At 42.5% G+C, this 143,207-nt stretch overlaps 4 protein-coding genes and 4 long non-coding RNA genes across 8 annotated transcripts; 6 read left to right on the top strand and 2 right to left on the bottom strand.

Moving 5' to 3' along the window:
* Positions 1-6,926: 6,926 nt before the first annotated feature.
* LOC117661608 (uncharacterized) lies at positions 6,927-10,579 on the top strand. Its single transcript, XR_004590070.2, has 2 exons — positions 6,927-7,484; positions 10,353-10,579. It is a non-coding gene; the product is annotated as an uncharacterized LOC117661608 (long non-coding RNA).
* A 3,484-nt stretch (positions 10,580-14,063) lies between these two features.
* LOC117661609 (uncharacterized) lies at positions 14,064-17,229 on the bottom strand. The gene is made up of 2 exons (XR_004590071.2): positions 17,099-17,229; positions 14,064-14,213 (listed from the first exon to the last, which is right to left on the bottom strand). It is a non-coding gene; the product is annotated as an uncharacterized LOC117661609 (long non-coding RNA).
* A 26,921-nt stretch (positions 17,230-44,150) lies between these two features.
* Positions 44,151-50,569, top strand: LOC148115193 (uncharacterized). The gene is made up of 12 exons (XM_087885132.1): positions 44,151-44,174; positions 44,269-44,373; positions 44,487-44,642; positions 44,793-44,866; positions 44,998-45,061; positions 45,162-45,217; positions 45,430-45,493; positions 45,594-45,656; positions 45,816-45,950; positions 46,128-46,223; positions 46,529-46,597; positions 46,923-50,569. The coding sequence occupies exons 1-10, from the start codon at positions 44,151-44,153 to the stop codon at positions 46,215-46,217; spliced, it is 831 nt and encodes a 276-aa protein (XP_087741258.1). The 3' UTR covers positions 46,218-46,223; positions 46,529-46,597; positions 46,923-50,569.
* Positions 50,570-66,234: 15,665 nt separating this feature from the next.
* LOC117662010 (uncharacterized) lies at positions 66,235-72,349 on the top strand. The gene is made up of 10 exons (XM_087886376.1): positions 66,235-66,385; positions 66,536-66,609; positions 66,741-66,804; positions 66,905-66,960; positions 67,173-67,236; positions 67,337-67,399; positions 67,559-67,693; positions 67,871-67,966; positions 68,272-68,340; positions 68,666-72,349. Exons 2-8 carry the CDS (start codon positions 66,542-66,544, stop codon positions 67,958-67,960), a joined length of 540 nt encoding a protein of 179 aa, XP_087742502.1. The 5' UTR covers positions 66,235-66,385; positions 66,536-66,541; the 3' UTR covers positions 67,961-67,966; positions 68,272-68,340; positions 68,666-72,349.
* A 21,600-nt stretch (positions 72,350-93,949) lies between these two features.
* On the top strand, positions 93,950-94,709 carry LOC148115192 (uncharacterized). The gene is made up of 3 exons (XR_015732309.1): positions 93,950-94,184; positions 94,394-94,481; positions 94,632-94,709. It is a non-coding gene; the product is annotated as an uncharacterized LOC148115192 (long non-coding RNA).
* Positions 94,710-94,814: 105 nt separating this feature from the next.
* LOC148115191 (uncharacterized) lies at positions 94,815-101,975 on the top strand. Its single transcript, XM_087886375.1, has 8 exons — positions 94,815-94,900; positions 95,001-95,056; positions 95,269-95,332; positions 95,433-95,495; positions 95,649-95,783; positions 95,961-96,056; positions 96,362-96,430; positions 96,793-101,975. The coding sequence occupies exons 1-6, from the start codon at positions 94,847-94,849 to the stop codon at positions 96,048-96,050; spliced, it is 462 nt and encodes a 153-aa protein (XP_087742501.1). The 5' UTR covers positions 94,815-94,846; the 3' UTR covers positions 96,051-96,056; positions 96,362-96,430; positions 96,793-101,975.
* A 12,406-nt stretch (positions 101,976-114,381) lies between these two features.
* Positions 114,382-142,145, bottom strand: LOC148115189 (uncharacterized). The gene is made up of 3 exons (XR_015732308.1): positions 142,069-142,145; positions 130,822-130,890; positions 114,382-115,913 (listed from the first exon to the last, which is right to left on the bottom strand). It is a non-coding gene; the product is annotated as an uncharacterized LOC148115189 (long non-coding RNA).
* On the top strand, positions 117,928-123,282 carry LOC148115190 (uncharacterized). Its single transcript, XM_087886372.1, has 11 exons — positions 117,928-118,164; positions 118,374-118,461; positions 118,612-118,685; positions 118,817-118,880; positions 118,981-119,036; positions 119,249-119,312; positions 119,413-119,475; positions 119,629-119,763; positions 119,941-120,036; positions 120,342-120,410; positions 120,773-123,282. Exons 3-9 carry the CDS (start codon positions 118,618-118,620, stop codon positions 120,028-120,030), a joined length of 540 nt encoding a protein of 179 aa, XP_087742498.1. The 5' UTR covers positions 117,928-118,164; positions 118,374-118,461; positions 118,612-118,617; the 3' UTR covers positions 120,031-120,036; positions 120,342-120,410; positions 120,773-123,282.
* Positions 142,146-143,207: the final 1,062 nt, after the last annotated feature.

Genomic DNA, 143,207 nt, shown 5'->3' with positions numbered 1-143,207 from the left:
CAGGAGATGCTGGCATCCACAGCCACTCAGTCTTGGAGGGGTTGAGTCTGAGCCTGTTTCTACCCATTCAGACCCGTACCACCTCCAGGCACTGGGACACCACGGAAAGGGCATCCTCGGGTTGGTCTGGGGTAGAGATGTAGAGCTGAGTATCATCAGCATACTGATGATACTCCACCCCAAAACTACGAATAATCTCACCCAGAGGCTTCATGTAGATGTTAAAGAGCAGGGGGGAGAGAACCGACCCCTGCAGGATCCCATAGGTGAGGGGTCTCGGGGAGGATCTCTGCCCCCCTGTCCAAACAAACTGCATACGGCCCGAGAGATAGGAGGAGAACCACCATAAAACAGTGCCTCCCACCCCCAACCCCCAGAGCTGTCGCATCAGGATACCATGGTCAATGGTATCGAAAGCCGCTAAGAGGTCAAGTAGCACCAGAATGGAGGAAAAAACCCCATCCCGGGCCCGCCAGAGATCATTCACCAGGGCGACCAATGCCGTTTCCATGCTGTGCCCACGCCTGAAACCCGATTGGTATGAATCCAGATCATCAGTTTCCTCCAGAAATTGTGGAAGTTGATATGCCACCACAGACTCAACAACCTTTGCTATAAAGCGAAGGTTGGAGACAGGATGAAAGTTGTTCAAGGAGGCCGGATCCAGAGCAGGCTTCTTGAGGAGGGGTCGAACCACCGCCTCCTTAAGTACGGTGGGGAAGACCCCATCCCTTAAAGAAGCATTGATAATTGCCTGGATCCAGTCTCCGGTCACCTCCCTGGTTGCCGTAACAAGCCAGGAGGGATAAGGGTCCAACAAACATGTGGAGGCCCCCAGTCTACCCACAATCCTGTCCACTTCATCAATGGAAACAGGGTCAAAGTCAACCCAGATGTTACCTTCAAGACTAGCTCCCACTTCCTTGTCGGATCCTGCCCAGTCAGAGTCTAATCCCATCCGGATCTGAGTGACTTTGTCTTGCAGAAACTGTGCAAAATCCTCAGCACTGCCTTGTAAGGGGTCCTCCCTCGCTCCCTGATTGAGGAGGGAGCGGGTTACCCGGAACAAGGCTGCTGGGCAATTTTCTGCAGACACAATGAGAGCAGCGAAATAATCCTGTTTCGCAGCTTCCATTACCACAAGATAAGACCTAATATGGGTTCTTAACTGTGCTCAATTGGATTCGGAGTGGGACGATCTCCAACAGCCCTCCAGGCGTCTCTTCCTATGCTTCATCTCCTGTTGCTCCACGGAAAACCATGGAGCTGTCCGGGATCCCTGTTGGTGGAGAGGCCGCAAAGGGGCGATTCGATCCAGTGCCCCAGTGGCGGCCCATTCCCAGGCATCCACCAGGGCCTCTGGCGAATCGCCGGTTAGGTCAGTGGGAAATGTCCCAAGCTCCGTCAGGAACCTATCAGGGTCTATCAGGTGCCTGGAGCGGAACCAACGAGTCGGTTCCGCCTCCCAGCAGTGCGGGTTGATGGACGGAAAGTCTAGCTTAAGGAGGGAATGGTCGGTCCATGAGAGGGGTTGGATGGAAAGTTCACCCCTACCCCGAGCATTTATCCACTGCCCAGAGACAAAATTCAGGTTGAGTGTGTGCCCACCACTGTGAGTAGGGCCTTGTACAACTTGAGTCAGGTCCATGGCCGTCATGGAGGCCATGAACTCCTGAACCAGCTCAGATGTCTCATCAGTTGACGGGAGATTAAAATCTCCCACAACCATCAGGTTGGGGAGCTCAACCGTCAGTTTGGCTAAGACTTCGCGCAGTGCGGGCAGGACTGAGGATACACAGCTGGGAGACATATTAATGTGCAGCATTCACAGCTGAGTGTGGATAGTGGATGAAATGGATAGAGGAACAGTCCTCTGAACTTTGATGAATCCTGCTCAGGATGGCCAATGGTGAGAGATGTTGGAATTTGCAGTGCAGCAAAATCATGAGTACCTAGCCCCATATTACTCAGCCCTAAGCTAAGTTCAATTTCACATTATAGTAGAATTTTTGTCCAAGTATTTGGATTTCAGCTCACATGAGCCTTAGCAGGAGGTTGTGCTAATCTATAGTCTAAAACAATTACAAAGTCTCTTGCCTTAATAGCAACTCCAGAGTTGGTTAATTTTTGATTTCTCAAGAATGATATGGGTCCAATAATTAAACAAATGAGTCTATAGCCCGTTGGTCATTCCTACGATGCATTCTTTCAGAACATTGGGAGGTCAGGATTATACAAAACAGAGTGAAATGTGTCTAGCAAATATTCCTTTAAAAATTATTCACATGATAACCAGGAGTTTGCACATTGGAAATGTATGCTGCTTTCTAGTGTCACAAATCATCAAAATAGTACATACCTTAACAAACTGGGAGAACATTGAGTTTCCCAGCTGAAATGACAGAGGTTTTGTGATGGTTTGTCAAACTGGTTAGCTGGATTTGAGACTATATTGGAAGAATCAGAAAAGAGAACTGAGATTGCAATCTGATTGGGGTTAACGAATCTCATTGGATAAATCTTAAATTTAACTTTATTGTCATTGTACATATATACACAGTATAACCATGCAACAAACTTCACTTAACACACAAAGACCAGGCCCAACACACATAACAATCCCCAAACACACCCTACCCACCACAAATTCCCCGCCCCTGAATTTGGCTGCTTTCTCTGTACATTATAAAGTTGATCCATAAGAAGCAGAAGATGCATGCATTGTCTCTGGACAATGATTGGATCTGTAAACTCTACCATATACAACTCATATAAGGAAGCTCTACAAGTTCCTGAAAAGGCAGCAGTTAAGTAGAAGGATTAGAATATTTGACTTCTGGTGACATTGCAAACTTATCCCTCTATTTTCATAGAATTTGCATGTCCTATGCAAAACGGGATATTCTAGGACAGAACCTCAACAAAAATATTTTAATCAGGTAGATTTAAAAAATAGCAATGCATGCCAGTATGATTCAGTTTTCTTAATTTTGTCAGGCTGGTTTTTTGACAGCTATGCATTGGAAGCGTTATGGACTATAAGCAGCACAGTTGCCTACATGAAGCTGAATCTGCAGAAACAGCTTTTCATTTCTTTGCAGGAATACAGTGTGGTGCCCACTTGTGATATCAGGAACATCAGCAGATACACACAGCCCACATTTATCCCTAACATATATATCATCTAGTAGTTTTTAGGTCGCCATAACCCATGCTGCACATTTCAATGAATTGCTTCCACTCTCTTCCAGGACAGAAACATTACAATTTAAGGACATGATTTGGTCATTCAAGGGTCCTTGGGTTGTTGAGCCTTCTATTAGTTGTCAGGGCCTGTGAAAATTCTTCTTCTAAATTCTTTGTATGTTGGGTCTGAGTTAAGGATTTGGATACCTTAAGCCCAATATGTCTTTTGTTCACGATCCCCTGAACTGTGGTTGGCATGGAAAACTTCAGATAGCACCTGAAAAATGGAGCTGCTCTGTTTCGTTCACATATCTGTTAGGCCTGCCAATCATAAGGGCTTCATAGCAGCTGTTAATCCCTCAATACTTCATACTGCAGTGAAGGTTGGGTAACTTGGGTTACTCTAGGATCAATCCCAAAGCTTGGTCCCATCTTAAAAACTGGTGAGAGCAATCAACCAATGGAATAGCTTGCCCTCAGAAGTTGTGGGTGCTCCATCACTGGAGGCTATCAAAAAGAAACTGGACAACCATTTGTCTGAAATGGTATAGGGCAGGGATGGGCAACTGTGGTCCTTTTACAACTTGTGGACTTCAACTCCCAGAATTCCTGAGCCAGCTTGGCTGTCTCAGGAATTCTGGGAGTTGAAGTCCACAGGTTGTAAAAGGGCCACAGTTGCCCACCCCTGGTATAGGGTCTTCTACTCGAGCAGGGGATTGAACTAGAAGACCTCCAAGGTTCCTTCCAATTCTATGGCTGTTCACCGCCCTGAGTCCTTCGGGAGTAGGGCGGTATACAAATTCAATAAAATAAAATAAATAAATAAATTCTATTATTCTATGTTTTATGGTCTTTAGCCATGCAATTATTGCTCAAGAGGATGGATCTTAACATTGCTCCACTAGGTTCAGATCTTCATATTTATGTTCAAGCAAAGAACTAGACTGCCTTTGCTCTGTCTCCGCCTATGACCGTTGCCCCACCACCTCTGCTTCCATCCATCAATTGTCATTCTTTTGGAAACTGATCTAGGATGACTCTGCACAGCTCAGGTGTGATTTATGACAGGTGGAGGTTGGACGGTTGGAGCAGGTTAGACAACCAGCCTTAATCTTCTGAGCTTATGAAAATGAAGTCAACAAGCTGATGATTAGGGAAAATGTGAATTGACACACAAGCACCTTTGGGGTTTCACCTCTTTGATGAAACTCCATTGCATAATTCAGCCAATTATGAATTCAATTTACAACCCAGTTTCATGAACACGACCATATTTAATACTCATTTCATTTGACAAGCTAATTCTTTCTGAATATACCATTACCTTTTAAAAATTCCTCCCTCCCCATGACTTCACTTAAAAACCTGCTTGATGTATGCAATTTGTTAGACACCTGTTGATGCTATTAATCATCTGTGTGGAACCTGTCAGAAATGTTATGTTTAGCAACGACATCTGTAGAGCAGAAGCCATGTGGCCCAACTTATCTGCTTGTGCACACTCATCTTCCACTGTGGCTTTATCAGCTTGGTCCTTCAGCCCTCAGGGCTGTTAGCAATAAATTCTATCTGTGAGACTAATGGCAATTCTTCTGCCTTTTGAAAGCTTGCTGTTAGGTTCACTACTAATTGCTTTTCCTTCACTGGATTTCACTTTTTCTTTCTTTCTTATGATTTTACAGCATGCTGAAAAGCCAGCTGTGTTCAAGTGGCATGCAGCTCCCAGCATACTAAAGCTGTCCCATCAAAACCTGGCAGCACAATGGTTGATTTTTCACATTGCTATATTTATATTGATTTATTAATTTATTAAACAACTTGGCTCAAATGAAAACATACAATATCATCAAGAGAGTAAAAGAATGGAAATGGAAATGGGCTGCTCACGTAGCAAGAAGAACTGATGGCAGGTGGACCAAGGCAGTCATAGAACAGATCCCACTTGATAAATTTCCCACAAAAAAAGACCTAAAACAAGATGGATTGATGACATCAGCAAGAATTGCGGGCTCAGTTGGCAAAAGAAAGCCCAGGACCACATAGGATGGAAACGTGCAGAAGAGACCTTCATCCTGCAGTGAATAAACAAAAGCTAAAACGATAATATATGTGTTTGTGTGTATGTGTTTTAAGAGCTGAGGTGGCGCAATGGTTAGAGTGCAGTACTGCAGGCTACTTCAGCTGACTGCTAGCTGCAGTTCAGCAGATCGAATCTCACCGGCTCAAGGTTGACTCAACCTTCCATCCTTCCAAGGTGGGTAAAATGACCCAGATTGTTGGGGGCAACAGACTGACTCTAAACCACTTAGAGAAGGCTGTAAAAGCACTATGAAGTGGTATATAAGTTTAAGTGCTATTGCTATTGCTATTAAGGCAAAGATTTGAATGTTATCCCAGGAAGGCCTCTTGGAAGCATATAATTTCCATTGTACCCTTAAAACCTCTGGGGGGGGAAATGTCTGCTGAATGTGCTCCATCCAGTTTGCCACAGAAAACTGACAAAATTTGGAATTTTGTTTGTTGGGAGAGGGAGGGAGAGTTGGACGTTTTAAAGGTGGGATTGGAAAAAATTGCTTCTCCAAAGCCTCCAATTCTCATTCCCATCTTTAACTCTCCAAATCATTTAAAAAAAAATAGCAATGTCCCTTTCTGTGACATCGTCACTGTCTCCTGCAACCAGTAGTGGGTTGCCCCCGGTTCGGACTGGTTCTACAGAACTGGTAGTAAAACCGGCGGGAGGCTCCGCCCACTGACCCTGATGTCATCAGAAGTTATCTGCGCATGCTCAGAAGCAAGGCGCGCACGCGAGCAAAGCAAGCGTGCTCGAGCAATCCCATTGAGAACCGGTTGTAAAGGTAAGTAGAACCCACCCCTGCCTGCAACCCTCTAAAAGTTCAGGAAACCTAATGCTAGTCTCTGACTCTTTAAAGATTACCCACTCTATTTTAACAACAATTTTCCAAGTTTTTGGAAGAGACTTGGGGACTGAACAGCCACCATTGTGCATATTGTGTTTTTCACTCCTTGATTTGATTTGATGCCATTAAAAATATATATATATCTTCATGTCTTCAGACTTGCCTCCTCTTTTCATACATTTCCATCATTAAAGCGGCAGAGCCTAGAATTTCTTGGTTTGAGGAGCGTGTGAATGAGTTGGTACCTGAATGTCCTGGCTTTTTGTAAAAAATAAAATAAAAAATAGCATGGATGGAAATTTGCAGCGTGAATTAATGAGAGATCTCATGAAGGAAGGAGCTGAAGCTGAAATCTTCAAATGCCCAATATTGTATAGTGGGCTTCAGTAGGCAAGAAGCAGACCAGCATGGCTACAACAACATTTATTGACTCAAAACTGGAACTGAGGAACAGCAGGCAAATGCCTGTAATTTTTAACTTTAGGCCCACAGGATCTTAACCAATCACAGTACCTGAAAAAGCCCACCCAAATATGAATTTATCAAGTTTCCTTCCAAAACAGTTGGAGTCAACAGCCAGGGTCATCTAAAGATTAGTTCACTCTAGCAGGGCTCAACACAACCATTTATACTCAATACATAACACCTAATATGATTGGATATCATATTATCTCAGACAAGGAAACTTTAAAGGAACTGGGAAGAAAGGTGGGATATAAATGGACAGCATCATATGTGTCCTTATGCATTGTGAGATGCCAAGAAAGGCATTGTGATGTCATTGTATGTGGATTTTTCTGGCCCTTCCTCCAGTTTAGTAGCAGCATATTTATTGGAGAGATACAAACTGGCATATTCCGCATAGCCAACTTCTAAACACGCTCCTAATGCCTTATGAATATGAATAGTGCTTTATCCTAAGGATGTAACACAGCACTTTCAAGTGTATCTAATCAGTTCTAGGAAATGTAAAAATAGCATCTAATTAGGCCCACAGCTCATTTGTGGATTATAGGTTGTAGGTTGTGTTGCCTAAAAAAACGTGAGGACGATGATCTCACCAGGCCTCTGGTCCCTATCTAGCTAATTGGCTGCCTCTTTCGGTTGGGTTTTGTTTTTAAACAAAACAATTAGGAAGTTTACCCTCTCTTCTTAATTTGAACCAGAGCCCTGACTCAACAGACTCCGGTCCTCAGGGCTGGGTGGCAGGTCCGACTCGTATCTTGTCTGAGTTGAGCCTGTGTTTTCAGACATGCAACTGAAGGGGTGGGACTGGAGGCACAGGTAGGGCTGGAGGTTTATTTATTTAGGTACTTCTGTATGTTGAGGTTGAAGATTCAAGACAGGTTCTGTCTCGTCTCCGAGCAATTTAGTTTCAAGGTAAGCCGGGACTGTGTTGCATCTTCCCTTCTCCTCACTACCACCTCCACATCCTTTCCATATGAATCTGAACACACAGGCAGGTGGATTAGACATTGAAATGGAATTGCATGCTCCCCTCCACATCTCAAACCACCGGACTAAATAGTCTCCCCTGCATTAACCAGCTTTTTTACATTGTGAATCTAAGGGGAACAATAAGACCATGCTTAAAAATCCTGCATATATAGGTAGTTACTTGGTGCCAGCTGTGCTTGTTGCAAGTAAAATGAGACTGGTGAGTATTAGGATGCCAACCTCCAGCTGCTTTTTGGTTTTGTTTTGGTGTTAAACAGAGACATTTTGCATTATCAGAGATTCACAATCAGAGGGAGGCTTCTAAACTCATTCAAGAGCAGAGGCCTAAAATCCCTCATATTAATTTAGGTAGCCTAAAGTTTGGATGAAGCATGAAGAAGCATACAGGCTGGGTTAGAGTTGCTTATATGCCGTTTCCCTGTTTAAAATCCTCACATATTCACACCAAAGAAACGGGGTATGCAAGGTTTTTTTTTAGTTTGAGGATTGCACGTGGCCACTGAGTTTTTCCAAAATGGTGGCAGGGCCAGGATAATATTCTTCATTTGATCTGATCCCCTGAAATTCAGTTTAATTGGTTGTATGACATGACTAATATCACTGTCTTTGAATGAATTTGTTTTTCAGATTCATTAAAAATTAGAGTCCTGAAATTAGTTTTGAAGATGTCCCACAGACTTATCCAGGAGATGTGAGGGAATATAAATCTCTGGGACTGCCAGTTGCCTCCATATGAAATAACGCATAAATAATCCACCTCAGTGACTTGCTGGTATTCAAATAGGGAGGCCTGTGATGATCTAATTCTCAGTATTGAACTCCCTTTACCTTACCGATTGATCAATAGCTAGCTCCTGAATTATAACCACTAGTTTCAACTGTGTCAGTAATATTCAAATGATTTTTGAAACTTTACGATTTCAGAAAGCAAGACAGATTGGGAAACAGTGAACTGGGATTAATTTATTTGTTTGGAACTCTTTCTGTCTTTAGAACGATTTCTGTTGGAATTTATTTATTTTTTTCCCCTTCCACACAAGAAAGATGTTTGAGAGAATTGGGCAAACATGGTTTGAAAGGGAAGTAAAACATTGCCAACAAAGAGACTGGAGTGTCTTTGTGCTATTTCATAAGTGCTTATGCGGTCGATCAAGCCATTTAACTCTGACATCAATTTAAATTAGAAAACCCACATTTAATCAGGGAGAGATAACCAATTTGCAAGCTGAGACTGAGAGTTTCTGTAATCAGGGAATGATAAAGTCATTGGCATTTCTGCTAACATGCATTATTTTTAACATGGGAATATGTCAATGCTTAATTCCAAAGTGGAGAAATCTAATTACAAATACAAAGCACCATGTTGCTGACTTAAAGATAGCTTTTGTTACATAGCGCTAGCTAGTAGGGAGGGCTATGAAGCTTTCCCCTTTTTAGCTTTGCTTTGTTCTTCATTTTTTTCCCTACCATTTCGCTGGATTCAGCCCTGTTCAATACTTTCTCCTAAATAATTTTCATTAGTATTTCATGTCACACTCGGGTTTAGGAGGGATGAATCCAGGCAGAGACTGAAGAAGTTCAATTGCTCTGCATTTTATAGATATGAGGCTAGAGGGAGTGACACTTCTAAATCTATTTTAGCAGATGAGGTTCAGCAAAGACTACAATATTCATTGTACAGTTGTTAAGTACTTAACTTTCAAATTGCTAGCTTTATGAATTGGAAACTGGAATAAGCTCAATACTATAAGACTGTATTCAGGCCAAAAACCTTTTCATTAGGAATTTGCCTGATTTTTATAACTTTTATATACAGGTAGTCCTCAACTTACAACATTTCATTTAGTGACCGTTCGAAGATACAGCAGCACCAAAAAAGTGACTTATGACAGTTGCAGCATCCCCATGGTCATGTGATTTACATTTAGATGCTTGACAACTGGTTCATATTTATGACGGTTGCAGTGTCCCGGAGTCATGTGATCACCTTTTGTGATCTTCTAACAAGGAAAGTCAATGGGGAAGCCAGATTCACTTAACAACGGTGTTACTAATTTAGTAACTGCAGTGATTCACTTAACAAATGTAGCAAGAAAAATCATAAGATGGGAGAAAACTCACTTAATAAATTTCTTACTTAGCAACATAAATTTTGGTGCTCCGTTGTCGTAAGTCGAGGACTACCTGTGTACCAAATTTTTTTTGTAAATATTTTTTAATAAATACAATAAATGCAGTATGGGTATATTATAAGCAGAGCTCTTGCATGTTATTATAAAGCAGAGGTCTTCAAACTTGGCAGCTTTAAGACTTGTGGACTTCAACTCCCAGAATTCTCCAGCCAACATAGCTGGCTGAACTCCAATCTATCTGAAAAACAAGGAAAGGAAAGACAACAATTTCTCCCAATCAAAAGACAAGATGTTACTTTATAACAGAGGTCTTCAAACTTGGCAGCTTTAAGACTTGTGGACTTCAACTCCCAGAATTCTCCAGCCAACATAGCTGGCTGAACTCCAATCTATCTGAAAAACAAGGAAAGGAAAGACAACAATTTCTCCCAATCAAAAGACAAGATGTTACTTTATAACAGAGGTCTTCAAACTTGGCAGCTTTAAGACTTGTGGACTTCAACTCCCAGAATTCTCCAGCCAACATAGCTGGCTGGAGAATTCTGGGAGTTGAAGTCCACAAGTCTTAAAGCTGCCAAGTTTGAAGACCTCTGTTATAAAGTAACATCTTGTCTTTTGATTGGGAGAAATTGTTGTCTTTCCTTTCCTTGTTTTTCAGATAGATTGGAGTTCAGATCCAAGCATTCCTAGGAAATGCAGGAAGATCATTTTCATGGGGTTCATCAGAAAAATGCACCGTAAAGCAGCTTAATATTAACTTACTTTTAATTATTTGCACCAAACCCTAACCCTAAACCTCTGCATAAATGTTGACTATGAGTTCCATGTCTAGATCTCAGTCTCTCATGGACATTTTTTTTCATTAATAAAAGATAGTCCTATGGAGTCTTCAAAAGCGAGCTTCACTTATCCTTCCCCAAAGCTGTTTTACAAAGCCCACCGCCCCAATGCTTTTCTAGTCAAGCAAAATAGCAAACTTTGTAGACCTCTTCACTGCAGCTAAGCTAGCAGCACCTGCTCAACATTAGTAACTACTATAAGAAAGCATACTATTGGCCTGTGTGCTACTGACCAACCCCTTTAGCAGGCTGTCCTGGAGAACAGCCTTTCCAACTTCTCCAGCTTGCTTTCATGAATGCTTTACTAGGTTTTTGCACAGGTGCCATTCTGCTCAGGACCCTCTGAGTCTTGTGTTAGGCAAATAACAAAAATAACAAGCTTTGGGGCAATAGGAACTGCTTCACTGAAGCCAACTGCACTGCCACCTTCACAACAAGAGTCATATCCCCTGTGTCTAATACAAACAAACAAACAGGGCCTAAGGCCAAGAAAAGAGCTGCTGTAATAATAGCCAGAATACTGAAATGGCCTGGGATGCATACAGAGACCTGTTTGTTTGCTTGTTTGTTTATGCAATTTTCAGTCTTCATGGTTTCTAGGCGATTTACATTAAAATATTAAATAATAACTGCAGGATCCAATATGGGTTGGTCACCAGGACCAAAGGTTTTGTCTTCCAACTTTTCGGACTCATGCTGGAGCCCATCCTCAGGGAACTTCTCTCAGAATTCAGATTCCAGCATGAGTCCAAAAGTTCAAAAACCTCTGCTCCCAGTGACCAACCCAGATTGGATCCTGAAACATTATCCTGGGACACATGTATCTGCCTTCATTCGCAGAATAACTATTATATAATAAGACAGTTATAGTTATGTATGTGCACATGTTTGTTTATGCATTTATATATCCATGCACCCATAAAGAGAAGCTCATATACAAGAACCTTCACTGGCAATTATTGGGATTTTGTGACACTCCTATCAGTCTCCAAAGGCCAGGTTTCTACTCATCATTCTCAAGCTGTTTCATAGAAGAACGATCGCTGACAATCCCCAATGAAAGGTCAGGACAAGAAAGGATTGGGGAGAAGAGGAAACATTAATACAGTTGCAGTGATTGTGAAGTTGTGGGGAGCCTGGGTTAAGATGGGGGAGAGAATGGCTGGAGCAATTGATGTCATTGCAGATGAAGTTGATGCACAGGGAATATGACTCCAGTTTGGCAATTGGAAGCTGTAGGGGCAAGTAGTGTCACGTGTATTGTAACATCATGAAAGAAATGACACATTGCTCGTATATCAGGGGTGCTATTCAACAGGTTCTGACAGGTTCTGGAGAACCAGTAGCGGAAATTTTGAATAGTTTGGAGAACTGGCAAATACCACCTCTGGCTGGCCCCAGAGTGGGGTGGGAATTGAGATTTTGCAATATCCATCCCCCAGGAGAGGGGAGGGAATGGGGATTTTGCAGTATCCTTCCCCTGCCACACCCACCAAGCCATGCCCATCAAGCCACACCACGCCCACCAAGCCACGCCCACAAAACCAGTAGTAAAAAAAATTGAATTCCACCACTGTTATATATGATACATGTAACACCATTGCAGATTCTACTGGTGACCTGCCTACCCTCCTTCCCTCCATTCTCAGGACTTTTTTCGCCCTTCCCAGCCATGATCCTAACTACAGAGCTTAGAGAAGCTCCCTTGGAGGCTTCTATCATTTACTAGTTCCAGCTATGCGGTGAGTGGAGCATTGTGGGGACCACAATACTCCTCCCTATCTGAGTCAATACTAAAGCCTGGGACTGAGATTGCTTCCACACAACCCTTTTTTCACTCTTTGGTTTTCCCAAAGCAATTTGAATTCACCATGTGATACTTTAACCTCCGGGAGGCCAGTTTCAAATATTGGAAACAAGCTGGGTAAAAATCAGCACTTTTCTCAATTAGAGTGCAAAATCACCACTGGATCAGTGCTGCATCCGAGCATGATACAAATCCATTTATCTTGTCCTTGTCTGCAAAGGAAAATAATTGCTTCATTCCCCCCACCCATCTCCAAGTCTTCTGTATATGCTTTATGTATTTGCCTGGTTGTTTTTTTTTAAATCAGCAGTAACTGCCCTGAGCTCTTGTTACGAAGGAAGAGAGGATTGCCAATTAAGACATTATTATTCTTCCTGCATGTAAATCCCCACTGAAAATAATAATAATATGTCCAGGTTTCTTGATAACCCACAGTATATATATAAGCAGGAAATTCAAGCTAGGCAGGGAATATCCTTTTAAAACCCAGGAATTGTGTAAGGGATCATAAATGCATCAGAAAGATTAATATCCATTTAGATGATTTTTGTTGTTCATGAAACTTGGAGGCAACATGCAGGAAAAAGTTTCCATAGACATGAAAATAGCTCGTTTCCAAATTCCAAGCTTTGCAGACATTCAAAGTTGCAACTTCCAAAAAATAATATTTGCAATTCATGCTGAGCAGTGGCTGAGCTAGAATGTCAAGGTTCTTGCATAACTACAGGAGCTTAAGAATCAGACGTTGTGGGGTGGTGGCGATTGCTTAATAAACTGCAATATTCACCCCCCTCCTCAATTCTGACTTTCATAATGGCACTTGGCTGATAACTGTCTTGCATATTTAATTGATGTTCCTGGCACACATCTTTTTTTTTTTTACTGCCATAGTTTAATTAAATTTGATCCAAGCTTTACCAAACCCACAACACTTCTTGAAGGGATCCATGGCTTTATATATACTAAATTTTGTGTTCTTATTTTGTCTCCTTTTCATTATATGTCTGGTAAATGTAATAAAATGTTCGGAGAGAACCATGAATGAAACAGCAATAATCAAAGATATGTTTTGAAAAGTAATGCCATACAATAGTCAGATACTACATTTCTGAAAATCCATGCAAAATGAAGTCAAACAAGACAGAGGTCCTATTAAAAGACTAGCTAAGATGGGCTCTGGAATTTGCTTAATTCACAGATATCCAGTTTGAAAGGTGTTTGACTTGGACATTTTCCTTGGGACTCAGTACTCAGACTATCTAGTTTATGCAACGTGATAGAAATATCGCAAAATAGCTACAGGCATACTTGTCTTACTCACCTACATTACACTGTGAGAACACATTCACCTCTTGAAAAGTTTCCAAAAGTTTTAACTGATGTGCATTTTGTAGATCACTTTTAGTCACATTTGTTTCTGATATCAGCAACATGATTTGTTTCTGGGACTGATTCATAGGATTGAATTGTTTAAAAAAACTATACCAGGAGAACATTTCTGAAAAATTTTCCCATATGAACCAGACTAAGATACATTTTACAAGCTATGTTATATATTCTGCTACTAAAACTGTTTAATTGATGAGATGGCATTGACAAAATATTTTTTTAACAATATCTTCCTGATGATTTTTTTCCAAAAGGAGCTGAATTAGGACCTACCCTTGGGAATACTTAAATGTTATATTAACTATTTACATTATTTAAAAATATTATATTCTGCTTGGCTTTTTAGAACATGAGATTTGTTTAATCGCTTGTTAAACAGTTTAGTTCTCTTTTCCTCCCCGAAACTATTCTTTCATTTTTCTCTTTTGATAATAGAAGTAGTTGGTTTGCTTGAGTCCCTTGGCACACAGCTCCTTGAGGGTCCCTTAAGTGAAAAAAGTAAGATTCTACATTTAGGCAAGAAAAACAAAATGCACAGGTACAGTATATGTGGTACCTCGCTCAATAGTAAGAGGGATCTTGGGGTCCTAGTGGACAACCATTTAAGCAGTGTGCAGCAGTGTGCAGCAGCTGCCAAAAAAGCCAACACAGTTATAGGCTGCATAAACAGAGGGATAGAATCAAGATCATGTGAAGTGTTAATATCACTTTATAATGCCTTCATAATGCCACACTTGGAATACTGCATCCAATTTTGGTCGCCACAATGTAAAAAAGATGGTGAGACTCTAGAAAGAGTGCAGAGAAGAGCAACAGAGATAATTAGGGGACTGGAGGATAAAACATATAAAGAATGGTTGCTGGAACTATATATGTCTAGTCTTATGAAAAGAAGGACTGGAGTGACATGATAGCAGTGTTCCAATATCTCAGGGGTTGCCACAAAGAAGAGGGAATCAACCTATTCTCCAAAGCACCTGAAGGCAGGACAAGAAGCAATGGATGGAAACTAATCCAGGAGAGAAGCAATTTAGAACTAAGGAGAAATTTCCTGACAGTTGGAACAGTGGAACAACTTGTCTCCAGAAGTTGTGAATACTCCAACACTGGAAGTTTTTAAGAAGAGATTGGATAACCATTTGTCTGAAGTGGTGTAGGGTTTCCTGCCTAAGCAGGGGGTTGGACTAGACGACCTCCAAGGTCCCTTCCAACTCTGTTATTCTAAACTTCATATAGAAAAAAGTCCAAAAGATAGTATGAAATTGCATCTTTAAATTTTAAAAAAAAGCATCAAAGCCCTATTCAGCCATGAAATTCACTGGGTGGTTTTAAATTAATAGCTATCTCTCAGCTTAATCAAATTCACAGATTTTTTGTGGTGATAAAGTGATGAAGCAATGCCATGAGCTCCTTGATAGATGAGCCATATAAAAACATATTTTGAATGTAATTCTACCATCAGTTATACTAAAATCCCACCTGCTTTCTTCAGGCAAGTACCCGAGGACAATAGAATGACTAATTCCTTGGGAGCAGCAAATTGGGCTTAATCAGGAGAAATTCCCAGCAGAGCGTGGATTAAGGATTTATAGGGCAATCCGACCTATCATTTCCAAAAGCTTTGATTTTTCAAGTCTCAGGTGCACCTGGAGATCTAGCAGAGTGACTAAGTTTGGTTGTGGCAATTATTAATGCCCACTCTACGATTAGGGTAAGTTTAGTCATTGAAAAGTTTCCAAGGAGGAAAACTGGGAACCCTCTCGGTGATGTGACCCTTCTGTGCTTCCATGACTTTAGGTCATCAAAGAAGAAGAAAGGGTTGTGGAGTTTTTGTAGAGACTGGAGTACAGGCCAGAGCCCTCTTTCTGTCTTCACAGGGGAAGTAAGAATCACCCTCAAGTTATAAACTCCAAGAAAAATCAGAATCAAAGAGTTGGAAGGGACTTTGGAGATCTTCTAGTCCAACCCCTGCTCAAGCAGGAAACCCTGTACATTTCAAACAAGTGGCTGTCCAGTCTCTTATTAAAAAGCTCCAGTAATGAAGCACCCACAATTTCTGAAGGCAAGCTGTTCCACTGTTTAATTGTCCTCACTGTTAGGAAGCTTCTCCTTAAGTCCAGGTTGCTTCTCTCCTTGATTAGTTTCCATCCATTGTTTCTTGTTTTGCCTTCTGGTGCTTTGGAAAATAAGTTGCCCCCTCTTCTTTGTGGCAGCCCTTCATACACTGGAATACTGCTATTATATCACCTCCAGTCCTTCTTTTCTCTAGATTAGCCATATCCAGTTCCTGCAACTGTTCTTCATATATAGAGCCTTGGTGGCGCAGCAGACTAAAGTGCTATTAAGTAGCACCAGCTGCCTGCAATTACTGCAAGTTCAAATCTCACCAGGCTCAAGGTTGATTCAGCCTTCCATCCTTTCGAAGTAGGTAAAATGAGGACCCAGATTGTGGGGGCAATAAACTGACTTTGTATAAAAAAGAACACCGCTGGGGGGGAGGGGCGGGCGAAAGCCCTACTAAGCAGGTATATACAAAAGTATGAAGGCTATTGCTTAACGCATTGTAAGATGTCCTGAGTCTCCAGAGAAGGGTGGCATATAAATTGAACCAATAAATAAATAAATTTAGTCTCCAGGCATTTAGTTGCTTTTCTCTGCAGTTTTTCCAAAAAGTCTCAATATCTTTTTTTGTAACGTGGTGACCAAAACTGGATGCTATATCCCAGATGTGGTCTTACTAAAGTTTTATAAAGCAGTACTAATACTTCACGTGATTTTAATTCTATGCCTCTGTTTATACAACCAAGGATTGTATTAGTTTTTTTGGCTGCTGCAGCACACACCTGGCTCATGTTTAAGTGATTGCATTTAAGTGATTTTAATAAAACCCTCTCCCCCAACACCTGTAGCAGTCCTTGCATTGTTGAATTACAATTATCCCTGGCAAATTTTTAAGTGGGACCGATTGAGAATTCAAAGATATGTCTACCTAGAGAATTGCATAATATGGCATAACAGATCTCAGCCTTTCCTTTTAAGCATATGGGTGACTGCATTTTTGGGTATGTAAATGGTTCCAGCCCCTCCCCCCCCAAAGAATATATATATATGATTTTCTGACTCAGTGGAAAATCTGAGTTGTCCTTGTGAAATGTCACATTAACCCCATGCTGCAGCTTTTGATCACACGCACATCACATCCGCCCACATATAATACACACCCACTCTATATGCACTTAAAGCCCTTTAGAACAGGTAGTCTGTGGACCGTTCCTTTGATATTAAAAGTCCTTCCTTTCCATTTATGTCTCAGAAACTACAGGGAAGAAATATTTTTCAGGTGTGGAAATTTCCAGGCAAGGTCTTCACCTGTGTTTCCTCCTTTCCTCCCTTCCCAGGCTGAATGAAGAAAAAAGCTTGCGTGCAAGGCACCGATGAGTAAACAGATGTTGGCAACGTCAGTCCTGAGGGTTTCCCTTATTAGGCCCTTTGTTACCACGGTAACTGCCAACTACAACCTGCAAACAGTTACCTAAACCCCATGATGCATTGCCAGCAGAACTCCCACAGAGGGAATTCTTGTTTATATTTCGGTTGCTTAGGCAACCCCATTCAGGCCGCTGTAATTGGGATGCGGGTGTGCCTGAATTTCAGGAGTGCATCTGCGTCCTTTGCTCTCCAAAAGAGCAAAGGACTACTATGAGTCATTAATAGCTTTACAATCTTGGCTTTAAATCATTTTTGTTTCCTTTTAAGTGTTTTATTAACAGGAGAAAAGAATTCCCTAAACAACTTATTACAAGACCTTTTTTTTTTTTAAAAAAAGGAAGAAAGTATCTCTTTCTTTTTTGGTAGAGTTTAGACAGTAATCAGAATAACAGAATTGAAAGGGACCTTGGAGGTCTTCTACTCCAACCCCCTGTTCAAGCAGGAAACCATATAACATTTCAGACAAATTGTTGTCCAATATTTAACAAAAAAATCTCCAGTATTGGAGCACCTACAACTTCTAGAGGCAAATTGTTCCACTAATTAATTGTAAATTGCTTCTCTCCTGGATTAGTTTCCATCCATTGCTTCTTGTCCTGCCTTCGGGTGCTTTGGAGAATAGGTTGACCCCCTCTTCTTTGTGGCAGCCCCTTAGATATTGGAATACTGCTATCATATCACGCCTAGTCCTTCTTTTCATTAAACTAATTGTAGTAACTGGTTCAGTTCCAAGCAGGGAGAAAGACACTGGAAACATGGCGGCTGATTGGAAAGATGGTTTATTGATGGACAGGACCATATGGGTTTGAGGTCCTGGGCAGCTGAACACATGGAGTAGAGAGTGAGGATTATTTATACCCTCCCTTGGGCCTTGCCCTTGAGCTTCCTGTTCCTGTGGCAAGAAATGTGTTCTATTGGCTATAGTCAGACTCCCATGGAGCCATGTGGGGTCATGTTTGTCCGAATCAAGTTTGGTTGAAGCCTGGAGGATGATACAATGTCCCCAGGTGATTTTGCAATGCAGTGAGCCCTGCTGCTAGATAATCCCATTATGTCCTGGAGGGTCATGTCTTAATCCCATCACCCAGGTTATATTTCTTTCTGAGCATCCACGTTATGTTAGCTTTGCTTATTATTATTGATGCTCAGGGGAGGGATGATAGGAAGTTATAAGGAGGAATGGGAGAAACGCAGATGGAAAGTTTTCTTCCTCTGATTCTTCCTGAATAAATATCCTTTGTATCTCATTTTTTGTAATCAAGGGGAATCTCCCGAAAGACATGGCTCAGATTCATTTAATGGGCATGTCTAATTCTCTCTTATTTCCCCTTACTCCAGGAGTCATCTGATTTTGATAGTCACATCCCCACTTTGTACTCAGCCCATCACTTGTATGGCCCACTCACTGTTCCCTGATTGCAAGAATAGGTGATGTCCTCCCATTCCAGGTCCATTGCAAATATGCCCCATGCTTGTGTCTTCCAGCTTTAATTAAAAAATAAGGGTTTTTAAATTAAAGCTGGATATCTTAACCCCTTCAGAGCAGAGAGTCTCATTCTATTCTATACCAGCCTTAGCTTTGATTGGCTGCAGAGCCTGCCAAGCTCCTTCCCCTTCAGTGGCTGTTTGCTGCCCCGTGAAGTCATTTTGTCCTTGGTGGTGTTTTCTAATGGTTGACATTTGCTCTTTTTGCTTTGTTTCTTAGTAATCTTGTGGTGGACGCAGTGATGGCCCATTAAATCAATGAACTATCCTCAACCCTAGAAACATAATCCTTACGTCACCCTGTGGTAACCTTTCTGTTCCTAACCAATATGGGTGAAAGGTGGTCTCCTTGCTTTTTCACTCCCACCCTACAAAATTGTCTTTATTTTTAAAAAACATGTTTTTTTTTTCAAATAGATAAATAAATCTGAAATATCTGTTCTTATAAAGAAGAATATTTGTAGCTCAGGATTGAAACTTTGGTGCTCTCTGAGCTTGGTTGTTGGTTTTTTTTGCAGACATTTCATTAACAGACCAGATAACATCATCAGAGCTAGCAAATAAGGAGTCCTCATATCTTGTCTTCATATCTGGTCTTCCTTGCTACAAAGTAGAAAAATGACCAATCAGGTCTTACAATGGAGTTTCTTAAATTGGCTCAAGAAATGGCTGGAGGCAGCATGGGAAAGAAATTTAGACTGCAGTGTGAAATTGTCTGCAGTTCAAAACTTCAAATTAATGTTTGCCATGAGAGCCATCACAACACAACCTGAAAAGCCTCCAAGACACACCCAACAGTTTGTGATCTCTAAATCCTGTCCATGGCATTCACATTTTACTAATGTAAAAAAAAAAATGATTTGCCATTAACCAGTCTGTACTTACAATACATTGATGGGAAGGGAAAACTTGCATTTAATAACACTAGAGCCAAACGAATATATCTATTTCAGTTCCTGAGTAAAACATGTGATGTTTCAAGGCAATCTTTCCTTTACTTTCTTCCAAGTAAATCTGAAATTTGAATTGGAAGAATAAATGACTGAAAAAGCCACAGAAATCAATATGAAATACCAGCTAAGATTGATTTTATTGTCTCTCCAGAAAATAATACTATGTTCCCTTATATAATACAGCTGGTGTGGCTATGGAAGTAAGTTTTCAAAGATACATTGTATTTTCATTTTATGTTATTGGTCATTGTTTTCTCAATGGCCTCGACATATCAATTTAACAGAGGCAACTGGTTTCTGCTGTGATCTCTACTAACTAAAATTCATGAAATTATGCTTGTGCTGAACTGGCTCTTCACATGTTCTCTCTGTATTACCGGTATGTGGCATTTGCTGTTCTTATTTCTAGGTGACTAGCTTCAAACCACCCAGCTGGCTTTCATGCCTAAAGTGCACTAGAACCCACAGTCTTCTCATGAAGTATCTTGCTGTTGTGTTTTCTTTCCTGCTTCAAAACTTACATCACTAAGTACATTCTTTGTCACTGGCAAAAATGTCATTTAATATCATACTGTTTTTATAGCACCTTTGTTAAGATTGCCTGGATTGGCAACAGAGCGAGATGCCCTGTGGCACAAACCACTGAAAGGAATGGCCATTAATTTCCCCTTCATTTTCTAGAAAAGGAAATCTTTGAAGTGACTGGATGACTTCATACTTCCAGTTGACTTGGTGTGAATGCAGGTTATAGCCAATATTGCAGCATCTAATTGCCTTTTGTGGCTTCTTGCATTCCATTAGATATGGCTGAAAAGACTGTAAAGACATTCCACTATTAGTCATTGCTTATGTCAAATGAAGACATAATAGATGGCATCAGGAAGACCAAAAAAATAAATAAATCCTGAGGTGGATTGACGCTACTGTACACATCCGGATTTTTATTTCCATTGTAAACAAAAGCAGGATTTAGCTTGCATTTATAGATGCTGAACAGACCAAAGACATCTTTGAGTATAAATATATAAAATAATCTGGTGGAATGTCTTATCAGAATCATTATAATCTACATTATTCATTAGTAAATATTGTTCAGATAAGAGTATATGTAGAGTATATTATAGTACAAAGGACACATAAAGAGGCCATGCCTTCTATGCTCTACATAGAGAAATAATATGAATATGTTTCTTTTAAAGGCCATGATCATGTAGATAAAACCGATCTATTTCAAGGACAGATAAACAGATCCTGGTGAAATGTAACAACATGATTTTTCATCCGAGGTTTCAAGGATAGCTATTCACTTAAATAATTCATACTAAAAGTCCTCAAACTGTAGAGTGTAATAATCACACTTGAGATGTGAACTAATCTGTAGCTTGCCAAACCTTAGGTATGTTCTTTATAAAATATTTTTGTCAAAGATTCTGCTGGAAATAAAGTTGGACATCCTACTCCCTTATTACTTTGCAATACTATAAACATTAAAATTAAATCTGGATTGTGTTAATCAAAGATTCACCGTTCAAACTCTGAGAAAAGTATATTACTAAAAGTCTGCACAAGTAGCAGCAATGACATCTTTAAACAATCCCACATTGGAGTTATTTGAATTTTAAAGGCTGTAGCAGGGACATTTAGCTATCAAAGAAAAAAAAGCAGAATAAAAAGATTCCTGAATTTATTTAAATTTTTTTAAAAAGCATCCATTAACTACAAGGAGAATTATAAAGAATTGTGATTTTTCTTGATTTTTATTTTTTATTTTTTTTTGCCACCGTGGAATACTATCCTAGGGGACAGAAAAGGGGCAGGGTTTTTGTTGTTGTTATTTACCAATTTGCATCTTCCTATCCACAAGTTTGCTGTGCCTGAACAAAAATAAATGCCACCAGGAAATTTATTTATTAATTTGTCTATTTACAGAGCTTATAGCTCCTCCAGCCAGCTGATCATGGCCTGTGTATAACTCCCCAGTATGCAACTGGGGTTAAAACAATAATACATATTACATTAAAAAGGACAGTAATCATAAAACTGAGAGTCATAACCATAATATTGGGTTGAGGTGGCTAGAACAATAGGCTTCCATAGTGGCAATTTCTCACTAGGGAGGCATGTGGGGAGCCTGCCCTACTGAAACTTATCAAATGCTATTTGGTGAAGAGGTGGAAGTCTTTAAGATGATTACTAGCACCTTGAGTGGCATTTAGAAATTAATTGGCAGCCAATGAAGCACTCAAAGTAGAGCTGTTACAAAGGTGTCTTAGGTTGTACCCATATCACTACTGTTGCCTCCATATTCAAAACCAGCTGTAGTTTCACAGAGTTCTTTAAGAGTAGCCTCATGTATAGTCCAATCAAGAGGTGACTAAGGCATTAGTAAGTAATGTCCATTCTCCTTTCACTGGCACCTAAGATAGAGCTATGAAGATGCCCTATTGGTCATAGCTTTTACCTGCTCATCAAGCAAGACCTATGAGTTCAAAAGGGGTCCCACATGGGGAGCCAACTCCACCTTACTAGATAAGATAGAAGGTGCCTTAACTGTGCAGCTATTCCTTGCAGGAAAATTCTTACATAACCGAATATAGTTATAGATGATGAAGATAAAAATCCTGATGCGCTGAAGTAAAACAAATGTTTTTGGAGTCTTTTGTCTCTGTCTCATGCCTTTTTCCTGATAGAAGAATGTATCTAATTTAAATTCATATATATATAATTTCAAGACAAGTAATTTGGATTCAGGCCTATTGACTTACAGGTAGTCTTCACTTTCCAACCATACATTCAACAACCATTCAAAGTTGTGACAGTGCTGAAAAAATAATTTCATAGCCCATTTATATCCTTTGCAGTGTCCCTCAATCATGTGATCATCATTAAAGCATGCAAGAATTGTCCTGTGCCTGACCTGTGGTTTTTTTTTTTTGTCTCCCCTTGCAGAGTAGAGAGTTTGGAGAGAAAGGGATTACAAGAAATTATTATTTCACGGAGTAGGAACCCTTTGAATTCGCTTTGAATTTTACTTCAAGAAAATGTCATTATTCCTATTCTCAAGAACAAAAATCAGAACTCAAATCTCAGCTTGGGGTTTTCCATGTCTGGATAAACCTGATGTTAATTATAGGCATTTTAGGATACAAACAGTGCAACCACATTAAAAGCAGCTGTAGAGTCAATGCTGTGAACTGCATTTTACCATCATTAATAGCTTTGATGTAAGAGATGCAGAGGAGAAAAATTATTTCAGGAAGTGGTCTGTGGTGATTCCATATGCTGGAAGGGATCTGTGGTTTCAGTGGCATCATCAAACTGACTGGCATTTGCCTTCCCAATGAAATGATTTAACATGATTCAGAGAGGGAGGGAGGGAGGGAGGGAGGGAGAGAGAGAGAGAGAGAGAGAGAGAGAGAGAGAGAGAGAGAGAGAGAGAGAGAGAGAGAGAGAGAGAGAGAGACAAAGAACAGCTCAGTTATGCACCTTCCATTAAGTACTACTCATGCACTGTGCTTTGGGTGGGGTTTGGAACGAGCGGAAATGGTACTGTCCGGACTAGAACTGCAGGCAAAATGGGAATGGTTAGCCACCAGATTTTAATTTTTTATCTGTACTCTGAAGCCACAAAGGATGACTAATTAATTCAAAAGGGCACAGCCATCTGATATTTTTTTTCATAACTAATTTTTAATTTCCACCCTTAAAAGGGGTGGGTGGGGAGTTATTGGTTGGTTAGATTCTGCAGCTTCATTTCCTTTCTTTTGTATTCAATCAGTTCAATCATGTCTGATTCTTACAGACTGTGTAGGCTAATCCCTGTAGATTGGTAAGGTTTTTTTAGAAGTATCTAATATTGCTTTCTTTCTAGAACTAAGAGAAAGTGACTGGCCCAAGTCATCCAGTTAGTTTTGTGCCCAAGGTGGGACTAGAATTCATAGTTTCCCAGTTTCTAGTCTGATGCCTTTTTCCATTACACCAAACTGGCTCTCATTTTCCCCTTACTCATCCATGTAAGAATTACCAATTCAAAATTTCACACACGGTATATTAACAGAATCTGAGCTGGCAGTGACTTATCAGGAAAGAGACCTTGAAATTGGACATAGTTCACTGAAACTATGTGCAATTACTACAAAATAAACAAAGAAACGTCATGCTTGGAATCAATAGTAAAGTAATTAAAATAGCACATTTAATACTACCCTATCTAGGTCAACAGTCAGTTGTCCTGTTGAACACCTTGCACAATTTTGCATTACAAAGCTGGAAAAGGTGCAAAGAAGGTCAACCACATGATCACGGGCTGGAGTAGCTCCTATGACTTGAGCTAAGAGCAAAAGCAGACAGCCTTATTTAAAAGCATGCCTAGCATGGAAAATAGTGATAAGGATACATTTCTCCATTTCTCACCAAGTTAGAATTCAGAGTAATTCCTTAACATTCTCAAAGAAAGTGCTTTTTTACAGGATATGTAATTCAACTGTGAAATTTGCTGCCAAGCGCTATGGGGATGGTCACCCACTGAGATCAAACAAATGCATGGAGGAATAAACCGTTTGGCGATACGGTTCTTGATGACAGTTGCTTTTCTCTGAAAATAACTGTGCCTCCTCCCCATCCATGCTAGTGAATTTTCTGAAAGCTTATGTTTCTCCTGTATAATATAGAACTGTTGTGGCCTGCCTGCTGCCAGCGGCTCTGATGGCAGACTCAGATAAGAAGGAGGTTGGGGAAAAACTTGGGCCACTTCTGGAGCCTGGATAAGGCTCTGATAGATGCTCAGCTTTGGATACAGAGATAGAGCCAGGGCCGTCCAGCATTTCCAAGTCACCGGAGAGGCAGCTGCCTTTGGAGTCAGAGATGAGTGAGGAGATAGAACAGCTGGGGCCTGTTCCAGATGCACGTGTGTGCAGAGTAGATAGGAGAGGTGAACAACAGAGGACAAGGAGTCAACTCGGGAAACAAAACAAACGTGGACGCTGAATGACCCCTCCCTGGAAGGGGAATAAATAGGAGGAAAGGGGTGTGGTGGTCGTAGCAGACAACCGTTCACATTTCTGGAGATTTTGCTCATTGTGTTTCTTGCGACAAAGACTGCCTTGCCAGAACTGAGGTTTGTTTATTTGAGCTGACTTAATTTGCAGCCTTTCAGCTGGGAGCTCACAACCTTGCAATTATCATAACAAGCTGATAAGGCCTATTGCTTCAGTTAACTCCTTGCAGGACTCTTGCCTGGACTTTGTGGGTGAATGCATATTTCACAGGGTGTAAATAAAGAGGGTTTTTTCTTTGCGAGGAGTCTGTTTCTTGCTTTTGCGAAGGCTTGGTCAGAACAAGAAGATTGGTCTAGATGGACATCCGCTCCCATAGGGCTTTTAATGTTTTTTATGTTTGACTATCTACATCTGCCCTACCTCGTGGACAATGATAAAAGTTTGTGGGAGCAATAATCTAACTTTCCTGGAGGGCACCAAATTCCTTACTTTTGCTCCTAGTTACATTGTCATCCAAATGCAAATAAGAAAAATCAAATAAATCCAAGCTTATCAGCTAGACAGAATGAAAAAAAAAAATAGAGTCACCAATTAAAAAAAATATTCATAATGATATTCAGGATAAAGATATATATCTACAGTGTGGAGTGGCATTTACATGTTTATGAAATTATTTGCTATCATATGAACCAACTTGTTCGGTGAATTCTTCCTTTATACCTTCATCAACTGCCATAATTCAATTATCACCACACTGTAGCCTCCAACCTGGTTGCTGGCTGATATGCATCAGATATATAATATATCTTGCATCATGAGATGATACACATGCATGATTGCCTAAGCCTGTTTCATGATGCGGTTTGTGGAAGAGGACAAGCCTTAGCATGGAGCCTGTTTGCGATCAGATCAGTGAAAGAGGGGCAAGATCCTATCCGCCTCGTCCCTTACAATTCCCAGATGTGCTGAACAAACAAAACAAAATCTCCAGGCAAAGGAACCTAGCATTTCTTTCATCCCTCTCTTTTTCTTTTGCTTAATGGAACTGACAGCTTTTATGTTTAGTAGTCGCTTGTTCTCTCACTCAGGGAGCGAGCATTGTATTGTGCAACTGTAGAACTATTGCATGCTAATACTGATGCTGTGCGCACTTAGTTGTTGGAGAGACTAATGGGTGAGAAAATCCTATGGAGATTAATATTTAAGCCCACGTAATTTATGCACAGCAAATGCCATTTTCAATACCAGGGAGTTTTATTTCTATAACTTCTTGGAATCTTTATCCTATCTAAAAGCACATAAGTGATGTTTCGAGGAGGCTTTAAAGCAGAAGTTAATTTAATCAAGTTAAAATACAGTTTTAAACACCAAGATAAGCGAAGAGTGGTGATCAAAACACAATGATCTGAAGGTCACCACTGAAAATGCAAAATGAAATAAAAGACTTCAAAAATCCAGAGTGATGCAGTAGTTAAGGTGTTAGACCAGAAGCAGGGAAACTTGTTCTAGTCTACTTTAAGCTATGGAAGTTCATGGACTAGTCAATCCAATTCACAGAGGGTTTTGTGGGGAAAAATGCTTGAAGGATATAGGCTTCCTTGGGCTCTTATATAAAAGATGGGATATAACTTTAAATTTAATGAATAAATAATGTAAGAATGTAATAAGAATAAGTAATGAGTAACGAAAAGGCCAAAAGTCTTTCAAAGAGGTCTTAGCATCAATGTCAACTGATGTGCGTCCATTGAGAAATCAGCAGCCTTAGGGACATGTAGGACTGCAGTTTACCTATGTTCAAGGTTTCTCCTGTCTGCAAATAACTACACTGAGGACTCCTATAGCACATAAATGAGAATGGCTGCAACATTATTTTGCAAGAACGAAGCACAACTGGTTAGCAAATTACCAGGAGACGCTGGGACAATAGGTTAGAAATTAAAAAACAGAATCTAACAGAAGGCAGCAGTAAATCATTTCTCTACTGTTGCCAAGAAAATGTTATGGGGAGATCCATGGATCAGAAGCTAATAAGGTCAATTTGGAGACACCTTATCTTTAATGTGATGTTTATTCTACCTCCTCTCCATGCTACTGTCTTCCATTCAGCAATGACCCTTGCTTTGTTTCAAAGGCTTTTACAATCATTTGTTATTTTGTTGCTGTTTTTAATCATGTGTTAGCCACACAGAATCATAATTTGTGAATTGAGCATCTACATGCATTGAATTAATGAATGAATGGATGAATAGAGAAATATATGGATGATTTTCTCCCTCAGAAATCAATTAAATGGTGGTTCCATTTTGACAACATGATTAGGAACAAATCTCTATCCCATCTCTCTTCCAAATTAAATATTGTAAGAATAATTTCATCATCTTCCAGGCTCTTCATAGGGTTGCCATTAGGAACTCTTCAGTTTTAAAGCAGAGAGATGTTAAATAAATACAGATGCAAATATTTAGCCACTTAATTTGGGCGTGGGTATTTGAGGAACACAGAGTTTAGCACTTTCTAGATCACGAGATTTTTCATCTGAGTTTAGACTTTCCTTCACAACCTGCATAGATCAATCTGCCAAATAATCCCATTAGTTTATAGATAATACGATTATATTTTATCTCACAAGGTTATTTGCGCACATTAGACAATGTGTCTGTAATCTGGTATGGAAACAAGCAAAGAAAGGCCAAAAGCTATTCCCAAATTCTAAAGAGAAATGGTTTAATACTTGCCTCTTGAAAGTATTTATATTAATGATATTTAATTTTAATTAAGCTCAAATTAAAATTAAAAAACTAAGATGTACATGTACCTCTTAGATGACAACAGCAATTGGGACCAGAATTGCCATTGTTAAGGGATGCTATTATAAAGCCATAACTGTGTCACTTAACCAGAGCAGTTCTGGCAGTCCTGGTTACCATCATTAAGCGAGGACCTTTCAGTTGCTTAAGTATGGATCTCACATGATGGCAACTTTTGATTTCCAACTGGCTTCTTCATTGACTTCACTTGTAGGAAGCTGGCAGGGAACATCAGAGATTGAGATCACATGGGACACTGTGAAAGCTGCAATTATGAGGACTCCTTGTGAGTACCATTTGTTCAGCATCATTGTAACTTTGAACAGTTGCTGAATGAATGATTGTAGTCCAGGGATTACCTGTAATTTTTTGTCCAATTCACAATAATTAATTTATGGATTATAGCCTCCAAGGCCACTCTAAGGTTCTCAGCCAGGAAAAAAGAGGTATACCCTATTTTGTGAATTTTAGTTGGGAAATCAAGAAATCAATGGCATGAGATATCATATCCAGCTTATAACAGAGACAAAAAGGCAAAGAAACAGGTGGCCAAGGACAGCCAGCTAGTAGCATGCTGTGGCATTTCAATCAGTGGTGGGTTGCCCCCGGTTCGGACCGGTTCACAAGAACCGGTAGTAAAACTGGTGGGAGGTTCCGCCCCCTGACCTGGACATCATCATAGGTGATCTGCACATGTGCAGAAGAGCATGCATGCTGGCATGATGCGAACCGGTAGTAAAGGTAAGTAGAACTCACCCCTGATTTCAATGCATATTGGCTACACCCTGCATATTTTACAACTGTTCTGAGGGATAATTAAAAGCAGTGAGTTGCCGTAGTATTTAGCTGGCTGCTGCCCAACAGAATGTGAATGGATTATGTACTGTTCAGGATGTCAACTCTTCAGAGGAAGAAAATCGAGGATCGGTTGGCATTCTCTAGAAGGCATAGGGAATGGACTTGAAGGACAAGAGAAAGAGCTACTATAAGACACTGATCAGATAAGAGGAACTTGAGCCCAGTCCAAGAAAATAATGGGAGAAAACATTTCAGACAAGCTCCTCATCACATGAAGATAAAGTGAGAAAAGCACATTCAGACTTGCAAGACTCTATTATTAAAGCTCTTACAATAAAAGTTATCCTGACCCATATATCATTGGTTTCTTTGTCTGCTCTACTTTATAGGGTTGACACCCCATATATCAAAGGTCATGCCCCAGGTCATTTATAGCATAGCATAAAATAGGACAAAAGATCTGGAAAGCTCTAGTCATTTAGAAAGGTTTTCCCTTGGGGATCTATGTTGAGAAATTAGAGTTGCTGGCACCTTTCATTTTGATCATTTAATGTTGTAATCGTGGAATGAATCTAGTGCAATAAAAGTACTACAGGTGTTGTTAACAGGATAATGGTTTCCTTTCCACTACACACAAAAACACACCTTTTTCGCTGGCATAATTATCTGAGAGTCAATCTTCCCACAGGACAATTCTGTTTGCTTATGTGTGGGGCAGGGAAGACCTGTAAGAAAAGAAGAGAATTGTCTTTTATTTCTTTGAAAAATAAAACAGTGTCAATAATGAGTGCCTTTTCAGAGAGGAAAACATTTTTAAAGAGAGAATGATTGAGTCCTAAATATATGAGAGGAAAAAAGTACTAGGATAGCTTGGTACACTGGGCCAAAAAAGTCAGGATGGTAGCTATAACCATGTGGTTTTTCTGTTTCTTGCACATAAAATGCAAACATGATGTGGAGCTTCAATCATACCAGTCTGCATCTGAATTATCTGACAAACACACACAGAGAACTATAAATACTCCTTCTCCTAACAAAAGGCTTGTTTTCTGTCAATTTAGCAATGACCGTGGTGATGATACAGTAGGTATTGACAGTTTCCCTGTTCTGCTGGCCCTTTGGGCTTTCTTAGGAACAGATTAGGTTGGTGGCGACTTCCTCCCTTTCGTGGCACAGGAATGGCACAGCACGAGTGACACAGCACGTGTGACACAGCCAGAAAGGAGGCTGAAGCTTTAAGCAGATAGGGTGAGCAATAAAAGCCAGTTGATGAAGGAGTAATAAGGCAGGAAGTGGAGAATGAGAAGGTGATAGAATTAGAAAGATAAGGCATGCAGTTGAGCTAGCAATGGACAAAACAATAGATTACTGTTTCTCAACTTCAACAACTTTAAGATATATAGACTTCACTTCCCAGAATTTTTCAGCCAGCAAGTTGGCTAGGGAATTCTGGTAGTTTAAAGTGAGGATGGTCATAAGTGTGAGGACCAGTCAAAAGTGCGAGGACCTGTCAGAAATGACTTTTTTCAGCCCTCTGGTTAGTCCTTTTGGGCATATGGACTACTCAGAGGGCTGAAAAAGTTATTTTTGACTGGTCCTCGCACTTTTGACCAGTCCTCGAACTTACGACTGTCCTCACATTTTACATTTTTGCCCTATCTTGTCATCATGGTGAAGAGAAGCAGTTGTGAAATGGGTGACATGGTTGTTAAGAATGCTGCACGGGCATAAATGTGCGGATGGTCATAAGTGTGAGAACCAGTCAAAAGTGCGAGGACCTGTCAGAAATGACTTTTTTCAGCCCTCTGGTTAGTCCTTTTGTGCATATGGACTACTCAGAGGGCTGAAAAAGTTATTTTTGACTGGTCCTCGCACTTTTGACCAGTCCTCGAACTTACGACTGTCCTCACATTTTACATTTTTGCCCTATCTTGTCATCATGGTGAAGAGAAGCAGTTGTGAAATGAGTGACATGGTTGTTAAGAATGCTGCACGGGCGTAAATGTGAGGATGGTCATAAGTGTGAGGACCAGTCAAAAGTGCGAGGACCTGTCAGAAATGACTTTTTTCAGCCCTCTGGTTAGTCCTTTTGTGCATATGGACTACTCAGAGGGCTGAAAAAGTTATTTTTGACTGGTCCTCGCACTTTTGACCAGTCCTCAAACTTACGACTGTCCTCACATTTTACATTTTTGCCCTATCTTGTCATCATGGTGAAGAGAAGCAGTTGTGAAATGAGTGACATGGCTGTTAAGAATGCTGCACGGGCGTAAATGTGAGGATGGTCATAAGTGTGAGGACCAGTCAAAAGTGCGAGGACCTGTCAGAAATGACTTTTTTCAGCCCTCTGGTTAGTCCTTTTGTGCATATGGACTACTCAGAGGGCTGAAAAAGTTATTTTTGACTGGTCCTCGCACTTTTGACCAGTCCTCGAACTTACGACTGTCCTCACATTTTACATTTTTGCCCTATCTTGTCATCATGGTGAAGAGAAGCAGTTGTGAAATGAGTGACATGGTTGTTAAGAATGCTGCACGGGCGTAAATGTGAGGATGGTCATAAGTGTGAGGACCAGTCAAAAGTGCGAGGACCTGTCAGAAATGACTTTTTTCAGCCCTCTGGTTAGTCCTTTTGTGCATATGGACTACTCAGAGGGCTGAAAAAGTTATTTTTGACTGGTCCTCGCACTTTTGACCAGTCCTCGAACGTACGACTGTCCTCCCATTTTACATTTTTGCCCTATCTTGTCATCATGGTGAAGAGAAGCAGTTGTGAAATGAGTGACATGGTTGTTAAGAATGCTGCACGGGCGTAAATGTGAGGATGGTCATAAGTGTGAGGACCAGTCAAAAGTGCGAGGACCTGTCATAAATGACTTTTTTCAGCCCTCTGGTTAGTCCTTTTGTGCATATGGATTACTCAGAGGGCTGAAAAAGTTATTTTTGACTGGTCCTCGCACTTTTGACCAGTCCTCGAACTTACGACTGTCCTCACATTTTACATTTTTGCCCTATCTTGTCATCATGGTGAAGAGAAGCAGTTGTGAAATGAGTGACATGGTTGTTAAGAATGCTGCACGGGCGTAAATGTGAGGATGGTCATAAGTGTGAGGACCAGTCAAAAGTGCGAGGACCTGTCAGAAATGACTTTTTTCAGCCCTCTGGTTAGTCCTTTTGTGCATATGGACTACTCAGAGGGCTGAAAAAGTTATTTTTGACTGGTCCTCGCACTTTTGACCAGTCCTCGAACTTACGACTGTCCTCACATTTTACATTTTTGCCCTATCTTGTCATCATGGTGAAGAGAAGCAGTTGTGAAATGAGTGACATGGTTGTTAAGAATGCTGCACGGGCGTAAATGTGAGGATGGTCATAAGTGTGAGGACCAGTCAAAAGTGCGAGGACCTGTCAGAAATGACTTTTTTCAGCCCTCTGGTTAGTCCTTTTGTGCATATGGACTACTCAGAGGGCTGAAAAAGTTATTTTTGACTGGTCCTCGCACTTTTGACCAGTCCTCGAACGTACGACTGTCCTCCCATTTTACATTTTTGCCCTATCTTGTCATCATGGTGAAGAGAAGCAGTTGTGAAATGAGTGACATGGTTGTTAAGAATGCTGCACGGGCGTAAATGTGAGGATGGTCATAAGTGTGAGGACCAGTCAAAAGTGCGAGGACCTGTCAGAAATGACTTTTTTCAGCCCTCTGGTTAGTCCTTTTGTGCATATGGACTACTCAGAGGGCTGAAAAAGTTATTTTTGACTGGTCCTCGCACTTTTGACCAGTCCTCGAACTTACGACTGTCCTCACATTTTACATTTTTGCCCTATCTTGTCATCATGGTGAAGAGAAGCAGTTGTGAAATGAGTGACATGGTTGTTAAGAATGCTGCACGGGCGTAAATGTGAGGATGGTCATAAGTGTGAGGACCAGTCAAAAGTGCGAGGACCTGTCAGAAATGACTTTTTTCAGCCCTCTGGTTAGTCCTTTTGTGCATATGGACTACTCAGAGGGCTGAAAAAGTTATTTTTGACTGGTCCTCGCACTTTTGACCAGTCCTCGAACTTACGACTGTCCTCACATTTTACATTTTTGCCCTATCTTGTCATCATGGTGAAGAGAAGCAGTTGTGAAATGAGTGACATGGTTGTTAAGAATGCTGCACGGGCGTAAATGTGAGGATGGTCATAAGTGTGAGGACCAGTCAAAAGTGCGAGGACCTGTCAGAAATGACTTTTTTCAGCCCTCTGGTTAGTCCTTTTGTGCATATGGACTACTCAGAGGGCTGAAAAAGTTATTTTTGACTGGTCCTCGCACTTTTGACCAGTCCTCGAACGTACGACTGTCCTCACATTTTACATTTTTGCCCTATCTTGTCATCATGGTGAAGAGAAGCAGTTGTGAAATGAGTGACATGGTTGTTAAGAATGCTGCACGGGCGTAAATGTGAGGATGGTCATAAGTGTGAGGACCAGTCAAAAGTGCGAGGACCTGTCAGAAATGACTTTTTTCAGCCCTCTGGTTAGTCCTTTTGTGCATATGGACTACTCAGAGGGCTGAAAAAGTTATTTTTGACTGGTCCTCGCACTTTTGACCAGTCCTCGAACTTACGACTGTCCTCACATTTTACATTTTTGCCCTATCTTGTCATCATGGTGAAGAGAAGCAGTTGTGAAATGAGTGACATGGTTGTTAAGAATGCTGCACGGGCGTAAATGTGAGGATGGTCATAAGTGTGAGGACCAGTCAAAAGTGCGAGGACCTGTCAGAAATGACTTTTTTCAGCCCTCTGGTTAGTCCTTTTGTGCATATGGACTACTCAGAGGGCTGAAAAAGTTATTTTTGACTGGTCCTCGCACTTTTGACTGGTCCTCACACTTATGACCATCCTCACATTTACGCCCGTGCAGCATTCTTAACAACCATGTCACTCATTTCACAACTGCTTCTCTTCACCATGATGACAAGATAGGGCAAAAATGTAAAATGTGAGGACAGTCGTAAGTTCGAGGACTGGTCAAAAGTGCGAGGACCAGTCAAAAATAACTTTTTCAGCCCTCTGAGTAGTCCATATGCACAAAAGGACTAACCAGAGGGCTGAAAAAAGTCATTTCTGACAGGTCCTCGCACTTTTGACTGGTCCTCACACTTATGACCATCCTCACATTTACGCCCGTGCAGCATTCTTAACAACCATGTCACTCATTTCACAACTGCTTCTCTTCACCATGATGACAAGATAGGGCAAAAATGTAAAATGTGAGGACAGTCGTACGTTCGAGGACTGGTCAAAAGTGCGAGGACCAGTCAAAAATAACTTTTTCAGCCCTCTGAGTAGTCCATATGCACAAAAGGACTAACCAGAGGGCTGAAAAAAGTCATTTCTGACAGGTCCTCGCACTTTTGACTGGTCCTCACACTTATGACCATCCTCACATTTACGCCCGTGCAGCATTCTTAACAACCATGTCACTCATTTCACAACTGCTTCTCTTCACCATGATGACAAGATAGGGCAAAAATGTAAAATGTGAGGACAGTCGTAAGTTCGAGGACTGGTCAAAAGTGCGAGGACCTGTCAGAAATGACTTTTTTCAGCCCTCTGGTTAGTCCTTTTGTGCATATGGACTACTCAGAGGGCTGAAAAAGTTATTTTTGACTGGTCCTCGCACTTTTGACCAGTCCTCGAACTTACGACTGTCCTCACATTTTACATTTTTGCCCTATCTTGTCATCATGGTGAAGAGAAGCAGTTGTGAAATGAGTGACATGGTTGTTAAGAATGCTGCACGGGCGTAAATGTGAGGATGGTCATAAGTGTGAGGACCAGTCAAAAGTGCGAGGACCTGTCAGAAATGACTTTTTTCAGCCCTCTGGTTAGTCCTTTTGTGCATATGGACTACTCAGAGGGCTGAAAAAGTTATTTTTGACTGGTCCTCGCACTTTTGACCAGTCCTCAAACTTACGACTGTCCTCCCATTTTACATTTTTGCCCTATCTTGTCAACATGGTGAAGTGAAGCAGTTGTGAAATGAGTGACATGGTTGTTAAGAATGCTGCACGGGTGTAAATGTGAGGATGGTCATAAGTGTGAGGACCAGTCAAAAGTGCGAGGACCTGTCAGAAATGACTTTTTTCAGCCCTCTGGTTAGTCCTTTTGTGCATATGGACTACTCAGAGGGCTGAAAAAGTTATTTTTGACTGGTCCTCGCACTTTTGACCAGTCCTCGAACTTACGACTGTCCTCACATTTTACATTTTTGCCCTATCTTGTCATCATGGTGAAGAGAAGCAGTTGTGAAATGAGTGACATGGTTGTTAAGAATGCTGCACGGGCGTAAATGTGAGGATGGTCATAAGTGTGAGGACCAGTCAAAAGTGCGAGGACCTGTCAGAAATGACTTTTTTCAGCCCTCTGGTTAGTCCTTTTGTGCATATGGACTACTCAGAGGGCTGAAAAAGTTATTTTTGACTGGTCCTCGCACTTTTGACCAGTCCTCAAACTTACGACTGTCCTCCCATTTTACATTTTTGCCCTATCTTGTCATCATGGTGAAGAGAAGCAGTTGTGAAATGAGTGACATGGTTGTTAAGAATGCTGCACGGGCGTAAATGTGAGGATGGTCATAAGTGTGAGGACCAGTCAAAAGTGCGAGGACCTGTCAGAAATGACTTTTTTCAGCCCTCTGGTTAGTCCTTTTGTGCATATGGACTACTCAGAGGGCTGAAAAAGTTATTTTTGACTGGTCCTCGCACTTTTGACCAGTCCTCGAACTTACGACTGTCCTCACATTTTACATTTTTGCCCTATCTTGTCATCATGGTGAAGAGAAGCAGTTGTGAAATGAGTGACATGGTTGTTAAGAATGCTGCACGGGCGTAAATGTGAGGATGGTCATAAGTGTGAGGACCAGTCAAAAGTGCGAGGACCTGTCAGAAATGACTTTTTTCAGCCCTCTGGTTAGTCCTTTTGTGCATATGGACTACTCAGAGGGCTGAAAAAGTTATTTTTGACTGGTCCTCGCACTTTTGACCAGTCCTCGAACTTACGACTGTCCTCACATTTTACATTTTTGCCCTATCTTGTCATCATGGTGAAGAGAAGCAGTTGTGAAATGAGTGACATGGTTGTTAAGAATGCTGCACGGGCGTAAATGTGAGGATGGTCATAAGTGTGAGGACCAGTCAAAAGTGCGAGGACCTGTCAGAAATGACTTTTTTCAGCCCTCTGGTTAGTCCTTTTGTGCATATGGACTACTCAGAGGGCTGAAAAAGTTATTTTTGACTGGTCCTCGCACTTTTGACCAGTCCTCGAACGTACGACTGTCCTCCCATTTTACATTTTTGCCCTATCTTGTCATCATGGTGAAGAGAAGCAGTTGTGAAATGAGTGACATGGTTGTTAAGAATGCTGCACGGGCGTAAATGTGAGGATGGTCATAAGTGTGAGGACCAGTCAAAAGTGCGAGGACCTGTCAGAAATGACTTTTTTCAGCCCTCTGGTTAGTCCTTTTGTGCATATGGACTACTCAGAGGGCTGAAAAAGTTATTTTTGACTGGTCCTCGCACTTTTGACCAGTCCTCAAACTTACGACTGTCCTCCCATTTTACATTTTTGCCCTATCTTGTCAACATGGTGAAGTGAAGCAGTTGTGAAATGAGTGACATGGTTGTTAAGAATGCTGCACGGGTGTAAATGTGAGGATGGTCATAAGTGTGAGGACCAGTCAAAAGTGCGAGGACCTGTCAGAAATGACTTTTTTCAGCCCTCTGGTTAGTCCTTTTGTGCATATGGACTACTCAGAGGGCTGAAAAAGTTATTTTTGACTGGTCCTCGCACTTTTGACCAGTCCTCAAACTTACGACTGTCCTCCCATTTTACATTTTTGCCCTATCTTGTCAACATGGTGAAGTGAAGCAGTTGTGAAATGAGTGACATGGTTGTTAAGAATGCTGCACGGGTGTAAATGTGAGGATGGTCATAAGTGTGAGGACCAGTCAAAAGTGCGAGGACCTGTCAGAAATGACTTTTTTCAGCCCTCTGGTTAGTCCTTTTGTGCATATGGACTACTCAGAGGGCTGAAAAAGTTATTTTTGACTGGTCCTCGCACTTTTGACCAGTCCTCGAACTTACGACTGTCCTCACATTTTACATTTTTGCCCTATCTTGTCATCATGTTGAAGAGAAGCAGTTGTGAAATGAGTGACATGGTTGTTAAGAATGCTGCACGGGCGTAAATGTGAGGATGGTCATAAGTGTGAGGACCAGTCAAAAGTGCGAGGACCTGTCAGAAATGACTTTTTTCAGCCCTCTGGTTAGTCCTTTTGTGCATATGGACTACTCAGAGGGCTGAAAAAGTTATTTTTGACTGGTCCTCGCACTTTTGACCAGTCCTCGAACTTACGACTGTCCTCACATTTTACATTTTTGCCCTATCTTGTCATCATGGTGAAGAGAAGCAGTTGTGAAATGAGTGACATGGTTGTTAAGAATGCTGCACGGGCGTAAATGTGAGGATGGTCATAAGTGTGAGGACCAGTTAATAGTGCGAGGACCTGTCAGAAATGACTTTTTTCAGCCCTCTGGTTAGTCCTTTTGTGCATATGGACTACTCAGAGGGCTGAAAAAGTTATTTTTGACTGGTCCTCGCACTTTTGACCAGTCCTCAAACTTACGACTGTCCTCCCATTTTACATTTTTGCCCTATCTTGTCAACATGGTGAAGTGAAGCAGTTGTGAAATGAGTGACATGGTTGTTAAGAATGCTGCACGGGTGTAAATGTGAGGATGGTCATAAGTGTGAGGACCAGTCAAAAGTGCGAGGACCTGTCAGAAATGACTTTTTTCAGCCCTCTGGTTAGTCCTTTTGTGCATATGGACTACTCAGAGGGCTGAAAAAGTTATTTTTGACTGGTCCTCGCACTTTTGACCAGTCCTCGAACTTACGACTGTCCTCACATTTTACATTTTTGCCCTATCTTGTCAACATGGTGAAGTGAAGCAGTTGTGAAATGAGTGACATGGTTGTTAAGAATGCTGCACGGGTGTAAATGTGAGGATGGTCATAAGTGTGAGGACCAGTCAAAAGTGCGAGGACCTGTCAGAAATGACTTTTTTCAGCCCTCTGGTTAGTCCTTTTGTGCATATGGACTACTCAGAGGGCTGAAAAAGTTATTTTTGACTGGTCCTCGCACTTTTGACCAGTCCTCGAACTTACGACTGTCCTCACATTTTACATTTTTGCCCTATCTTGTCATCATGGTGAAGAGAAGCAGTTGTGAAATGAGTGACATGGTTGTTAAGAATGCTGCACGGGCGTAAATGTGAGGATGGTCATAAGTGTGAGGACCAGTCAAAAGTGCGAGGACCTGTCAGAAATGACTTTTTTCAGCCCTCTGGTTAGTCCTTTTGTGCATATGGACTACTCAGAGGGCTGAAAAAGTTATTTTTGACTGGTCCTCGCACTTTTGACCAGTCCTCGAACTTACGACTGTCCTCACATTTTACATTTTTGCCCTATCTTGTCATCATGGTGAAGAGAAGCAGTTGTGAAATGAGTGACATGGTTGTTAAGAATGCTGCACGGGCGTAAATGTGAGGATGGTCATAAGTGTGAGGACCAGTCAAAAGTGCGAGGACCTGTCAGAAATGACTTTTTTCAGCCCTCTGGTTAGTCCTTTTGTGCATATGGACTACTCAGAGGGCTGAAAAAGTTATTTTTGACTGGTCCTCGCACTTTTGACCAGTCCTCGAACGTACGACTGTCCTCCCATTTTACATTTTTGCCCTATCTTGTCATCATGGTGAAGAGAAGCAGTTGTGAAATGAGTGACATGGTTGTTAAGAATGCTGCACGGGCGTAAATGTGAGGATGGTCATAAGTGTGAGGACCAGTCAAAAGTGCGAGGACCTGTCAGAAATGACTTTTTTCAGCCCTCTGGTTAGTCCTTTTGTGCATATGGACTACTCAGAGGGCTGAAAAAGTTATTTTTGACTGGTCCTCGCACTTTTGACCAGTCCTCAAACTTACGACTGTCCTCCCATTTTACATTTTTGCCCTATCTTGTCAACATGGTGAAGTGAAGCAGTTGTGAAATGAGTGACATGGTTGTTAAGAATGCTGCACGGGTGTAAATGTGAGGATGGTCATAAGTGTGAGGACCAGTCAAAAGTGCGAGGACCTGTCAGAAATGACTTTTTTCAGCCCTCTGGTTAGTCCTTTTGTGCATATGGACTACTCAGAGGGCTGAAAAAGTTATTTTTGACTGGTCCTCGCACTTTTGACCAGTCCTCAAACTTACGACTGTCCTCCCATTTTACATTTTTGCCCTATCTTGTCAACATGGTGAAGTGAAGCAGTTGTGAAATGAGTGACATGGTTGTTAAGAATGCTGCACGGGTGTAAATGTGAGGATGGTCATAAGTGTGAGGACCAGTCAAAAGTGCGAGGACCTGTCAGAAATGACTTTTTTCAGCCCTCTGGTTAGTCCTTTTGTGCATATGGACTACTCAGAGGGCTGAAAAAGTTATTTTTGACTGGTCCTCGCACTTTTGACCAGTCCTCGAACTTACGACTGTCCTCACATTTTACATTTTTGCCCTATCTTGTCATCATGTTGAAGAGAAGCAGTTGTGAAATGAGTGACATGGTTGTTAAGAATGCTGCACGGGCGTAAATGTGAGGATGGTCATAAGTGTGAGGACCAGTCAAAAGTGCGAGGACCTGTCAGAAATGACTTTTTTCAGCCCTCTGGTTAGTCCTTTTGTGCATATGGACTACTCAGAGGGCTGAAAAAGTTATTTTTGACTGGTCCTCGCACTTTTGACCAGTCCTCGAACTTACGACTGTCCTCACATTTTACATTTTTGCCCTATCTTGTCATCATGGTGAAGAGAAGCAGTTGTGAAATGAGTGACATGGTTGTTAAGAATGCTGCACGGGCGTAAATGTGAGGATGGTCATAAGTGTGAGGACCAGTTAATAGTGCGAGGACCTGTCAGAAATGACTTTTTTCAGCCCTCTGGTTAGTCCTTTTGTGCATATGGACTACTCAGAGGGCTGAAAAAGTTATTTTTGACTGGTCCTCGCACTTTTGACCAGTCCTCAAACTTACGACTGTCCTCCCATTTTACATTTTTGCCCTATCTTGTCAACATGGTGAAGTGAAGCAGTTGTGAAATGAGTGACATGGTTGTTAAGAATGCTGCACGGGTGTAAATGTGAGGATGGTCATAAGTGTGAGGACCAGTCAAAAGTGCGAGGACCTGTCAGAAATGACTTTTTTCAGCCCTCTGGTTAGTCCTTTTGTGCATATGGACTACTCAGAGGGCTGAAAAAGTTATTTTTGACTGGTCCTCGCACTTTTGACCAGTCCTCGAACTTACGACTGTCCTCACATTTTACATTTTTGCCCTATCTTGTCAACATGGTGAAGTGAAGCAGTTGTGAAATGAGTGACATGGTTGTTAAGAATGCTGCACGGGTGTAAATGTGAGGATGGTCATAAGTGTGAGGACCAGTCAAAAGTGCGAGGACCTGTCAGAAATGACTTTTTTCAGCCCTCTGGTTAGTCCTTTTGTGCATATGGACTACTCAGAGGGCTGAAAAAGTTATTTTTGACTGGTCCTCGCACTTTTGACCAGTCCTCGAACTTACGACTGTCCTCACATTTTACATTTTTGCCCTATCTTGTCATCATGGTGAAGAGAAGCAGTTGTGAAATGAGTGACATGGTTGTTAAGAATGCTGCACGGGCGTAAATGTGAGGATGGTCATAAGTGTGAGGACCAGTCAAAAGTGCGAGGACCTGTCAGAAATGACTTTTTTCAGCCCTCTGGTTAGTCCTTTTGTGCATATGGACTACTCAGAGGGCTGAAAAAGTTATTTTTGACTGGTCCTCGCACTTTTGACCAGTCCTCGAACTTACGACTGTCCTCACATTTTACATTTTTGCCCTATCTTGTCATCATGGTGAAGAGAAGCAGTTGTGAAATGAGTGACATGGTTGTTAAGAATGCTGCACGGGCGTAAATGTGAGGATGGTCATAAGTGTGAGGACCAGTCAAAAGTGCGAGGACCTGTCAGAAATGACTTTTTTCAGCCCTCTGGTTAGTCCTTTTGTGCATATGGACTACTCAGAGGGCTGAAAAAGTTATTTTTGACTGGTCCTCGCACTTTTGACCAGTCCTCGAACGTACGACTGTCCTCCCATTTTACATTTTTGCCCTATCTTGTCATCATGGTGAAGAGAAGCAGTTGTGAAATGAGTGACATGGTTGTTAAGAATGCTGCACGGGCGTAAATGTGAGGATGGTCATAAGTGTGAGGACCAGTCAAAAGTGCGAGGACCTGTCAGAAATGACTTTTTTCAGCCCTCTGGTTAGTCCTTTTGTGCATATGGACTACTCAGAGGGCTGAAAAAGTTATTTTTGACTGGTCCTCGCACTTTTGACCAGTCCTCAAACTTACGACTGTCCTCCCATTTTACATTTTTGCCCTATCTTGTCAACATGGTGAAGTGAAGCAGTTGTGAAATGAGTGACATGGTTGTTAAGAATGCTGCACGGGTGTAAATGTGAGGATGGTCATAAGTGTGAGGACCAGTTAATAGTGCGAGGACCTGTCAGAAATGACTTTTTTCAGCCCTCTGGTTAGTCCTTTTGTGCATATGGACTACTCAGAGGGCTGAAAAAGTTATTTTTGACTGGTCCTCGCACTTTTGACCAGTCCTCCAACTTACGACTGTCCTCACATTTTACATTTTTGCCCTATCTTGTCATCATGGTGAAGAGAAGCAGTTGTGAAATGAGTGACATGGTTGTTAAGAATGCTGCACAGGCGTAAATGTGAGGATGGTCATAAGTGTGAGGACCAGTCAAAAGTGCGAGGACCTGTCATAAATGACTTTTTTCAGCCCTCTGGTTAGTCCTTTTGTGCATATGGACTACTCAGAGGGCTGAAAAAGTTATTTTTGACTGGTCCTCGCACTTTTGACCAGTCCTCAAACTTACGACTGTCCTCCCATTTTACATTTTTGCCCTATCTTGTCATCATGGTGAAGAGAAGCAGTTGTGAAATGAGTGACATGGTTGTTAAGAATGCTGCACGGGCGTAAATGTGAGGATGGTCATAAGTGTGAGGACCAGTCAAAAGTGCGAGGACCTGTCAGAAATGACTTTTTTCAGCCCTCTGGTTAGTCCTTTTGTGCATATGGACTACTCAGAGGGCTGAAAAAGTTATTTTTGACTGGTCCTCGCACTTTTGACCAGTCCTCGAACTTACGACTGTCCTCACATTTTACATTTTTGCCCTATCTTGTCATCATGGTGAAGAGAAGCAGTTGTGAAATGAGTGACATGGTTGTTAAGAATGCTGCACGGGCGTAAATGTGAGGATGGTCATAAGTGTGAGGACCAGTCAAAAGTGCGAGGACCTGTCAGAAATGACTTTTTTCAGCCCTCTGGTTAGTCCTTTTGTGCATATGGACTACTCAGAGGGCTGAAAAAGTTATTTTTGACTGGTCCTCGCACTTTTGACCAGTCCTCGAACTTACGACTGTCCTCACATTTTACATTTTTGCCCTATCTTGTCATCATGGTGAAGAGAAGCAGTTGTGAAATGAGTGACATGGTTGTTAAGAATGCTGCACGGGTGTAAATGTGAGGATGGTCATAAGTGTGAGGACCAGTCAAAAGTGCGAGGACCTGTCAGAAATGACTTTTTTCAGCCCTCTGGTTAGTCCTTTTGTGCAGTTTTGACCAATTTTCAAACTTACGACTGTCCTCACATTTTACGTTTTTTGCCCTATCTTATCACCATGGTGAAGTGAAGCAGTTGTGAAATGAGTGACATGGTTGTTAAGAATACTGCATGGGCATAAATGTGAGGATGGTCATAAGTGTGAAGACCAGTCAAAAGTGTGAGGACCTGTCAGAAATGACTTTTCAGCCCTCTGAGTAGTCCCTATACACATAGCCATGGCCACCCGGTCACATGACCAGCTAGCCACGCCCACCCAGTCATATGGCCTCCAAGCCACGCCCACACAATAAGTCACGCCCACAATGGTGTCCTTCTTACCAATGTTAAAATCTGTTCACCTTACCCTATACACATAGCCATGGCCACCCGGTCACATGACCAGCTAGCCACGCCCACAAAATAAGCCACGCCCACAATGTCCCTCTTTACCAATGTTAAAATCTGGTCACCTTAGTCATGCCTGAAGTCTGAGTGGGGCTGGGGAGGAAATCTCTCCCGGGGAGCCTGGCCAGGCCGGCAACCTCAAGAAGAAGAGCCCCTTGGATTGCAGCTAGACTTTTGGTGGCGCAATATTGGAAGAAGGAAGATTGGCCTACTATTGAAGCATGGACATTAAAAGTAGCGAATTTGGCAGAAATGGCGAAGATTTCGGCATATTTGAAAGATCACTCACAAGAAAGATATATATCGGAATGGAGAAGATGGATTGATTATATTCAAAACAAATATCGGACTAAAAGTATCAAATAGCTTATGAATGAATAGAAAAATTAAGCGTATTAATGCTTAGTTAGTAAAAGGGGAGTTAAATTGTGAAGGGGGGGATAGGAATCCTTAGTTTATTAGCTTAGTTTAGCATATGATTGTCAATTGTATACCCTGCATTTTGTTCTGGGAAGTTCGGGGGGGGCGGTGGGGGGGATAAGGAAGGGAGGGAGGGATGGGGAAATACTTGTAAATTTTTTTTCCCTCTTTCTGTAAAACTGTTTAATAAAAAAAAATCAAACATACAATAAATTTGGAAAAATGGGAAAAGTTTTGGCAAGTAAATATAAAATTAACAAGAGCAGTGGCGTACAAGGAAAACCAACTGAAAATGTTTTATAGGTGGCACATAGGTCTCCAACCAGACTGGCAAAAATACAGCCCAAAAATAGCCCGATCTGCTGGAAGTGTAAGAAGACAAAGGGACCTTCTATCATTTATGATGGACATGCCAGGCAGCAAAGAAATTTTGGTCTAACATCAAAAAATGGTTGGAACAAATAACAGAAACACAGATAGATAAAGAACCAGAAAAGTTTTCCCTTGGAATTTTTAATAAATCATACCCTAAAGATATTAAAAATCTCACAATTCACATACTAACAGCTGCAAGAATAATATATGCAAAAAACTGGAAACAAGAAAAAACGCCAAACGAAACAGATTTAATAGAAAAAATTCTAAATGCGCTGAAATGGACAGGTTAACCAAAGAAATACAAGAAAGAGAAGAATCAGACTACTACAAAATATGGACTAAATGGTATAATTGGTTAAAAATTAGAAATAAACAAAAAATCTAGAGGGGAAATATTACCGGTATAGAAAACGTCATTAGACTAAGGAGAGGGGAAGAAATATATAACAAGCAGAATGTCACTTGGAAACAATGCTTAAGAAGGAAACATAATTTCTTTTTGTTTATATGTTGTATAAATGTTTGTTGTGTTTATATCATGTTATTTTTTTTAATATTTATACTCTAATAAAAATTTAATTAAAAAAAAAAAAAGATTGGGCAATCATTTATCTGAGATGGCCAAGTCCCTTGAGTAGGGACTTGGACTAAAAGTCGCTTCCTCCCTAGGAGGCCATGATTCCCTCTGTGCTTTGTGCCACAATGATGGGGCTTCTCTGTTGTTGGTGAACAGACAACTTCCCACAGGAAACCCAGAGGCCAAAGGCTACCGAGGGAGTCAGCCACCGGCCACTCCTAGATCCAGCTGAGCTGCCATCCTTGGGTAGGTATAAAAAATGGCTATTGTTTACCTGGTTGCCGAGGGAACGAGTTGCCCTGAAAAACCAGTAGCCACTGCACAGCTGCTCATTCTCCCTTCGTGCAGTGATAGGACGAGCACCTAGTTGGTCATGGCTGTGAGAAGGCTTTTCAGGGTAAGTGTGGCCATCTCAGCTGCCAAGAAACTGGCAGCGGGGGAGCAAATCAACTCTTCTGACTGACATGTGTCTATTTCTCTTCTCTTAACAGAACATCTGGAAAAGGTGTTCGCACCTTTTCTGTTGCCTGAAGAGCAACATTGAAGACCTTCCTGTGCCTCCTGACAGGTACCACCCTCTTCTCCTTAAACCCTGGGTATGGTGGGGCAACCTTGATGGCCTGCAGAGTCTGTAAGAGGCTCTCCCCAAAATGGCTTCCTGTCTAGAAGGGGCTTCAGGGGCCAAAAGATGGGCAGGCTGACTGGCTAGGTTGAGAAAGGAGACGGTCAGCTAGATGAATGTTCTTTGACATGGCACCTTCTTCTTCTTTTGGTCAGCACCGAAGAGGCACAGGAACCGGATGACCAGCAGGGAGAATGGGAGACACATCATGTGTCTGATGGAGACGTCTCTTCCTTGCCTGGGGTAAGGATGCTTCTGCAACATGGGCAGTGGGGGTTCATACTTCAAAACTGGGTGGGGGAAGGGAAGAACTTGGGGGGAACCTGGCCAGCCTAGGAAACTGAAGAAGATCCCCTTGTTTCATACCTTCAATGAAACCATTGTTACTTGCAGGTTGTGATGGGTGGTCCTGCTACCGCCCGGAGTCCCAGGAAGGAAGATGTCCGGCCAGCTCTCATTTCCAGGAGGTTAGTGTTCTCAGCTGAGGGATTCTGGGGAGAAGGGCTAGAAGAAAGGTTTGCAGAGGGGAGGCATCTCTACCCTCTGCCTGCACTTTTACTAAAAGAAGAAGGACTCAAGCCCTTCGTTCTCTCCCCAGAAATGAGAGGATGCCGAAGTGGACACCGCGGCTGACTACAATTTGGGAGACCTGCACTGAGTCGGTAAGGCCAGAGTACCTCCTCCCTATGGTAATGGCAGATGCTCTGTCTCTGTGCATCTGTTAACATGCCAATAGACGTAATGTTTGCATTCTTATTTCAGGATCCATCGGACGTGGAGGAGGGAGGTGCAGGAGGAGACAGTGCCTGTCTTTCAGGGTAGGTAACACTTTGGAGGGTGAACCTTTAGCAGAAGGGAGGCATCTTTGCCTCTGCTTCTGCTAAAGGAAGAAGGACTCAGGGCAATTTCACCGGCAGGCCAAGCCCCTTGGCAGGCCACCTGCAAGGGTTCTTACAGCTCCCACATGACCACTCTTGCAAAAGGGCCATGGCTACTTTTGATCTTTGGCCCCTTTGTTTTCTCCCCCCAGAGAGGAAAGGCAAGAGCACTGGAGGCCGCGGCTGTCCACCAGTTTGGAGACCTGCACTGAGTTGGTAAGGCCTGGACACATCCTGCCCACGTGAAAAGAAGAAGCCCTGTCTCTGTGGATTTCTTGATATGCCAACAGACGGCATCTTTGGCTTTTTATTTCAGGAACCACAAGACCAACCAGTGCAGGGGGAGATCTCTCCTGACCTGGAGAAAACATCTTCAGAGGTAAGAAAGTTTTGGCTATGGGAAGTGGGAGAAATTGGGCTATACATCCTTCTAAGCTTAAGGCTTGGAAAGGCTCTCTTGCTGTTGGCCCATAGGGCCATAGGAATCTTATTGGGACACAGAAAGTTGAGGATTTAGCAACCCTGGTATCATTTGCAGGATTCGCTGACAGTCCTGGCGGGCTCCAGGACCAGCAGCCTCTGGGATTTGGACCTCGACTCCCTTGCTGACCTTCTGGAGGAGGAATCTGAGGATAGCTGGGACCAGGATGCGGAGGCTTCTTCCAGTCCATGGGTAAGAAAGACAAAGGCTTTTTGGTTGGGGTGGTCTGGTGGGATCGGTCCCTTTGCCACAAAGTAGCAGGGACTGGTGTCCTAAATGGGAAATGTAATCCCCATTCAATAGGCCCTCTTTTAGGAATCCTGATTTTTTTTTCTCTGATGGCTAAAGAGGAATGACTGTCGTTCACAGGATTCTCCAGAGGAGGGGGAAGACACCCTGGAGGATCTCAGCAGCCTGGAAGAGGACATCCTGGACTCCCTGGACCGCCTTCTTCAATGAGAAGAGGTATCTATTTTACCTTCCTCACGGGTCAATGCCTTGCCTTGCGAAGCTCAATGAAGCAATGAGCTATGCTGTGCCGGGCCATTTAGGTCAGACAGGTCATAGTCGAGGGTGCTGACACAACATGGTCCACTGGAGAAGGAAATGGCAACCCTCTCCAGTATCCTTAGTAAGAAAACCCCAGGAAAAGTATCAAAGGGCTACCATGCTAGAAGATGAGCCCCTCAGATCGGAAGAGCGGAGGGCAATTACAAGTAGCTCCAAAAGAGCAAAGTGGTCCTAATAATAGCCTTTGATTCCTCCCCCAGATGCTTCCTCAGATTCGTCTCCAGAGGTCAGCTTGGAGGAGGAGGAACCAGCCCCAGCCACCTCAGGAGGTGAGTTGGTCAATGGCTCTGAGTAGCCTGCTGAGAATGATTTGGCTGAAACAACAGCTGCAGCAGGGCAGCCCTGAGATTTCAGGTGGGGAAAGCACCCAGCTGGTTAGTGAAGAGGAGGAGGAACTGCCTTCTGCACCTGAACCAGGAACACTTAGGGCAGAGAAAAGGCAGGAGCAGCAAATTCTTGATGGGCTGCACCCGAAGCTGGCTACTTAGCGCAGCAGACAGACAGCGGTGATGCTGGGAACGTGTTCATGAGCAGGGGGTTGGACAAGAAGACCTTCAAGGTCCCTTCCAACTCTGTTATTCTGTCTGCCTCTAGGACGGCTTCAGCAACAGATGGTATTGTTGTGGTCCGTCACCAACCTGCGGAGCTGGCAGCCGAGTCGGACAGTGAGGAGGCGGAGGAAGAACACGGGCCAGTCCTGGAGGCTGGGGAAGGCCCGGATGAGGGCTCTGCGTCGGAGGCAGAGATGGGGCGAGGACCATCTGGGAGTGATGTGCAGACTCTGGCCGGGTGCTTCTGTCTGGGCCTATTACGGCCACCACTCAACCCTTGCACATGACCATCGGGTCTCATGAGGACCCTATTCAGTTTTATTTTACCTCCGGCCTGCATTTTCTCGTGGTTTTGGGCTTGGCTTGGCTCAGGAAACCAGACCCGCAGATCTATTGTTCCCAGAACTTCATCTCTTTTCCGAGCCTGCAATGTGTGGACCACACCCACCACGACTGCCCCATTGATTTGATTCTGGATGCTCCACTCCCATTGGGGCGTTTGTATTCGATGTCGGACCCTGAGTTGGTTGTGTTACGGGACTTTGTGGACAAAAATCTTGCTCAGGATTTTATCTGGCCCTCGTCGCCATTGTCTGCCCTGGTCCTGTTCGTGAAAAAGAAGACTGGAGACTTGTGGCTTTGTTGTAACTCCCGCAAGCTAAACGCCATCATAGCACGCACCCAGTATCCTCTGCCCCTTATTCCTGAACTCTTGGAACTACTTCTGGAGGCTACTGTCTTCACTAAATTGGACTTGCGAGGAACTTATAATCTTCTTTGGATCCGTCCCAAGGATGAATGGAAGACGGCGTTTGGCACTCCTTAAGGACATTTTGAGTATACTGTACGGTCATGCCGTTTGGGCTGACCAATGCTCCTGCCATCTTCCAACATTTCATGAATGACATTTTTAGGGACTTCATGGACAAGTTTGTCGTAATTTATTTAGACAACATTCTCATCTATTCTCCTTCCCAGGAGACCCACCAACAGCACCTCCGCCTGCTCCTGCAACATCTTCGGGAGCATCATCTGTATGCTAAACTGGAGAAATGCCAGTTTTTCCAGTCCACCATTGAGCTCCTGGGGCATTGAATCTCTCCCGAGGGCATTGCCATGGAGCCGAGCAAGGTGGAGTCTTTGCGTAGTTGGCAACCTCCTTGGTGACTGAAGGACCACTGTCTAGTGCCTCCTTGGGTTCGCCAACTACTATCGGACCTTTATCCCAAGCTTTGCTGCCAGGATCATGCCTCTCACTCGGCTTCTGCCGAAAAAGTCCCGTTTCGGTAGGGTACCCCCGAGCAACAGGCATTCCAGGCCTTGAAACAGGCCTTCATGAAGGAGCCTATCTTGAAGCATCTTGACCCCCACCATTTGTTTGTGGTAGAAGCAGATGCATCGGGTGTTGCTGTTGCTGCGGTGTTGCTACAGGCTCGCGCATCTGGCGGTACCCTCTTCCCTTGTGCATAGTTACTACAGACCGCCCAGAAACTGAACCAATGGTAGATTCAGTGGTCCTTCTTCTTTGCAAGGTTCAATTTCAGCATTACGTACATCCTTAGTGGTCGCAACCAAAGGGCGGATGCGCTCTCGCGGAAACCGGAGTATTCCCACATCGAAGACCCGCTTCTGCTCCAGACAGTGTTGCCTGTAGAGTCTTTCTCCATGGTTAAGGAACCAGTTGATTTACGGGCTCAGATACAGGAAGCTCAGCGGCATGATGCTTACGTGGAGCAACGGAAGAAAGAGGTAGGGCCCGCCTCTCCATGGACGTTTCATGAGGAACTCTTGCGGTACCGAGACAGGCTCTAGCTGCTGGTGGGGCCGCTCTGGGGACTTATCTTGCCGCAGTGCCATGATAATCCTGCGGCGGGGCACTTTGGCCTCTTTAAGACACTGAATCTAGTTTCTTGCACTTTTGGTGGCCCCGATTGAGACACGATGTCCAGGCTTATGTCACGTCTTGTGTTCACTGCCGACAGGCCAGGTCGGCAATGGGAGCCCCTTCAGGCCTGTTCCAGCCATTGCCACAGTGCCACATGACAGAAATGAACCACCCGAGTATGAGGTCGCCAGCATTCGGGACTCCTGGTGGGTAAAAGGACGGTTCAAGTATCTAATTGAGTGGAAGGGATATGGACTGGAGGACTTTACTTGGGAGAATGCGACGTCTGTGCATGCACCTATCTTGGTGAAAGCAGTCCATGACCTCTTCCAGTCACAGCTGCATCTGGATCGTCAGACCTGGGGGAATGGCCCTGCGGTGAGCGATAGTGTTGTGGTCCGCCAGCAGCCTGCGGAACTGGCAGCGGAGTTGGACAGTGAGGAGGCTGAGGAAGAACATGGGCCAGTCCTGGAGGCTGGGGAAGGCCCAGATGAGGGCTCTGCGTCAGAGGCAGAGCTGGGGCCATGGCCATCTGGGAGTGATGTGCGGACTCCGGAGCCTCCAGAGCAGTGGTTCTCAACCTTCCTAATGCCGTGACCCTTTCATACAGTTCCTCATGTTGTGGTGACCCCCAACCAGGGGTGGGTTCTAAAATTTTTTACTACCAGTTCTGTGGGTATGGCTTATTTTGTGGGCATGGCTTGGAGGTCATGTGACTGGGTGGGCGTGGCTAGCTGGTCATGTGACCGGGTGGCCATTGCTATGTGTATAGGGACTACTCAGAGGGCTGAAAAAAGTCATTTCTGACAGGTCCTTGCACTTTGGACTGGTCCTCACACTTATGACCATCCTCACATTTATGCCCATGCAGCATTCTTAACAACCATGTCACTCATTTCACAACTGCTTCTCTTCACCATGGTGACAAAAAGTGTAAAATATGAGGATAGTCGTAAATTCGAGGACTGGTCAAAATTGCGAGGACCAGTCAAAAATAACTTTTTCAGCCCTCTGAGTAGTCCATGTGCACAAAAGGACTACCCAGAGGTCTGAAAAAAGTGATTTCTGACAGGTCCTCGCACTTTTGACCGGACTTCGCACTTATGACTGGTCATCATTTATGCCCATTGTAGCATTCTTAACAACCATGTCACACATTTCACAACTGCTTCTCTTCACCATGGTGACAAGATAGGGCAAAAACATAAAATGTGAGGACAGTCGTAAGTTCGAAAACTGGTCAAAAGTGTGAGGACCAGTCAAAAATAACTTTTTCAGACCTCTGACTAGTCCATGTGCACAAAAGGACTACCCAGAGGTCTGAAAAAAGTGATTTCTGACAGGTCCTCGCACTTTTGACCGGACTTCGCACTTATGACTCATCATCATTTATGCCCATTGTAGCATTCTTAACAACCATGTCACTCATTTCACAACTGCTTCTCTTCACCATGGTGACAAGATAGGGCAAAAATGTAAAATGTGAGGACAGGCGTAAGTTCGAGGACTGGTCAAAAGTGCGAGGACCAGTCAAAAATAACTTTTTCAGCCCTCTGAATAGTCCATATGCATAAAAGGATACAGCAATAGAGAGGAATGAAGGAAGGGAAGGGAAATTAGAGTAGGAGTGAGGGTAAGAGAGGGAGGAAGAGAGGAGGGGAAGGAGAAAGGAAGAGGAAGTAGGGAGGAGAAGAAGGGGGGAAGAGAAAGTAAAAAGGAAAGAAAAGAGAGAGGTGGTAGGTTTGAGGAGAAAGATTGCTGTACAATAAAAAAGATGAAAGGGAAGAAAACCAACCCCAAACAAATATAAAGATATTAAGATAAAGAATGAATTGTTAAACTTTAAAGAATAAAAGAGAACAAATATGAATAAATAGCAATAATTAGAAACACACATACAAACATACAATGTATTTTCTTTGAACAGAGTATTTGGCCGGTGTTTAGTGTTTAGTCATTTCAATTAAATTTACAATTTCTCTATTTCCTTTTTGCCATATTTATTCCTCATCTATTTTTTTAAAAAACCAATATTACCCTTCATCCTCATCTCTAATCTTAACCAAATTCAGTTTTTCCCTTCTATTCTATATTATACCCCTTCGCATTGTCATCTATTTTTATATCCATCCTCACATTGGTTAATTATGTAATTATGTAATACAGTTGTTTAATACAAATTCAACATTTTAATATAAATCAATTAGTTATATAACTATCTTTTTTGTATATTAATCAATATGAACATGTATATTCCAATTATTTCCATGCAATCCAATTTCTTACAAATCAATTAATTATATTTACCAATAATAATAAACCCAATAATTTCCCCCATATATTCCTCCAAACCACAACTTAACCATTTCTGCTTTCAACACAATATGCAATTAATAGTATCTCAATTATTACAATTCCCTAGTTAAATAGAGCTTTTTTTCTTTTGTGTTTTAAAATCTTGAACCTCCTCTTTTGCCCTAAATTTCCCATTGTTTGCAGTTTTGCACCTACCTTTTTTGGTGAGGAAAAAGAAAAAGAAATCTCTCTCTGCCTCATTTTTTCACGTTGCAGCAAAGACCCTGCTTTAATTTCAGTTTCGCCTTTTCAGCATAGCTAGGGGAAAAATAATATGCTCCAGCAATTTACCTCTTTGCAGCTAGCTAGCAACAGAGCCCTCCGCAAAACAGCTGAGAGCAAATCAGCTGAGAGTCGGGAGGCTGATCAAATCAACTTATGGTAATTAACCTATGCTGAAGCTGAAAGGGGCTGTTTTTTCTATTTTTGCAGGCACCGGTCTACTCATTTGTTTTCTTTTAACACTGATCAGCTGTAGGGAGGCCCTTTGAAGCCCCGCGGCAAGAATTTAAACAGTTTTATTTCCCTCTAGCCATTAGCTGGGAATCAGGAGGCAGCAATAGATTGGGAGTGGGCGGGGTAAGCGACCGGCGATCCAACAGAGGCAGAGGGTGAGGGTGAGTGAAGGCATGGGGGGGCCAAGAGAGGGCTTTGGTGACCCCTGTGAAATGGCCGTTCGACCCCCAAAGGGGTCACGAACCCCAGGTTGAGAACCGCTGCTCCAGAGGCTGACAGCAGAGAGGCAGAGGAACAAGAAAAGCCGTTCCTAGTGCATGCATGAGAAGAGCTGCAAGAAGGCACGAGCAGCTAAAGCAAAAAGGATGACTCGGGAGTAGGGCCAAGAGATGATTGGTCTCTCCCATAAGTCTTAAAAGACCAGCAACGGCTCTTAGGCTCTTTGTCAAAAAACAACGTTGATAGATTTGTTTCTTGTCTTGCTGCATATATTTCTTGTCGCCATCTTCTGCTTCTGAACTTTTGCCAAGAAAAGCCTTTGGCACGTTGCCTAATAAGACCAAGGTTGGTGATAAGGCTGAAGAATTGTGTTATGAAGAATTGGTCTTAAATTAGTTTGGACTACCCTGAGAATGAGTTAATTCTCATCTGTTCTAATAAAGTCTGTTTGTTTCAAACAGTTTGTGTCTGATAATCCTTACTTGGGCCTGGGTCACAACAGGTATGGAGATGGAGGGCAGAATCACCCCCACCTAAAAAGCCCTGCATGGAGCTGCTTTCCCCTGGAATGGATGTCTTTTTGTTGTTTTTTCTTGTTATCATTATTAGTATCATTATTGTTGTTGTTAGTTCTGAGATTTTTCAATTTATTATCTTTTTATCTATATTGTTAAGTGCTAAAAAATAAAAGCAACAGTTAAAGTTGTTCCTTGACCACGATTATTTTCCTTTAGCAGTCGGTGGATAGAATGATAAAGAAATGTACAACAGGTATACAATAAAACTAGAAAAATGCTTTATATATAGTAATTTATTTTTAGACCTATTGTCATTACACTTTTCTTAGGGACAGGGTGAACTTTTGATTAATTGCAGAATTTCACCAAGCGTCTTTGTCCCTAGTTTTTTCTAGCTACATTTATTTTTCACTGCTGTATGAGATACAGTGTAATAGTACTGTTACCATATACAATTGGACATGCTATAGGACCATGATGGCGAACCTATGGCACGCGTGGCACAGGTGGCACATGAAACCATATCTTGGGCATGCGAGCGTTGCCCTAGCTTAGCCCCAGCGTGCATGCGCGGAATGGCCAGCTGATTTTCAGGCCTTGGGGAAGGCCATTTTCTACCTCCCCAGGTTCCTAGAAAGGCTCTGGAGCCTGGGGAGGTTGAAAAACATCATTTTCTGTTCCAACGGAAGTTGAGAAATGGGACCTCCGGGAGGGTGGGGAAGGCCGTTTTCGCCCTCCCCAGGCTCCTACAAATCTCTGCAGCCCTGGGAGGGCCCACCATGCCAAAAGAGGGCGGAATACAGGGGGGTCGTGCACACATGCGTGCGGGTGGGGCGCATTGAAATGTGACTGATGGCACACACATGCGCAACCCCTCCACACTCCTCCTACTTTGGGGACATGATGGCAAAAAGGTTCGCATTCACTGCTATAGGATATCTTACTTGAGTAGGGGGCTGGACTAGAAGACCTCCAAGATCTCTTCCAGCTCTATTCTGGTTGATTGATGGATTGATTGAAGTAGCCCAGTTGTTATGAGAAATTGGCTTCTCCATTACTTTTGCTTGCCAGAAAGACGCAAAAGCCGATCACATGACCCTGGGAGACTGCAACCCTCATAAAGAGGAGTCAGTTGCCCAGAGGAACAGAAAGAAACATTGAATAGACCAATCTCCAAAACCGAATTTGGAATGGCAATGAAAAAACAAAAAAATAATAAATCCCCAGGCCCCGATGGATTACCGATAGAACTATATAAAAATAGGATAGGACAGACTGGAGAACTTATGTTAGAAATATTTAATGAAGTATTGCAAGGGACAAAAACACCCAAATCCTGGTCAGAAGCTCTAATTACATTGATTCATAAGGAGGATTCAGATCCACAACTAATACAAAATTACAGACCTATCTCTCTACTGAATTCCGATTATAAATTATTTATGTCAATTATTGCGGATAGACTAAAAGTGATTCTGAACAAACACATACATTTGGACCAAAGTGGTTTTCTCCCAGGACGGCAAATCAAAAATAATACACGGGTGATAGTAGATATATTAGAGTATTATGAGGTACATGCAGAGAAACAATTTTCACTGGTTTTCCTTGATGCGCAAAAGGCCTTTGACAATTTGAACTGGAACTTCATGACACAATCAACACAGAAATTGGACTATGGACAAAAAGTTGGACAAATGATTGGGAAAATTTATTCAACACAGACCGCAAAGGCATTGGTTAATCAGGATATGACAAAAGGCTTTGAAATAGCAAAAGGAGTAAGACGAGGCTGCCCACTCTCCCCACTTCTTTTTATTCTACCACTGGAGCCATTTTTAAATAAAATTAGGGAAGATAAGGAAATAAAGGGCCTGAGAATTAAAAGTGAGGAATACAAAGTCCAGGCATATGCAGATGATATGGTCTTTATAATTGAGGAACCTTTAGAATCTGGCCCCAAACTGATTAGAAAAATAGAAGAATTTGGTGAAGTAGCAGGGTTAAAAATTAATAAGAATAAATAGAAATTACTAACTAAAAATCTTACAAAAAACCAGGAGATAAAAATTAGAAAGGATTATGAATATCGAAGCAACAAAAAAAATTAAATATTTGGGAATCTGGTTCATGGCAAGAAGTTCCTCAATTAAAAAAGAAAACTACGATAAATTAACTGAGCAAATTAGGAAAGATTTGGAAAACTGGACAAAGTTGCAGGTTTCATGGATGGGAAGAGTGGCAGTAATAAAAATGAATATCTTGCCCAAAATGTTATTCCTCTTACAGACTATTCCGATAAAAATGGGGAACAATTTTTTTGACTTATTAAATAGATTGACTACAAATTTTATTTGGCAAGGAAAGAAGCCTAGAATTAGGTTAAAAGTATTACAAGATACCAGAGAGAGCGAGGAGAAGCTGCCCTCCCAGATTGGGAGACCTACTATCAAACAGCAGGATTAGTTTGGATAAAGGAGTGGATGGAATTGGAAAATAAAAGGCTGCTAACATTAGAAGGACATGATCTAACTATAGGGTGGCACTCATATTTGCGGGGAGGAAAACAAAATATTTATGGATGCTTTAGAAGGCACACAATTAGGCATTCTTTACTAATAATTTGGAATAATATTAAAAAACAGCATTATATACAAATCCCGTCTTGGATTTCCCCAGAGGAAACTTTAACATATCCACATTTAGTAGACTGGAAAAAATTAACTAGGTATAGAGACATAATAACTAAGAGGGGAATATAAAAAACTAGAAACGAATTGGAACTGGACTTAGGAAGAGAAGTGCAATGGTGGACATATCTGCAGATAAACTCAAAGTACACAGAGGATATAAAAAAAGATTCGATTAGAAGAAACAGAATTAGATAAAATTATACTAGGGAAGGATCGAAAACTAATAAGTAGACTATACAAGTTTCTAATTCGGTATAAAATGGAAGAGGAAACGGTGAAAGACACGATGATCAAATGGGCACAAAACTTTAACCATGTGATAGAATTAGAGAAGTGGGAGAGGATGTGGAAAACGAACATGAAACTAACAATTGCGACGGCATACAAGGAAAACCAGATGAAAATGTTTTATAGATGGCACCTCCCACCGGCCAGAATTGCGAAAATGTTCCCTACCAACTCCCCGAAATGTTGGAAGTGCAAGACTGGCTACGGAACATACTATCATCAATGGTGGACCTGTATGATGGCACAAAAATTCTGGAAGAAAATCAAAACTTGGATAGTAGAAATAATTCAGAACCCAATAGAGGGGAAAACCGGAACAATTTCTGTTAGGAATCTCAATAGACAATTATACTAAAGAAATACAGTACCTAATATTGCATATATTGACTGCAGCACGTATTGTATATGCACAATATTGGAAGAAGGAAACACTACCAACGGAAGAGGATTTAATTAAAAAAATTCTAGAATGTGCAGAATTAGATAAATTAACTAAAGAAATTAAGGGGAAAGAAGAATCAAAGTATGATAAGGTTTGGAGTAGATGGTATGAATGGTTGAAACATAAGGAAATAAGTTAAATGAATGAAGAAAGGAGGGGGAAAATGTGTATGATCTTTTGTTAGTAAAGAAGAAATGATATAAAGTAGACAATGAACGTCAAATAAGTATATCCTTACATATTTGTAAAGATTGACGTATAGAAAGAGCAGACCGCTGTGTATAGCTGAAAAAAAGGTAATATTTTTCTTTTTTGTGTTACTTTTTGTTGTATGTATATGTTTGATTTTTAATCTGTTTTTAATGTGTTTAAAATAAAAAACTTTAAAAAAAAAAGATGAGTTAGTTGCCAAGCCTCTGAATATAGATCACGTGACCATGGGGATGCTACGATGGTCGTTACATGTGAAAAAAGGTCATAAGTCCATTTTTTCAGTGACTTCAAGAAGATCTGTCCATGGAACATTGTGATGGTAGGCACATCAAGCACAGTAGAACTTCTATCCTGGCATAAACTTTGTATTCTTCCAGAAAAAGGAATTTTACAGACCAGTACTCAGGTTACAGTGTCTCATAGGCTATAATTTCATGCAAGTAATGCTAAGTTGTTGCTACAATACAAACACCAGCATATATAATAAGATAAACAAATGAGACAACTAAAATGGCAGGGAAAGTGCATGTCTTAACCTGGCACGAACATTTGAAAATTTTCTATATAATTTCTCCTTCCGACGGGATTTTATCTGTTTTCCAATTTTGTGCAAATACAATTCTAGCCGCTGTTATTATATGAATAATCAAATATCTATCTTCTTTACTGTAATTCTCTGGTAAAATTCCCAGTAAGAATATCTCTGGCTTTAACTCTATATGTTGCTGCAACATTCCCTCTAATCATGTTTGTATTTTCACCCAATAATGTTTTGCTTCTTTACACAACCAGGGGGGAAGAAGAGAGGAGTGGGGGAGGGGAAGGGGAAGTAGGAAAGCGAAGGAGAGGAAGAAAGAAGAAAGGAGGAGGAGAAGGAGGAAGGAAGAGAAGGGGAGGAGAAGAAGAAAGGTTGGAATAAAAGTAAAGGGTAAAAGAGCAGCCCCGAAAAAGTAAAAAGTAAAAATTAAAAGCGAAAGTTAAAAAATAAGGTGACTGTACATATAAATGTGTTTATGAGAAATAAAAATAAAAAACTTTTTTAAAAAAATAACTGGCACAAAGAATTTCTATGCATGGCGATTTCAATTCAACTGTAAACAAAAAATTTTACCACAAGTGAATGGTGACGTAGCATACCTTGCTTGGATATTGTCCTCTCAGGAACCTTGTTAATTGGTACATTTTCAATTGAAAAGGAAAAGTTGATTCAAGTTTACTAAGAATTGAGAATATAAGAGTAGCACAAAAGTTCATTCTCTACTTTACTCACAATAGTTTCTCAGAAACTCAAAATTGTCTCCCCTCTTCTTTGTTCCTCAGTATCACCATCTCAATGTCTATGTCTCTTGTTGTCCATACTGTATTGAATCACTTGGAACAACAGGGGACATATGCGAGACTGTTATTTGTGGATTATAGCTCTGCCTTTAACACCATTTTACCCAACAGGTTGTTTTTTAAAAAGTCCAATTTGGGTATAAATCAGAGGATTTGTTTGTGGATAAGGGATTTTCAGACAGGTGGGCCACAGTCAGTAAGGATGGGATCTCACCATTCCTCTACTCTGATATTAAGCACAGGACCTCTCATGGACTATGAATGCTAACATGCTTGTGAAGAAGTATCCTCCCATTCTTGCATTGTATGGGAGCAGCTCTGTAGCGGACAAAAAAGCTCTCCAGGGAATCATTAAAACTGCCCAGAATATCATTGGACTCCAGCTACCAGCCCTGGACGACATCTTCGAATCTCACTGTTTGAGAAAGTTGCATAACATTCTCAGAGACTCTTCCCATCCTGCTTACAACCTTTTTGGACTGTTGCCTTCTGGCAGAAGATACAGAACAATTAAAACTCGGACCACATGTTTTCTGAATAGTTTTTATCCCAGAGCTATAATTGCACTCAACCATGAACTAAAGCAGGGGTCTCCAACCTCGGCTCCTTTAAGTCTGGAGGACTTCAACTCCCAGAATTCCCCAGCCAGCAAAACTGGCTGGGGAATTCTGGGAGTTGAAGTCCTCCAGGCTTAAAGGAGCCAAGGTTGAAGACCCCTGAACTAAAGGACCACCATCAGTGAGCTGTTGGAGAGTATTACTTGGTCCGTTGGGTGGATGTTTGGGTGGTTGAGGGGTGGAGAATTGTGGTGGGTGGGAGTCTGTTTGGGGATTGTTATGTGTGTTGGACCAGGTCTTTGGGTGTTAACTGAATTTCGTTGTATGGGTATACTTTGGATACACGTACAACGGCAATCAAGTTATTTATTTATGTATTTATTTAAATGGGAAGGAAGATCCTGTTTAATTCCTCTGTCTGATGGTCAATCAGACTGACCTTCTCTATTAGGAATCATAAACCCATCTGTTGAAATAACGCCCCCCAAAATGTTATTGGCACATGCTCACTATAAAGAGCTTCTATCTAGCTAGGGCAATTCTGAGGCCAATTTATACCTTTTTTTTCTTTCCCCACTTCCCAACTAAAAGCAATTGGGGGGATTATTTATTATATAATCAAGGAGCACTGATGATGTTTTTCAATAAACATCTTAAACAAAATAACTAACCTGGGTCCTTTTTGGGAATATGCACTTACTTATGAAAGAAAGGTTCTATATTTACCATATAAGAATAGACTGGAAGGTAAAACCCTGAATAGACATTGATCAGAGGCCATAAAAGTCACCTAGAAGCGGAATTTAAGAGAATAACAGAGTTGGAAGGGACCTTGGAGGTCTTCTAGCCCAACCCCCTGCTCAAGCAGGAGACCCTGTACCATTTCAGACAAATGGCTGTCCAATCTCTTCTTTAAAACCTCCAAATTGCCTACTGAGATAGAATCAAGGTCAAGTGGCCTTCCAGGTGTTATTTATTTTCACTCCTTTTCTTTGGATATTTTAAACAATTCTCACTTTCCCACGCTGCAGTAATCTTCTTCCTCCAGTAGATGGCTCTCCTGCTCCAAATCCATTAAACAGCGACAACAGCGACAAGTCCATTAAAAACCGACAAGCAGATACCGGCTGGTTTTCATGGAGCTTGCAGACCACCGAGATTTCCAACTTGGAAGACAAAGCCGTGGAAGAGGAGCTCTGTCCTAAATGGGGAGAAAACACGTTCCTCAGAGGTAAGCTGGTTTTGGCAATGGGGACAATGGAGGCCATGCCATAAGTCCTGATGAGGAAGGGGAGAAATGGTGCAATATAGCCTCCTAAGCTTAAGGTTTCCAAAGGCCCTCCTGCTGTTGGCTTTAACTATCTGATTGAGATTCAGGAAGCTTAGGATTTAGCAACCATAGTGTCATTTGCAGGACTCCATGATATTCCTGGTGGGCTCCAGGATCAGCAGCTTGGAGGAAGTAAACTCCCTTGCTGACCTTCTGGATGAGGAGTCAGAGGGAAGCTGGGACCAGGATGCAGTGGCTTCCAAGGCCGGCGTTTCTTCCAGTCCATGGGTAAGAAAGACAAAGTGTTTTCTCTTGGGGAGGGATGGACGCCCTCTGGTCAGTTCTCCTAAACTAGTGAACTGTGCTGGAGTGCAGTGGGTTCTGGAGCCAGTGCAGAGCTGCCTAGTCTTCTGTTGGGCAGTGAATATGGCAGTACCAACAGGAACAGTTAATTTGGTCATGGCTGTCAGGAGGCTTTTCAAAGTAAGTGTGGCCATCTCAGCAGCCATGAAACTGGCAGTAGGAGAAAAAGTCATGCTTCCCAACGCTTCTGACTGACTCACATCTATTTGTCGTCTCTTCACAGCTCATCTGGAAAAGAGGCTCAGTGGTTTCCTGTTGCATTAAGGATGACGCGGAGGACCTTCCTGGGCCTCCTGACAGGTACCACAGCCTTCTCCTTAAACTCTCGGCATGGTGGGGGACCATTGATGGACTGTAAGAGAATCTGTAAGAGCCTCTCCCCAAGATGGCTTCCTGTCTCAAAGGGCTTGTGGGGGTAAAAGATGGGCAGGCTGACTGGCCGGTCTTAGAAAGGGGAGGCTGAGGTAGATGGATGTTAGTTGACATGTCACCTTCTTCTTTTGCTCAGCTCTGACAAGGTACAGGTCCATGGTGAGCAGCACAGCTGCTCCCCTCATGGAGACGCATCTTCATCTACAGGGGTAAGGACAATTTTGCAACATGCCCAGTGGGGCTTCATGCCTCAAAACTGTGTGGGGGAATCTGGTCGGTCTAGCGAATTCAAGCAGAGCCCGTTGGATTCATGGGGATATGTTGCCGAGAACTTTGAAGTTTATACATTCAAATGAACAATTATTACTTTCAAGTTTTGATGGGTGTTCGTGTCACCATCAGGAGCCCCAGGAAGGAAGATGTGAGGCCTGTTCACAATTTGTGGAGGTATGCGTTCTCTCAAACCTCCACGGAGGCTGCGCCTCTCCACTGAATCGGTAAGGCCTGAACATCTCCTCACCATGCTAATGGCCCTGTCTCTGCGGATTTGTTACTATACCAAAAGAAAGAATATTTGCATTGCTATTTTAGGATCCATTGGAGGAATCCCTTCCAGCAGAGAGCCAGAGAGAGGTGGAGATTCCCTATCTATCCAGGTAGGTAGCACTTCGAAGGGAGAAGACCCCGCTGGTTCACAAGGGGCTTTGGAGGAAAAGATGGACAGGGTGAGTGACTCATCTTGGAAAGGGGAAGCTGAGCTAGCTTGATTCCTTAAACATCTCACCTGGACTCTAACGGGGGAAGACCAGGACACAGAAGAGGAGCTCTTTCCTAATGGGGAGAAAAAGACCTTCCTCAGAGATAAGATTTGGGCAATGGGGCCGAAGAAGGCTATGCCATAAGTCCTGATGGTGGAGGGAAGATATTGTGCAATATTTCACCTTAACCTTAAGGCTTCCAAAGGTCCTCTTGCTGTCAGCACATAGGGGTTGTATGCACCCTATGCTTTAGCTATCTTAATGAGATGCAAAGAGCTTTGGATTTAGGCTCCATCCTGTCATTTGCAGGATTCCATGACAGTCCTGGTGGGCTCCAGGATCAGCAGCCTGGAGGATGTGGACTCCCTTGCTGACCTTCTGGTTGAGGAGTCTGAGGGAAGGTGGGAGGATGCTGCAGCAGCTTCTGATGCTAGCGATTCCTCCAGTCCATGGGTAAGAAAGACAATGTGTTTTCTGATGGGGAGGGATGGAGGTCCTCTATTCACTTCTCCTAAACTGAGTGAACTGTGCTGGAGCACTCTGGGAAGTGGAGCTAGGTGACACCTGGCTCTTGGGACAACATATTTAGGTTAACTATATGCACCCAAGGGCATATAGTTTGCTGCAATTGGTTCCTTTGCCAAAAATCAACAGGGAAGGTGCATGGCAGTGGACCAAATGAATGTGACCCACCCTGGTTATGCCTTTCCTTTTTGTGTCTCATCCTTTCCAGCACCCTGCTGCTTCATGGCAGGGCTTTAACAGGCAAAGAGTAGAGAGCCTACTTTTCTGTGGGAGAGGTGGGCTGGAAGTGAGGATTGCTTTTTAAATGCACAGATTATGCAGCAAGAGAAGCATTGGTTTTTTTTTTGTTTTTTGTTTTTATTTGTTTTTAATTTGATTTATATGTCGCCCTCCTCCGGAGACTCAGGGCAGCTTATAACGCGTTTGATCAGGCATCCCCATTCAATAGGCCCTCTTTTAGGAACGCCGAGTTTCTTTTGCCCCGATGCCTAAAGAGGAACTATTGTCATTCACGGGATTCTCCCAAAGAAGTGGAAGTCACCCTAGAAGATCTCAGCAGCCTGGAAGAGGACTCCCTGGACTCCACTCTCTAATTCAAAGAGGTATCTATTTCAGGTTCTTCATGGATCACCGCATTGTCATGTCGAAAAATCTTGTGCAACTCAATGAAGCAATGAGCCATGCTGTGCAGGGTTACCCAAGACAGACAGTTCATAGTGGAGGGTCCTAACACAAGGTGACCCAGTGGAGAAGGAAGTGGCAACCCTCTCCAGTATCCTTACTAAGAAAACCCAATGAAAGGTATCAAAAGGCTACAAGCTATGATGCCAGAAAATGACCCCCTCAGATTGGAAGGTGCCTAATATGCTAACTGGGAAGACCAGAGGGGAATTAGAAGAAACCCCAGAAAGAGCAGAATTCTGCAATTGATCTGAGAACAGGTAGGGCAGGGAAAAGGCGGGAGCAGTGAAGTTCAGTCCGATTACTTGTGAGATGTAAATCTCGCCCTTCTTGATGGGCTGCACCAGAAGTTGGCTGGACTAGAAGACCTCCACGGTCCCCTCCAACTCTGTTATTCTGTCTGCCTATAGGACGGCTTCAGCAAGGGAGGGATGGAGATGGAGGGCAGAATCACCCCCACCTACAAAGCCCTGCACGGAGCTTCTTTTCCCTGGATGGGGATGGGTGGATGTCTTTTTGTTGTTTTCCTTTTTCTTATTGTTATTGTTGTTGCTGATCTTGTTCTTGTTAGTTCTGAGATTTTTTTCAATTTGTTATCATTTGATCTATATTGTTAATGCTAAAAAATAAAAGCAACACTTAAATAAAGTTGTTCATTGACCACAATTATTTTCCTTTAGCTATCAATGTAGCATTCAGTGGGTAGGAGGATCAATAATTGTATAACGTTGTATATGATGAAACTACAAAAACACTTTATATACACTAATTTATATTTAGGCCTATTGTCACTTCACTTTTCTTAGGGACAGGATGGACTTTAGAACCTACAACTCTCAATGACGGAGAGCAGCTACTATATTAGATAATTAGATAAATGGCAAAAACCATGGCTACTGCATATAAGGAAAATCCGTATAAAATGTTTTATAGGTGGCAATTGCCACCGGCAAGGCTAGCAAAAATGTTCAACACCATGTCCGCCAAATGTTGGAAATGCAGTCAGACTCTAGGTACTTATTATCATACAGTATGTGGTAGACATGTAGGAAAGGAATATTGGATGAAAATACATACATGGTTGGAAAAGATGATTAAGCAGCATATTGATTTAAAACCAGAAATATTTTTGTTAGGTATAACACCGAAAAGCTATGACATATTGCAAAAATGAGAACACCCCATCTGATGAAAATATAATTTAGAAAATATTGGATTGTGTAGAGAGGGATAGATTGACATTGAAAATAAAAGATAAAGGAGATTCAGAGTATTATTTAATGTGAAATAGATTTTTATTAATGGTTAGAGATAAGAGGTAGACATTAGATGAAGAAAGAGCATTACTATATTCAAGTAAAATATGAATGTTGTATATAACTATAAGTCTGCTAATATCAATAGATAACCTGGCACGAAGAATTTCCATGCATGGCGATTTCAATTAAACTGTAAACAAAATTTCTACTGCAAATGAATGGCAATGTAGGATATCTTGCTTCAATATTGTCCTCTCAGGAACCTTGTTAATTGCTACTACATTTTCAATTGAAAATGGTTGCTTCAAGTTTACTTCAAGAATGCTTCAAGAAGTGAGAACATAAGAGGACCACAAAAGTTCACTCTTCTGCATTACTCACAATTGTTTCCCAGAAACTCAGGAATATAATTTGTTTTACTTTGGGTGTAGAGTATGCACTGAGCTGAATATTATTTCCTTAAGCTCTCCGGCACTTGAGAAATCATTAAATAATGATCCGAAGATGTGAAAAACTGAACTCAGTACCCTCTGCATGAAAATATGCTCTGCCATTTCTTTTCTTAAATGGAGCACCCAGAACTTCTGAAGGCAAATCATTCCACTAGTAAATAGTGCTAGCTGTTAGGAAGTTTCTCCTTAGTTCTAGGTTCCCTCTCTCCTTGATTAGTTTCCCTCCATTGTTCCTTGTCTTGCCTTCTGGTGCTTTGGAAAATAGCTTTACTCACCATAGTTTCTCAGAAACTCCAAATGGTCTCCCCTCTTTTTTGTGCCTCAGTATCACCATCTAAATGGGAAAGAAAATCCTCTTGAATTCCTCTGTCTGATGGTCAGACTGACCTTCTCTATCAGGAATCATAAACCCATCTGTTGAAATCGTGCCCCCAAAATGCTATTGGCACATGCTCACTAAGGAACTCTGGCAACTTCCATCTGCACAAAAACACCAAACAAAGCAACAAAACAGTAAAATATGCAATATGCAAAAGGAGGTTTCTAAAACTGCTAATCTGAGGCCCTTCCTTACTTCCTGCCTTGGTTCCTCAGTGTGCACACAATGAAGAAAAGCAGGAGGGGGAGCATCCCTTCTCTTCCTCTAACGATGGCATCGCTCCTCTACCGCAGAGGGAAGGAAAGTTTTGCCATACGGCCGCTGGGGAGGTCATGCCTGAAGTCTGAGTGGGGCTGGGGAGGAAATCTCTCCCGGGGAGCCTGTCCAGGCTGGCAACCTCAAGAAGAAGAGCCCCTTGCATTGCAGCTATATTGGAAGAAGGAAGATTTGCCTACTATTGAAGAATGGACATTAAAAGTAGCGAATTTGGCAGAAATGGCGAAGATTTCGGCATATTTGAAAGATCACTCACAAGAAAGATATATATCGGAATGGAGAAGATGGATTGATTATATTCAAAACAAATATCGGACTAAAAGTATCAAATAGCTTATGAATGAATAGAAAAATTAAGCGTATTAATGCTTAGTTAGTAAAAGGGGAGTTAAATTGTGAAGGGGGGGATAGGAATCCTTAGTTTATTAGCTTAGTTTAGCATATGATTGTCAATTGTATACCCTGCATTTTGTTCTGGGAAGTTCGGGGGGGGCGGTGGGGGGGATAAGGAAGGGAGGGAGGGATGGGGAAATACTTGTAAATTTTTTTTTCCTCTTTCTGTAAAACTGTTTAATAAAAAAAAATCAAACATACAATAAATTTGGAAAAATGGGAAAAGTTTTGGCAAGTAAATATAAAATTAACAAGAGCAGTGGCGTACAAGGAAAACCAACTGAAAATGTTTTATAGGTGGCACATAGGTCTCCAACCAGACTGGCAAAAATACAGCCCAAAAATAGCCCGATCTGCTGGAAGTGTAAGAAGACAAAGGGACCTTCTATCATTTATGATGGACATGCCAGGCAGCAAAGAAATTTTGGTCTAACATCAAAAAATGGTTGGAACAAATAACAGAAACACAGATAGATAAAGAACCAGAAAAGTTTTCCCTTGGAATTTTTAATAAATCATACCCTAAAGATATTAAAAATCTCACAATTCACATACTAACAGCTGCAAGAATAATATATGCAAAAAACTGGAAACAAGAAAAAACGCCAAACGAAACAGATTTAATAGAAAAAATTCTAAATGCGCTGAAATGGACAGGTTAACCAAAGAAATACAAGAAAGAGAAGAATCAGACTACTACAAAATATGGACTAAATGGTATAATTGGTTAAAAATTAGAAATAAACAAAAAATCTAGAGGGGAAATATTACCGGTATAGAAAACGTCATTAGACTAAGGAGAGGGGAAGAAATATATAACAAGCAGAATGTCACTTGGAAACAATGCTTAAGAAGGAAACATAATTTCTTTTTGTTTATATGTTGTATAAATGTTTGTTGTGTTTATATCATGTTATTTTTTTTAATATTTATACTCTAATAAAAATTTAATTAAAAAAAAAAAAAGATTGGGCAATCATTTATCTGAGATGGCCAAGTCCCTTGGGTAGGGACTTGGACTAAAAGTCGCTTCCTCCCTAGGAGGCCATGATTCCCTCTGTGCTTTGTGCCACAATGATGGGGCTTCTCTGTTGTTGGTGAACAGACAACTTCCCACAGGAAACCCAGAGGCCAAAGGCTACCGAGGGAGTCAGCCACCGGCCACTCCTAGATCCAGCTGAGCTGCCATCCTTGGGTAGGTATAAAAAATGGCTATTGTTTACCTGGTTGCCGAGGGAACGAGTTGCCCTGAAAAACCAGTAGCCACTGCACAGCTGCTCATTCTCCCTTCGTGCAGTGATAGGACGAGCACCTAGTTGGTCATGGCTGTGAGAAGGCTTTTCAGGGTAAGTGTGGCCATCTCAGCTGCCAAGAAACTGGCAGCGGGGGAGCAAATCAACTCTTCTGACTGACATGTGTCTATTTCTCTTCTCTTAACAGAACATCTGGAAAAGGTGTTCGCACCTTTTCTGTTGCCTGAAGAGCAACATTGAAGACCTTCCTGTGCCTCCTGACAGGTACCACCCTCTTCTCCTTAAACCCTGGCTATGGTGGGGCAACCTTGATGGCCTGCGGAGTCTGTAAGAGGCTCTCCCCAAAATGGCTTCCTGTCTAGAAGGGGCTTCAGGGGCCAAAAGATGGGCAGGCTGACTGGCTAGGTTGAGAAAGGAGACGGTCAGCTAGATGAATGTTCTTTGACATGGCACCTTCTTCTTCTTTTGGTCAGCACCGAAGAGGCACAGGAACCGGATGACCAGCAGGGAGAATGGGAGACACATCATGTGTCTGATGGAGACGTCTCTTCCTTGCCTGGGGTAAGGATGCTTCTGCAACATGGGCAGTGGGGGTTCATACTTCAAAACTGGGTGGGGGAAGGGAAGAACTTGGGGGGAACCTGGCCAGCCTAGGAAACTGAAGAAGATCCCCTTGTTTCATACCTTCAATGAAACCATTGTTACTTGCAGGTTGTGATGGGTGGTCCTGCTACCGCCCGGAGTCCCAGGAAGGAAGATGTCCGGCCAGCTCTCATTTCCAGGAGGTTAGTGTTCTCAGCTGAGGGATTCTGAGGAGAAGGGCTAGAAGAAAGGTTTGCAGAGGGGAGGCATCTCTACCCTCTGCCTGCACTTTTACTAAAAGAAGAAGGACTCAAGCCCTTCGTTCTCTCCCCAGAAATGAGAGGATGCCGAAGTGGACACCGCGGCTGACTACAATTTGGGAGACCTGCACTGAGTCGGTAAGGCCAGAGTACCTCCTCCCTATGGTAATGGCAGATGGTCTGTCTCTGTGCATTTGTTAACATGCCAATAGACGGAATATTTGCCTTCTTATTTCAGGATCCATCGGACGTGGAGGAGGGAGGTGCAGGAGGAGACAGTGCCTGTCTTTCAGGGTAGGTAACACTTTGGAGGGTGAACCTTTAGCAGAAGGGAGGCATCTTTGCCTCTGCTTCTGCTAAAGGAAGAAGGACTCAGGGCAATTTCACCGGCAGGCCAAGCCCCTTGGCAGGCCACCTGCAAGGGTTCTTACAGCTCCCACATGACCACTCTTGCAAAAGGGCCATGGCTACTTTTGATCTTTGGCCCCTTTGTTTTCTCCCCCCAGAGAGGAAAGGCAAGAGCACTGGAGGCCGCGGCTGTCCACCAGTTTGGAGACCTGCACTGAGTTGGTAAGGCCTGGACACATCCTGCCCACGTGAAAAGAAGAAGCCCTGTCTCTGTGGATTTCTTGATATCCCAACAGACGGCATCTTTGGCTTTTTATTTCAGGAACCACAAGACCAACCAGTGCAGGGGGAGATCTCTCCTGACCTGGAGAAAACATCTTCAGAGGTAAGAAAGTTTTGGCTATGGGAAGTGGGAGAAATTGGGCTATACATCCTTCTAAGCTTAAGGCTTGGAAAGGCTCTCTTGCTGTTGGCCCATAGGGCCATAGGAATCTTATTGGGACACAGAAAGTTGAGGATTTAGCAACCCTAGTATCATTTGCAGGATTCGCTGACAGTCCTGGCGGGCTCCAGGACCAGCAGCCTCTGGGATTTGGACCTCGACTCCCTTGCTGACCTTCTGGAGGAGGAATCTGAGGATAGCTGGGACCAGGATGCGGAGGCTTCTTCCAGTCCATGGGTAAGAAAGACAAAGGCTTTTTGGTTGGGGTGGTCTGGTGGGATCGGTCCCTTTGCCACAAAGTAGCAGGGACTGGTGTCCTAAATGGGAAATGTAATCCCCATTCAATAGGCCCTCTTTTAGGAATCCTGATTTTTTTTTCTCTGATGGCTAAAGAGGAATGACTGTCGTTCACAGGATTCTCCAGAGGAGGGGGAAGACACCCTGGAGGATCTCAGCAGCCTGGAAGAGGACATCCTGGACTCCCTGGACCGCCTTCTTCAATGAGAAGAGGTATCTATTTTACCTTCCTCACGGGTCAATGCCTTGCCTGGCGAAGCTCAATGAAGCAATGAGCTATGCTGTGCCGGGCCATTTAGGTCAGACAGGTCATAGTCGAGGGTGCTGACACAACATGGTCCACTGGAGAAGGAAATGGCAACCCTCTCCAGTATCCTTAGTAAGAAAACCCCAGGAAAAGTATCAAAGGGCTACCATGCTAGAAGATGAGCCCCTCAGATCGGAAGAGCGGAGGGCAATTACAAGTAGCTCCAAAAGAGCAAAGTGGTCCTAATAATAGCCTTTGATTCCTCCCCCAGATGCTTCCTCAGATTCGTCTCCAGAGGTCAGCTTGGAGGAGGAGGAACCAGCCCCAGCCACCTCAGGAGGTGAGTTGGTCAATGGCTCTGAGTAGCCTGCTGAGAATGATTTGGCTGAAACAACAGCTGCAGCAGGGCAGCCCTGAGATTTCAGGTGGGGAAAGCACCCAGCTGGTTAGTGAGAAGGAGGAGGAACTGCCTTCTGCACCTGAACCAGGAACACTTAGGGCAGAGAAAAGGCAGGAGCAGCAAATTCTTGATGGGCTGCACCCGAAGCTGGCTACTTAGCGCAGCAGACAGACAGCGGTGATGCTGGGAACGTGTTCATGAGCAGGGGGTTGGACAAGAAGACCTTCAAGGTCCCTTCCAACTCTGTTATTCTGTCTGCCTCTAGGACGGCTTCAGCAACGGAGGGTATTGTTGTGGTCCGTCACCAACCTGCGGAGCTGGCAGCCGAGTCGGACAATGAGGAGGCGGAGGAAGAACACGGGCCAGTCCTGGAGGCTGGGGAAGGCCCGGATGAGGGCTCTGCGTCGGAGGCAGAGATGGGGCGAGGACCATCTGGCAGTGATGTGCAGACTCTGGCCGGGTGCTATTACGGCCACCACTCAACCCTTGCACATGACCATCGGGTCTCATGAGGACCCTATTCAGTTTTATTTTACCTCCGGCCTGCATTTTCTCGTGGTTTTGGGCTTGGCTTGGCTCAGGAAACCAGACCCGCAGATCTATTGTTCCCAGAACTTCATCTCTTTTCCGAGCCTGCAATGTGTGGACCACACCCACCACGACTGCCCCATTGATTTGATTCTGGATGCTCCACTCCCATTGGGGCGTTTGTATTCGATGTCGGACCCTGAGTTGGTTGTGTTACGGGACTTTGTGGACAAAAATCTTGCTCAGGATTTTATCTGGCCCTCGTCGCCATTGTCTGCCCTGGTCCTGTTCGTGAAAAAGAAGACTGGAGACTTGTGGCTTTGTTGTAACTCCCGCAAGCTAAACGCCATCATAGCACGCACCCAGTATCCTCTGCCCCTTATTCCTGAACTCTTGGAACTACTTCTGGAGGCTACTGTCTTCACTAAATTGGACTTGCGAGGAACTTATAATCTTCTTTGGATCCGTCCCAAGGATGAATGGAAGACGGCGTTTGGCACTCCTTAAGGACATTTTGAGTATACTGTACGGTCATGCCGTTTGGGCTGACCAATGCTCCTGCCATCTTCCAACATTTCATGAATGACATTTTTAGGGACTTCATGGACAAGTTTGTCGTAATTTATTTAGACAACATTCTCATCTATTCTCCTTCCCAGGAGACCCACCAACAGCACCTCCGCCTGCTCCTGCAACATCTTCGGGAGCATCATCTGTATGCTAAACTGGAGAAATGCCAGTTTTTCCAGTCCACCATTGAGCTCCTGGGGCATTGAATCTCTCCCGAGGGCATTGCCATGGAGCCGAGCAAGGTGGAGTCTTTGCGTAGTTGGCAACCTCCTTGGTGACTGAAGGACCACTGTCTAGTGCCTCCTTGGGTTCGCCAACTACTATCGGACCTTTATCCCAAGCTTTGCTGCCAGGATCATGCCTCTCACTCGGCTTCTGCCGAAAAAGTCCCGTTTCGGTAGGGTACCCCCGAGCAACAGGCATTCCAGGCCTTGAAACAGGCCTTCATGAAGGAGCCTATCTTGAAGCATCTTGACCCCCACCATTTGTTTGTGGTAGAAGCAGATGCATCGGGTGTTGCTGTTGCTGCGGTGTTGCTACAGGCTCGCGCATCTGGCGGTACCCTCTTCCCTTGTGCATAGTTACTACAGACCGCCCAGAAACTGAACCAATGGTAGATTCAGTGGTCCCTCTTCTTTGCAAGGTTCAATTTCAGCATTACGTACATCCTTAGTGGTCGCAACCAAAGGGCGGATGCGCTCTCGCGGAAACCGGAGTATTCCCACATCGAAGACTCGCTTCTGCTCCAGACAGTGTTGCCTGTAGAGTCTTTCTCCATGGTTAAGGAACCAGTTGATTTACGGGCTCAGATACAGGAAGCTCAGCGGCATGATGCTTACGTGGAGCAACGGAAGAAAGAGGTAGGGCCCGCCTCTCCATGGACGTTTCATGAGGAACTCTTGCGGTACCGAGACAGGCTCTAGCTGCTGGTGGGGCCGCTCTGGGGACTTATCTTGCCGCAGTGCCATGATAATCCTGCGGCGGGGCACTTTGGCCTCTTTAAGACACTGAATCTAGTTTCTTGCACTTTTGGTGGCCCCGATTGAGACACGATGTCCAGGCTTATGTCACGTCTTGTGTTCACTGCCGACAGGCCAGGTCGGCAATGGGAGCCCCTTCAGGCCTGTTCCAGCCATTGCCACAGTGCCACATGACAGAAATGAACCACCCGAGTATGAGGTCGCCAGCATTCGGGACTCCTGGTGGGTAAAAGGACGGTTCAAGTATCTAATTGAGTGGAAGGGATATGGACTGGAGGACTTTACTTGGGAGAATGCGACGTCTGTGCATGCACCTATCTTGGTGAAAGCAGTCCATGACCTCTTCCAGTCACAGCTGCATCTGGATCGTCAGACCTGGGGGAATGGCCCTGCGGTGAGCGATAGTGTTGTGGTCCGCCAGCAGCCTGCGGAACTGGCAGCGGAGTTGGACAGTGAGGAGGCTGAGGAAGAACATGGGCCAGTCCTGGAGGCTGGGGAAGGCCCAGATGAGGGCTCTGCGTCAGAGGCAGAGCTGGGGCCATGGCCATCTGGGAGTGATGTGCGGACTCCGGAGCCTCCAGAGCAGTGGTTCTCAACCTTCCTAATGCCGTGACCCTTTCATACAGTTCCTCATGTTGTGGTGACCCCCAACCAGGGGTGGGTTCTAAAATTTTTTACTACCAGTTCTGTGGGTATGGCTTATTTTGTGGGCATGGCTTGGAGGTCATGTGACTGGGTGGGCGTGGCTAGCTGGTCATGTGACCGGGTGGCCATTGCTATGTGTATAGGGACTACTCAGAGGGCTGAAAAAAGTCATTTCTGACAGGTCCTTGCACTTTGGACTGGTCCTCACACTTATGACCATCCTCACATTTATGACCATGCAGCATTCTTAACAACCATGTCACTCATTTCACAACTGCTTCTCTTCACCATGGTGACAAAAAGTGTAAAATATGAGGATAGTCGTAAATTCGAGGACTGGTCAAAATTGCGAGGACCAGTCAAAAATAACTTTTTCAGCCCTCTGAGTAGTCCATGTGCACAAAAGGACTACCCAGAGGTCTGAAAAAAGTGATTTCTGACAGGTCCTCGCACTTTTGACCGGACTTCGCACTTATGACTGGTCATCATTTATGCCCATTGTAGCATTCTTAACAACCATGTCACACATTTCACAACTGCTTCTCTTCACCATGGTGACAAGATAGGGCAAAAACATAAAATGTGAGGACAGTCGTAAGTTCGAAAACTGGTCAAAAGTGTGAGGACCAGTCAAAAATAACTTTTTCAGACCTCTGACTAGTCCATGTGCACAAAAGGACTACCCAGAGGTCTGAAAAAAGTGATTTCTGACAGGTCCTCGCACTTTTGACCGGACTTCGCACTTATGACTCATCATCATTTATGCCCATTGTAGCATTCTTAACAACCATGTCACTCATTTCACAACTGCTTCTCTTCACCATGGTGACAAGATAGGGCAAAAATGTAAAATGTGAGGACAGGCGTAAGTTCGAGGACTGGTCAAAAGTGCGAGGACCAGTCAAAAATAACTTTTTCAGCCCTCTGAATAGTCCATATGCATAAAAGGATACAGCAATAGAGAGGAATGAAGGAAGGGAAGGGAAATTAGAGTAGGAGTGAGGGTAAGAGAGGGAGGAAGAGAGGAGGGGAAGGAGAAAGGAAGAGGAAGTAGGGAGGAGAAGAAGGGGGGAAGAGAAAGTAAAAAGGAAAGAAAAGAGAGAGGTGGTAGGTTTGAGGAGAAAGATTGCTGTACAATAAAAAAGATGAAAGGGAAGAAAACCAACCCCAAACAAATATAAAGATATTAAGATAAAGAATGAATTGTTAAACTTTAAAGAATAAAAGAGAACAAATATGAATAAATAGCAATAATTAGAAACACACATACAAACATACAATGTATTTTCTTTGAACAGAGTATTTGGCCGGTGTTTAGTGTTTAGTCATTTCAATTAAATTTACAATTTCTCTATTTCCTTTTTGCCATATTTATTCCTCATCTATTTTTTTAAAAAACCAATATTACCCTTCATCCTCATCTCTAATCTTAACCAAATTCAGTTTTTCCCTTCTATTCTATATTATACCCCTTCGCATTGTCATCTATTTTTATATCCATCCTCACATTGGTTAATTATGTAATTATGTAATACAGTTGTTTAATACAAATTCAACATTTTAATATAAATCAATTAGTTATATAACTATCTTTTTTGTATATTAATCAATATGAACATGTATATTCCAATTATTTCCATGCAATCCAATTTCTTACAAATCAATTAATTATATTTACCAATAATAATAAACCCAATAATTTCCCCCATATATTCCTCCAAACCACAACTTAACCATTTCTGCTTTCAACACAATATGCAATTAATAGTATCTCAATTATTACAATTCCCTAGTTAAATAGAGCTTTTTTTCTTTTGTGTTTTAAAATCTTGAACCTCCTCTTTTGCCCTAAATTTCCCATTGTTTGCAGTTTTGCACCTACCTTTTTTGGTGAGGAAAAAGAAAAAGAAATCTCTCTCTGCCTCATTTTTTCACGTTGCAGCAAAGACCCTGCTTTAATTTCAGTTTCGCCTTTTCAGCATAGCTAGGGGAAAAATAATATGCTCCAGCAATTTACCTCTTTGCAGCTAGCTAGCAACAGAGCCCTCCGCAAAACAGCTGAGAGCAAATCAGCTGAGAGTCGGGAGGCTGATCAAATCAACTTATGGTAATTAACCTATGCTGAAGCTGAAAGGGGCTGTTTTTTCTATTTTTGCAGGCACCGGTCTACTCATTTGTTTTCTTTTAACACTGATCAGCTGTAGGGAGGCCCTTTGAAGCCCCGCGGCAAGAATTTAAACAGTTTTATTTCCCTCTAGCCATTAGCTGGGAATCAGGAGGCAGCAATAGATTGGGAGTGGGCGGGGTAAGCGACCGGCGATCCAACAGAGGCAGAGGGTGAGGGTGAGTGAAGGCATGGGGGGGCCAAGAGAGGGCTTTGGTGACCCCTGTGAAATGGCCGTTCGACCCCCAAAGGGGTCACGAACCCCAGGTTGAGAACCGCTGCTCCAGAGGCTGACAGCAGAGAGGCAGAGGAACAAGAAAAGCCGTTCCTAGTGCATGCATGAGAAGAGCTGCAAGAAGGCACGAGCAGCTAAAGCAAAAAGGATGACTCGGGAGTAGGGCCAAGAGATGATTGGCCTCTCCCATAAGTCTTAAAAGACCAGCAACGGCTCTTAGGCTCTTTGTCAAAAAACAACGTTGATAGATTTGTTTCTTGTCTTGCTGCATATATTTCTTGTCGCCATCTTCTGCTTCTGAACTTTTGCCAAGAAAAGCCTTTGGCACGTTGCCTAATAAGACCAAGGTTGGTGATAAGGCTGAAGAATTGTGTTATGAAGAATTGGTCTTAAATTAGTTTGGACTACCCTGAGAATGAGTTAATTCTCATCTGTTCTAATAAAGTCTGTTTGTTTCAAACAGTTTGTGTCTGATAATCCTTACTTGGGCCTGGGTCACAACAGGTATGGAGATGGAGGGCAGAATCACCCCCACCTAAAAAGCCCTGCATGGAGCTGCTTTCCCCTGGAATGGATGTCTTTTTGTTGTTTTTTCTTGTTATCATTATTAGTATCATTATTGTTGTTGTTAGTTCTGAGATTTTTCAATTTATTATCTTTTTATCTATATTGTTAAGTGCTAAAAAATAAAAGCAACAGTTAAAGTTGTTCCTTGACCACGATTATTTTCCTTTAGCAGTCGGTGGATAGAATGATAAAGAAATGTACAACAGGTATACAATAAAACTAGAAAAATGCTTTATATATAGTAATTTATTTTTAGACCTATTGTCATTACACTTTTCTTAGGGACAGGGTGAACTTTTGATTAATTGCAGAATTTCACCAAGCGTCTTTGTCCCTAGTTTTTTCTAGCTACATTTATTTTTCACTGCTGTATGAGATACAGTGTAATAGTACTGTTACCATATACAATTGGACATGCTATAGGACCGTGATGGCGAACCTATGGCACGCGTGGCACAGGTGGCACATGAAACCATATCTTGGGCATGCGAGCGTTGCCCTAGCTTAGCCCCAGCGTGCATGCGCGGAATGGCCAGCTGATTTTCAGGCCTTGGGGAAGGCCATTTTCTACCTCCCCAGGTTCCTAGAAAGGCTCTGGAGCCTGGGGAGGTTGAAAAACATCATTTTCTGTTCCAACGGAAGTTGAGAAATGGGACCTCCGGGAGGGTGGGGAAGGCCGTTTTCGCCCTCCCCAGGCTCCTACAAATCTCTGCAGCCCTGGGAGGGCCCACCATGCCAAAAGAGGGCGGAATACAGGGGGGTCGTGCACACATGCGTGCGGGTGGGGCGCATTGAAATGTGACTGATGGCACACACATGCGCAACCCCTCCACACTCCTCCTACTTTGGGGACATGATGGCAAAAAGGTTCGCATTCACTGCTATAGGATATCTTACTTGAGTAGGGGGCTGGACTAGAAGACCTCCAAGATCTCTTCCAGCTCTATTCTGGTTGATTGATGGATTGATTGAAGTAGCCCAGTTGTTATGAGAAATTGGCTTCTCCATTACTTTTGCTTGCCAGAAAGACGCAAAAGCCGATCACATGACCCTGGGAGACTGCAACCCTCATAAAGAGGAGTCAGTTGCCCAGAGGAACAGAAAGAAACATTGAATAGACCAATCTCCAAAACCGAATTTGGAATGGCAATGAAAAAACAAAAAAATAATAAATCCCCAGGCCCCGATGGATTACCGATAGAACTATATAAAAATAGGATAGGACAGACTGGAGAACTTATGTTAGAAATATTTAATGAAGTATTGCAAGGGACAAAAACACCCAAATCCTGGTCAGAAGCTCTAATTACATTGATTCATAAGGAGGATTCAGATCCACAACTAATACAAAATTACAGACCTATCTCTCTACTGAATTCCGATTATAAATTATTTATGTCAATTATTGCGGATAGACTAAAAGTGATTCTGAACAAACACATACATTTGGACCAAAGTGGTTTTCTCCCAGGACGGCAAATCAAAAATAATACACGGGTGATAGTAGATATATTAGAGTATTATGAGGTACATGCAGAGAAACAATTTTCACTGGTTTTCCTTGATGCGCAAAAGGCCTTTGACAATTTGAACTGGAACTTCATGACACAATCAACACAGAAATTGGACTATGGACAAAAAGTTGGACAAATGATTGGGAAAATTTATTCAACACAGACCGCAAAGGCATTGGTTAATCAGGATATGACAAAAGGCTTTGAAATAGCAAAAGGAGTAAGACGAGGCTGCCCACTCTCCCCACTTCTTTTTATTCTACCACTGGAGCCATTTTTAAATAAAATTAGGGAAGATAAGGAAATAAAGGGCCTGAGAATTAAAAGTGAGGAATACAAAGTCCAGGCATATGCAGATGATATGGTCTTTATAATTGAGGAACCTTTAGAATCTGGCCCCAAACTGATTAGAAAAATAGAAGAATTTGGTGAAGTAGCAGGGTTAAAAATTAATAAGAATAAATAGAAATTACTAACTAAAAATCTTACAAAAAACCAGGAGATAAAAATTAGAAAGGATTATGAATATCGAAGCAACAAAAAAAATTAAATATTTGGGAATCTGGTTCATGGCAAGAAGTTCCTCAATTAAAAAAGAAAACTACGATAAATTAACTGAGCAAATTAGGAAAGATTTGGAAAACTGGACAAAGTTGCAGGTTTCATGGATGGGAAGAGTGGCAGTAATAAAAATGAATATCTTGCCCAAAATGTTATTCCTCTTACAGACTATTCCGATAAAAATGGGGAACAATTTTTTTGACTTATTAAATAGATTGACTACAAATTTTATTTGGCAAGGAAAGAAGCCTAGAATTAGGTTAAAAGTATTACAAGATACCAGAGAGAGCGAGGAGAAGCTGCCCTCCCAGATTGGGAGACCTACTATCAAACAGCAGGATTAGTTTGGATAAAGGAGTGGATGGAATTGGAAAATAAAAGGCTGCTAACATTAGAAGGACATGATCTAACTATAGGGTGGCACTCATATTTGCGGGGAGGAAAACAAAATATTTATGGATGCTTTAGAAGGCACACAATTAGGCATTCTTTACTAATAATTTGGAATAATATTAAAAAACAGCATTATATACAAATCCCGTCTTGGATTTCCCCAGAGGAAACTTTAACATATCCACATTTAGTAGACTGGAAAAAATTAACTAGGTATAGAGACATAATAACTAAGAGGGGAATATAAAAAACTAGAAACGAATTGGAACTGGACTTAGGAAGAGAAGTGCAATGGTGGACATATCTGCAGATAAACTCAAAGTACACAGAGGATATAAAAAAAGATTCGATTAGAAGAAACAGAATTAGATAAAATTATACTAGGGAAGGATCGAAAACTAATAAGTAGACTATACAAGTTTCTAATTCGGTATAAAATGGAAGAGGAAACGGTGAAAGACACGATGATCAAATGGGCACAAAACTTTAACCATGTGATAGAATTAGAGAAGTGGGAGAGGATGTGGAAAACGAACATGAAACTAACAATTGCGACGGCATACAAGGAAAACCAGATGAAAATGTTTTATAGATGGCACCTCCCACCGGCCAGAATTGCGAAAATGTTCCCTACCAACTCCCCGAAATGTTGGAAGTGCAAGACTGGCTACGGAACATACTATCATCAATGGTGGACCTGTATGATGGCACAAAAATTCTGGAAGAAAATCAAAACTTGGATAGTAGAAATAATTCAGAACCCAATAGAGGGGAAAACCGGAACAATTTCTGTTAGGAATCTCAATAGACAATTATACTAAAGAAATACAGTACCTAATATTGCATATATTGACTGCAGCACGTATTGTATATGCACAATATTGGAAGAAGGAAACACTACCAACGGAAGAGGATTTAATTAAAAAAATTCTAGAATGTGCAGAATTAGATAAATTAACTAAAGAAATTAAGGGGAAAGAAGAATCAAAGTATGATAAGGTTTGGAGTAGATGGTATGAATGGTTGAAACATAAGGAAATAAGTTAAATGAATGAAGAAAGGAGGGGGAAAATGTGTATGATCTTTTGTTAGTAAAGAAGAAATGATATAAAGTAGACAATGAACGTCAAATAAGTATATCCTTACATATTTGTAAATATTGACGTATAGAAAGAGCAGACCGCTGTGTATAGCTGAAAAAAAGGTAATATTTTTCTTTTTTGTGTTACTTTTTGTTGTATGTATATGTTTGATTTTTAATCTGTTTTTAATGTGTTTAAAATAAAAAACTTTAAAAAAAAAAGATGAGTTAGTTGCCAAGCCTCTGAATATAGATCACGTGACCATGGGGATGCTACGATGGTCGTTACATGTGAAAAAAGGTCATAAGTCCATTTTTTCAGTGACTTCAAGAAGATCTGTCCATGGAACATTGTGATGGTAGGCACATCAAGCACAGTAGAACTTCTATCCTGGCATAAACTTTGTATTCTTCCAGAAAAAGGAATTTTACAGACCAGTACTCAGGTTACAGTGTCTCATAGGCTATAATTTCATGCAAGTAATGCTAAGTTGTTGCTACAATACAAACACCAGCATATATAATAAGATAAACAAATGAGACAACTAAAATGGCAGGGAAAGTGCATGTCTTAACCTGGCACGAACATTTGAAAATTTTCTATATAATTTCTCCTTCCGACGGGATTTTATCTGTTTTCCAATTTTGTGCAAATACAATTCTAGCCGCTGTTATTATATGAATAATCAAATATCTATCTTCTTTACTGTAATTCTCTGGTAAAATTCCCAGTAAGAATATCTCTGGCTTTAACTCTATATGTTGCTGCAACATTCCCTCTAATCATGTTTGTATTTTCACCCAATAATGTTTTGCTTCTTTACACAACCAGGGGGGAAGAAGAGAGGAGTGGGGGAAGGGAAGGGGAAGTAGGAAAGCGAAGGAGAGGAAGAAAGAAGAAAGGAGGAGGAGAAGGAGGAAGGAAGAGAAGGGGAGGAGAAGAAGAAAGGTTGGAATAAAAGTAAAGGGTAAAAGAGCAGCCCCGAAAAAGTAAAAAGTAAAAATTAAAAGCGAAAGTTAAAAAATAAGGTGACTGTACATATAAATGTGTTTATGAGAAATAAAAATAAAAAACTTTTTTAAAAAAATAACTGGCACAAAGAATTTCTATGCATGGCGATTTCAATTCAACTTTAAACAAAATTTTTTACCACAAGTGAATGGTGATGTAGCATACTTTGCTTGGATATTGTCCTCTCAGGAACCTTGTTAATTGGTACATTTTCAATTGAAAAGGAAAAGTTGATTCAAGTTTACTAAGAATTGAGAATATAAGAGTAGCACAAAAGTTCATTCTCTACTTTACTCACAATAGTTTCTCAGAAACTCAAAATTGTCTCCCCTCTTCTTTGTTCCTCAGTATCACCATCTCAATGTCTATGTCTCTTGTTGTCCATACTGTATTGAATCACTTGGAACAACAGGGGACATATGCGAGACTGTTATTTGTGGATTATAGCTCTGCCTTTAACACCATTTTACCCAACAGGTTGTTTTTTAAAAAGTCCAATTTGGGTATAAATCAGAGGATTTGTTTGTGGATAAGGGATTTTCAGACAGGTGGGCCACAGTCAGTAAGGATGGGATCTCACCATTCCTCTACTCTGATATTAAGCACAGGACCTCTCATGGACTATGAATGCTAACATGCTTGTGAAGAAGTATCCTCCCATTCTTGCATTGTATGGGAGCAGCTCTGTAGCGGACAAAAAAGCTCTCCAGGGAATCATTAAAACTGCCCAGAATATCATTGGACTCCAGCTACCAGCCCTGGACGACATCTTCGAATCTCACTGTTTGAGAAAGTTGCATAACATTCTCAGAGACTCTTCCCATCCTGCTTACAACCTTTTTGGACTGTTGCCTTCTGGCAGAAGATACAGAACAATTAAAACTCGGACCACATGTTTTCTGAATAGTTTTTATCCCAGAGCTATAATTGCACTCAACCATGAACTAAAGCAGGGGTCTCCAACCTCGGCTCCTTTAAGTCTGGAGGACTTCAACTCCCAGAATTCCCCAGCCAGCAAAACTGGCTGGGGAATTCTGGGAGTTGAAGTCCTCCAGGCTTAAAGGAGCCAAGGTTGAAGACCCCTGAACTAAAGGGCTACCATCAGTGAGCTGTTGGAGAGTATTACTTGGTCCGTTGGGTGGATGTTTGGGTGGTTGAGGGGTGGAGAATTGTGGTGGGTGGGAGTCTGTTTGGGGATTGTTATGTGTGTTGGACCAGGTCTTTGGGTGTTAACTGAATTTCGTTGTATGGGTATACTTTGAATACACGTACAACGGCAATCAAGTTATTTATTTATGTATTTATTTAAATGGGAAGGAAGATCCTGTTTAATTCCTCTGTCTGATGGTCAATCAGACTGACCTTCTCTATTAGGAATCATAAACCCATCTGTTGAAATAACGCCCCCCAAAATGTTATTGGCACATGCTCACTATAAAGAGCTTCTATCTAGCTAGGGCAATTCTGAGGCCAATTTATACCTTTTTTTTCTTTCCCCACTTCCCAACTAAAAGCAATTGGGGGGATTATTTATTATATAATCAAGGAGCACTGATGATGTTTTTCAATAAACATCTTAAACAAAATAACTAACCTGGGTCCTTTTTGGGAATATGCACTTACTTATGAAAGAAAGGTTCTATATTTACCATATAAGAATAGACTGGAAGGTAAAACCCTGAATAGACATTGATCAGAGGCCATAAAAGTCACCTAGAAGTGGAATTTAACAGAATAACAGAGTTGGAAGGGACCTTGGAGGTCTTCTAGCCCAACCCCCTGCTCAAGCAGGAGACCCTGTACCATTTCAGACAAATGGCTGTCCAATCTCTTCTTTAAAACCTCCAAATTGCCTACTGAGATAGAATCAAGGTCAAGTGGCCTTCCAGGTGTTATTTATTTTCACTCCTTTTCTTTGGATATTTTAAACAATTCTCACTTTCCCACGCTGCAGTAATCTTCTTCCTCCAGTAGATGGCTCTCCTGCTCCAAATCCATTAAACAGCGACAACAGCGACAAGTCCATTAAAAACCGACAAGCAGATACCGGCTGGTTTTCATGGAGCTTGCAGACCACCGAGATTTCCAACTTGGAAGACAAAGCCGTGGAAGAGGAGCTCTGTCCTAAATGGGGAGAAAACACGTTCCTCAGAGGTAAGCTGGTTTTGGCAATGGGGACAATGGAGGCCATGCCATAAGTCCTGATGAGGAAGGGGAGAAATGGTGCAATATAGCCTCCTAAGCTTAAGGTTTCCAAAGGCCCTCCTGCTGTTGGCTTTAACTATCTGATTGAGATTCAGGAAGCTTAGGATTTAGCAACCATAGTGTCATTTGCAGGACTCCATGATATTCCTGGTGGGCTCCAGGATCAGCAGCTTGGAGGAAGTAAACTCCCTTGCTGACCTTCTGGATGAGGAGGCAGAGGGAAGCTGGGACCAGGATGCAGTGGCTTCCAAGGCCAGCGTTTCTTCCAGTCCATGGGTAAGAAAGACAAAGTGTTTTCTGTTGGGGAGGGATGGACGCCCTCTGGTCAGTTCTCCTAAACTAGTGAACTGTGCTGGAGTGCAGTGGGTTCTGGAGCCAGTGCAGAGCTGCCTAGTCTTCTGTTGGGCAGTGAATATGGCAGTACCAACAGGAACAGTTAATATGGTCATGGCTGTCAGGAGGCTTTTCAAAGTAAGTGTGGCCATCTCAGCAGCCATGAAACTGGCAGTAGGAGAAAAAGTCATGCTTCCCAACGCTTCTGACTGACTCACATCTATTTGCCTTCTCTTCACAGCTCATCTGGAAAAGAGGCTCAGTGGTTTCCTGTTGCATTAAGGATGACGCGGAGGACCTTCCTGGGCCTCCTGACAGGTACCACAGCCTTCTCCTTAAACTCTCGGCATGGTGGGGGACCATTGATGGACTGTAAGAGAATCTGTAAGAGCCTCTCCCCAAGATGGCTTCCTGTCTCAAAGGGCTTGTGGGGGTAAAAGATGGGCAGGCTGACTGGCCGGTCTTAGAAAGGGGAGGCTGAGGTAGATGGATGTTAGTTGACATGTCACCTTCTTCTTTTGCTCAGCTCTGACAAGGTACAGGTCCATGGTGAGCAGCACAGCTGCTCCCCTCATGGAGACGCATCTTCATCTACAGGGGTAAGGACAATTTTGCAACATGCCCAGTGGGGCTTCATGCCTCAAAACTGTGTGGGGGAATCTGGTCGGTCTAGCGAATTCAAGCAGAGCCCGTTGGATTCATGGGGATATGTTGCCGAGAACTTTGAAGTTTATACATTCAAATGAACAATTATTACTTTCAAGTTTTGATGGGTGTTCGTGTCACCATCAGGAGCCCCAGGAAGGAAGATGTGAGGCCTGTTCACAATTTGTGGAGGTATGCGTTCTCTCAAACCTCCACGGAGGCTGCGCCTCTCCACTGAATCGGTAAGGCCTGAACATCTCCTCACCATGCTAATGGCCCTGTCTCTGCGGATTTGTTACTATACCAAAAGAAAGAATATTTGCATTGCTATTTTAGGATCCATTGGAGGAATCCCTTCCAGCAGAGAGCCAGAGAGAGGTGGAGATTCCCTATCTATCCAGGTAGGTAGCACTTCGAAGGGAGAAGACCCCGCTGGTTCACAAGGGGCTTTGGAGGAAAAGATGGACAGGGTGAGTGACTCATCTTGGAAAGGGGAAGCTGAGCTAGCTTGATTCCTTAAACATCTCACCTGGACTCTAACGGGGGAAGACCAGGACACAGAAGAGGAGCTCTTTCCTAATGGGGAGAAAAACACCTTCCTCAGAGATAAGATTTGGGCAATGGGGCCGAAGAAGGCTATGCCATAAGTCCTGATGGTGGAGGGAAGATATTGTGCAATATTTCACCTTAACCTTAAGGCTTCCAAAGGTCCTCTTGCTGTCAGCACATAGGGGTTGTATGCACCCTATGCTTTAGCTATCTTAATGAGATGCAAAGAGCTTTGGATTTAGGCTCCATCCTGTCATTTGCAGGATTCCATGACAGTCCTGGTGGGCTCCAGGATCAGCAGCCTGGAGGATGTGGACTCCCTTGCTGACCTTCTGGTTGAGGAGTCTGAGGGAAGCTGGGAGGATGCTGCAGAGGCTTCTGATGCTAGCGATTCCTCCAGTCCATGGGTAAGAAAGACAATGTGTTTTCTGATGGGGAGGGATGGAGGTCCTCTATTCACTTCTCCTAAACTGAGTGAACTGTGCTGGAGCACTCTGGGAAGTGGAGCTAGGTGACACCTGGCTCTTGGGACAACATATTTAGGTTAACTATATGCACCCAAGGGCATATAGTTTGCTGCAATTGGTTCCTTTGCCAAAAATCAACAGGGAAGGTGCATGGCAGTGGACCAAATGAATGTGACCCACCCTGGTTATGCCTTTCCTTTTTGTGTCTCATCCTTTCCAGCACCCTGCTGCTTCATGGCAGGGCTTTAACAGGCAAAGAGTAGAGAGCCTACTTTTCTGTGGGAGAGGTGGGCTGGAAGTGAGGATTGCTTTTTAAATGCACAGATTATGCAGCAAGAGAAGCATTGGTTTTTTTTTTGTTTTTTGTTTTTATTTGTTTTTAATTTGATTTATATGTCGCCCTCCTCCGGAGACTCAGGGCAGCTTATAACGCGTTTGATCAGGCATCCCCATTCAATAGGCCCTCTTTTAGGAACGCCGAGTTTCTTTTGCCCCGATGCCTAAAGAGGAACTATTGTCATTCACGGGATTCTCCCAAAGAAGTGGAAGTCACCCTAGAAGATCTCAGCAGCCTGGAAGAGGACTCCCTGGACTCCACTCTCTAATTCAAAGAGGTATCTATTTCAGGTTCTTCATGGATCACCGCATTGTCATGTCGAAAAATCTTGTGCAACTCAATGAAGCAATGAGCCATGCTGTGCAGGGTTACCCAAGACAGACAGTTCATAGTGGAGGGTCCTAACACAAGGTGACCCAGTGGAGAAGGAAGTGGCAACCCTCTCCAGTATCCTTACTAAGAAAACCCAATGAAAGGTATCAAAAGGCTACAAGCTATGATGCCAGAAAATGACCCCCTCAGATTGGAAGGTGCCTAATATGCTAACTGGGAAGACCAGAGGGGAATTAGAAGAAACCCCAGAAAGAGCAGAATTCTGCAATTGATCTGAGAACAGGTAGGGCAGGGAAAAGGCGGGAGCAGTGAAGTTCAGTCCGATTACTTGTGAGATGTAAATCTCGCCCTTCTTGATGGGCTGCACCAGAAGTTGGCTGGACTAGAAGACCTCCACGGTCCCCTCCAACTCTGTTATTCTGTCTGCCTATAGGACGGCTTCAGCAAGGGAGGGATGGAGATGGAGGGCAGAATCACCCCCACCTACAAAGCCCTGCACGGAGCTTCTTTTCCCTGGATGGGGATGGGTGGATGTCTTTTTGTTGTTTTCCTTTTTCTTATTGTTATTGTTGTTGCTGATCTTGTTCTTGTTAGTTCTGAGATTTTTTTCAATTTGTTATCATTTGATCTATATTGTTAATGCTAAAAAATAAAAGCAACACTTAAATAAAGTTGTTCATTGACCACAATTATTTTCCTTTAGCTATCAATGTAGCATTCAGTGGGTAGGAGGATCAATAATTGTATAACGTTGTATATGATGAAACTACAAAAACACTTTATATACACTAATTTATATTTAGGCCTATTGTCACTTCACTTTTCTTAGGGACAGGATGGACTTTAGAACCTACAACTCTCAATGACGGAGAGCAGCTACTATATTAGATAATTAGATAAATGGCAAAAACCATGGCTACTGCATATAAGGAAAATCCGTATAAAATGTTTTATAGGTGGCAATTGCCACCGGCAAGGCTAGCAAAAATGTTCAACACCATGTTCGCCAAACGTTGGAAATGCAATCAGACTCTAGGTACTTATTATCATACAGTATGTGGTAGACATGTAGGAAAGGAATATTGGATGAAAATACATACATGGTTGGAAAAGATGATTAAGCAGCATATTGATTTAAAACCAGAAATATTTTTGTTAGGTATAACACCGAAAAGCTATGACATATTGCAAAAATGAGAACACCCCATCTGATGAAAATATAATTTAGAAAATATTGGATTGTGTAGAGAGGGATAGATTGACATTGAAAATAAAAGATAAAGGAGATTCAGAGTATTATTTAATGTGAAATAGATTTTTATTAATGGTTAGAGATAAGAGGTAGACATTAGATGAAGAAAGAGCATTACTATATTCAAGTAAAATATGAATGTTGTATATAACTATAAGTCTGCTAATATCAATAGATAACCTGGCACGAAGAATTTCCATGCATGGCGATTTCAATTAAACTGTAAACAAAATTTCTACTGCAAATGAATGGCAATGTAGGATATCTTGCTTCAATATTGTCCTCTCAGGAACCTTGTTAATTGGTACTACATTTTCAATTGAAAATGGTTGCTTCAAGTTTACTTCAAGAATGCTTCAAGAAGTGAGAACATAAGAGGACCACAAAAGTTCACTCTTCTGCATTACTCACAATTGTTTCCCAGAAACTCAGGAATATAATTTGTTTTACTTTGGGTGTAGAGTATGCACTGAGCTGAATATTATTTCCTTAAGCTCTCCGGCACTTGAGAAATCATTAAATAATGATCCGAAGATGTGAAAAACTGAACTCAGTACCCTCTGCATGAAAATATGCTCTGCCATTTCTTTTCTTAAATGGAGCACCCAGAACTTCTGAAGGCAAATCATTCCACTGGTAAATAGTGCTAGCTGTTAGGAAGTTTCTCCTTAGTTCTAGGTTCCCTCTCTCCTTGATTAGTTTCCCTCCATTGTTCCTTGTCTTGCCTTCTGGTGCTTTGGAAAATAGCTTTACTCACCATAGTTTCTCAGAAACTCCAAATGGTCTCCCCTCTTTTTTGTGCCTCAGTATCACCATCTAAATGGGAAAGAAAATCCTCTTGAATTCCTCTGTCTGATGGTCAGACTGACCTTCTCTATCAGGAATCATAAACCCATCTGTTGAAATCGTGCCCCCAAAATGCTATTGGCACATGCTCACTAAGGAACTCTGGCAACTTCCATCTGCACAAAAACACCAAACAAAGCAACAAAACAGTAAAATATGCAATATGCAAAAGGAGGTTTCTAAAACTGCTAATCTGAGGCCCTTCCTTACTTCCTGCCTTGGTTCCTCAGTGTGCACACAATGAAGAAAAGCAGGAGGGGGAGCATCCCTTCTCTTCCTCTAACGATGGCATCGCTCCTCTACCGCAGAGGGAAGGAAAGTTTTGCCATACGGCCGCTGGGGAGGTCATGCCTGAAGTCTGACTGGGGCTGGGGAGGAAATCTCTCCCGGGGAGCCTGGCCAGGCTGGCAACCTCAAGAAGAAGAGCCCCTTGGATTGCAGCTATATTGGAAGAAGGAAGATTTGCCTACTATTGAAGAATGGACATTAAAAGTAGCGAATTTGGCAGAAATGGCGAAGATTTCGGCATATTTGAAAGATCACTCACAAGAAAGATATATATCGGAATGGAGAAGATGGATTGATTATATTCAAAACAAATATCGGACTAAAAGTATCAAATAGCTTATGAATGAATAGAAAAATTAAGAGTATTGATGTTTAGTTAGTAAAAGGGGAGTTAAATTGTGAAGGGGGGGATAGGAATCCTTAGTTTATTAGCTTAGTTTAGCATATGATTGTCAATTGTATACCCTGTATTTTGTTCTGGGAAGTTCGGGGGGGCGGTGGGGGGGGGATAAGGAAGGGAGGGAGGGATGGGGAAATACTTGTAAATTTTTTTTCCCTCTTTCTGTAAAACTGTTTAATAAAAAAAAAAGTCAAACATACAATAAATTTGGAAAAATGGGAAAAGTTTTGGCAAGTAAATATAAAATTAACAAGAGCAGTGGTGTACAAGGAAAACCAACTGAAAATGTTTTATAGGTGGCACATAGGTCTCCAACCAGACTGGCAAAAATACAGCCCAAAAATAGCCCGATCTGCTGGAAGTGTAAGAAGACAAAGGGACCTTCTATCATTTATGATGGACATGCCAGGCAGCAAAGAAATTTTGGTCTAACATCAAAAAATGGTTGGAACAAATAACAGAAACACAGATAGATAAAGAACCAGAAAAGTTTTCACTAGGAATTTTTAATAAATCATACCCTAAAGATATTAAATATCTCACAATTCACATACTAACAGCTGCAAGAATAATATATGCAAAAAATTGGAAACAAGAAAAAACGCCAAACGAAACAGATTTAATAGAAAAAATTCTAAATGCGTTGAAATGGACAGGTTAACCAAAGAAATACAAGAAAGAGAAGAATCAGACTACTACAAAATATGGACTAAATGGTATAATTGGTTAAAAATTAGAAATAAACAAAATTTATTTATTTATTTATTTATTTATTTATTATATTTCTATACCGCCTTTCTCCCGTAGGACTCAAGGCGGTGTACAGTCAAGAAAAATATAGACACACAAACATCATAAAATTGCTAATTAAAATTATTACTTAGTTTGGTCAATTAAATAAAACCCAGAATTAGATAACATTTAAAAAATCATTCACATGTTTGTGAATCTAAAAAAAAAATTAGCGGGGAAATATTACCGGTATAGAAAACATCATTAGACGACTTCCGGTTTCCTTGTCTTCGGCGGCGGCGGTGACTTTTGAAGCTCCGCCAGCCCCGCCGCTTGTAGAGCCGCTTCGCGACTAAGAAGCGGCTCGAAAACTTCAAAAATCTTTAGGATTTTTGAAGAGAGATCGCAGGGTACAGGTTGAGCCCCTGCAACCCCCCCAGGGAATAGTTTCTGGGGAGGGAACAGGAGCGGCTCCCATTCAACCTGCTGGAACTCCGGGTGGTGTGGGACAAGTCTGCGTCTGCAGAACTACAGGAAACCTTAAATTGAAAGAAAAGGAACCAGCTTTAATGAGCAGCATACTGTTACTTGAACCCTGAAACTCGGAAGCGCAAGTATTAGAGTTTTTTTGGCTTTCTAACCTGAGTGAAAAAATGCGGATGAGTGAAAGTGAACTGTAAAAACATGGCGCTTAGCCTTAGAGCTAACGAGCTGGCGAGTGTGGATTGCTGAACTCATCTTGCTTTGTTACAAAGTTTCTAAACTGCTATGAAGTTGCTTCTCTTGCAACAAGAGAAATAAGAGAGAAATTTCTCCTTTTTCAATACTGGACTTTGCTTTACTTTGGTTCTTATTTGATCAAATCTGGGGGACTTTTTTAGAAGTCTTTGTGGAGGTGGGAGAGGAAGAAGAACTTCCCTTTTTAATAAAACTAGCCTACGTGGCAGGATGGCCTCAAAGAAGCAGGAAGCGAAGGCAACAGGAGGTGGATCTCCCACACATAAAGCACAGCCTCCCCCAGTACAACAGATACAGACTCAGAAAAAAGATTTTGATGTGGGAGATTTAAAAGAATTTATTTCTAAAACTTTGGATGATAAATTTCAAAAATCTCAACAGGAGATAGATGATAAACTTCAAAAATCACATCAGGAATTTATGCAGGAAATTAATGAAGTTAAAGATATGGTGAAACAGAATCAAAACAAGGTGACCAAAAAAATATCAGAAGTGGCGTCTGGCCTGGCAGAATTTATTGTGAAAGTTGATTCTAAAGTTGAAGAACTTAAATCAGAAGTTAATGTTAAGATGAAAGACAATGATTATAAAATTGCTGATGTTGACAATAAAATGCAAAGAGTTGAAAATGAGATTGTCATGGTACAATTCAGGGCAATGGAGTTTGCCATACGGCTTCGAGGAATTCGAGAAGAGGAAAGACAGGATTTGAGACAGGTTTGTTCTGAGGCCCTGGCCAAGATTCTACAAGTTAATCCTGATGTGGTTTTTCACAAAATAGATAAAATTTACAGAATGAATTCTTGGGTGGCCAGACAAAGACAATTGCCCAGAGATGTGGTCATATATTTTACAGATAGAGAAATAAGAAATGATATCCTGAAAAAATCCTTTTACACTTCTGTGCAAGTAGGGGGCTCACGAATTGGAATTTATAAAGAATTACCTCCTAAAATGCTGAAAACTAGAAAAGAATTTGGCTTTCTTGTTAAGGAATTACAAAATTTACAGATACCATTTCGGTGGGACGCCCCAGTTGGTATAATTTTCAGATACAAGGGAGAAAGATATCGCTTGAATACCGTGGAGAAGGCACAGCAATTTTACACTACTATTCTTAAGGAAAGAACACCATCTCCACGTACATCTACAGTTTTGGAGATTAAGGAGAGTGAAGAGAAGCAACCTCAACGAGAACTGCAAGAACAGTCTAAGCAGGAATTAGAGGAAATGCAAGGCGCAGAAGGAGGTTTTCTGGATGAGCCTTTGCTGGAATCTTCTCCAATCTTGGACCCGGTTCAGATGATTGAAGTTAAGGATCAACGTATAACTCAAGCTCAATCTAAGTTACTTAAACAAAAGCAACAACAACAACAGGAAAGACAAGATAAGAAGGCAGTTAAGAGTACTGCACAAGAGACTGGAGTCATGGGGGGAGCGAGATCGAAGCTTTCGGATGATCTTCGATTATTCTGCTCTTTGCTTCAGAAAGATGAAGATGATGTTTAAGTGTTTATCTTGGAATGTTAACGGGTTGAATTCAGCACAGAAAAGGAAGAAATTATTTACATATTTGAAACAATTTAATAATGATATAATTTGTTTACAAGAAACGCATATCACAACTCAAGATCAAAAATATTTGATAAACTCCAAACTAGGAACACATTTTATATCTTCAACTTCGCAAAAAAAGAATGGTGTGGTTATTTATGTAAATAAAAAGTTAACAGCTAAAGTTATAGAAGCAGATGAAGATGGTAGGTTTGTAGCAATTGAATTGCTTACAGCAAATGGCCAAATTCTTTTGATTGGAAATTATGCTCCCAATCAACAACAGGACCATTTCTATAAGATGTTACATACTAAAATACTGCAATGGGACTACAGATCTATTTTAATTATGGGAGACTGGAATGGAGTAATTGATTCTAAATTAGATAAAAAGAGTTTGGCAAAGTCTAGAATCAGATTACCACAGACCTTTTTTGATATGAAAGAAGATATGGAACTAAAAGATGTTTGGAGAATACATAATCCAAAAGAATTGGACTACACTTTTTTTTCTGACAGACACAGATCCTTCTCTAGGATTGATTTTATTTTGTTGACAGATGACTTACTTGTTAAGACAAAAAGAACAAAGATTTTTCCAAGAACTTTGACTGACCATAGTCCAGTATGGATAGAAATTGAGATGGATAAGGTTGAGAGACGTTCTTGGAGATTAAATGAGAACTTGTTTAGATACGAAAAAAATACAACAGAACTTAAAAAGCATTTGAAAGAATTTTTTGAAATAAATTTGAATAAAGGTACCCCAATTGAAATTGTGTGGGACGCAAGTAAAGCTTATATGAGAGGGGTACTTATCTACATGAACTCTAAACATAGACTGTTTCGACAAAAGAAAAGATCTGAATTGGAAATAGAAATAAAGAATAAAGAACAGTTACTCATTAAAAATCCAACAGATGAAAGAATATGTAGTGCTATAAAACTTTTAAAAGACCAATTTCAAATGCTTATGGCGGAACAAGCTGCAACAAATTTACAATACGCGAAGCATAATACATTTTGTAACGCTAATAAACCGGGCAGATGGTTGGCTTACACATTGAGGAAAAAACAAAGTATACGGACTATTGATAGTATTGATATTGGAGGGAAAGAAATCTTTCAACAAAAATTAATTAAAGAAGCTTTTGTGGACTATTATACCAAATTATATGCCAAAGAGGAGGTGCAGAATGGACTTATAGAAAAATATTTAAACGATAAAAGAGTTACAAAAATTACTGATCAACAAAAGGAAAGAATGAATTATCCTATAACAGAGGAGGAGATAATAGTAGCAATCAAACAGTTAAAAACAGCCAAAGCTCCTGGCACGGATGGTTTGACCGCAGTGTATTACAAAACTTTGCAAGCTGAAATGGTGGGACAACTCAGAGATTTATTTTGCAATTTTCAACAAGGGCGTAAAATACCCCCATCATGGACAACAGCTTACATATCTTTGATACCAAAAGAACAAATCGGTCCTAAAAAACCAGAGAACTATAGACCAATATCTCTTTTGAATACAGATTATAAAATCTTTGCGAAAGTATTAGCCAACAGGTTGATGCCAGTAATCCAAAAGGTGATTCATGATGATCAAGCGGGATTTATCGAGGGCAGATACATGAAGGATAATGTAAGGCAAGTAATAGATTTATTGGAATATCTTGAGAAGAATAAACAGATTCCTGCAGTGCTGGTCTTTTTGGATGCAGAGAAGGCCTTTGATAGAGTGGATTGGAATTTTCTACTAAAGACTTTAAAAAAGATGGACTTTGGGGATCAATTTATACAGGCGATTTCAGCAATTTATCAAGAGCAAAAGGCACAGATCATTATTAATGGAAGTCTGACAACAGAGTTTAAAATTGAAAAAGGAACAAGACAGGGATGTCCGTTGTCCCCACTTTTATTTATTTTAACACTAGAAGTCTTGCTAAATACAATACGGGACTCTAATATCTTGAAAGGTATAAAGATTAGGCAAGAGGATTACAGAATAAAGGCATTTGCAGATGATCTGGTTGTTACCCTATCACAACCAATGGAATCAATAATCTTGATGAAGGACATTATACAAGACTATGGTAAAGTTTCAGGTTTTAGTCTGAATCCAAAAAAGACTAAAATGATAGCTAAAAATATGACACAAGATCGTAAACATGAGCTTGAAAGGAGGGCAGGTTTTGAGACTGTACCTAAGGTAAAATATCTAGGAGTTCAGGTTGCAGAATCAAACATGAAATTGTTTCAAAATAACTATGAGGTGTTGTGGCGAGAGGTGCAGAAAGATATGGAGACTTGGAAAAAACTGCAGCTGTCTCTACTTGGAAGAATAGCAGCAGTTAAGATGAATATTTTGCCAAGATTTCTTTTTTTGTTTCAAATGATTCCGGTGCTTAAAAGTGATAAACAATTGAAAGTTTGGCAAACTGGAGTGAATAAGTTCGTCTGGAACGAGAAGAAGCCGAGAGTGAAATTGAAAATTATGCAAGATGTTCCAGAAAGAGGAGGTCTTAAACTTCCAAACCTACAGCTATATTATGATGCAGCAGCTTTAACTTTAACAAGTGATTGGTTTGGAAGTAAAAAGGTTGGAATATTGAATGCAGAAAGTTTTGATCTTGAATTTGGATGGCATGCTTACTTATTTTATGATGACAAAGTTGATAAAGTATTTAAAAGTCATATACTTAGAGACTCTTTGATGAGAGTTTGGAAGAAGCACCGACTCAAATGGGATTATAAAATACCGCTATGGTTGGATCTTGGTCATACTTTGTGGAATACAAATATAATGTCACTCGGGGGGTTTTTATACAAAGAGGTTCTTTTTACAGATGCGGGCAGATGGCAGCTGAAGACATTGCAGACACTGTTGGACGAAGGGATTAATTTAACTTGGTTACAATATAATCAATTACAATTGAGATGGAAAGAGGACCAAAAAACTGGTATTATGTTGCATGAGGAAGAATTGGTTAGACATATAAAACAGAAAGGTCCAATGCATATCAAAAGGCTTTATAATGTTTTGCTAGAAAGGGATTCAGAAACCGAATTAGTTAAAGATTGTATGATTAAGTGGGCACAAAATTTTGAAGAACCAGTGATGTTGGAAACATGGGAAAAAATTTGGGTTCAGAATGTTAAATTTACACAGTCGCAGAACCTGAGGGAAAATTTCTATAAAATGTTTTACAGATGGCATTTAGATCCCAAAAAGTTGTCATGTATGTACCCTAATGTTCAGCCAAAATGTTGGAGATGTGAATGTTTGGATGCTACGTATTATCATGTTTGGTGGACCTGTAGGAAAGTTAAGGCTTTTTGGATAAAAATTTGGTGGGTCATGCAGAATGTGTTGAAGAAAAAAATTCAATTCTCTCCACAATTGTTTTTATTGGGTATAGTTAAGGGTTTTACATCGGGTGAAACAAAACTGATACTGTATATGATAACAGCAGCAAGATTGTTGATAGGTAAATACTGGAAAAATGAAGCTTTGCCCACTATTGAGGAATGGACTTTGAAGATGGCCAGTTTTGCAGAGATGGCGAAGATTTCAGCATACTTAAAAGATTGTTCACAAGAGACTTATGAATGGGAATGGAAAAGATGGATAGAATATGTTCAGAACAAATATCAAACTAGAAAGTATCAAATAGCCTTTACTTGAAAATAATGTTTTAGAAATATTTTAATGTAATGAGGTAAAAAGAAAAATTATACAGGGGAGGGAGGGGTTCAAGTTTATATATAAGTGTCATATTAGGGGTTTTTTTTTTTTGACGAGTTATGAGTATATTATAGGGAAGTCTGGGGGGAGGGGAGGGTTAGGGAGGGTTAGGGAGGTTGGGAAGTTTGGGGGTGGTGGGGGGGGGGAAGGGGTGAAAATGTAATTGTAAAACTTTTGCAATAAAAAAAAAAAGAAAGATCCAAGTTTTCTCTTTATATTTGCACACACACATTCATGCTTTGTCTTTTTTCTTTTTTCTACCTTTCCTTTTTAAAGAAATTACACTTACTATGCTATATTTTTATTTGAATGTACTTATTATCTATGTAAAATCTATTAATAAAAATTATTCTTTAAAAAAAAAAAAAGAAAACGTCATTAGACTAAGGAGAGGGGAAGAAATATATAACAAGCAGAATGTCACTTGGAAACAATGCTTAAGAAGGAAACATAATTTCTTTTTGTTTATATGTTGTATAAATGTTTGTTGTGTTTATGTCATGTTATTTTTTTTAATATTTATACTCGAATAAAAATTTAATTTAAAAAAAAAAAGATTGGGCAATCATTTATCTGAGATGGCCAAGTCCCTTGGGTAGGGACTTGGACTAAAAGTCGCTTCCTCCCTAGGATGCCATGATTCCCTCTGTGCTTTGTGCCACAATGATGGGGCTTCTCTGTTGTTCGTGAACAGACAACTTCCCACAGGAAACCCAGAGGCCAAAGGCTATCGAGGGAGTCAGCCACCGGCCACTCCTAGATCCAGCTGAGCTGCCATCCTTGGGTAGGTATAAAAAAATGGCTATTGTTTACCTGGTTGCCGAGGGAACGAGTTGCCCTGAAAAACCAGTAGCCACTGCACAGCTGCTCATTCTCCCTTCGTGCAGTGATAGGACGAGCACCTAGTTGGTCATGGCTGTGAGAAGGCTTTTCAGGGTAAGTGTGGCCATCTCAGCTGCCAAGAAACTGGCAGCGGGGGAGCAAATCAGCTCTTCTGACTGACATGTGTCTATTTCTCTTCTCTTAACAGAACATCTGGAAAAGGTGTTCGCACCTTTTCTGTTGCCTGAAGAGCAACATTGAAGACCTTCCTGTGCCTCCTGACAGGTACCACCCTCTTCTCCTTAAACCCTGGCTATGGTGGGGCAACATTGATTGCCTGTAGAGTCTGTAAGAGGCTCTCCCCAAAATGGCTTCCTGTCTAGAAGGGGCTTCAGGGGCCAAAAGATGGGCAGGCTGACTGGCTAGGTTGAGAAAGGAGAGGGTCAGCTAGATGAATGTTCTTTGACATGGCACCTTCTTCTTCTTTTGGTCAGCACCGAAGAGGCACAGGAACCGGATGACCAGCAGGGAGAATGGGAGACACATCATGTGTCTGATGGAGACGTCTCTTCCTTGCCTGGGGTAAGGATGCTTCTGCAACATGGGCAGTGGGGGTTCATACTTCAAAACTGGGTGGGGGAAGGGAAGAACTTGGGGGGAACCTGGCCAGCCTAGGAAACTGAAGAAGATCCCCTTGTTTCATACCTTCAATGAAACCATTGTTACTTGCAGGTTGTGATGGGTGGTCCTGCTACCGCCCGGAGTCCCAGGAAGGAAGATGTCCGGCCAGCTCTCATTTCCAAGAGGTTAGTGTTCTCAGCTGAGGGATTCTGAGGAGAAGGGCTAGAAGAAAGGTTTGCAGAAGGGAGGCATCTCTACCCTCTGCCTGCACTTTTACTAAAAGAAGAAGGACTCAAGCCCTTCGTTCTCTCCCCAGAAATGAGAGGATGCCGAAGTGGACACCGCGGCTGACTACAATTTGGGAGACCTGCACTGAGTCGGTAAGGCCAGAGTAGCTCCTCCCTATGGTAATGGCAGAGGCTCTGTCTCTGTGCATTTGTTAACATGCCAATAGACGGAATATTTGCCTTCTTATTTCAGGATCCATCGGACGTGGAGGAGGGAGGTGCAGGAGGAGACAGTGCCTGTCTTTCAGGGTAGGTAACACTTTTGAGGGTGAAACTTTAGCAGAAGGGAGGCATCTTTGCCTCTGCTTCTGCTAAAGGAAGAAGGACTCAGGGCAATTTCACCGGCAGGCCAAGCCCCTTGGCAGGCCACCTGCAAGGGTTCTTACAGCTTCCACATGACCACTCTTGCAAAAGGGCCATGGCTACTTTTGATCTTTGGCCCCTTTGTTTTCTCCCCCCAGAGAGGAAAGGCAAGAGCACTGGAGGCCGCGGCTGTCCACCAGTTTGGAGACCTGCACTGAGTTGGTAAGGCCTGGACACATCCTGCCCACGTGAAAAGAAGAAGCCCTGTCTCTGTGGATTTCTTGATATCCCAACAGACGGCATCTTTGGCTTTTTATTTCAGGAACCACAAGACCAACCAGTGCAGGGGGAGATCTCTCCTGACCTGGAGAAAACATCTTCAGAGGTAAGAAAATTTTGGGAAGTGGGAGAAATTGGGCTATACATCCTTCTAAGCTTAAGACTTGGAAAGGCTCTCTTGCTGTTGGCCCATAGGGCCATAGGAATCTTATTGGGACACAGAAAGTTGAGGATTTAGCAACCTTAGTATCATTTGCAGGATTCGCTGACAGTCCTGGCGGGCTCCAGGACCAGCAGCCTCTGGGATTTGGACCTCGACTCCCTTGCTGACCTTCTGGAGGAGGAATCTGAGGATAGCCGGGACCAGGATGCGGAGGCTTCTTCCAGTCCATGGGTAAGAAAGACAAAGGCTTTTCGGTTGGGGTGGTCTGGTGGGATCGGTTCCTTTGCCACAAAGTAGCAGGGACTGGTGTCCTAAATGGGAAATGTAATCCCCATTCAATAGGCCCTCTTTTAGGAATCCTGATTTTTTTTTCTCTGATGGCTAAAGAGGAATGACTGTCGTTCACAGGATTCTCCAGAGGAGGGGGAAGACACCCTGGAGGATCTCAGCAGCCTGGAAGAGGACATCCTGGACTCCCTGGACCGCCTTCTTCAATGAGAAGAGGTATCTATTTTACCTTCCTCACGGGTCAATGCCTTGCCTGGCGAAGCTCAATGAAGCAATGAGCTATGCTGTGCCGGGCCATTTAGGTCAGACAGGTCATAGTCGAGGGTGCTGACACAACATGGTCCACTGGAGAAGGAAATGGCAACCCTCTCCAGTATCCTTAGTAAGAAAACCCCAGGAAAAGTATCAAAGGGCTACCATGCTAGAAGATGAGCCCCTCAGATCGGAAGAGCGGAGGGCAATTACAAGTAGCTCCAAAAGAGCAAAGTGGTCCTAATAATAGCCTTTGATTCCTCCCCCAGATGCTTCCTCAGATTCGTCTCCAGAGGTCAGCTTGGAGGAGGAGGAACCAGCCCCAGCCACCTCAGGAGGTGAGTTGGTCAATGGCTCTGAGTAGCCTGCTGAGAATGATTTGGCTGAAACAACAGCTGCAGCAGGGCAGCCCTGAGATTTCAGGTGGGGAAAGCACCCAGCTGTTTAGTGAGGAGGAGGAGGAACTGCCTTCTGCACCTGAACCAGGAACACTTAGGGCAGAGAAAAGGCAGGAGCAGCAAAGGTCAGCCCGATTACTTGCGAGGCGCCAGTCTCGCCATTCTTGATGGGCTGCACCCGAAGCTGGCTACTTAGCGCAGCAGACAGACAGCGGTGATGCTGGGAACGTGTTCATGAGCAGGGGGTTGGACAAGAAGACCTTCAAGGTCCCTTCCAACTCTGTTATTCTGTCTGCCTCTAGGACGGCTTCAGCAACGGAGGGTATTGTTGTGGTCCGCCACCAACCTGCGGAGCTGGCAGCCGAGTCGGACAGTGAGGAGGCGGAAGAAGAACACGGGCCAGTCCTGGAGGCTGGGGAAGGCCCGGATGAGGGCTCTGCGTCGGAGGCAGAGATGGGGCGAGGACCATCTGGGAGTGATGTGCAGACTCTGGCCGGGTGCTTCTGTCTGGGCCTATTACGGCCACCACTCAACCCTTGCACATGACCATCGGGTCTCATGAGGACCCTATTCAGTTTTATTTTACCTCCGGCCTGCATTTTCTCGTGGTTTTGGGCTTGGCTTGGCTCAGGAAACCAGACCCGCAGATCTATTGTTCCCAGAACTTCATCTCTTTTCCGAGCCTGCAATGTGTGGACCACACCCACCACGACTGCCCCATTGATTTGATTCTGGATGATCCACTCCCATTGGGGCATTTGTATTCGATGTCGGACCCTGAGTTGGTTGTGTTACGGGACTTTGTGGACAAAAATCTTGCTCAGGATTTTATCTGGCCCTCATCGCCATTGTCTGCCCCGGTCCTGTTCGTGAAAAAGAATACTGGAGACTTGCGGCTTTGTTGTAACTCCCGCAAGCTAAACGCCATCATAGCGCGCATCCAGTGTCCTCTGCCCCTTATTCCTGAACTCTTGGAACTACTTCTGGAGGCTACTGTCTTCACTAAATAGGACTTGCGAGGAACTTATAATCTTCTTCGGATCCGTCCCAAGGATGAATGGAAGACGGCGTTTGGCACTCCTTAAGGACATTTTGAGTATACTGTACGGTCATGCCGTTTGGGCTGACCAATGCTCCTGCCATCTTCCAACATTTCATGAATGACATTTTTAGGGACCTCTTGGACAAGTTTGTCGTAATTTATTTAGACAACATTCTCATCTATTCTCCTTCCCAGAAGACCCACCAACAGCACCTCTGCCTGCTCCTGCAACATCTTCGGGAGCATCATCTGTATGCTAAACTGGAGAAATGCCAGTTTTTCCAGTCCACCATTGAGCTCCTGGGGCATTGAATCTCTCCCGAGGGCATTGCCATGGAGCCGAGCAAGGTGGAGTCTTTGCGTAGTTGGCAACCTCCTTGGTGACTGAAGGACCACTGTCTAGTGCCTCCTTGGGTTCGCCAACTACTATCGGACCTTTATCCCAAGCTTTGCTGCCAGGATCATGCCTCTCACTCGGCTTCTGCAGAAAAAGTCCAATTTCGGTTGGGTACCCCCGAGCAACAGGCACTCCAGGCCTTGAAACAGGCCTTCATGAAGGAGCCTATCTTGAAGCATCTTGACCCCCACCATTTGTTTGTGGTAGAAGCAGATGCATCGGGTGTTGCTGTTGCTGCGGTCTTGCTACAGGCTCGCGCATCTGGCGGTACCCTCTTCCCTTGTGCAAAGTTACTACAGACCACCCAGAAACTGAACCAATGGTAGATTCAGTGGTCCCTCTTCTTTGCAAGGTTCAATTTCAGCATTACGTACATCCTTAGTGGTCACAACCAAAGGGTGGATGCGCTCTCGCGGAAACCGGAGTATTCCCACATCGAAGACCCGCTTCTGCTCCAGACAGTGTTGCCTGTAGAGTCTTTCTCCGTGGTTTAGGAACCAGTTGATTTACGGGCTCAGATACAGGAAGCTCAGCGGCATGATGCTTACATGGAGCAACGGAAGAAAGAGGTAGGGCCCGCCTCTCCATGGACGTTTCATGAGGAACTCTTGCGGTACCGAGACAGGCTCTAGCTGCTGGTGGGGCCGCTCTGGGGACTTATCTTGCCGCAGTGCCATGATAATCCTGCAGCGGGGCACTTTGGCCTCTTTAAGACACTGAATCTAGTTTCTTGCACTTTTGGTGGCCCCGATTGAGACACAATGTCCAGGCTTATGTCACGTCTTGTGTTCACTGCCGACAGGCCAGGTCGGCAATGGGAGCCGCTTCAGGCCTGTTCCAGCCATTGCCACAGTGCCACATGACAGAAATGAACCACCCGAGTATGAGGTCGCCAGCATTCGGGACTCCTGGTGGGTAAAAGGACGGTTCAAGTATCTAATTGAGTGGAAGGGATATGGACTGGAGGACTTTACTTGAGAGAATGTGACGTCTGTGCATGCACCTATCTTGGTGAAAGCAGTCCATGACCTCTTCCAGTCACAGCTGCATCTGGATCGTCAGACCTGGGGGAATGGCCCTGCGGTGAGCGATAGTGTTGTGGTCCGCCAGCAGCCTGCGGAACTGGCAGCGGAGTTGGACAGTGAGGAGGCTGAGGAAAAACATGGGCCTGTCCTGGAGGCTGGGGAAGGCCCAGATGAGGGCTCTGCGTCAGAGGCAGAGCTGGGGCCATGGCCATCTGGGAGTGATGTGCGGACTCCGGAGCCTCCAGAGCAGTGGTTCTCAACTTTCCTAATGCCGCGACCCTTTCATACAGTTCCTCATGTTATGGTGACCCCCAACCAGGGGTGGGTTCTAAAATTTTTTACTACCGGTTCTGTGGGTGTGGCTTATTTTGTGGGCATGGCTTGGAGGTCATGTAACTGGGTGGGCGTGGCTAGCTGGTCATGTGACCGGGTGGCCATTGCTATATGTGTATAGGGACTACTCAGAGGGCTGAAAAAAGTCATTTCTGACAGGTCCTTGCACTTTTGACTGGTCCTCACACTTATGACCATCCTCACATTTATGCCCATGCAGCATTCTTAACAACCATGTCACTCATTTCACAACTGCTTCTCTTCACCATGGTGACAAAAAGTGTAAAATATGAGGATAGTCGTAAATTCGAGGACTGGTCAAAAGTGCGAGGACCAGTCAAAAATAACTTTTTCAGACCTCTGAGTAGTCCATGTGCACAAAAGGACTACCCAGAGGGCTGAAAAAAGTGATTTCTGACAGGTCCTCGCACTTTTGACCGGACTTCGCACTTATGACTGGTCATCATTTATGCCCATTGTAGCATTCTTAACAACCATGTCACTCATTTCACAACTGCTTCTCTTCACCATGGTGACAAGATAGGGCAAAAACATAAAATGTGAGACAGTCGTAAGTTCGAAAACTGGTCAAAAGTGCGAGGACCAGTCAAAAATAACTTTTTCAGCCCTCTGAGTAGTCCATGTGCACAAAAGGACTACCCAGAGGGCTGAAAAAAGTGATTTCTGACAGGTCCTCGCACTTTTGACCGGACTTCGCACTTATGACTGGTCATCATTTATGCCCATTGTAGCATTCTTAACAACCATGTCACTCATTTCACAACTGCTTCTCTTCACCCTGGTGACAAGATAGGGCAAAAGCATAAAATGTGAGGACAGTCGTAAGTTCGAAAACTGGTCAAAAGTGTGAGGACCAGTTAAAAATAACTTTTTCAGCCCTCTGAGTAGTCCATGTGCACAAAAGGACTACCCAGAGGGCTGAAAAAAGTGATTTCTGACAGGTCCTCGCACTTTTGACCGGACTTCGCACTTATGACTGGTCATCATTTATGCCCATTGTAGCATTCTTAACAACCATGTCACTCATTTCACAACTGCTTCTCCTCACCATGATGACAAGATAGGGCAAAAATGTAAAATGTGAGGACAGGCGTATTTCGAGGACTGGTCAAAAGTGCGAGGACCAGTCAAAAATAACTTTTTCAGCCCTCTGAATAGTCCATATGCATAAAAGGATACAGGAATAGAGAGGAATGAAGGAAGGGAAGGGAAATTAGAGTAGGAGTGAGGGTAAGAGAGGGAGGAAGAGAGGAGGGGAAGGAGAAAGGAAGAGGAAGTAGGGAGGAGAAGAAGGGGGGAAGAGAAAGTAAGAAGGAAAGAAAAGAGAGAGGTGGTAGGTTTGAGGAGAAAGATTGGTGTACAATAAAAAAGATGAAAGGGAAGAAAACCAACCCCAAACAAATATAAAGATATTAAGATAAAGAATGAATTGTTAAACTTTAAAGAATAAAAGATCAAATCAATTAATTATATTTACCAATAATAATAAACCCAATAATTTCCCCCGTATATTCCTCCAAACCACAACTTAACCATTTCTGCTTTCAACACAATATGCAATTAATAGTATCTCAATTATTACAATTCCCTAGTTATATAGAGCTTTTTTTCTTTTGTGTTTTAAAATCTTGAACCTCCTCTTTTGCCCTAAATTTCCCATTGTTTGCAGTTTTGCACCTACCTTTTTTGGTGAGGAAAAAGAAAAAGAAATCTCTCTCTGCCTCATTTTGTCACGTTGCAGCAAAGACCCTGCTTTAATTTCAGTTTTGCTTTTTCAGCATAGCTAGGGGAAAAATAATATGCTCCAGCAATTTACCTCTTTGCAGCTAGCTAGCAACAGAGCCCTCCGCAAAACAGCTGAGAGCAAATCAGCTGAGAGTCGGGAGGCTGATCAAACCAACTGATGGTAATTAACCTATGCTGAAGCTGAAAGGGGCTGTTTTTTCTATTTTTGCAGGCACCGGTCTACTCATTTGTTTTCTTTTAACACTGATCAGCTGTAGGGTGGCCCTTTGAAGCCCCGCAGCAAGAATTTAAACAGTTTTTTTCCCTCTAGCCATTAGCTGGGACTCAGGAGGCAGCAATAGATTGGGAGTGGGCGGGGTAAGCGACCGGCAACTGGCGATCCAACAGAGGCAGAGGGTGAGGGTGAGTGAAGGCGTGGGGGGACCGAGAGAGGGCTTTGGTGACCCCTGTGAAATGGCCGTTCGACCCCCCAAAGGGGTCACGAACCCCAGGTTGAGGACCGCTGCTCCAGAGGCTGACAGCAGAGAGGCAGAGGAAGAAGAAAAGCCGTTCCTAGTGCATGCATGAGAAGAGCTGCAAGAAGGCACGAGCAGCTAAAGCAAAAAGGATGACTCGGGAGCAGGGCCAAGAGATGATTGGCCTCTCCCATAAGGCTTAAAAGACCAGCAACGGCTCTTAGGCTCTTTGTCAAAAAACAACGTTGATAGATTTGTTTCTTGTCTTGCTGCATATATTTCTTGTTGCCATCTTCTGCTTCTGAACTTTTGCCAAGAAAAGCCTTTGGCAGGTTGCCTAATAAGACCAAGGTTGGTGATAAGGCTGAAGAATTGTGTTGTGAAGAATTGGTCTTAAATTAGTTTGGACTACCCTGAGAATGAGTTAATTCTCATCTGTTCTAATAAAGTCTGTTTGTTTCAAACAGTTTGGGTCTGATAATACTTACTTGGGCCTGGGTCACAACAGGTATGGAGATGGAGGGCAGAATCACCCCCACCTAAAAAGCCCTGCATAGAGCTGCTTTCCCCTGGAATGGATGTCTTTTTGTTGTTTTTTCTAGCTACGTTTGTTTTTCACTGCTGTATGAGAGACAGTGTAATAGTACTGTTACCATATGCAATTGGACATGCTATAGGACCATGATGGCGAACCTATGGCACGCGTGCCACAGGTGGCACATGGAACCATATCTTGGGCATGCCAGCGTGCCCTAGTTTAGCTCCAGCGCGCATGCGCGCACTGGCCAGCTGATTTTCAGGCCTTGGGGAAGGCCATTTTCTACCTCCCCAGGTTCCTAGAAAGGCTCTGGAGCCTGGGGAGGTTGAAAAACATCATTTTCTGTTCCAACGGAAGTTGAGAAATGGGACCTCCGGGAGGGTGGGGAAGGCCGTTTTCGCCCTCCCCAGGCTCCTAGAAATCTCTGCAGCCCTGGGAGGGCCCACCATGCCAAAAGAGGGCAGAATACAGGGGGGGTCGTGCACACATGCGTGCGGGTGGGGCGCATTGAAATGTGACTGATGGCACACACATGCGCAACTCCTCCACACTCCCCCCACTTTTGGGACATGATGGCAAAAAGGTTCGCCATCACTGCTATAGGATATCTTACTTGAGTAGGGGGCTGGACTAGAAGACCTCCAAGATCTCTTCCAGCTCTATTCTGGTTGATTGATGGATTGATTGAAGTAGCCCAGTTGTTATGAGAAATTGGCTTCTCCATTACTTTTGCTTGCCAGAAAGACGCAAAAGCCGATCACATGACCCTGGGAGACTGCAACCCTCATAAAGAGGAGTCAGTTGCCCAGAGGAACAGAAAGAAACATTGAATAGACCAATCTCCAAAACCAAATTTGGAATGGCAATGAAAAAACAAAAAAGTAATAAATCCCCAGGCCCCGATGGATTACCGATAGAACTATATAAAAATAGGATAGAACAAACTGGAGAACTTATGTTAGAAATATTTAATGAAGTATTGCAAGGGACAAAAACACCCAAATCCTGGTCAGAAGCTCTAATTACATTGATTCATAAGGAGGATTCAGATCCACAACTAATACAAAATTACAGACCTATCTCTCTACTGAATTCCGATTATAAATTATTTATGTCAATTATTGCAGATAGACTAAAAGTGATTCTGAACAAACACATACATTTGGACCAAAGTGGTTTTCTCCCAGGACGGCAAATCAAAAATAATACACGGATGATAGTAGATATATTAGAGTATTATGAGGTACATGCAGGGAAACAATTTTCACTGGTTTTCCTTGATGCGCAAAAGGCCTTTGACAATTTGAACTGGAACTTCATGACACAATTAATACAGAAATTGGACTATGGACAAAAAGTTGGACAAATGATTGGGAAAATTTATTCAACACAGACCGCAAAGGCATTGGTTAATCAGGATATGACAAAAGGCTTTGAAATAGCAAAAGGAGTAAGACAAGGCTGCCCACTCTCCCCACTTCTTTTTATTCTACCACTGGAGCCATTTTTAAATAAAATTAGGGAAGATAAGGAAATAAAGGGCCTGAGAATTAAAAGTGAGGAATACAAAGTCCAGGCATATGCAGACGATATGGTCTTTATAATTGAGGAACCTTTAGAATCTGGCCCCAAACTGATTAGAAAAATAGAAGAATTTGGTGAAGTAGCAGGCTTAAAAATTAATAAGAATAAATCGAAATTACTAACTAAAAATCTTACAAAAAACCAGGAGACAGAATTAGAAAGGATTATGAATATCCAAGCAACAAAAAAAATTAAATATTTGGGAATCTGGTTCACGGCAAGAAGTTCCTCAATTAAAAAAGAAAACTACGATAAATTAACTGAGCAAATTAGGAAAGATTTGGAAAACTGGACAAAGTTGGAGGTTTCATGGATAGGAAGAGTGGCAGTAATAAAAATGAATATCTTGCCAAAAATGTTATTCCTCTTACAGACTATTCCGATAAAAATGGGGAACAATTTTTTCGACTTATTAAATAGATTGACTACAAATTTTATTTGGCAAGGAAAGAAGCCTAGAATTAGGTTAAAAGTATTACAAGATACCAGAAAGAGCGAGGAGAAGCCGCCCTCCCAGATTGGGAGACCTACTATCAAACAGCAGGATTAGTTTGGATAAAGGAGTGGATGGAATTGGAAAATAAAAGGCTGCTAACATTAGAAGGACATGATCTAACTATAGGGTGGCACTCATATTTGTGGGGAGGAAAACAAAATATTTATGGATACTTTAGAAGGCACACAATTAGGCATTCTTTACTAATAATTTGGAATAAAATTAAAAAACAGCATTATATACAAATCCCGTCTTGGATTTCCCCAGAGGAAACTTTAACATATCCAAATTTAGTAGACTGGACAAAATTAACTAGGTATAGAGACATAATAACTAAGAGGGGAATATAAAAAACTAGAAACGAATTGGAACTGGACTTAGGAAGAGAAGTGCCATGGTGGACATATCTACAGATAAACTCAAAGTACACAGAGGATATAAAAAAAAGATTCGATTAGAAGAAACAGAATTAGATAAAATTATACTAGGGAATGATTGAAAACTAATAAGTAGACTATACAAGTTTCTAATTCGGTATAAAATGGAAGAGGAAACGGTGAAAGACACGATGATCAAATGGGCACAAAACTTTAACCATGTGATAGAATTAGAGAAGTGGGAGAGGATGTGGAAAACGAACATGAAACTAACAATTGCGACGGCATACAAGGAAAACCAGATGAAAATGTTTTATAGATGGCACCTCCCACCGGCCAGAATTGCGAAAATGTTCCCTACCAACTCCCCCAAATGTTGGAAGTGCAAGACTGGCTACGGAACATACTATCATCAATGGTGGACCTGTACGATGGCACAAAAATTCTGGAAGAAAATCAAAACTTGGATAGTAGAAATAATTCAGAACCCAATAGAGGGGAAAATCGGAACAATTTCTGTTAGGAATCTCAATAGACAATTATACTAAAGAAATACAGTACCTAATATTGCATATATTGACTGCAGCACGTATTGTATACGCACAATATTGGAAGAAGGAAACACTACCAACGGAAGAGGATTTAATTAAAAAAATTCTAGAATGGGCAGAATTAGATAAATTAACTAAAGAAATCAAAGTATGATAAGGTTTGGAGTAGATGGTATGAATGGTTGAAACATAAGGAAATAAGTTAAATGAATGAAGAAAGGAGGGGGAAAATGTGTATGATCTTTTGTTAGTAAAGAAGAAATGATATAAAGTAGAAAATGAACGTCAAATAAGTATATACTTACATATTTGTAAATATTGATGTATAGAAAGAGCAGACCGCTGTGTATAGCTGAAAGAAAGGTAATATTTTTCTTTTTTGTGTTACTTTTTGTTGTATGTATATGTTTGATTTTTAATCTGTTTTTAATGTGTTTAAAATAAAAAACTTTTAAAAAAAAGATGAGTTAGTTGCCAAGCCTCTGAATATAGATCACGTGACCATGGGGATGCTACGATGGTCGTTACATGTGAAAAAAGGTCATAAGTCCATTTTTTCAGTGACTTCAAGAAGATCTGTCCATGGAACATTGTGATGGTAGGCACATAAAGCACAGTAGAACTTCTATCCTGGCATAAACTTTGTATTCTTCCAGAAAAAGGAATTTTACAGACCAGTACTCAGGTTACAGTGTCTCATAGGCTATAATTTCATGCAAGTAATGCTAAGTTGTTGCTACAATACAAACACCAGCATATATAATAAGATAAACAAATGAGACAACTAAAATGGCAGGGAAAGTGCATGTCTTAACCTGGCACGAACATTTGAAAATTTTCTGTATAATTTCTCCTTCCGACGGGATTTTATCTGTTTTCCAATTTTGTGCAAATACAATTCTAGCCGCTGTTATTATATGAATAATCAAATATCTATCTTCTTTACTGTAATTCTCTGGTAAAATTCCCAGTAAGAATATCTCTGGCTTTAACTCTATATGTTGCTGCAACATTCCCTCTAATCATGTTTGTATTTTCACCCAATAATGTTTTGCTTCTTTACACAACCAGGGGGGAAGAAGAGAGGAGTGGGGGAAGGGAAGGGGAAGTAGGAAAGCGAAGGAGAGGAAGAAAGAAGAAAGGAGGAGGAGAAGGAGGAAGGAAGAGAAGGGAAGGAGAAGAAGAAAGGTTGGAATAAAAGTAAAGGGTAAAAGAGCAGCCCCGAAAAAGTAAAAAGTAAAAATTAAAAGCGAAAGTTAAAAAATAAGGTGACTGTACATATAAATGTGTTTATGAGAAATAAAAATAAAAAACTTTTTTAAAAAAATAACTGGCACAAAGAATTTCTATGCATGGCGATTTCAATTCAACTGTAAACAAAAAATTTTACCACAAGTGAATGGTGACGTAGCATACCTTGCTTGGATATTGTCCTCTCAGGAACCTTGTTAATTGGTACATTTTCAATTGAAAAGGAAAAGTTGATTCAAGTTTACTAAGAATTGAGAATATAAGAGTAGCACAAAAGTTCATTCTCTACTTTACTCACAAGAGTTTCTCAGAAACTCAAAATTGTCTCCCCTCTTCTTTGTTCCTCAGTATCACCATCTCAATGTCTATGTCTCTTGTTGTCCATACTGTCTTGAATCACTTGGAACAACAGGGGACATATGCGAGACTGTTATTTGTGGATTATAGCTCTGCCTTTAACACCATTTTACCCAACAGGTTGTTTTTTAAAAAGTCCAATTTGGGTATAAATCAGAGGATTTGTTTGTGGATAAGGGATTTTCTGACAGGTAGGCCACAGTCAGTAAGGATGGGATCTCACCGTTCCTCTACTCTGATATTAAGCACAGGACCTCTCATGGACTATGAATGCTAACATGCTTGTGAAGAAGGCACAGAAGAGGCTGTACTTCCTGAGAATGTTCAGGAAGATAAACCTATCTCAGCATCTACTTCTGTCCTACAATCGCAGCACCATTGAGGGTATCTTGACAAGAATGGGAGGGTATCGTCCCATTCTTGCATTGTATGGGAGCAGCTCTGTAGCGGACAAAAAAGCTCTACAGAGAATCATTAAAACTGCCCAGAATATCATTGGACTCCAGCTACCAGCCCTGGACGACATCTTCGAATCTCACTGTTTGAGAAAGTTGCATAACATTCTCAGAGACTCTTCCCATCCTGCTTACAACCTTTTTGGACGGTTGCCTTCTGGCAGAAGATACAGAACAATTAAAACTCGGACCACATGTTTTCTGAATAGTTTTGATCCCAGAGCTATAATTGCACTCAACCCTGAACTAAAGCAGGGGTCTCCAACCTTGGCTCCTTTAAGTCTGGAGGACTTCAACTCCCAGAATTCCCCAGCCAGCAAAACTGGCTGGGGAATTCTGGGAGTTGAAGTCCTCCAGGCTTAAAGGAGCCAAGGTTGAAGACCCCTGAACTAAAGGGCCACCATCAGTGAGCTGTTGGAGAGTATTACTTGGTCCGTTGTGTGGATGTTTGGGTGGTTTAGGGGTGGAGAATTGTGGTGGGTGGGAGTCTGTTTGGGGATTGTTATGTGTGTTGGACCAGGTCTTTGGGTGTTAACTGAATTTCGTTGTATGGGTATACTTTGAATACACGTACAACGGCAATCAAGTTATTTATTTATGTATTTATTTAAATGGGAAGGAAGATCCTGTTTAATTCCTCTGTCTGATGGTCAATCAGACTGACCTTCTCTATTAGGAATCATAAACCCACCTGTTGAAATAACGCCCCCCAAAATGTTATTGGCACATGCTCACTATAAAGAGCTTCTATCTAGCTAGGGCAATTCTGAGGCCAATTTATACCTTTTTTTTCTTTCCCCACTTCCCAACTAAAAGCAATTGGGGGGATTATTTATTATATATTCAAGGAGCACTGATGATGTTTTTCAATAAACATCTTAAACAAAATAACTAACCTGGGTCCTTTTTGGGAATATGCACTTACTTATGAAAGAAAGGTTCTATATTTACCATATAAGAATAGACTGGAAGGTAAAACCCTGAATAGACATTGATCAGAGGCCATAAAAGTCACCTAGAAGTGGAATTTAACAGAATAACAGAGTTGGAAGGGACCTTGGAGGTCTTCTAGTCCAAACCCCTGCTCAAGCAGGAGACCCTGTACCATTTCAGACAAATGGCTGTCCAATCTCTTCTTTAAAACCTCCAAATTGCCTACTGAGATAGAATCAAGGTCAAGTGGCCTTCCAGGTGTTATTTATTTTCACTCCTTTTCTTTGTCTATCTTAAACAATTCTCACTTTCCCACGCTGCAGTAATCTTCTTCCTCCAGTAGGTGGCTCTCCTGCTCCAAGTCCATTAAACAGCGACAACAGCGACAAGTCCATTAAAAACCGACAAGCAGATACCGGCTGGTTTTCATGGAGCTTGCAGACCACCGAGATTTCCAACTTGGAAGACAAAGCCGTGGAAGAGGAGCTCTGTCCTAAATGGGGAGAAAACACGTTCCTCAGAGGTAAGCAGGTTTTGGCAATGGGGACAATGGAGGCCATGCCGTAAGTCCTGATGAGGAAGGGGAGAAATGATGCAATATAGCCTCCTAAGTTTAAGGTTTCCAAAGGCCCTCCTGCTGTTGGCTTTAACTATCTGATTGAGATTCAGGAAGCTTAGGATTTAGCAACCATAGTGTCATTTGCAGGACTCCATGATATTCCTGGTGGGCTCCAGGATCAGCAGCTTGGAGGAAGTAAACTCCCTTGCTGACCTTCTGGATGAGGAGTCAGAGGGAAGCTGGGACCAGGATGCAGTGGCTTCCAAGGCCAGCGTTTCTTCCAGTCCATGGGTAAGAAAGACAAAGTGTTTTCTGTTGGGGAGGGATGGACGCCCTCTGGTCAGTTCTCCTAAACTAGTGAACTGTGCTGGAGTGCAGTGGGTTCTGGAGCCAGCGCAGAGCTGCCTAGTCTTATGTTGGGCAGTGAATATGGCAGTACCAACAGGAACAGTTAATTTGGTCATGGCTGTCAGGAGGCTTTTCAAAGTAAGTGTGGCCATCTCAGCAGCCATGAAACTGGCAGTAGGAGAAAAAGTCATGCTTCCCAACGCTTCTGACTGACTCACATCTATTTGCCTTCTCTTCACAGCTCATCTGGAAAAGATGCTGAGTGATTCCTGTTGCATTAAGGATGACGCGGAGGACCTTCCTGGGCCTCCTGACAGGTACCACAGCCTTCTCCTTAAACTCTCGGCATGGTGGGGGACCATTGATGGACTGTAAGAGAATCTGTAAGAGCCTCTCCCCAAGATGGCTTCCTGTCTCAAAGGGCTTGTGGGGGCAAAAGATGGGCAGGCTGACTGGCCTGTCTTAGAAAGGGGAGGCTGTGGTAGATGGATGTTCTTTGACATGTCACCTTCTTCTTTTGCTCAGGTCTGACAAGGTACAGGTCCATGGTGAGCAGCACAGCTGCTCCCCTCATGGAGACGCATCTTCATCTAGAGGGGTAAGGACAATTTTGCAACATGCCCAGTGGGGCTTCATGCCTCAAAACTGTGTGGGGGAATCTGGTCGGTCTAGCGAATTCAAGCAGAGCCCGTTGGATTCATGGGGATATGTTGCCAAGAACTTTGAACTTTATACATTCAAATGAACAATTATTACTTTCAGGTTTTGATGGGTGTTCGTGTCACCATCAGGAGCCCCAGGAAGGAAGATGTGAGGCCTGTTCACAATTTGTGGAGGTATGCATTCTCTCAAACCTCCACGGAGGCCGCGCCTCTCCACTGAATCGGTAAGGCCTGAACATCTCCTCACCATGCTAATGGCCCTGTCTCTGCGGATTTGTTAATATACCAAAAGAAAGAATATTTGCATTGCTATTTTAGGATCCATTGGAGGAATCCCTTCCAGCAGAGAGCCAGAGAGAGGTGGAGATTCCCTATCTATCCAGGTAGGTAGCACTTCGAAGGGAGAAGACCCCGCTGGTTCACAAGGGGCTTTGGAGGAAAAGATGGACAGGGTGAGTGACTCATCTTGGAAAGGGGAAGCTGAGCTAGCTTGATTCCTTAAACATCTCACCTGGACTCTAACGGGGGAAGACCAGGACACAGAAGAGGAGCTCTTTCCTAATGGGGAGAAAAACACCTTCCTCAGAGATAAGATTTGGGCAATGGGGCCGAAGAAGGCTATGCCATAAGTCCTGATGGTGGAGGGAAGATATTGTGCAATATTTCACCTTAACCTTAAGGCTTCCAAAGGTCCTCTTGCTGTCGGCACATAGGGGTTGTATGCACCCTATGCGTTAGCCATCTTAATGAGATGCAAAGAGCTTTGGATTTAGGCTCCATCCTGTCATTTGCAGGATTCCATGACAGTCCTGGTGGGCTCCAGGATCAGCAGCCTGGAGGATGTGGACTCCCTTGCTGACCTTCTGGTTGAGGAGTCTGAGGGAAGCTGGGAGGATGCTGCAGCGGCTTCTGATGCTAGCGATTCCTCCAGTCCCTGGGTAAGAAAGACAATGTGTTTTCTGATGGGGAGGGATGGAGGTCCTCTATTCACTTCTCCTAAACTGATTGAACTGTGCTGGAGCACTCTGGGAAATGGAGCTAGGTGACACCTGGCCCTTGGGACAACATACTTAGGTTAACTATATGCACCCAAGTGCATATAGTTTGCTGCAATTGGTTCCTTTGCCAAAAATCAACAGGGAAGGTGCATGGCAGTGGACCAAATGAATGTGACCCACCCTGGTTATGCCTTTCCTTTTTGGGTCTCATCCTTTCCAGCACCCTGCTGCTTCATGGCAGGGCTTTAACAGGCAAAGAGTAGAGAGCCTATTTTTCTGTGGGAGAGGTGGGCTGGAAGTGAGGATTGCTTTTTAAATGCACAGGTTATGCAGCAAGAGAAGCATTGGGTTTTTTTTTTTTTTTTTTTATTTGTTTTTAATTTGATTTATATGCCGCCCTTCTCCGGAGACTCAGGGCAGCTTATAACGCGTTTGATCAGGCATCCCCATTCAATAGGCCCTCTTTTAGGAACGCCACGTTTCTTTTGCCCCGATGCCTAAAGAGGAACTATTGTCATTCACGGGATTCTCCCAAAGAAGTGGAAGTCACCCTAGAAGATCTCAGCAGCCTGGAAGAGGACTCCCTGGACTCCACTCTCTAATTCAAAGAGGTATCTATTTCAGGTTCTTCATGGATCACCGCATTGTCATGTCGAAAAATCTTGTGCAACTCAATGAAGCAATGAGCCATGCTGTGCAGGGTTACCCAAGACAGACAGTTCATAGTGGAGGGTCCTAACACAAGGTGACCCTGTGGAGAAGGAAGTGGCAACCCTCTCCAGTATCCTCACTAAATAAACCCAATGAAAGGTATCAAAAGCCTACAAGCTATGATGCCAGAAAATGACCCCCTCAGATTGGAAGGTGCCTAATATGCTAACTGGGAAGACCAGAGGGGAATTAGAAGAAACTCCAGAAAGAGCAGAATTCTGCAATTGATCCGAGAACAGGTAGGGCAGGGAAAAGGCGGGAGCAGTGAAGTTCAGTCCGATTACTTGTGAGATGTAAATCTCGCCCTTCTTGATGGGCTGCACCAGAAGTTGGCTGGACTAGAAGACCTCCACGGTCCCCTCCAACCAGGGCCGGATTTTCCTATAGGCTAACTAGGCTTCAGCCTAGGGCCTCAAGATCAAGAGGGGCCTACACAGTGGTGGGATTCTGGGGTTTCTAGGGGGTTCGGCCGAGCCCTTTGTTAAATTGCTGGCTCCCCCGCCCCTCGCCTCCCACCCGCGCGGCGCCAGCCTACCGTAGCCAGGGGTGGGCAATTGTGGCTCTTTTACAACCTGTGGACTTCAACTTCCAGAATTCCTGAGACAGCTTGGCTGTCTGAGGAATTCTGGGAGTTGAAGGCCACAGGTTGTAAAAGAGCCACAACTGCCCACCCCTTCCCTAGCCTGAGTTCCGCTGTCTGGGATCCACGTGGGCTGCCACGTGGTTCCCCACCGGCTCTGGATGCAAGAGAGCAGGATGGAGAAAGCCGCTTCCACGCCTTCACTCACCCTCACTCTCTGCTCTGTTGGGTTGCCGGCCGTTCGCTTACCCCCCACTCCCTATCTATTGCTGCCTCCGGTGGCTAGAGGGAAAAAAAACTTCAAATTCTTGCCGCGGGGCTTCAAAGGGCTGCCCTAAAGCCAGTGCTGCAGCCGAACCCTTTGTTAAATTGCTGGCTTGCCCCGCCCCTCCGCACCACTATTTATTGCCAATAAATAGTGGTGGGCGAGGGGCGGGGGAGCCAGCAATTTAACAAAGGGTTCGGTGTTTTTTTTGTAATTTTATTGGCCCCCGGAGCTTCAGCATAGGCTAATTAGCCCTTGCTTAGATCGGCTCCCGACCCCCAGCTGATTTGCTCTCAGCTGTTTTGCTCACGGATCTGCTCCTTGCTTGCAAAGAGTGCTGATTTTTTCCCCCCTAGCTATATTGAAAAACGAAAGAGAAAGTAAAGCAGGCTGTTGGCTTTGCACGTTGGAAAATTAGGCAGGCAGATTTCTTTTTCCTCACCAAAAAAGGTAGGTGCAAACAACATGAAATTTAGGGAAAAAGAGGAGATTTTAAAATACAAAAGAAAAAAAGCTCTATTTAACTAGGGAATTGTAATAATTGAGATACTATTAATTGTATATTGTGTTGAAAGCAGAAATGGTTAAGTTGTGGTTTGGAGGAATATATGGGGGAAATTATTTGGTTTATTATTATTGGTAAATATAATTAATTGATTTGTAAGAAATTGGATTGCCTGGAAATAATTGGAATATTCATGTTCATATTGATTAATATACAAAAAAGGTAGTTTTATAACTAATTGATTTATATTAAAAAGTTGAATTCATATTAAACAACTGTAATATTACATAATTAACCAATGTGAGGATGGATATAAAAATAGATGACAATGGGAAGGGGTATAATATAGAATAGAAGGGAAAAATTGAATTTGATTAAGATTAGAGATGAGGATGAGGGTAATATTGGTTCTTTACAAAAATAGATGAGGAATAAATATGGCAAAAAGGAAATATAGAAATTGTAAATTTAATTGAAATGACTAAACACTGTTTAAATTTCTGAACCGGCCAAATACTCTGTTCAAAGAAAATACACTGTATGTTTGTATGTGTGTTTCTAATTATTGTTATTTATTCATATTTGTTCTCTTTTATTCTTTAAAGTTTAACAATTCATTCTTTATCTTAATATCTTTATATTTGTTTGGGGTTGGCTTTCTTCCCTTTCATCTTTTTTATTGTACAGCAATCTTTCTTCTCAAACCTACCACCTCTCTTTTCTTTCCTTCTTACTTTCTCTTCCTCCCCCTCTTCTTCTCCTCCCTACTTCCTCTTCCTTTCTCCTTCCCCTCCTCTCTTCCTCCCTCTCTCTCCTACTCTAATTTCCCTTCCCTTCCTTCATCCCTCTCTATTGCTGTATCCTTTTATGCATATGGACTACTCAGAGGGCTGAAAAAGTTATTTCTGACTGGTCCTCGCACTTTTGACCAGTCCTCGAACTTACGACTGTCCTCACATTTTACGTTTTTGCCCTATCTTGTCACCATGGTGAAGAAAAGCAGTTGTGAAATGAGTGACATGGTTGTTAAGAAAGCTGCACGGGCATAAATGTGAGGATGGTCATAAGTGTGAGGACCGGTCAAAAGTGCGAGGCCCAGTCAGAAATGACTTTTTTCAGCCCTCTGGTTAGTCCTTTTGTGCATATGGACTACTCAGAGGGCTGAAAAAGTTATTTTTGACTGGTCCTCGCACTTTTGACCAGTCCTCAAACTTACGACTGTCCTCACATTTTACGTTTTTGCCCTATCTTGTCACCATGGTGAAGAAAAGCAGTTGTGAAATGAGTGACATGGTTGTTAAGAATGCTGCACGGGCATAAATGTGAGGATGGTCATAAGTGTGAGGACCGGTCAAAAGTGCGAGGCCCAGTCAGAAATGACTTTTTTCAGCCCTCTGAAAAAAGTCTATGCACATAACCACACCCACCCGGTCACATGATTGCCAAGCCACACCTCCAACTAAGCCACGCCCACAGAACCTGTTGTTAAATAATTGAATCCCACCACTGGTGAAAGGGCCTCATAAGTGGAATAGCCTAGGGCCTCTTTTCATCTAAACCCGGCCCTGCCTCCAACTCTGTTATTCTGTCTGCCTATAGGACGGCTTCAGCAAGGGAGGGATGGAGATGGAGGACAGAATCACCCCCACCTACAAAGCCCTGCACGGAGGTTCTTTTCCCTGGATGGGGATGGGTGGATGTCTTTTTGTTGTTTTCCTTTTTCTTATTGTTATTGTTGTTGCTGATCTTGTTCTTGTTAGTTCTGAGATTTTTTTCAATTTGTTATCATTTGATCTATATTGTTAATGCTAAAAAATAAAAGCAACACTTAAATAAAGTTGTTCATTGACCACAATTATTTTCCTTTAGCTATCAATGTAGCATTCAGTGGGTAGAATGATCAATAACTGTATAACGTTGTATACAATAACACTACAAAAACACTTTATATACACTAATTTATATTTAGGCCTATTGTCATTTCACTTTTCTTAGGGACAGGATGGACTTTAGAACCTACAACTCTCAATGACGGAGAGCAGCTACCATATTAGATAATTAGATAAATGGCAAAAACCATGGCTACTGCATATAAGGAAAATCTGTATAAAATGTTTTATAGGTGGCAATTGCCACCGGCAAGGCTAGCAAAAATGTTCAACACCATGTTCGCCAAACGTTGGAAATGCAATCAGACTCTAGGTACTTATTATCATACAGTATGTGGTAGACATGTAGGAAAGGAATATTGGATGAAAATACATACATGGTTGGAAAAGATGATTAAGCAGCATATGGATTTAAAACCAGAAATATTTTTGTTAGGTATAATACCGAAAAGCTATGACATATTGCAAAAATGAGAACACCCCATCTGATGAAAATATAATTTAGAAAATATTGGATTGTGTAGAGATGGATAGATTGACATTGAAAATAAAAGATAAAGGAGATTCAGAGTATTATTTAATGTGAAATAGGTTCTTATCAATGGTTAGAGATAAGAGGTAGACATTAGATGAAGAAAGAGCATTACTATATTCAAGTAAAATATGAATGTTGTATATAACTATAAGTCTGCTAATATCAATAGATAACCTGGCACGAAGAATTTCCATGCATGGCGATTTCAATTAAACTGTAAACAAAATTTCTACTGCAAATGAATGGCAATGTAGGATATCTTGCTTCAATATTGTCCTCTCAGGAACCTTGTTAATTGGTACTACATTTTCAATTGAAAATGGTTGCTTCAAGTTTACTTCAAGAATCCTTCAAGAATTGAGAACATAAGAGGACCACAAAAGTTCACTCTTCTGCATTACTCACAATTGTTTCCCACAAACTCAGGAATATAATTTGTTTTACTTTGGGTGTAGAGTATGCACCGAGCTGAATATTATTTCCTTAGGCTCTCCGGCACTTGAGAAATCATTAAATAATGATCCGAAGATGTGGAAAACTGAACTCAGTACCCTCTGCATGAAAATATGCTCTGCCATTTCTTTTCTTAAATGGAGCACCCAGAACTTCTGAAGGCAAATCATTCCACTGGTAAATAGTGCTAGCTGTTAGGAAATTTCTCCTTAGTTCTAGGTTCCCTCTCTCCTTGATTAGTTTCCCTCAATTGTTCCTTGTCTTGCCTTCTGGTGCTTTGGAAAATAGCTTTACTCACCATAGTTGCTCAGAAACTCCAAATGGTCTCCCCTCTTTTTTGTGCCTCAGTATCACCATCTAAATGGGAAAGAAAATCATCTTGAATTCCTCTGTATGATGGTCAGACTGACCTTCTCTATTAGGAATCATAAACCCATCTGTTGAAATTGCGCCCCCAAAATGCTATTGGCACATGGTCACTAAGGAACTCTGGCAACTTCTATCTGCACAAAAACACCAAACAAAGCAACAAAACAGTAAAATATGCAATATGCAAAAGGAGGTTTCTAAAACTGCTAATCTGAGGCCCTTCCTTACTTCCTGCCTTGGTTCCTCAGTGTGCACACAATGAAGAAAAGCAGGAGGGGGAGCATCCCTTCTCTTCCTCTAACGATGGCATCGCTCCTCTACCGCAGAGGGAAGGAAAGTTTTGCCATACGGCCGCTGGGGAGGTCATGCCTGAAGTCTGACTGGGGCTGGGGAGGAAATCTCTCCCGGGGAGCCTGGCCAGGCCGGCAACCTCAAGAAGAAGAGCCCCTTGGATTGCAGCTAGACTTTTGGTGGCGCAATATTGGAAGAAGGAAGATTGGCCTACTATTGAAGAATGGACATTAAAAGTAGCGAATTTGGCAGAAATGGCGAAGATTTCGGCATATTTGAAAGATCACTCACAAGAAAGATATATATCGGAATGGAGAAGATGGATTGATTATATTCAAAACAAATATCGGACTAAAAGTATCAAATAGCTTATGAATGAATAGAAAAATTAAGAGTATTGATGCTTAGTTAGTAAAAGGGGAGTTAAATTGTGAAGGGGGGGATAGGAATCCTTAGTTTATTAGTTTAGTTTAGCATATGATTGTCAATTGTATACCCTGCATTTTGTTCTGGGAAGTTCGGGGGAGGGGCGGTGGGGGGGGATAAGGAAGGGAGGGAGGGATGGGGAAATACTTGTAATTTTTTTTTCCTTTTTCTGTAAAATTGTTTAATAAAAAAAAAGTCAAACATACAATAAATTTGGAAAAATGGGAAACGTTTTGGCAAGTAAAGATAAAATTAACAAGAGCAGTGGCGTACAAGGAAAACCAACTGAAAATGTTTTATAGGTGGCACATAGGTCTCCAACCAGACTGGCAAAAATACAGCCCAAAAATAGCCCGATCTGCTGGAAGTGTAAGAAGACAAAGGGACCTTCTATCATTTATGATGGACATGCCAGGCAGCAAAGAAATTTTGGTCTAACATCAAAAAATGGTTGGAACAAATAACAGAAACACAGATAGATAAAGAACCAGAAAAGTTTTCACTAGGAATTTTTAATAAATCATACCCTAAAGATATTAAATATCTCACAATTCACATACTAACAGCTGCAAGAATAATATATGCAAAAAACTGGAAACAAGAAAAAACGCCAAACGAAACAGATTTAATAGAAAAAATTCTAAATGCGCTGAAATGGACAGGTTAACCAAAGAAATACAAGAAAGAGAAGAATCAGACTACTACAAAATATGGACTAAATGGTATAATTGGTTAAAAATTAGGAATAAACAAAAAATCTAGAGGGGAAATATTACCGGTATAGAAAACGTCATTAGACTAAGGAGAGGGGAAGAAATATATAACAAGCAGAATGTCACTTGGAAACAATGCTTAAGAAGGAAACATAATTTCTTTTTGTTTATATGTTGTATAAATGTTTGTTGTGTTTATGTCATGTTATTTTTTTTAATATTTATACTCTAATAAAAACTTAATTTAAAAAAAAAAAAGATTGGGCAATCATTTATCTGAGATGGCCAAGTCCCTTGGGTAGGGACTTGGACTAAAAGTCGCTTCCTCCCTAGGAGGCCATGATTCCCTCTGTGCTTTGTGCCACAATGATGGGGCTTCTCTGTTGTTCGTGAACAGACAACTTCCCACAGGAAACCCAGAGGCCAAAGGCTACCGAGGGAGTCAGCCACCGGCCACTCCTAGATCCAGCTGAGCTGCCATCCTTGGGTAGGTATAAAAAATGGCTATTGTTTACCTGGTTGCCGAGGGAACGAGTTGCCCTGAAAAACCAGTAGCCACTGCACAGCTGCTCATTCTCCCTTCGTGCAGTGATAGGACGAGCACCTAGTTGGTCATGGCTGTGAGAAGGCTTTTCAGGGTAAGTGTGGCCATCTCAGCTGCCAAGAAACTGGCAGCGGGGGAGCAAATCAGCTCTTCTGACTGACATGTGTCTATTTCTCTTCTCTTAACAGAACATCTGGAAAAGGTGTTCGCACCTTTTCTGTTGCCTGAAGAGCAACATTGAAGACCTTCCTGTGCCTCCTGACAGGTACCACCCTCTTCTCCTTAAACCCTGGCTATGGTGGGGCAACCTTGATGGCCTGCAGAGTCTGTAAGAGGCTCTCCCCAAAATGGCTTCCTGTCTAGAAGGGGCTTCAGGGGCCAAAAGATGGGCAGGCTGACTGGCTAGGTTGAGAAAGGAGAGGGTCAGCTAGATGAATGTTCTTTGACATGGCACCTTCTTCTTCTTTTGGTCAGCACCGAAGAGGCACAGGAACCGGATGACCAGCAGGGAGAATGGGAGACACATCATGTGTCTGATGGAGACGTCTCTTCCTTGCCTGGGGTAAGGATGCTTCTGCAACATGGGCAGTGGGGGTTCATACTTCAAAACTGGGTGGGGGAAGGGAAGAACTTGGGGGGAACCTGGCCAGCCTAGGAAACTGAAGAAGATCCCCTTGTTTCATACCTTCAATGAAACCATTGTTACTTGCAGGTTGTGATGGGTGGTCCTGCTACCGCCCGGAGTCCCAGGAAGGAAGATGTCCGGCCAGCTCTCATTTCCAGGAGGTTAGTGTTCTCAGCTGAGGGATTCTGAGGAGAAGGGCTAGAAGAAAGGTTTGCAGAGGGGAGGCATCTCTACCCTCTGCCTGCACTTTTACTAAAAGAAGAAGGACTCAAGCCCTTCGTTCTCTCCCCAGAAATGAGAGGATGCCGAAGTGGACACCGCGGCTGACTACAATTTGGGAGACCTGCACTGAGTCGGTAAGGCCAGAGTAGCTCCTCCCTATGGTAATGGCAGAGGCTCTGTCTCTGTGCATTTGTTAACATGCCAATAGACGGAATATTTGCCTTCTTATTTCAGGATCCATCGGACGTGGAGGAGGGAGGTGCAGGAGGAGACAGTGCCTGTCTTTCAGGGTAGGTAACACTTTTGAGGGTGAAACTTTAGCAGAAGGGAGGCATCTTTGCCTCTGCTTCTGCTAAAGGAAGAAGGACTCAGGGCAATTTCACCGGCAGGCCAAGCCCCTTGGCAGGCCACCTGCAAGGGTTCTTACAGCTTCCACATGACCACTCTTGCAAAAGGGCCATGGCTACTTTTGATCTTTGGCCCCTTTGTTTTCTCCCCCCAGAGAGGAAAGGCAAGAGCACTGGAGGCCGCGGCTGTCCACCAGTTTGGAGACCTGCACTGAGTTGGTAAGGCCTGGACACATCCTGCCCACGTGAAAAGAAGAAGCCCTGTCTCTGTGGATTTCTTGATATCCCAACAGACGGCATCTTTGGCTTTTTATTTCAGGAACCACAAGACCAACCAGTGCAGGGGGAGATCTCTCCTGACCTGGAGAAAACATCTTCAGAGGTAAGAAAATTTTGGGAAGTGGGAGAAATTGGGCTATACATCCTTCTAAGCTTAAGACTTGGAAAGGCTCTCTTGCTGTTGGCCCATAGGGCCATAGGAATCTTATTGGGACACAGAAAGTTGAGGATTTAGCAACCTTAGTATCATTTGCAGGATTCGCTGACAGTCCTGGCGGGCTCCAGGACCAGCAGCCTCTGGGATTTGGACCTCGACTCCCTTGCTGACCTTCTGGAGGAGGAATCTGAGGATAGCCGGGACCAGGATGCGGAGGCTTCTTCCAGTCCATGGGTAAGAAAGACAAAGGCTTTTCGGTTGGGGTGGTCTGGTGGGATCGGTTCCTTTGCCACAAAGTAGCAGGGACTGGTGTCCTAAATGGGAAATGTAATCCCCATTCAATAGGCCCTCTTTTAGGAATCCTGATTTTTTTTTCTCTGATGGCTAAAGAGGAATGACTGTCGTTCACAGGATTCTCCAGAGGAGGGGGAAGACACCCTGGAGGATCTCAGCAGCCTGGAAGAGGACATCCTGGACTCCCTGGACCGCCTTCTTCAATGAGAAGAGGTATCTATTTTACCTTCCTCACGGGTCAATGCCTTGCCTGGCGAAGCTCAATGAAGCAATGAGCTATGCTGTGCCGGGCCATTTAGGTCAGACAGGTCATAGTCGAGGGTGCTGACACAACATGGTCCACTGGAGAAGGAAATGGCAACCCTCTCCAGTATCCTTAGTAAGAAAACCCCAGGAAAAGTATCAAAGGGCTACCATGCTAGAAGATGAGCCCCTCAGATCGGAAGAGCGGAGGGCAATTACAAGTAGCTCCAAAAGAGCAAAGTGGTCCTAATAATAGCCTTTGATTCCTCCCCCAGATGCTTCCTCAGATTCGTCTCCAGAGGTCAGCTTGGAGGAGGAGGAACCAGCCCCTGCCACCTCAGGAGGTGAGTTGGTCAATGGCTCTGAGTAGCCTGCTGAGAATGATTTGGCTGAAACAACAGCTGCAGCAGGGCAGCCCTGAGATTTCAGGTGGGGAAAGCACCCAGCTGTTTAGTGAGGAGGAGGAGGAACTGCCTTCTGCACCTGAACCAGGAACACTTAGGGCAGAGAAAAGGCAGGAGCAGCAAAGGTCAGCCCGATTACTTGCGAGGCGCCAGTCTCGCCATTCTTGATGGGATGCACCCGAAGCTGGCTACTTAGCGCAGCAGACAGACAGCGGTGATGCTGGGAACGTGTTCATGAGCAGGGGGTTGGACAAGAAGACCTTCAAGGTCCCTTCCAACTCTGTTATTCTGTCTGCCTCTAGGACGGCTTCAGCAACGGAGGGTATTGTTGTGGTCCGCCACCAACCTGCGGAGCTGGCAGCCGAGTCGGACAGTGAGGAGGCGGAGGAAGAACACGGGCCAGTCCTGGAGGCTGGGGAAGGCCCGGATGAGGGCTCTGCGTCGGAGGCAGAGATGGGGCGAGGACCATCTGGGAGTGATGTGCAGACTCTGGCCGGGTGCTTCTGTCTGGGCCTATTACGGCCACCACTCAACCCTTGCACATGACCATCGGGTCTCATGAGGACCCTATTCAGTTTGATTTTACCTCCGGCCTGCATTTTCTCGTGGTTTTGGGCTTGGCTTGGCTCAGGAAACCAGACCCGCAGATCTATTGTTCCCAGAACTTCATCTCTTTTCCGAGCCTGCAATGTGTGGATCACACCCACCACGACTGCCCCATTAATTTGATTCTGGATGCTCCACTCCCATTGGGGCGTTTGTATTCGATGTCGGACCCTGAGTTGGTTGTGTTACGGGACTTTGTGGACAAAAATCTTGCTCAGGATTTTATCTGGCCCTCATCGCCATTGTCTGCCCCGGTCCTGTTCGTGAAAAAGAATACTGGAGACTTGCGGCTTTGTTGTAACTCCCGCAAGCTAAACGCCATCATAGCGCGCACCCAGTATCCTCTGCCCCTTATTCCTGAACTCTTGGAACTACTTCTGGAGGCTACTGTCTTCACTAAATAGGACTTGCGAGGAACTTATAATCTTCTTCGGATCCGTCCCAAGGATGAATGGAAGACGGCGTTTGACACTCCTTAAGGACATTTTGAGTATACTGTACGGTCATGCCGTTTGGGCTGACCAATGCTCCTGCCATCTTCCAACATTTCATGAATGACATTTTTAGGGACCTCTTGGACAAGTTTGTCGTAATTTATTTAGACAACATTCTCATCTATTCTCCTTCCCAGAAGACCCACCAACAGCACCTCTGCCTGCTCCTGCAACATCTTCGGGAGCATCATCTGTATGCTAAACTGGAGAAATGCCAGTTTTTCCAGTCCACCATTGAGCTCCTGGGGCATTGAATCTCTCCCGAGGGCATTGCCATGGAGCCGAGCAAGGTGGAGTCTTTGCGTAGTTGGCAACCTCCTTGGTGACTGAAGGACCACTGTCTAGTGCCTCCTTGGGTTCGCCAACTACTATCGGACCTTTATCCCAAGCTTTGCTGCCAGGATCATGCCTCTCACTCGGCTTCTGCAGAAAAAGTCCAATTTCGGTTGGGTACCCCCGAGCAACAGGCACTCCAGGCCTTGAAACAGGCCTTCATGAAGGAGCCTATCTTGAAGCATCTTGACCCCCACCATTTGTTTGTGGTAGAAGCAGATGCATCGGGTGTTGCTGTTGCTGCGGTCTTGCTACAGGCTCGCGCATCTGGCGGTACCCTCTTCCCTTGTGCAAAGTTACTACAGACCACCCAGAAACTGAACCAATGGTAGATTCAGTGGTCCCTCTTCTTTGCAAGGTTCAATTTCAGCATTACGTACATCCTTAGTGGTCGCAACCAAAGGGTGGATGCGCTCTCGCGGAAACCGGAGTATTCCCACATCGAAGACCCGCTTCTGCTCCAGACAGTGTTGCCTGTAGAGTCTTTCTCCGTGGTTTAGGAACCAGTTGATTTACGGGCTCAGATACAGGAAGCTCAGCGGCATGATGCTTACATGGAGCAACGGAAGAAAGAGGTAGGGCCCGCCTCTCCATGGACGTTTCATGAGGAACTCTTGCGGTACCGAGACAGGCTCTAGCTGCTGGTGGGGCCGCTCTGGGGACTTATCTTGCCGCAGTGCCATGATAATCCTGCAGCGGGGCACTTTGGCCTCTTTAAGACACTGAATCTAGTTTCTTGCACTTTTGGTGGCCCCGATTGAGACACAATGTCCAGGCTTATGTCACGTCTTGTGTTCACTGCCGACAGGCCAGGTCGGCAATGGGAGCCGCTTCAGGCCTGTTCCAGCCATTGCCACAGTGCCACATGACAGAAATGAACCACCCGAGTATGAGGTCGCCAGCATTCGGGACTCCTGGTGGGTAAAAGGACGGTTCAAGTATCTAATTGAGTGGAAGGGATATGGACTGGAGGACTTTACTTGAGAGAATGCGACGTCTGTGCATGCACCTATCTTGGTGAAAGCAGTCCATGACCTCTTCCAGTCACAGCTGCATCTGGATCGTCAGACCTGGGGGAATGGCCCTGCGGTGAGCGATAGTGTTGTGGTCCGCCAGCAGCCTGCGGAACTGGCAGCGGAGTTGGACAGTGAGGAGGCTGAGGAAAAACATGGGCCTGTCCTGGAGGCTGGGGAAGGCCCAGATGAGGGCTCTGCGTCAGAGGCAGAGCTGGGGCCATGGCCATCTGGGAGTGATGTGCGGACTCCGGAGCCTCCAGAGCAGTGGTTCTCAACTTTCCTAATGCCGCGACCCTTTCATACAGTTCCTCATGTTATGGTGACCCCCAACCAGGGGTGGGTTCTAAAATTTTTTACTACCGGTTCTGTGGGTGTGGCTTATTTTGTGGGCATGGCTTGGAGGTCATGTAACTGGGTGGGCGTGGCTAGCTGGTCATGTGACCGGGTGGCCATTGCTATATGTGTATAGGGACTACTCAGAGGGCTGAAAAAAGTCATTTCTGACAGGTCCTTGCACTTTTGACTGGTCCTCACACTTATGACCATCCTCACATTTATGCCCATGCAGCATTCTTAACAACCATGTCACTCATTTCACAACTGCTTCTCTTCACCATGGTGACAAAAAGTGTAAAATATGAGGATAGTCGTAAATTCGAGGACTGGTCAAAAGTGCGAGGACCAGTCAAAAATAACTTTTTCAGACCTCTGAGTAGTCCATGTGCACAAAAGGACTACCCAGAGGGCTGAAAAAAGTGATTTCTGACAGGTCCTCGCACTTTTGACCGGACTTCGCACTTATGACTGGTCATCATTTATGCCCATTGTAGCATTCTTAACAACCATGTCACTCATTTCACAACTGCTTCTCTTCACCATGGTGACAAGATAGGGCAAAAACATAAAATGTGAGACAGTCGTAAGTTCGAAAACTGGTCAAAAGTGCGAGGACCAGTCAAAAATAACTTTTTCAGCCCTCTGAGTAGTCCATGTGCACAAAAGGACTACCCAGAGGGCTGAAAAAAGTGATTTCTGACAGGTCCTCGCACTTTTGACCGGACTTCGCACTTATGACTGGTCATCATTTATGCCCATTGTAGCATTCTTAACAACCATGTCACTCATTTCACAACTGCTTCTCTTCAACCTGGTGACAAGATAGGGCAAAAGCATAAAATGTGAGGACAGTCGTAAGTTCGAAAACTGGTCAAAAGTGTGAGGACCAGTTAAAAATAACTTTTTCAGCCCTCTGAGTAGTCCATGTGCACAAAAGGACTACCCAGAGGGCTGAAAAAAGTGATTTCTGACAGGTCCTCGCACTTTTGACCGGACTTCGCACTTATGACTGGTCATCATTTATGCCCATTGTAGCATTCTTAACAACCATGTCACTCATTTCACAACTGCTTCTCCTCACCATGATGACAAGATAGGGCAAAAATGTAAAATGTGAGGACAGGCGTATTTCGAGGACTGGTCAAAAGTGCGAGGACCAGTCAAAAATAACTTTTTCAGCCCTCTGAATAGTCCATACGCATAAAAGGATACAGGAATAGAGAGGAATGAAGGAAGGGAAGGGAAATTAGAGTAGGAGTGAGGGTAAGAGAGGGAGGAAGAGAGGAGGGGAAGGAGAAAGGAAGAGGAAGTAGGGAGGAGAAGAAGGGGGGAAGAGAAAGTAAGAAGGAAAGAAAAGAGAGAGGTGGTAGGTTTGAGGAGAAAGATTGCTGTACAATAAAAAAGATGAAAGGGAAGAAAACCAACCCCAAACAAATATAAAGATATTAAGATAAAGAATGAATTGTTAAACTTTAAAGAATAAAAGATCAAATCAATTAATTATATTTACCAATAATAATAAACCCAATAATTTCCCCCGTATATTCCTCCAAACCACAACTTAACCATTTCTGCTTTCAACACAATATGCAATTAATAGTATCTCAATTATTACAATTCCCTAGTTATATAGAGCTTTTTTTCTTTTGTGTTTTAAAATCTTGAACCTCCTCTTTTGCCCTAAATTTCCCATTGTTTGCAGTTTTGCACCTACCTTTTTTGGTGAGGAAAAAGAAAAAGAAATCTCTCTCTGCCTCATTTTGTCACGTTGCAGCAAAGACCCTGCTTTAATTTCAGTTTTGCTTTTTCAGCATAGCTAGGGGAAAAATAATATGCTCCAGCAATTTACCTCTTTGCAGCTAGCTAGCAACAGAGCCCTCCGCAAAACAGCTGAGAGCAAATCAGCTGAGAGTCGGGAGGCTGATCAAACCAACTGATGGTAATTAACCTATGCTGAAGCTGAAAGGGGCTGTTTTTTCTATTTTTGCAGGCACCGGTCTACTCATTTGTTTTCTTTTAACACTGATCAGCTGTAGGGTGGCCCTTTGAAGCCCCGCAGCAAGAATTTAAACAGTTTTTTTCCCTCTAGCCATTAGCTGGGACTCAGGAGGCAGCAATAGATTGGGAGTGGGCGGGGTAAGCGACCGGCAACTGGCGATCCAACAGAGGCAGAGGGTGAGGGTGAGTGAAGGCGTGGGGGGACCGAGAGAGGGCTTTGGTGACCCCTGTGAAATGGCCGTTCGACCCCCAAAGTAGTCACGAACCCCAGGTTGAGAACCGCTGCTCCAGAGGCAGAGAGGCACAGGAACAAGAAAAGCCATTCCTAGTGCATGCATGAGAAGAGCTGGAAGAAGGCACGAGCAGCTAAAGCAAAAAGGATGACTCGGGAGTAGGGCCAAGAGATGATTGGTCTCTCCCATAAGTCTTAAAAGACCAGCAACGGCTCTTAGGCTCTTTGTCAAAAAACAACGTTGATAGATTTGTTTCTTGTCTTGCTGCATATATTTCTTGTTGCCATCTTCTGCTTCTGAACTTTTGCCAAGAAAAGCCTTTGGCAGGTTGCCTAATAAGACCAAGGTTGGTGATAAGGCTGAAGAATTGTGTTATGAAGAATTGGTCTTAAATTAGTTTGGACTACCCTGAGAATGAGTTAATTCTCATCTGTTCTAATAAAGTCTGTTTGTTTCAAACAGTTTGGGTCTGATAATACTTACTTGGGCCTGGGTCACAACAGGTATGGAGATGGAGGGCAGAATCACCCCCACCTAAAAAGCCCTGCATGGAGCTGCTTTCCCCTGGAATGGATGTCTTTTTGTTGTTTTTTCTAGCTACGTTTGTTTTTCACTGCTGTATGAGAGACAGTGTAATAGTACTGTTACCATATGCAATTGGACATGCTATAGGACCGTGATGGCGAACCTATGGCACGCGTGCCACAGGTGGCACATGGAACCATATCTTGGGCATGCCAGCGTGCCCTAGTTTAGCTCCAGCGCGCATGCGCGCACTGGCCAGCTGATTTTCAGGCCTTGGGGAAGGCCATTTTCTACCTCCCCAGGTTCCTAGAAAGGCTCTGGAGCGTGGGGAGGTTGAAAAACATCATTTTCTGTTCCAACGGAAGTTGAGAAATGGGACCTCCGGGAGGGTGGGGAAGGCCGTTTTCGCCCTCCCCAGGCTCCTAGAAACCTCTGCAGCCCTGGGAGGGCCCACCATGCCAAAAGAGGGTGGAATACAGGGGGGGTCGTGCACACATGCGTGCGGGTGGGGCGCATTGAAATGTGACTGATGGCACACACATGCGCAACTCCTCCACACTCCCCCCACTTTTGGGACATAATGGCAAAAAGGTTCGCCATCACTGCTATAGGGTATATTACTTGTGGAGCGGGCTGGACTAGAAGACCTCCAAGATCTCTTTCAGCTCTATTCTGGTTGATTGATGGATTGATTGAAGTAGCCCAGTTGTTATGAGAAATTGGCTTCTCCATTACTTTTGCTTGCCAGAAAGATGCAAAAGCTGATCACATGACCCTGGGAGATTGCAACCCTCATAAAGATGAGTCAGTTACCCAGAGGAACAGAAAGAAACGTTGAATAGACCAATCTCCGAAACCAAATTTGGAACGGCAATGAAAAAAACAAAAAAGTAATAAATCCCCAGGCCCCGATGGATTACCGATAGAACTATATTAAAATAGGATAGAACAGACTGGAGAACTTATGTTAGAAATATTTAATGAAGTATTGCAAGGGACAAAAACACCCAAATCCTGGTCAGAAGCTCTAATTACATTGATTCATAAGGAGGATTCAGATCCACAACTAATACAAAATTACAGACCTATCTCTCTACTGAATTCCGATTATAAATTATTTATGTCAATAATTGCGGATAGACTAAAAGTGATTCTGAACAAACACATACATTTGGACCAAAGTGGTTTTCTCCCAGGACGGCAAATCAAAAATAATACACGGATGATAGTAGATATATTAGAGTATTATGAGGTACACGCAGAGAAACAATTTTCACTGGTTTTCCTTGATGCGCAAAAGGCCTTTGACAATTTGAACTGGAACTTCATGACACAATTAATACAGAAATTGGACTATGGACAAAAACTTGGACAAATGATTGGGAAAATTTATTCAACACAGACCGCAAAGGCATTGGTTAATCAGGATATGACAAAAGGCTTTCAAATAGCAAAGAGGAATATTCCTCTTCCAGACTATTCTGATAAAAATGGGGAACAATTTTTTCGACTTATTAAGTAGATTAACTACAAAATTTATTTGGCAAGGAAAGAAGCCTAGAATTAGGTTAAAAGTATTACAAGATACCAGAGAGAGTGAGGAGAAGCTGCCCTGCCAGATTGGGAGACCTACTATCAAACAGCAGGATTAGTTTGGATAAAGGAGTGGATGGAATTGGAAAATAAAAGGCTGCTAACATTAGAAGGACATGATCTAACTATAGGGTGGCACTCATATTTGTGGGGAGGAAAACAAAATATTTATGGATACTTTAGAAGACATACAATTAGGAATTCTTTACTAATAATTTGGAATAAAATTAAAAAACAGCATTATATACAAATCCCGTCTTGGATTTCCCCAGAGGAAACTTTAACATATCCAAATTTAGTAGACTGGACAAAATTAACTAGGTATAGAGACATAATAACTAAGAGGGGAATATTAAAAACTAGAAATGAATTGGAACTGGACTTAGGAAGAGAAGTGCAATGGTGGACATATCTGCAGATAAACTCAAAGTACACAGAGTAATTTGAGGATTTAAAAAAAGACCAAGTTCGACTAGAAGAAACAGAATTAGATAAAATTATACTAGGGAATGATTGAAAACTAATAAGTAGACTATACAAGTTTCTAATTCGGTATAAAATGGAAGAGGAAACGGCGAAAGACACGATGATCAAATGGGCACAAAACTTTAACCATGTGATAGAATTAGAGAAGGGGGAGAGGATGTGGAAAACGAACACGAAACTAACAATTGCGAGGGCATACAAGGAAAACCAGATGAAAATGTTTTATAGATGGCACCTCCCACCAACCAGAATTGCAAAAATGTTCCCTACCAACTCCCCGACATTTTTGTCAAAAGTATTTTCCAATTGGCTAAGAATGCAGGAAATACTTCATTTCAAAACTTCACCTTTTTCTGCATTCCAGAATGGAGTCTCAAAATGCAAAAACGGTTTATTACAAACCATGGTTAGATGTGTGTTAGATGATGCTGGACTAGGGAAAAATTTTTTGGCCGAAGCACTTACATATTCAAATTATACCATAAATAGACTATGGTCTAGCGTAATTGGCAAAACACCTTACGAAGTCATGTATGGTAGAAAACCTAAAATTGGCCATCTACATATATTTGGTGTCACTGCTGATGTCTATGTTCCAAAACAATTAAGACACAAAAGAGAAAAGTTATCAAAAAGATTAAAATTCATGGGATATGAATCAGGGACCAAAGGGTATCAATTTATAGACAAAAACAATAAATTCATAATATCTAGAACGGCTGTATTCCACGAGCACGCAAATTGGTCCAAAATACATCTAAATGAATTATACCCTGAAGTTGAAAACACAACAGACACTCATAGAAAACACATACCATACGCAACTGAATCCAAAACACGACAAATTAGCAAACCCAGACACCAGGAGATATCAAATAGAGAATGGAATAAGAATCATCCCAACATACAAGTAGATACACTAACTAAAAAAGAAGCAAGGTATATGCATGATGCTGAAGCACCTCCAAATAGACCCATTAGATCCAACAGAAACACAGTACCAAAAAGATTAGAGGATTACATACTATCCATCAATGCATACAATAAAACACCCAGTACATATGAGGAAATACTAAAATTACCACAAGAGGAGAAGATCAAGTGGGAACAAGCAATGGAAAGGGAGATGGATAGCTTAAAGGAATTAAATGTATATACACACGCAAAACCACCTGCAGGTAAAACCCCCATAGGAACAAAATAGATATTCAAAATTAAGGAGCTAGAAAATAATGAACTCTTATACAAAGCTAGACTTGTGGCTCAAGGGTTCGCGAAACGGTTCCCTGATGATTATGTACATACGTACTCTCCCATAGTAAGGTCAGAAAGTGTTAAAAGCGCACTAACAATGGCATTTATTCTGAATTTAGATGTGTACCAGTTGGACGTACAAACTGCTTATTTACATGCTGACCTTGACAAAGAAATATATGTGAAGGCACCGCCCGGAAATAATATACAGAAAGGAGAAACTTGGTCATTAAACAAAAGCTTGTATGGATTAAAGCAATCCGGAAAGAGGTGGTATGAGTGTTTGGCAAAGATACTTAGAGAAATCGGTTTTTCAGCCACATCCACAGATTTATGCTTTTTTATCAAAAAAAGGGAAAATTCCATAGAGTATGTACTCATATATTTTGATGACATTCTATACTTTGGGCAACAAAAACATGAATGTCATGAATTCGCTGAAAAATTGGGCAAACATTTTACGTTGAAAACCTTGGGAAAAGTAAATAAATATTTAGGTGTTCAAATTGACAAGACCAAAGGAGGATTCAAATTATCTCAAAAAGAAAAAATATTAGAGCTTTTACAAAAATGCAATATGATTAATTCGAAACCATGTGAGTCTCCCATGCAAACTGATTTTATAAAGAACATGAATAACGAAGGTGAGCCATTTAAAGACAATACTTTGTACAGATCAGTCATCGGTTCATTACTATATATTTCTAATTGGACTAGGCCTGATATCACTTTTGCTGTTAACCTTCTGTCCAGACACGTAAGCAATCCTAATACATATCATTGGGAAGGGGTAAAAAGGGTCCTTAGATATCTAAAATTCACCACTGATGTTTGTTTATACTTAGAACCTGTACATTCAGAAAAACCTATTCTGTCATGCTATGCTGATGCGGATTGGGCCGGAGATTCAAAGAGTAGAAAAAGCACGTCTGGTTATGTCTTTCTTATAAACAATTGTCCCGTATATTGGTACACTGGCAAACAAAATTTAATTGCAACCTCCACAGCTGAAGCTGAATATATTTGTCTATCAAAAGCGGCCAATAATTTAACGTGGTTTGACGATCTGCTATCTAACATCTGGTCTGAACCCAATTATCCCATAACCATCCATGAAGACAATAAAGCTGCCATAGAAATTTCAACTTCTGAAGCAATAGGCCAGAGGTCACGCCATATAGATATTAAATATAAACATGTCAGACAGCTATCTAACATAGGATTTATTAAAGCTATTCATTGTGATACAAGTGAACAAGTTGGAGACATTTTAACAAAACCTTTACCAGTTAAACAACACGCTTATCTAACTTCGAAATTGAATATATGTATATAAATTGTAATATTGATAACCGTTAGGTATTTTAGAGGGGGATTTGTTACACATGGAAAATACCTAACTATATGTACATACTTAAAGCCATGTAAGGGTTAATCATTAATACATCAATTGTCCATCCCACTAACTCCTCCTTACCTTTGACTCCTCCTACTGTATATATATACTGATGTCCTGGACTGTTTTCTTGCCTTGCCTGATGTCCTCCTGTAACAAAAACAAAGAAATAAATACTGTTTATATTCTCATGACTTGCATCCTGATTATTGGGCCTATATGAAAGAAAAATAGCAACAAAAAAGGAATTTTACAGACCAGTACTCAGGTTACAGTGTCTCATAGGCTATAATTTCATGCAAGTAATGCTAAGTTGTTGCTACAATACAAACACCAGCATATATAATAAGATAAACAAATGAGACAACTAAAATGGCAGGGAAAGTGCATGTCTTAACCTGGCACGAAAATTTGAAAATTTTCTGTATAATTTCTCCTTCCGACGGGATTTTATCTGTTTTCCAATTTTGTGCAAATACAATTCTAGCCGCTGTTATTATATGAATAATCAAATATCTATCTTCTTTACTGTAATTCTCTGGTAAAATTCCCAGTAAGAATATCTCTGGCTTTAACTCTATATGTTGCTGCAACATTCCCTCTAATCATGTTTGTATTTTCACCCAATAATGTTTTGCTTCTTTACACAACCAGGGGGGAAGAAGAGAGGAGTGGGGGAAGGGAAGGGGAAGTAGGAAAGCGAAGGAGAGGAAGAAAGAAGAAAGGAGGAGGAGAAGGAGGAAGGAAGAGAAGGGGAGGAGAAGAAGAAAGGTTGGAATAAAAGTAAAGGGTAAAAGAGCAGCCCCGAAAAAGTAAAAAGTAAAAATTAAAAGCGAAAGTTAAAAAATAAGGTGACTGTACATATAAATGTGTTTATGAGAAATAAAAATAAAAAACTTTTTTAAAAAAATAACTGGCACAAAGAATTTCTATGCATGGCGATTTCAATTCAACTGTAAACAAAAAAATTTACCACAAGTGAATGGTGACGTAGCATACCTTGCTTGGATATTGTCCTCTCAGGAACCTTGTTAACTGGTACATTTTCAATTGAAAAGGAAAAGTTGATTCAAGTTTACTAAGAATTGAGAATATAAGAGTAGCACAAAAGTTCATTCTCTACTTTACTCACAATAGTTTCTCAGAAACTCAAAATTGTCTCCCCTCTTCTTTGTTCCTCAGTATCACCATCTAAATGTCTATGTCTCTTGTTGTCCATACTGTCTTGAATCACTTGGAACAACAGGGGACATATGCGAGACTGTTATTTGTGGATTATAGCTCTGCCTTTAACACCATTTTACCCAACAGGTTGTTTTTTAAAATGTCCAATTTGGGTATAAATCAGAGGATTTGTTTCTGGATAAGGGATTTTCTGACAGGTAGGCCACAGTCAGTAAGGATGGCATCTCACCATTCCTCTACTCTGATATTAAGCACAGGACCTCTCATGGACTATGAATGCTAACATGCTTGTGAAGAAGGCACAGAAGAGGCTGTACTTCCTGAGAATGTTCAGGAAGATAAACCTATCTCAGCATCTACTTCTGTCCTACAATCGCAGCACCATTGAGAGTATCTTGACAAGAATGGGAGGGTATCCTCCCATTCTTGCATTGTATGGGAGCAGCTCTGTAGCGGACAAAAAAGCTCTACAGAGAATCATTAAAACTGCCCAGAATATCATTGGACTCCAGCTACCAGCCCTGGACGACATTTTCGAATCTCACTGTTTGAGAAAGTTGCATAACATTCTCAGAGACTCTTCCCATCCTGCTTACAATCTTTTTGGACGGTTGCCTTCTGGCAGAAGATACAGAACAATTAAAACTCGGACCACATGTTTTCTGAATAGTTTTGATCCCAGAGCTATAATTGCACTCAACCATGAACTAAAGCAGGGGTCTCCAACCTTGGCTCCTTTAAGTCTGGAGGACTTCAACTCCCAGAATTCCCCAGCCAGCAAAACTGGCTGGGGAATTCTGGGAGTTGAAGTCCTCCAGGCTTAAAGGAGCCAAGGTTGAAGACCCCTGAACTAAAGGACCACCATCAGTGAGCTGTTGGAGAGTATTACTTGGTCCGTTGTGTGGATGTTTGGGTGGTTTAGGGGTGGAGAATTGTGGTGGGTGGGAGTCTGTTTGGGGATTGTTATGTGTGTTGGACCAGGTCTTTGGGTGTTAACTGAATTTCGTTGTATGGGTATACTTTGAATACACGTACAACGGCAATCAAGTTATTTATTTATGTATTTATTTAAATGGGAAGGAAGATCCTGTTTAATTCCTCTGTCTGATGGTCAATCAGACTGACCTTCTCTATTAGGAATCATAAACCCATCTGTTGAAATAACGCCCCCCGAAAGGTTCTATATTTACCATATAAGAATAGACTGGAAGGTAAAACCCTGAATAGACATTGATCAGAGGCCATAAAAGTCACCTAGAAGCGGAATTTAACAGAATAACAGAGTTGGAAGGGACCTTGGAGGTCTTCTAGCCCAGCCCCCTGCTCAAGCAGGAGACCCTGTACCATTTCAGACAAATGGCTGTCCAATCTCTTCTTTAAAACCTCCAAATTGCCTACTGAGATAGAATCAAGGTCAAGTGGCCTTCCAGGTGTTATTTATTTTCACTCCTTTTCTTTGTATATCTTAAACAATTCTCACTTTCCCACGCTGCAGTAATCTTCTTCCTCCAGTAGATGGCTCTCCTGCTCCAAGTCCATTAAACAGCGACAACAGCGACAAGTCCATTAAAAACCGACAAGCAGATACCAGCTGGTTTTCATGGAGCTCGCAGACCACTGGTATTTCCAACTGTTCTCGCCACGACACCAACCGGTTCTATGCAATAAGAATTTTTGAGCTGCTGCCAGTCTCCAACTAGGAGTTTAAAGGCTTTGCAAAAGTCGATAATCCCAGTTCAACCAAGATCCCAGTTCAGTCAAACTTTGAAGCATCAGGAAAAAGTTGTCACCAGGAAGCCTCCTGCTTGCTTCTGCCTGCTCCAGGTGGCCTTTCCTAGAATAGAAAAAGAGGTGGAAGGGACCTTGGAGGTCTTCTAGTCCAGCCCCCTGCTGAAGCAGGAGAACCTATACTATCTCAGACAAGTGACTGTCCAGTCTCTTCTTAAAAACCTCCAGTGATGGGGCGTCCACAATTCCTGGAGGCAAGCTCTTCCACTGGTTAGTTGGCCTCACCGTTAGGAAGCTTCTCCTTAATTCCAGATTGCTTCTTCCTTTGATTAGTTTCCCACTATTTCTTGTCCTGCACTCTGGTGCTTTGGAGAATAATTTGAGCCCTTCTTCTTTGTGGCAGCCTCCCAAATGCTGAAATACTGCTATCATGTCACCCCTAATTCTTCTTTTCTTTAGACCAGCCAGACCCAAACCCTGCAACTTCATATGGTTTAGTCTGCAGGCCTTTGATCATCTTAGTTGCTCTTCTCTGAACTTTTTCCAAAAAGGCAGCTGCACTAAATCCCTAAACAGAAAAGCTAGAGGAAAGGCTTGCAGAGGGGAAGCATCTCTACCCTCTGCCTCTGATTCTGCGAAAGGAAAAATGATGCAAGGCAACCCTATTGGCAGGCCCGATGGCACGCTCTTAAAGCCTCCAACTGTTTGATCTTAAAAAAGGCTGATGGCTAGTATTGATAAGTTGTTCTTCCTTCTCTCCGAAGAAATGTCAAGACAGAGAAGTGGAGGTTGCACCTTTTCACAACTGTGGAGAGGCTTCAACATCTCACCATGCTAATGGCAGAAGCCCTGTCTCTATTGATTTGCTGATATGCCAACAGACAGAATCTTTGTGTTTTTATTTCAGGATCCATTGAAAGAATCCCTTCCGTTAGAGAGCCTGAGAGATGTGGAGAGTCCCAGTCCATCAAGGTAGGTAGCACCTCAGAGGGGGAAGACCCCCTACTGGTTCACAAGGGGCTTTCATTTACATTTATTTCACCTTTTTGCTCTGGACTGAAAACTTGGAAGACAAAGCCGTGGAAGAGGAGCTCTGTCCTAAATGGGGAGAAAACACGTTCCTCAGAGGTAAGCAGGTTTTGGCAATGGGGACAATGGAGGCCATGCCATAAGTCCTGATGAGGAAGGGGAGAAATTGTGCAATATAGCCTCCTAAGCTTAAGGTTTCCAAAGGCCCTCCTGCTGTTGGCTTTAACTATCTGATTGAGATTCAGGAAGCTTAGGATTTAGCAACCATAGTGTCATTTGCAGGACTCCATGATATTCCTGGTGGGCTCCAGGATCAGCAGCTTGGAGGAAGTAAACTCCGTTGCTGACCTTCTGGATGAGGAGTCAGAGGGAAGCTGGGACCAGGATGCAGTGGCTTCCAAGGCCAGCGTTTCTTCCAGTCCATGGGTAAGAAAGACAATGTTTTCTGTTGGGGAGGGATGGATGCCCTCAGGTCAGTTCTCCTAAACTAGTGAACTGTGCTGGAGTGCAGAGGGTTCTGGAGCCAGCGCAGAGCTGCCTAGTCTTCTGTTGGGCAGTGAGTATGGCAGTACCAACAGGAACAGTTAATTTGGTCATGGCTGTCAGGAGGCTTTTCAAAGTAAGTGTGGCCATCTCAGCAGCCATGAAACTGGCAGTAGGAGAATAAGTCATGCTTCCCAACACTTCTGACTGACTCACATCTATTTGTCGTCCCTTCACAGCTCATCTGGAAAAGAGGCTCAGTGGTTTCCTGTTGCATTAAGGATGACGCGGAGGACCTTCCTGTTCCTCCTGACAGGTACCACAGCCTTCTCCTTAAACTCTCGGCATGGTGGGGGACCATTGATGGACTGTAAGAGAATCTGTAAGAGCCTCTCCCCAAGGTGGCTTCCTGTCTCAAAGGGCTTGTGGGGGCAAAAGATGGGCAGGCTGACTGGCTGGTCTTGGAAAGGGGAGGCTGAGGTAGATGGATGTTCTTTGACATGTCACCTTCTTCTTTTGCTCAGCTCTGACAAGGTACAGGTCCATGGTGAGCAGCACAGCTGCTCCCCTCATGGAGACGCTTCTTCATCTAGAGGGGTAAGGACAATTTTGCAACATGGCCAGTGGGGATCCATGTCACAAAACAGGATGGGGGAACCTGATCAGCCTAACGAATTCAAGAAGAGCCCGTTGGATTCATGGGGATATGTTGCAGAGAACCTTGATTTATTTTATCATTTTATTCAAATGAACAATTATTACTTTCAGGTTTTGATAGGTGTTCGTGCCAACATCAGGAGCCCCAGGAAGGAAGATGTGATGCCTGTTCACAATTTGTGGAGGTATGCGTTCTCTCAAACCTCCACGGAGGCTGCGCCTCTCCACAATTATGGAGCGCTCCACTGAATCGGTAAGGCCTGAACATCTCCTCACCATGCTAATGGCCCTGTCTCTGCAGATTTGTTAATATACCAAAAGAAAGAATATTTGCATTGCTATTTTAGGATCCATTGGAGGAATCCCTTCCAGCAGAGAGCCAGAGAGAGGTGGAGATTCCCTATCTATCCCGGTAGGTAGCACTTCGAAGGGAGAAGACCCCGCTGGTTCACAAGGGGCTTTGGAGGAAAAGATGGACAGGGTGAGTGACTCATCTTGGAAAGGGGAAGCTGAGCTAGCTTGATTCCTTAAACATCTCACCTGGACTCTAACGGGGGAAGACCAGGACACAGAAGAGGAGCTCTTTCCTAATGGGGAGAAAAATACCTTCCTCAGAGATAAGGTTTTGGCAATGGGGCCGAAGAAGGCTATGCCATAAGTCCTGATGGTGGAGGGAAGATATTGTGCAATATTTCACCTTAACCTTAAGGCTTCCAAAGGTCCTCTTGCTGTCGGCACAAAGGGGTTGTATGCACCCTATGCGTTAGCCATCGTAATGAGATGCAAAGAGCTTTGGATTTAGGCTCCATCCTGTCATTTGCAGGATTCCATGACAGTCCTGGTGGGCTCCAGGATCAGCAGCCTGGAGGATGTGGACTCCCTTGCTGACCTTCTGGTTGAGGAGTCTGAGGGAAGCTGGGAGGATGCTGCAGCGGCTTCTGATGCTAGCGATTCCTCCAGTCCATGGGTAAGAAAGACAATGTGTTTTCTGATGGGGAGGGATGGAGGTCCTCTATTCACTTCTCCTAAACTGATTGAACTGTGCTGGAGCACTCTGGGAAGTGGAGCTAGGTGACACCTGGCCCTTGGGACAACATACTTAGGTTAACTATATGCACCCAAGTGCATATAGTTTGCTGCAATTGGTTCCTTTGCCAAAAATCAACAGGGAAGGTGCATGGCAGTGGACCAAATGAATGTGACCCACCCTGGTTATGCCTTTCCTTTTTGGGTCTCATCCTTTCCAGCACCCTGCTGCTTCATGGCAGGGCTTTAACAGGCAAAGAGTAGAGAGCCTACTTTTCTGTGGGAGAGGTGGGCTGGAAGTGAGGATTGCTTTTTAAATGCACAGGTTATGCAGCAAGAGAAGCATTGGGGGTTTTTTTGTTTTTTGTTTTTATTTTTTTTAATTTGATTTATATGCCGCCCTTCTCCGGAGACTCAGGGCAGCTTATAACGCGTTTGATCAGGCATCCCCATTCAATAGGCCCTCTTTTAGGAATGCCGAGTTTCTTTTGCCCCGATGCCTAAAGAGGAACTATTGTCATTCACGGGATTCTCCCAAAGAAGTGGAAGTCACCCTAGAAGATCTCAGCAGCCTGGAAGAGGACTCCCTGGACTCCACTCTCTAATTCAAAGAGGTATCTATTTCAGGTTCTTCATGGATCACCGCATTGTCATGTCGAAAAATCTTGTGCAACTCAATGAAGCAATGAGCCATGCTGTGCAGGGTTACCCAAGACAGACAGTTCATAGTGGAGGGTCCTAACACAAGGTGACCCAGTGGAGAAGGAAGTGGCAACCCTCTCCAGTATCCTTACTAAGAAAACCCAATGAAAGGTATCAAAAGGCTACAAGCTATGATGCCAGAAAATGACCCCCTCAGATTGGAAGGTGCCTAATATGCTAACTGGGAAGACCAGAGGGGAATTAGAAGAAACTCCAGAAAGAGCAGAATTCTGCAATTGATCCGAGAACAGGTAGGGCAGGGAAAAGGCGGGAGCAGTGAAGTTCAGTCCGATTACTTGTGAGATGTAAATCTCGCCCTTCTTGATGGGCTGCACCAGAAGTTGGCTGGACTAGAAGACCTCCACGGTCCCCTCCAACCAGGGCCGGATTTTCCTATAGGCTAACTAGGCTTCAGCCTAGGGCCTCAAGATCAAGAGGGGCCTACACAGTGGTGGGATTCTGGGGTTTCTAGGGGGTTCGGCCGAGCCCTTTGTTAAATTGCTGGCTCCCCCGCCCCTCGCCTCCCACCCGCCAGGGGTGGGCAATTGTGGCTCTTTTACAACCTGTGGACTTCAACTTCCAGAATTCCTGAGACAGCTTGGCTGTCTGAGGAATTCTGGGAGTTGAAGGCCACAGGTTGTAAAAGAGCCACAACTGCCCACCCCTTCCCTAGCCTGAGTTCCGCTGTCTGGGATCCACGTGGGCTGCCACGTGGTTCCCCACCGGCTCTGGATGCAAGAGAGCAGGATGGAGAAAGCCGCTTCCACGCCTTCACTCACCCTCACTCTCTGCTCTGTTGGGTTGCCGGCCGTTCGCTTACACCCCCCACTCCCTATCTATTGCTGCCTCCGGTGGCTAGAGGGAAAAAAAACTTCAAATTCTTGCCGCGGGGCTTCAAAGGGCCGCCCTAGAGCCAGTGCTGCAGCCGAACCCTTTGTTAAATTGCTGGCTTGCCCCGCCCCTCCGCACCACTATTTATTGCCAATAAATAGTGGTGGGCGAGGGGCGGGGGAGCCAGCAATTTAACAAAGGGTTCGGTGTTTTTTTTGTAATTTTATTGGCCCCCGGAGCTTCAGCATAGGCTAATTAGCCCTTGCTTAGATCGGCTCCCGACCCCCAGCTGATTTGCTCTCAGCTGTTTTGCTCACGGATCTGCTCCTTGCTTGCAAAGAGTGCTGATTTTTTCCCCCCTAGCTATATTGAAAAACGAAAGAGAAAGTAAAGCAGGCTGTTGGCTTTGCACGTTGGAAAATTAGGCAGGCAGATTTCTTTTTCCTCACCAAAAAAGGTAGGTGCAAACAACATGAAATTTAGGGAAAAAGAGGAGATTTTAAAATACAAAAGAAAAAAAGCTCTATTTAACTAGGGAATTGTAATAATTGAGATACTATTAATTGTATATTGTGTTGAAAGCAGAAATGGTTAAGTTGTGGTTTGGAGGAATATATGGGGGAAATTATTTGGTTTATTATTATTGGTAAATATAATTAATGGATTTGTAAGAAATTGGATTGCCTGGAAATAATTGGAATATTCATGTTCATATTGATTAATATACAAAAAAGGTAGTTTTATAACTAATTGATTTATATTAAAATGTTGAATTCATATTAAACAACTGTAATATTACATAATTAACCAATGTGAGGATGGATATAAAAATAGATGACAATGGGAAGGGGTATAATATAGAATAGAAGGGAAAAATTGAATTTGATTAAGATTAGAGATGAGGATGAGGGTAATATTGGTTCTTTACAAAAATAGATGAGGAATAAATATGGCAAAAAGGAAATATAGAAATTGTAAATTTAATTGAAATGACTAAACACTGTTTAAATTTCTGAACCGGCCAAATACTCTGTTCAAAGGAAATACACTGTATGTTTGTATGTGTGTTTCTAATTATTGTTATTTATTCATATTTGTTCTCTTTTATTCTTTAAAGTTTAACAATTCATTCTTTATCTTAATATCTTTATATTTGTTTGGGGTTGGCTTTCTTCCCTTTCATCTTTTTTATTGTACAGCAATCTTTCTTCTCAAACCTACCACCTCTCTTTTCTTTCCTTCTTACTTTCTCTTCCTCCCCCTCTTCTTCTCCTCCCTACTTCCTCTTCCTTTCTCCTTCCCCTCCTCTCTTCCTCCCTCTCTCTCCTACTCTAATTTCCCTTCCCTTCCTTCATCCCTCTCTATTGCTGTATCCTTTTATGCATATGGACTACTCAGAGGGCTGAAAAAGTTATTTCTGACTGGTCCTCGCACTTTTGACCAGTCCTCGAACTTACGACTGTCCTCACATTTTACGTTTTTGCCCTATCTTGTCACCATGGTGAAGAAAAGCAGTTGTGAAATGAGTGACATGGTTGTTAAGAAAGCTGCACGGGCATAAATGTGAGGATGGTCATAAGTGTGAGGACCGGTCAAAAGTGCGAGGCCCAGTCAGAAATGACTTTTTTCAGCCCTCTGGTTAGTCCTTTTGTGCATATGGACTACTCAGAGGGCTGAAAAAGTTATTTTTGACTGGTCCTTGCACTTTTCACCAGTCCTCAAACTTACGACTGTCCTCACATTTTACGTTTTTGCCCTATCTTGTCACCATGGTGAAGAAAAGCAGTTGTGAAATGAGTGACATGGTTGTTAAGAATGCTGCACGGGCATAAATGTGAGGATGGTCATAAGTGTGAGGACCGGTCAAAAGTGCGAGGCCCAGTCAGAAATGACTTTTTTCAGCCCTCTGAAAAAAGTCTATGCACATAACCACACCCACCCGGTCACATGATTGCCAAGCCACACCTCCAACTAAGCCACGCCCACAGAACCTGTTGTTAAATAATTGAATCCCACCACTGGTGAAAGGGCCTCATAAGTGGAATAGCCTAGGGCCTCTTTTCATCTAAACCCGGCCATGCCTCCAACTCTGTTATTCTGTCTGCCTATAGGACGGCTTCAGCAAGGGAGGGATGGAGATGGAGGGCAGAATCACCCCCACCTACAAAGCCCTGCACGGAGCTTCTTTTCCCTGGATGGGGATGGGTGGATGTCTTTTTGTTGTTTTCCTTTTTCTTATTGTTATTGTTGTTGCTGATCTTGTTCTTGTTAGTTCTGAGATTTTTTTCAATTTGTTATCATTTGATCTATATTGTTAATGCTAAAAAATAAAAGCAACACTTAAATAAAGTTGTTCATTGACCACAATTATTTTCCTTTAGCTATCAATGTAGCATTCAGTGGGTAGAATGATCAATAACTGTATAACGTTGTATACAATAACACTACAAAAATACTTTATATACACTAATTTATATTTAGGCCTATTGTCATTTCACTTTTCTTAGGGACAGGATGGACTTTAGAACCTACAACTCTCAATGACGGAGAGCAGCTACCATATTAGATAATTAGATAAATGGCAAAAACCATGGCTACTGCATATAAGGAAAATCTGTATAAAATGTTTTATAGGTGGCAATTGCCACCGGCAAGGCTAGCAAAAATGTTCAACACCATGTCCGCCAAACGTTGGAAATGCAATCAGACTCTAGGTACTTATTATCATACAGTATGTGGTAGACATGTAGGAAAGGAATATTGGATGAAAATACATACATGGTTGGAAAAGATGATTAAGCAGCATATGGATTTAAAACCAGAAATATTTTTGTTAGGTATAATACCGAAAAGCTATGACATATTGCAAAAATGAGAACACCCCATCTGATGAAAATATAATTTAGAAAATATTGGATTGTGTAGAGATGGATAGATTGACATTGAAAATAAAAGATAAAGGAGATTCAGAGTATTATTTAATGTGAAATAGGTTCTTATCAATGGTTAGAGATAAGAGGTAGACATTAGATGAAGAAAGAGCATTACTATATTCAAGTAAAATATGAATGTTGTATATAACTATAAGTCTGCTAATATCAATAGATAACCTGGAACGAAGAATTTCCATGCATGGCGATTTCAATTAAACTGTAAACAAAATTTCTACTGCAAATGAATGGCAATGTAGGATATCTTGCTTCAATATTGTCCTCTCAGGAACCTTGTTAATTGGTACTACATTTTCAATTGAAAATGGTTGCTTCAAGTTTACTTCAAGAATGCTTCAAGAAGTGAGAACATAAGAGGACCACAAAAGTTCACTCTTCTGCATTACTCACAATTGTTTCCCAGAAACTCAGGAATATAATTTGTTTTACTTTGGGTGTAGAGTATGCACTGAGCTGAATATTATTTCCTTAGGCTCTCCGGCACTTGAGAAATCATTAAATAATGATCCGAAGATGTGAAAAACTGAACTCAGTACCCTCTGCATGAAAATATGCTCTGCCATTTCTTTTCTTAAATGGAGCACCCAGAACTTCTGAAGGCAAATCATTCCACTGGTAAATAGTGCTAGCTGTTAGGAAGTTTCTCCTTAGTTCTAGGTTCCCTCTCTCCTTGATTAGTTTCCCTCCATTGTTCCTTGTCTTGCCTTCTGGTGCTTTGGAAAATAGCTTTACTCACCATAGTTTCTCAGAAACTCCAAATGGTCTCCCCTCTTTTTTGTGCCTCAGTATCACCATCTAAATGGGAAAGAAAATCCTCTTGAATTCCTCTGTCTGATGGTCAGACTGACCTTCTCTATTAGGAATCATAAACCCATCTGTTGAAATTGCGCCCCCAAAATGCTATTGGCACATGGTCACTAAGGAACTCTGGCAACTTCTATCTGCACAAAAACACCAAACAAAGCAACAAAACAGTAAAATATGCAATATGCAAAAGGAGGTTTCTAAAACTGCTAATCTGTGGCCCTTCCTGCCTTGGTTCCTCAGTGTGCACACAATGAAGAAAAGCAGGAGGGGGAGCATCCCTTCTCTTCCTCTAACGATGGCATCGCTCCTCTACCGCAGAGGGAAGGAACGTTTTGCCATACGGCCGCTGGGGAGGTCATGCCTGAAGTCTGACTGGGGCTGGGGAGGAAATCTCTCCCGGGGAGCCTGGCCAGGCCGGCAACCTCAAGAAGAAGAGCCCCTTGGATTGCAGCTAGACTTTTGGTGGCGCAATATTGGAAGAAGGAAGATTGGCCTACTATTGAAGAATGGACATTAAAAGTAGCGAATTTGGCAGAAATGGCGAAGATTTCGGCATATTTGAAAGATCACTCACAAGAAAGATATATATCGGAATGGAGAAGATGGATTGATTATATTCAAAACAAATATCGGACTAAAAGTATCAAATAGCTTATGAATGAATAGAAAAATTAAGAGTATTGATGCTTAGTTAGTAAAAGGGGAGTTAAATTGTGAAGGGGGGGATAGGAATCCTTAGTTTATTAGCTTAGTTTAGCATATGATTGTCAATTGTATACCCTGCATTTTGTTCTGGGAAGTTCGGGGGAGGGGCGGTGGGGGGGGATAAGGAAGGGAGGGAGGGATGGGGAAATACTTGTAATTTTTTTTTCCTTTTTCTGTAAAACTGTTTAATAAAAAAAAAGTCAAACATACAATAAATTTGGAAAAATGGGAAACGTTTTGGCAAGTAAATATAAAATTAACAAGAGCAGTGGCGTACAAGGAAAACCAACTGAAAATGTTTTATAGGTGGCACATAGGTCTCCAACCAGACTGGCAAAAATACAGCCCAAAAATAGCCCGATC

This window comes from Pantherophis guttatus, chromosome 2 (genome assembly GCF_059756535.1).
Source record: "Pantherophis guttatus breed Tessera chromosome 2, ASM5975653v1, whole genome shotgun sequence".
Classification (NCBI taxonomy): Eukaryota; Metazoa; Chordata; class Lepidosauria; order Squamata; family Colubridae; genus Pantherophis; species Pantherophis guttatus.
Note: the sequence above shows the minus strand (reverse complement) of the source record. Positions and strands in the feature narration are given on the sequence as shown.

What these genes read in the sequence shown, in the direction of transcription:
- LOC148115193 (XM_087885132.1), top strand. Translation starts at nt 44,151, where the DNA reads ATGGCTGTGAGAAGGCTTTTCAGG. An exon ending in GACAGTGCCTGTCTTTCAGG is followed by an intron (nt 45,218 to 45,429) that starts GTAGGTAACACT and finishes TTCTCCCCCCAG; the next exon opens with AGAGGAAAGGCAAGAGCACT. An exon ending in TGGAGACCTGCACTGAGTTG is followed by an intron (nt 45,494 to 45,593) that starts GTAAGGCCTGGA and finishes TTTTTATTTCAG; the next exon opens with GAACCACAAGACCAACCAGT.
- LOC117662010 (XM_087886376.1), top strand. Translation starts at nt 66,542, where the DNA reads ATGGGTGGTCCTGCTACCGCCCGGAGTCCCAGGAAGGAAGATGTCCGG. An exon ending in TGGAGAAAACATCTTCAGAG is followed by an intron (nt 67,400 to 67,558) that starts GTAAGAAAGTTT and finishes TATCATTTGCAG; the next exon opens with GATTCGCTGACAGTCCTGGC. An exon ending in AGGCTTCTTCCAGTCCATGG is followed by an intron (nt 67,694 to 67,870) that starts GTAAGAAAGACA and finishes TGTCGTTCACAG; the next exon opens with GATTCTCCAGAGGAGGGGGA.
- LOC148115190 (XM_087886372.1), top strand. Translation starts at nt 118,618, where the DNA reads ATGGGTGGTCCTGCTACCGCCCGGAGTCCCAGGAAGGAAGATGTCCGG. An exon ending in GGGAGACCTGCACTGAGTCG is followed by an intron (nt 118,881 to 118,980) that starts GTAAGGCCAGAG and finishes TTCTTATTTCAG; the next exon opens with GATCCATCGGACGTGGAGGA. An exon ending in GACAGTGCCTGTCTTTCAGG is followed by an intron (nt 119,037 to 119,248) that starts GTAGGTAACACT and finishes TTCTCCCCCCAG; the next exon opens with AGAGGAAAGGCAAGAGCACT.
- LOC148115191 (XM_087886375.1), top strand. Translation starts at nt 94,847, where the DNA reads ATGCCGAAGTGGACACCGCGGCTGACTACAATTTGGGAGACCTGCACT. An exon ending in TGGAGAAAACATCTTCAGAG is followed by an intron (nt 95,496 to 95,648) that starts GTAAGAAAATTT and finishes TATCATTTGCAG; the next exon opens with GATTCGCTGACAGTCCTGGC. An exon ending in AGGCTTCTTCCAGTCCATGG is followed by an intron (nt 95,784 to 95,960) that starts GTAAGAAAGACA and finishes TGTCGTTCACAG; the next exon opens with GATTCTCCAGAGGAGGGGGA.